Genomic DNA, 144,179 nt, shown 5'->3' on the forward strand with positions numbered 1-144,179 from the left:
TCTCAAGAGAATTATGTTGATGATTTGTTAAAAAGATTTCATATGTCAACTTGTAAACCCCTAACTACTCCTATGGTTGTCAATGAAAAGTTGTCAAAGGAGGATGGAGCAGAATTAGTAGATGCATCAATCTACAGAAGCATTGTTTCAAGATACATGAACAAGCCAAGTAAGGTTCATTTTGGAGCAACAAAGAGAATACTCAAATATGTGAAAGGAACCAAGAACTTTGGGCTGAAATATGAAAGTGAAAATGACTGCAAGCTGGTTAGATTTTCAGATAGTGATTGGGCTGGTTCCATAAATGACCGAAAAGGCACATCTGGATATGTTTTCTCCTTGGGAAGTAAAATGATCTCTTGGTCATCAAAGAAGCAAAATATTGTGGCACCATCTTCAATTGAAGCAGAACACATTTCAGCCACTAGTGCATCTTGTGAAGCAATTTGGCTTGGAAGACTTTTGAAATGCCTTCAATTTGTGCAAGATGACCCAACTACAATCTACTGTGACAACACTCCAGCTATTGCAATGGCAAAATCCAATTTTTCATGGAAGAACAAAGCACATTGAGCTGATACACCACTTCACCAGAGAGTCAATTGAGAAAGGAGATATCGAATTGAAGTTCATCAAGACTAAAGATCAAGTTGTTGATATCTTCACACCCCTAGCTTCTGAAAAGTTTCTAAATTTTAGATCTCTAATGAAAATTACAAATTAAGAGGGGGTGTTGAAAAGTAAGAGTGGTAATTCTATAATTTTCCTTTATGTTTTGTCTTTTGTATTAAGTGGGTTGTGTTGGGAATTGGTAGCTGAAAAGTCTTGAGTGTAAAACTGAAACTACTTTATATTTCTTGTCATCTAAAACATTTTGTTAGACAGCTCAAGAAGGTAAGAACAAGTAAACCCAGAATTCTACGTGATCTTTCTTTTCATCTTCTCTTCTTCAGATTCTTTTGGTTCTTCCTTTGATTTTTTCACCACCACAGTTCCGTTGCTCCAACAAACTTTCAAACATGAATCAGATATATAGAGACTTTAATTTAAACAGTTCACTAAATCACGTTCCAACACCCTACCAATGTGATCTGACACCATATATCTCACCATCATAATAAATCCGAATTCTTTACTAATTACTACCGGCTTTCATCCTTACCAGAAGTTCAAGGTTCCCTCCTTGGATGCAAATTGGTTGGTGTACACCTGGGTTAGACCGGATGAACCGCACTACAGCGACCAAAGCATTTAAACCCAATCATACCAACCGGATCTCAGCAAGCTGGCCCAAGCATTAAAGCGCTCTAAAGGCTATGAGGGTCTCTCTTTCTCTTTCTTTCTCACTTTTGGGCTGTTACTCAAATTAGGACCCTTCACATTCTCGGGTAGAGGGGGTGGGGAACTTTTAGTTGGTGACTTTGTCTGAGATGGAGACATGACAATACAAGTTGAGTTTAAAGGTAATATGTAGATTACAATGAAAGAGTCCCTTTCAAGTGAATAACCCCATCTTGTTTGGTTGCTAAGAAAACAAGGAATAAAAAAAATGAAATTATAGAAGAAAAAGAAGAAATAAATAAGAGAGATTTTCTTTAGAAGAATTTACCTTCCTATTTTGTCTTGATTTCCTTTCACTTTTATGGCTGATTCATTTTCTTGGATTTTGAGAGGGGGAAAGTTTGTTAATGGGATTTTAGTTCTCATTGACCAAGAAACTCATGTTCTTTTTTCAGAAGTGACACCCATCTCCCACTTTCACACTTGAGGGAAGTTGCTAACACTTGGATAGGACAAAATTGCCCCTTTCAATAATGACTTTTTACGGCTAAAATGATCATTGCCTTTTTTACCTAGGAAATAAAAGAACACGAGTAAATGCATTTACCCAACAAGTGTTTCCTCAGAAATATTTAACTGGGTAAGTAACTCCCCAAAAAATGAATGGGACATTGGTTTTAAAGTGAATTTATTTTGAATTTTCCTGTACCTTCACTTATGCCTTGCCTTAGGCTATGTTTGGTTTGAAACCAAAAATTGAAGGAATTTTGTGAAAATTCCTTTAGAACTTTTCTTCAACTTTCTGATTTTCTATCAAAATAAAGATTTCAAATGGTGTTTGATGAGGGGTAATTTGGCCCGTTGGTACAGACACATGGAGTAACCTGATGCTTAAATGGCAGTTCAACATTTCCGAACACCTCAGTAGGCCAGGTCAGCTCAGGCACCTCGGCTAAGACCGAGGTCCGAACAGCTTGTGGTGTCCCAGCCTGTCGAGGTACCATATAGACCTCTTCTAGAAGCTCGCCAGTCGTCTCCGATCTTTCCGAGATCACCACCAAATGCCAAACCACAATGCGTTTAGCATGATATTGGGCCAATTAGAAGATCCTCTCTCCTCTGGCCAAGTACAAGACACATCACGTTTCCACAATGCAAGCACTCTTGAAGATTAGTTAAGATAATACCATCTACAGACTACAGGAAAGCACCAATAACAACGTGATTTGTTACAAGGAACAGATTAATTTGCAGTAGGAAATGAATTAACAATGATAAACCACTGAACATGGCAGAATCGCGGCAGGATTCGTGAAACCGAACGTAGCAGATTAATTGCATTACCATCTGATATAGTATTTAACCTTTTTTTTGCTTTGGTTTACGAGAGAGAGAATGTACAGAGATCCAACATAGAATCCAAAGTACAACCATAAAAGAGCCATTAGACATTCACTGAGCAAGAACACGATTAACAATCTTGGCCTCTTGGGCCTTAATTTAACGGATACTCGAGCTTAAATACACTATGGTCTGCCAACCCCTTTCGTTTATCCCGTAAATTACAAAAATTTCTCATGAAGCTCCATAGTCCATAATGTGTTTTTACACGAGAAAAATTGCTGAATGACAGCATGCCGCAGAGATGAAATCATGAAATCTGACCTTAGATTTCAGACATCTCTTTCCACCTCAAATTACCCTCTCACTGCATAGGAATGAAAAATAACATTTTACAGTCATTGCCGTAATAATTACATTGAACTTCTCTCTGTAGTCTGTACAAGATTGCCCGGAATTGTTGCTCTTGACCTGTTGGGCATTGACATCCCTAATTTGAGAAGGGCAGGGTTCTCTTCTCTAAGATGGTACACAAAGGCACATCTGACTTTTCTTCAATAGAATTGAGTCAGCAAATCATTCTCATCTCGAGATGGTTTGACCAGTCATCAAGCAAGTGAATTCTCCACGTACTCAATTGCTATCCTCTTAACATATTCAACTCGTTCTTCATGGCCACAAGATTTCTCATACTCGAGATACTTCTTGAATATAAACTACATATGAATGGAATTGACATCAGTAAATGCCAAAGAGGCCAAACCAATATTAATTGGTGCATGTGGCATAGGCATACCTTCATTTTTTTCGGTGGAAGACGCAAACTTACTGCTCTCTCAAATAATGCACGAATAATGTCCGCATCTCCAAGTCTAACCTCCTATTAGTTTCATCAATGAGGAGTATCAAAAGAAAAAGGATTAGGGCATGGAAATTCCTCAAGGTAAAGCATGAGCAAGCTTAAAGGGTGTTATTACGGGAAGTGAGATTTACTTGATCAAGATAGATACTCCACAAGTCTGTCCTCTTCGGGTATTCCCGCAGTATTTCCTCAAAAACGGATCGCCCTCTATCAGGTACACCAAACTTGAACTCAAGAATGGCTGTATGAGAGACGAATTTTATATGCTTATTCTTAGGAAGGCATAGAAGAGCACGACTGACAACTGATTGAACTCCATCTTTCCCTTGCTTCAAGAGACTCTGTACTCGCCTTAACCAGACCTGCAATTTCATCAACGTTAAGCATTTCATACTTGGATAATTACACCCTTCAGTATAAAGTAGAGGGAAATACCTTGCAAGAATGCTTGAATTTCTTGACCATTTTGTTCAGAAGCTCATCAGCTAGATTATATTGTTCAGTCCTTTCATACATGTTTAACAATGCTAGATGCACCTTTTTTGGATCACAATACTGTAATGCCCTGTGGAATGTTTTCATGACAGCCTCCTGAAAGAAATTGGCAACTTTAAAAAAAAAAATAATGAAGATAGAAAAGAAAAGAAAAAAAAAAAAGAGGAAAACATAACACCTGATGTCAAACAAGATATCTCTACCTGTGGAGGTTCTCCATATTCATTTTCCAAATTAAAGTAAGCCACCCAAATATTCAATTTTTCGTTCTCCTCGCGGATGTTTATGGTACTTAAAGCCCTTCAAAACATAAAAGAGCAGCAGTTGGTGATAAAGAAAGAAATAATTAAAGCATAACTGAAACTCAAAGATAAACAACCTCTTGTATATATTTTTCCATCAAGATATGTTAATACCCGGTTGATGTACTTGACATGTTACATGTTTCTATCATGGAGACCACTTCCCAAAGAAAGGGGGAGGTGAGGGATGCAACTTAGGCAGGCCCAATCCAAGCCCAGACTGAACCAGCCCACAAATTTACACCAGCTGGACACATGCACGCATGCATGTCAAAGATCAGATCCAGGCCTTATGCCCAATTCTTAAGGTCGGGCCTTCATTCTACTAGATCATAACAAAGGAACGTTGAGCAAAAAGCAACTGCTCACTAAAAAATGAAAAAAGCAATATCAGGAATGACTGAATATAGAATTCATTTGGTAAAACATAGCGCAGCATAAAATTTCCTTCCCTTTCTCTTTCCCAATTAAATATCAAAAAGAAATCTTGGGCTTTATATTTCTTCCTTGTAACCCATTTTAGTTTACTTCTATGTTCATATTTTTGTAAAGGATCCCATATCCCAGAAACCCTTAATAGAGTGAAATGGCAAAACAGGATTTATGTAGCCAAACCTCATAGAGTTGGAAAAGGATTTTTCAGTAGTGTCAAGAATGGGTCACAAAAAGGAGGCCTAAGAAGAAAAAATGTTGGGAGCCTAAGGAGGGCATCCACTTGGCAGGAAAAGAAAAAGAAAACTCGAAATTGAAAAAAAAAAACAATCTTACCAAAAAATTAAAAAAAAAACATATAGAAATAAAAACATCAGAATTTGTTGTCAACACATTTAACAAATTTAATTTCTTTCAGTCCAAGCAATATACCTTTCAGCAATTGAACGAGCTTTCTCAACATCAGACACAGACAGAGCAAAGGCCATGTACTTAATCCAAACAAAGCTGCTATTAGGGGAGCTTCTAACCAATTTCTCAAATTCATCAGATGTCCTTGGAATGTCCTTTTCAAGAAGTCTTTCCTCGGCAGCTCTAATTTCAAGCTCCCTGTACAGAAAATTTCAAGTAAAAGAAAAACAAAAAAAGAATTGCAGAGGAAGAACTAGTTTTGCAACAGTTTCCAGTAATGAAATGACCTTTCTTCCTTTGCTTTCCTCTTTGCCCGCCTCTTGTTCTTCTCAGAAATGGTAGCAGTCTCGTTGTCATGTTCTTCAGCTCTATTTACTGCATTATCCAAATCAGAGCCATCTACATCATCAAGATTAACATCAAGAGGAAGAATAGAAGCCCTTGATTCTGCTTGTGCAAGGACTTCGCATTCTCTACTCCCATAATCAGGATCAGAATCTTGGATCCCACATGCACTTCTCTCTTGGGAAATGCTAACCAAAGGATCATCAACCAAGCCATTTTCATGTTTGTTTTCATCAATATTTCTATTCAAAAGGTCAACACTGGTATCATCGCTCAAGTAAGAATTCTTCATTCCAAGAGAAATTCTCTGTCTTTCCTTGTCTACCTGATGATAGGATAAATAAGCATGAATAAATAACCCCACAAATTTTACCAGGGAAAATGTGTCTGTGTGTGTGTGAAAGAGGAAGAGAGAGAAAGAGAATGTTTAGATAGCAGAGGCCAATTTTTAACAACAAAGATTATTACCTTCAGAATCTTTGTCATAACTCTCTCCCCTGCTCTATATTTACTTCCAATGTTGTCAATGTGATCATCAGAAAGTTCTGAAACATGGCACAACCCAACCTAGGACAATGTTACATGATTAGAATCAAGAATCCAAATATCGATAGAATACCTCCAATATGGGGCATATCATATCAGTATCAGGTGAGATGGGTACACAACAAGCTAGGAATGGGCACATTCTTTCGCAGCATGCCAATACGATATTGGGGTGTATCACATTGAATTGTAGCATATCAGCCAATACCAATACAAAATGGTGCAGTAAGCCATGTGCTAGGCACACGATAAGAGATGAAACAAAAATAAATAAAACAAAAATAAATTTTATACAGTTTACCATCAACATGCAAACCAAATAAATAATAATAAACATTTATGTTACACTAAAAATTAAAAAGAATATTCTTTAAAATTAGTGTTTTATAAAATTTAATAAAATCAATAATCTATCAAAGAAACATTTATGTCAAAAAAGGATTTTTCATCTAAAGAAACTTAACGAAAATAAAAATGCTAACAATAAAATTATTATTTTAATAATTAAAATTTATGAATCTGCATAAGATATGTATCTTAGAAATTTTAATAGCTCTGATATGCTTTTAAGCTAAGATTATATATTTTTATAAATAAAATTAATATTTTAATTTACACTAAATAAAAACACATTTATAATTTAATTACAAAAAAACACAAATATTGTTTACAAAATATTTGAGAATTTAATATTAAGTTGAGTCTATCAATTCTACTAATCCACATATATATCAAAAAATGAGTTTTAACTTAAAAGAATTTATAACAATAATATTAATATTAGAATAATTATTTTAGTAAAAAAAATTTATGAATATCCATATGATATGTATCTTAATAACTTTAGTAGGTATGATATATTTTATGTTAAGATATTATATTTTTATAAATTCTTAATTAATATTTAAATTTATATTAAATAATAACATATTTATAATTTACTAACCCAAAATTGTTGTTCACAAAATATTTTAGAGTTTAATACTAAGTTGATTTTTTTGCTAATACTAAAAGTAAAATAATAAAATGATAAATAATTGATATACTAAAATATAATAGTTCATATAATTTGTGTCTTGGACTTCTAATCTATGCATTAACAATAACATTATATGGTATTTATTATTTCTTATACATTAATTGCCGTGTATTTCTTCATATGTACCATTAAAATATGCATTTCTTATCTACTTATACTTTATTTATGGTTGTTTCAACCTTAAATTTAATGTTTTCAATGTATTTGTGGGATCTAAAACAATTTCCCTAATGTATCCAAGCATATCTATATCTTTCCACCATATCTATGCACTTCTGAAGTGTATCCGTATCCAAATCCGTGTAAGCTTACCAATAAGATACTCCATACTGATACTTGGATCCTTGATAAAATACCAAGGCCAAATATCAGGAAAATCTTGTGCACAGAAGAATGATTGGGACCAGATTATCAACATAGAGATCAACTACATAAAGCCATTACCCAATGTCTGTCCCAGTTATCTGGGGTCTTGGGTGGGGTGGACTGGATACGGTCCTAACCTTTGGCATTTTTTGCACAAAGTGACCACGCTCAGACTTTAACCTGCATTCTCACACTTGCCATCCCATGATTTTACCATTACAGCAAAAAATGGTCACTATACAGATCAACCAGATCAAAAATCAAAATGACCATCAGTGGCTGGTCTAACCATCAGAAAATATCAGATTCCACAGTCATCTGGAAGGTTATTTGGCATAGGACACCAATTGCTGATCTAACCATCAGAATAAATGTCATTTTCCTTTTATTTGTAATAAGGTAACCATTATCCAAAGATTCTAGGAACAATTCTTCATGCATACTCACCAAGTTTGTGGGATCAATTATGATAAATAAACCATATGTCTCAACCCGCTTGATCCTGCCAGAAATAACATCTCCAACATGTAGACTGCTTAGATCACACATGTCAATCTTCGATGCACTGCTTGTATTCTCCGTTCTTAGAGTGACTTCAACTCTCTTAGACAAAGGTTCAACAGACAACACCCTGTAGGCAATCTTAATTAACTCAAGGTAGATAACAGAAAGCTATTTAAATAGAAAAAGAAATTAGTCTTACTTTCCAGATACAAGTTTTCCAACAGGGAACTCCTCCTCGGGATTTTCAATAAATCCATCAGATAAATTTGATAGGAGAATTTTTGCATCAATCTTGCGCGAAAGCATGATGAAACAACCTTTTGAAGTAACATTCTTAACATAACCCTAAATGAATTGGGAAAACAAATCAGTGCAAAGAGCAGACGATGGTTCAGCAACACTCAGAAGTTAATCCAAATAGCTACCAGCACAAACATAGGAACATTGGCAATGAACTTACAAGGCACATAGTGGCACACAAACAAAAATATACAAGGATAATCACAAAAACATTTTTCGTATTGATATGGGGAAATTTACCAAAACAGAAATAAAGGATGAAACCCCTAGACAAGGGGGAAAACATTAGTGATATGCCAAAGCCCACCCACAAGATTCAAAGGTCAAAACAAATACATTGAAACTCAAACCAAAAAGGTGGGAGTGAGAGAGAGAGAGAGAGAGAGACCATCCCTTCTTCCTCTCCTCCCCTTTGTCCCACCAATGTTTTAGAAACCATGAAAGAGAAATAGTTTGGATAAGAGATGGAAAACATAGTGTTATAAGATGGAAAAAAACTAAAAAACTTAGTGAATGCACTACATTAACTAACTCAAGATTATTTGGATGCTATTTTTTTTTTTTTTTGAGAAAAGGTAAAGTAAAGATTTGTATTAAAGTATGCTGTAAATAAAATAAACGCAAAAAAGACAGAAAAAAAGATGCAGACAGTCACTTGATTTGTCATTTTATAATTGCATATATGATACCTTAGAGCCAAAAAGAAAAAAAAACTAATAACAATTAAATGCAAATAATGATAAAGTCCCTCAGTTATCACATATATTCAGGTGATGAAGAGAAATAGAAGAACATGAAGGGAAATCAGGATAAATAGCAAGTTGATTCATACCTTCACGGCCATGTTAGGATGAATATCCTCAATCCTTTTCACTCGGCTTATAAGAGAATTCCTAAAAACAATCAAGAAAAGGAGTTAAAAATGCATCTTCAATCAAATTATTTTAAGTAAAATAAAAGTACCAGTACTATATTTAAAGTTAAGCATCATTCAAAGTCAGGAATTTCCAAAATCCAGCATATTATCCATACCAATGGAACACGGATGCAACCATTGACGCATATACATAAGTTCAGTACAACCATCTAGCTGGTCTTTCCCCGCAACATAAAAGTAAATTTTGATAGCTGTAGCATGGCCAATCCACGTAGTTCAAGTATTGGTGTTGTTTTCAGGAACCACCAAGGCATTATCATGCTATTTTTCTGGTCCTAGAGATCATGGTGACTCAACCAGGGCTGAACTGACCACAGTATTTCAAAGGCTAAGGTTGGGGAAGAACCTAATTTACCAGAATATAGTGGTAGAGGACACAAGAAATAATATGATGGCTTCCAAACAACAGCCCAACTATGGCAGCAAAAAACATTTTGAGAGGTGAAGAATCTGGCAAGGGAACAAAAGGTTTAATTTACATGGATTCATAGATAGGCTAACAACAAGATGGATGTACTAATGAAAAAAAAGGGTTGACCAGAAATCGACAGTATTGGGGGATACTACTCAAGGGACATGAATGTATGATTGAGAAGTTTGTGGGTTAGCTAGGAGTTGTAGCCTAAAATTAATGGGGTGTTTGGCACATCTCTCACTTGTACATTTCAACCCTTTCTCCACAAGTAATGAAATTCGTCAAGTTACCAATCATAAAAAAAAAATGAAAAAAAAAAACAGTTGACACCTACTTTCCAAATGCTTAATGCTTCATTAGAAATGATGTTCCTGGTTTAGCCAAAAGAAGTTATTTCTTCTAAATAATGGTCATAAAATTCCACCATGTAGTATCAGATCTTTATCTCACGTCCAAGTTCCAATAAAGAAACAATTCCACAACTTATATTAGTCATGTAACAACTTTTGAATGCAATAATCTGAGATAGGCTGACCAGAAAAACAGTGGTAGAAGGATTGTCAAAAGATTTGTTTATTTTTGGAATTTCAAAATTCCTGGGTTCATCAACCTCATGGATAACCAACCACTTGAGTGAAATTACACAATCTCTAAGCCTCCTTCCATTAAACATATGCAAATTAAATGCATACCAACACTCAAAAATTTAAAACTAGTGTTGAACAATGTTGTAACTCACAAGGAAGAAGTAAGAAAAGTTAACACCATATAAGGTCAAAAAATAATGGACAAAGCCAGATATCATGTAAGCACCAAGAATTTCACACTAAGCATAGAATCAAGTTTGCATAGATACAAAATGGAGAAGCCATCCTCCAAAGTTCAGATTTTAACAGCCTCTCTGTGTTATATTACTGGATGCGAGTGCATCATTTATTGCTTTCTTAGTTTTCAATAAAGAATAGACTTTTTTTTTAGTATTAATAGACTACAGTTCTGTGGTGAACACAATAAACAATTAAAGAACTAGGGAAGAAACAAAAGTAAATGGCCACCTCCCCTAGCCGATTTCTTTTTTTGGTAAACTCCCCCCAGCCGGTTAAAAATGCCTTTCCAAAGACAAAGTCAGAGAGATTTAATGGAGCTAAATTTTTTATCAGTTTCAATGCAGCTAAAAATAATAAATTTCTAGTATAAAATGTTGTTACTTATTAAAAAAAAGCATTTGCATGATGTAACTGAAAAAAGAAAAAGAAATACATGAAAAAATAACACTTTAGATCAACAGCATGAGAATAAAAATGAAGACTTACTAAGATTCCAAAGATAATAATTACCTGAAGAGTTACTTCATATCTTAAAATTTGTTCTATAGAACTCTCATGAAAGGTTAACAAAAACCAAATTGGGAATGAATGAATGACTTACAAATCATTATTGAGTCCCACAGATTTTGGAGATTGGATACCTTCCAAGGAAGTAGCACGTAATGACAAATCTACATGCAACAAACCCTTGGTTGAACGAATGATTTCCAAAACTTGGCATTTCACAAACTGTCCTTCTTGATATTCAAGCAGAGGATTAGATAACCATTCATCTGCAAGCTCAGTAAAATGAACCTTCCCATGAAGATGAGGTCCAATTTGCACAAGTAATCCACCAACACCAGGAAGAATTCTGTTAATTCTGCCACCAAGTACATCACCTTCATGAATATGTTCGGTAACAAACTCATTTGAAATAATACTTTCTGGATCATCCTTCTTGGTAATTTTGTTGCCAAGTGTTGCATTAGAAACAATTGATAGTGGGTGCGGTATCAAACGTAAAAGTTTTTTCTCTTTATTAATGTTTAACACATGACCAGAAACAGCTTTCCCAACATAAAATCGTTTCTGAAAGTCTATAAGTTCACTTGGTTCACACGAACTATCAAGAAGAAATAGATGAGCCTTCACATGTCTAGATACTGTCAACCACACCCACTCCTTATCCACTTTAACCACATAACCAGTAGCAAGCTTTCCAATTGAAAAGTTAAAATCATCAGTGATTACCCCATCCTCAAGCTCGCTGGCACCTGGAAAATGAATACAGTTTACATGACCAAAAGAAATAAAAGCATGCCTCATAAAGCATGAATTCAGAAACAACAGAGAGATCTTTCTAACACCAAGGAAAACGAAAAACGAAAAAAGAACATAAACACTTGAATATGCAGAAAACCATAGTTCACATTGATGTATTTGGAGGGAAAAATAAAACTTCTTGACAGTCTTTGTAAACTTTTATAAGGATTTGCAGGTTCTTCAATGCTAGAAAGAAGAAACACAAAACTCATTAATGGTATTTATAGACTTTTTCAAAGGCTTTCCATGATGGAGGAGAAAACCAACAGCTTAACTAGACTCATAAAATAGTCCATAGAAGAGCCACTAACTTATTTGAGTTTCTAGAATGGTACACAATACAGACAAAGCCAAAGATCTGATCCAAGCTCAATTCCATATTTAGTCCCATTACAATGTCATAGCCCATAACCAAAAGCAAGCACATACCCAAGCCACACATCCATATCCATGTCCAAGAATGAGACCAGGGGTGGCCTGGTCTCCTCACTCATTGTTATGTAATAAAAGTAGTTTAAATTATGTCCAAATTTCATTAAGGGTAGAAGAATCCTATCATTTGTATCCTAAAACATGCAAACAAGTGGGCAGTCAACTGGGAGAACTACTGTTAATCTCTCCACACTTTTTCTCTCATGTAATGATGACCTCTGCAAATTGCAAGTGAATGACTGTCACCTCAAGCCTTCTTACCCTCCTACCTCTAAATAGATTTACCTGATCAGCCTCTACAATCAATCCTACTCAGGAATTCAGCAACTATGGTGAACAGGAATGGAGATAAAGGGTCCCCCCTTGTCTCAAGCCTCTTTTAGCAGGAAAAAAGTCTCTAGCCACTCCATTAATCAGAAGGAAAAATTTCTTAAACTACCCCTAAGGTTTAGGACATTCACTAACTATACCCCTACCATTTCAATATTGTCTTAAAGTACCACTACTGTTTCTGACAATTGTCACACAGCTCCCTTCCCATTAAGCCTCCGTCACAAACCTTTTACACATGACTTGACGTGTTTGATTTAAATTATACCCACAATACCCTGTTCCTTTCCATCTTAATTTTCTTCCATTTTATGGTCATTGGTCATCATCTTCCGACAATAACAATGAATCCTCAGTGGTGACCTTCTCGATGACACAGGGAGACACTATTACAGCAACTGTTATATCAACAGCCAAACTGCTTCATATGTGGAAACGCTGCCTCACACTTTGAAGTACCTTCTCGATCTGCTGCAATATATTGCACTTGTAACCCTATATATATATATATATATATATATATTGCTTAATTATCATAGAACAACACAGAGAACACCAGCCGAAAACATTGGTTTCACTTTCTTGGGTGGCAAGATCACTGAGGTTGAAACTTTCTTCTTAGGTAGGCCATGGGGTGCTTACTCCAGGGTGGTGTTTGCTCTAACGTACATGTCAAGTGTGATACTGCCTTACAGATGGGATGACTGGGGCGACCCAACCAAGCAAAGGTATATATATATATATATCTGATCCCACAATCCGATCGTATCAACCCAGATTTTGATTGGATTGATCAATAAGATTTAAATATTATAGTCCTAACAAATGTTATTGTTTGGTGTGTGGACAATACCGTATTATGGGCAATACAAGTGCTACAGAGCAGGGGCCTATATCAGGAAGAGTTGGATGGTTGGGTCGGTGGCCGAGGTTGGCCTAGGCCTTTACCAAAACGTTGCAATAGGACCTCTCTCGTCATTTCTCAGAATGTAAATGCAAATAACAAGTAGAGAGTTACAGTTGTCATTTATTTATTTTCATAATATATATTAATTCTCTCTCCTTATATGGAAATATATATGATGTCTATTTAATTTATTTTAATGATTTCTTTTGTTTGATTTCCTTGATCTCTTACTGATTTCAATCAACTTACGACAGTAACAAGGGTAGAGAGTTTAGTGAATGGTTGGGGGAGGTCAAAATGATAGGAGACTAAAAAAGGGTCGACGTTTGGTATGTTTTATGCTGAAAATGTAGCAAACTCGAGTGAGAATAACAAAAGAGTTCACCACTGCAACTCCTTGGTTTTTCACCCAAGGCGACGATGGACAATGGGCCGATGATGACTAGGAAAGGAAAAAAATGGAAGAGATAGGGGAGGAAGGGAATGAGAAAACTAATGGGAAAGAAGAGAGAGTGAGAGAAACAATGTTGTTTGCCGTGTCGAAAGGTAGAAGACAAACAATGCTCTTCCAAAACAAGGTGGATTACTGTTGAATGCATAGCTAGATGGGGGTGGCACAACTTCCAATAGATCTTCTTTGATAAGGTGCCAACAATCCTAATGGAAAGCCATAGAAAATCCATCTGGACCTAGGGCTTTCGCACTATCCATCGAAAAAACAGCCTCTCTAATTTCTTCTAGGGTGAAGATATTCTCCAAGGTTGTAGACAAAGGATCTGGCACTCTATCCCACTAAAGGTCTGGGAAGATAGAGCTCCTCTCTCCTAGGCTCGAAAAAATGCCTTTGAAATGATCCACAAAGATCTTCACAATTTCCTGCTCCCTAGTTATCTTGTGACCATCCACCTCTAGTCTAGAAATCAGGTTTTTCCTTCTACCACTAGCTAAAGAGTGAAAGAAAGTTGTATTACCATCCCCTTCCAAAAGCCATTTACACCTTGATTTTTGTCTTTGGGATATCTCCTCCTTTACTAAAACCTCTTCCAACTCACACTTTAACCTCCACCTCTCCTCTCTATCTCCCTCATTGAGGCTTCTCTAACCTTCTTTCTTGTCCAGCTCCTCAATCCTTAAGATAATTCTTTCTTTAACTTCCTCCACTTTACCAAAAAGCTCCTTATTCCAAACTTTTATTTCCTCTTTTAGACTCTTTAGCATTCACAACAATCCAACCCCTTTCTTTAAGCCTCTAGAATCCAACTCCGGCCCCCAAGACTTGATTTTCATCACAAACGTGGGATCTTCTAGCCACATGTTTTTGAACCTGAACGGAGAGGGCCCACCAAACAAAGTTTCTTGAGCTAAGCTAATAGGGCAGCGATACGAAGTTACTCTAGGCATGGCTCGTGTGGTCAAGCTTTCCCACATAACTTCCCAATCTACTGAGAATAGAAACCTATCCAGCTTGGAGCAGACTGGGATAGCTTGGAAGTTTGACCAAGAATAGTCCGCTTGTAGCAAAGGAATTTCCTTCAATTCAAAAGCGTCCACAATCTCATTAAACTCCCTCATACTTACGATAGTTCTTTGTGATTTGGATTGCTTGTCTCTGTCGAAAACCGTATTACATTAAACTCACCAACCAAGCACTAAGGTCCCTCCCACAAACCCCTTACTACACTCACCTCCTTCCAAAAAAGAGGTGTTTCTTTATATGAATTTGGGCCATATACATTTGTCAACACCCACTCCTTTCCATCTATCAGACTTCTCACTTTGACTGACACTGAAAACTGCGCTATTAACTCCTCTAGACCCTGTAGCACTTCATTCTTCCAAAAACGCGGTGTTTCTTTATATGAATTTGGGCCATATACATTTGTCAACACCCACTCCTTTCCATCTATTAGACTTCGAACTTTGATCGACACTGAAAACTGCGCTATTAACTCCTTTAGACCCTGTAGCACCTCATTCTTCCACATAGTAAGAGTCCCTCCTGAGGCTCCCAAAGACGGTGTGCAAGCCTAGCTCAGGTCCCTTGTGCCCCAAATACTTCTGATCCATCTCTTGTCCACCGCTTAAAGTTTTGTTTCTTGTAGCAACACCACATCTGGCTTCTCATTTCTAAGAGTTTCTCTTATCAATCTTCTTTTCTCCACACTCCCTAGACCTCTTAAGTTCCAACTTAAAATCTTCATTCCAACACTGACACTTCAGGCCCTGCCTTCTCCTACCTTTATCTAAACATTGTCCATTGTTCTACCCCTCCTTTTGCTTGCCTTATCATAATCTATTTTACTAATCAGCTTTTCCACCTCACTCCTCTTTCTTACTTTTTTTTTGATAAATGAGAGTGGTTTTATTAATTCAAAAAAAGCAGTACATTCAGCCTAGGAGGAGGCACGAGGTGTTACCTCCCCCTAGGACTGAGCCATAAACACTAAACATACACAAGCCTGAAGAACAGTTATCCTTTTCCCTTTGCCCTTATCCATTCTTGTACATGTCTTCAGCCATAAAGGTTTTTCTAGTAAAGGTTTCTTCTAAATCTCTTCCACCCCCCCCCCAATTGCTAGTGAGAGACCAGTTCTGATTTGACTGCTTGAATCATCCAACTCCCTTTCAAAATCAAACACCAGAATTGTCGATTTAGGTGGCTCCAGACCATGGATCCTCTCTTCCATACCTTTATTCCCCATCTTCCCTACTCCCAAGGAAAATCCAGGCTTTGTGGTAAAAAGCATTTTCTACATCCGTAGGCTTATGACATAGGGTTCGTTCAGCACACACACCAAAGAAGGCGCACAATCGAAAAGATTAGTGGTGGTTTTAGGCGAAGTCATAGGATGAATAACAAAAAGAGGAAACTCAGGAGGTAGGGAACTCCTTGTACACTAATTTCGCAAGCCACACCCATTTCAAGCAGGGGTTGAACGGAAGCCTTAGGAGGCAGACTTTGGACAGCATCTTGTTGGCATAATTTACTTTGCAGTAGGTTGATGGAAGAGGAAGCATGTTTGTCAAAAGCCTTCATTTCGCAAGCCCAAACCCGTTTCAAGCAGGGGTTGAACGGGCCTTAGGAGGCAAACTTTGGACAGCATCTTGTTTACTTTGCAGTAGGTTGATGGAAGAGGAAGCATGTTTGTCAAAAGCCTTCATTGCCGCTGTTGAAGATCGATGGGAGTCCTAGCTTCCCATTGAGGGGGACAATGATACACCCTTCTTGTCATCACCTAACAACCCAAAAGTGACTACTTAAAAGAGTCACGTGCCTTACTAAAAGAATTTGGGTCCAGACCTCTTGAAATACCTGGTCGGGTCAACCTAACCCACTTATTTTCCCTTCTTTCAACCATCAAAGGATTTAAACAAGCCGCCTATCCAGTTCTCTTACAAGACACGGCACCTTTCTTTAATAGAGCCTCTGAATACGAAAACTTCCTAGCCGTTGGATCTAAAGCAGAGTTAATCCCCTGCGGCTGAGAGAAGGAAACCTACTGACTGCCTTTCCCTTTGAGGAAGGGTTGGGTTTCCTTTTTTGAAATCTTAAAAGTCTTCCGGTTTTGGACAGATTTCTCCAGCTGGCACCTAACAAAAATCTTTTTAACACCACACGTCACCCGCCCTTCCACGCCAGCTTTGTCTTCCTCCTTGCTTCTTCCTTCCCAGAGCACTGCTTCGTCTCCCAAAACAACCCAAACCTTGTACCAACACCCCTCTGAGAGTAGATGCATCACCCTTGGACCGCTTCCCGTCGTACTCCAATTACTCGAATTTCCGCTGCCGACAAATCTTTAGGGTTGGAACTTGGAAGTCTCTAATAAGCCTCCCATCATCGCTACAACCCTTTGAAAGGTAGTTTCCGTCCAGAGATGGAACGGCAAGCCACACTGTTTAATAGCAAGGGCTCCATCAGAAAACACCAACTCATTTGACAGGGTGTCACGGGGGTAATCGTTGGGGCCCCGTGCGGCACTCGAAATGGGCGAGTAAGCCTACGAAACAAAGCAAACACACACACAAAGGCAACAAGAAGGCACACAAATTAGCAAAAGGCTACTTGTATTGCATTAATCAGCGGAAAGCACAAGCACACAATACAGTGTCGAGGGGATCTCGTGCTTAACCTTTACACGCTTATGAGCTCACTCGACTACCTACCTCCCCTCAAAGAGTACGTTAAGCTTTTGGGGGAGTGACAATAAGAAACATCAAAAAGGTGAAAAAGCATACTACAGTATTACAATAATGCCATTGGCAATCCCCCATACAAAAGTACAAGCATAGCCCACCCATGACACGCACTTGGACGCTGGAGTGGCGGCTGAAGGCACGGTGGTTGGCGCTGCGAAGAGAACACTTGTTACAAGGGGGCACCACCGATTTATCACGGCTACACCCTCACTAGTATCAACTATTAAGGTCTCCATAACCTTACTTCATATCCAACATAGCTGGTACCGATAAATTTAGCATCACAGAAACGTCCTCCAAAATTTTATTCCAGTTTGGTATCTTTTTGTTTACTGTGATTACATACCTCTATTCCCAATCACCTTTAACACCTTCAAGGGACACCTTAGGTTCTGCAGATAAGAGCCAAAACGACTCTTTAAGGTCATTACCAGTAGCTTGTGCCCCTGTCTTGGAGCCTGAGACTTGTTCCTCTTATGACTTCTCTTCTGAATGCTTCCCTAAGACTTACTCTCTTCCCCCTAAACTAGCATTCATTTTGATCGGGTCCTCTGTTAAAACTAAAAGATGTTGTAGAGCTTCTGTCACTAGTTTCCATACCCTACGTAGCTTGCCTTCCGGGATGCAAACCAGCCTTTTCTTCCCATAGCTGAAGAATTCAGCCAGTGATACATAGGCTCCATTTTTGTTTTCTAATACTTCCACCCAGTAAGTGGTATCACCTTCTTTGTAAGAGACTCGACAACTCACCCTCCTCTGTGAGTGATAGCTCCCTCCAAAAAACCTTTGAACCACAAGATAACTTTGCCCCGCAACAGGATTGTTGCCTTTAGAGAGCTCAATAAGCTTCAACACAACTTCTCTTCTGGTTAGAGTTTCCTCCAGCACGAATGTCTTTGCCTGTATTCTGATCTTCTCTCTCCACCTGTTTGCACGAACAAAGCTTCTTTCTTCACCTTCTGTCTCTATCGCCTTTGACAGGTTCAGCATATAAGTAAGACCTCAATGGGGCTTATATTGACTAAACCTGGTCTGGTTGCTGGAGAAAGATCAAAATCTGTTTGCAAAACAAGTATTGTAAACTAAATGTTCGATATCATTCTTTTATTAAATAGTTGTAGCCTCCATGGACTTATTTAACATTATGTCAATATCTTAAGTTTAGAACGTATTCTTGATTTATGTCATTTGTTCACTAGGGTGTCATTTACACTCAAACATACTGTCCAAAATCTAATGAAAGCATAACAAATTTCTAATGGAGCTCATGATATTGTGAATATTAGAATCCCTTGGTAAAATATACGTATAGAACATACAACAGAGTTTATCGGCCTGTCAATGAACAAAGAAATATCAGAAAAGTAGAATCTCAAAACATAAGTATTATTTCTGACCTGAAAGTAATGTAGGGCGGAGAGAGAGTTCCCACTGGCAAGCTTTTCTGTTCTTTTCTGATTGATTAAATTTTGCAACAATCCTTGCTGTCAGCTGTTGCCCAACTTTAAATTTACTGAAGGGATCCTCAACAAAATGGTGATCATTTACCTGCAACATAAGAAGCTAAAACATGTAAATAATAAACAATTAAAGAGAACAATAAAAGAAACTCAACAAAAAAAGCACATGCAGTATTTAGAGATTATGGTGAAACAAACAACCCACAAAAATATTCACCTCAGTTATATGCACCCTCCCACGAAAACCAATGCCAAATTTCAACCGCAGTTCAAGAGGTTTTATGTCAGTAATCTGGAGAGATCATGGAACACAAGTGTAAACAGTTATTCAGGTCCAATATAATGTTTTTTAACTTTCCAAGACTGATGCAAAGAAAAGATATCTACCTCAGCCTCAACAAGAGATCCCACTTTATAGCTAGATTTCTTTTTGGCTCTTTTTGAACTAGAGGTCTCTGAAGCTTCACTTAGAGACTTGAGAAGTAGAAGCAGTCTTCCAGATGTCAAGGGGCTCGCAAGAGCCGCAACAGTTGCAACAACACTGCAGAAAATAACAATCATTGGTTTGGGGAAAAAATGCAAGGAATAGAATACCACAGTACCATACATATGCAGTTATGCACACATAAACTTTTACAAATAAATGAAAATGTTAAGCTCATACACAATCCATGCACCACTTAGACATTTCAGTTATAGATTCAGGAACATGGAAACTAGTTAGTCAAAGATAGTATTCTCAATATACTTTTTTTAAGAAAAGGTAAGATAGTACATTAAAATTGTATTGGATCCACAACATCAAAACAAATGAAGTGTTAGGAGCCATTAGACATGGTTATTACCCCACAGAGTTTGACTCATATGCCATTATCACCCAAATAAATACATTTAACTAGGGCAGCAAATGCATTGTATTCAAATCCAACATACCGAGATTCAAATTTGATCTGTTAACATTCATATTCAAATCAAATCATGTACAGATTCAGATCAAAACTCAAATTGGATTTGAATAAAGTACAACAAGAACAAATGACAAAGTGAACAGTTACAAGTTGAAGGGGCTAGAAGAGCTAGGGTAATACTAAAAAGGACCTAGGAGGAAGTAACAAGAAGATGATGATGACGATGATGATACCATATAATTGTGGATCCAATACAGTTTTAATACAAGGCACTGAACAAAATGGAATCGCAAAATATGATTCATATAGCAGAACCCATATAGTTGGCACAAGGCTTATATAATGATGATGATATCGAGAACAAATGAAACAAAAAAAAAAAGATAAGGTTGTTACCTGAAATTATCCTTTCACTTTTCTTAAATTTTATTAAAATTACCATTACTTTTCAATACCTCCAAAACCCCCCACCCAATCAAACATTTGTCATTAGAAGAATGGTTTTTGAAAGACTACCATGAGGGTCCTCGGCATCTCTACCTTTAGACCAAGACACCAAAAATGGGTGTATTTGCTCAACCCAAAACATATGTTGTATGAGAATGGCAAACCCAAATCTCATCTTGAATTAGAAGGTTTTAGTGAGAGCCTACCAAACCAAACACATGATAAATAAATGAAAGCAACCATAGATGTTTCAGGACAATCTCTAAATAATCAACAGCAACCTTTCCCTTCCCCATGGACTCAGGTTCAAGAGAAACTCTCAGAGAGGACTATGGTGATATTCATGGATGAGACTACAAATTGGTGGCAGAAGACCACTGGAAAGATGCCTAGGAAGACAACTTCGGTGGTTTTGATAACACCACAAGGCTTGTTTCATGATATGCCGGAGATTGATTTGGGACAGATGGAGTTTCTAAATAATGTGGATGACGCAGAGAACATTACAATCTTTTTTGTCTAATCAGCAAGAACACTACAATCATTACTGTTAAATGAGTGCAGCTGGTGTCTAATTACGTCTAATAAGGGAAGAAGGTAATAGTCAAACATTCAGACAAGAATTAATGGTCCCTTGATTAGACATAATTAGCCATCAACCCCGCTTATCTAATGGGCATGATCATTTAGACAATTGGACCAAATAATGGAATGGATATTGACGTGATATCTTAAGCAATATTCCCTAGATAGCAATCTTTCAGATCATGATATGTGGAAAATTCTCCAAAAAAAAAAAAATTGGATGTTCAATCAGCTTATTAGATGAGAAATAAGGGTAATTCAAATCAAATTAGCACATTTCATCTGAAATTTTCTCATACTGCATTGACTATGGACTTGTGTAATGCCTTCCCTTCTGTCTACACTAAAAAGTAAAAATAAAATAAAATGCATAAGCAAGACCTATATCAGCTACCTTTGAAATTCAATCACCATATGCAAAACTGAAAGAGTTTGGGTCAAGAAACAAAATATTGATATGCCCAATAACAACAAGTGGGTACTTGTGTATCGATACAAACAATACTCTACCTTTTTTCATTTGTATGATTTAATCAGGCATTAGAGAGATGTAACCTACCATCCCAAACTTTTAAACTTCAAAACCCTGTGAGTATCGGTCTATGCATGTGTCATCATGGTCACTGATACACATAAGATACAATATAGGCATATCATATTGATATTTTGATCCTTGGTTTAGGTTATATAACCAATCCCTTGTACTTGCATCCCATGAGGTCAACGTGTATTCAGGGGAAACACTGATGTTTTGAGTGACACCAACCACACAATTCAGGAGCATTTTTATCTTTTGAAAACCAGTTAAAAGGGTTTATAGGTAAGTAATAGTTACTTTTGTCATGAAAAAAATAATGGCCCACATGGATCACTTCTGAAATGATCACTAAAAGTGACTTGACAGAAGGTTTTGAATATACAAAACATTCTGAAAGGGGGTTTCTGCTGGTATCAAAAAGTCAGGATTAGTCTACAAGAATTTAAGAAAAAAGGAAAGAGGAATTTCAAAAGATAATGCATTAATAAAATGAATTAGAAATGACTTTGAAATTGTAAATCATGAACAAAATCAAATAAACAAAATTTGTACAAGACTTGAACTCTATTTTTTTATCATTAACAGAAACTTTTTACTAGATAGACAAAATAGAGAATACAAGTGAAGCAATGGGGAGAGATAAAATCTCTTAAACCTCCCGAAAAACAGAAAAACAATTACAACACAGCCCAAAGCCATTGTTCACGTTCCATCCCTTGTTTAGCCAGAGCTTCTGCAAAGGAGTTAGCAGTTCTCTTCACCCATTGAAGCTGAATCTCTATTCCCCGAGTTACCCATTCAAACTCCCTTTTCTCATTAGCAAACTTCCAAAGACCACTAAACTCCCTTTGCAACCAACAACAACCAGTTTTGAGTCCCCTTCAACATTCAAATAGAGTAATAGAAACTTGAAATCTATAACTTTAGTAAATATAGAATATTCAAACTAACTTCACTAAAACGTATACATTTCATAAGCAAACATGACAATATCAGATGAATCTTATCAGATCAGATTGGGGTGGATCCGTATTTCACCGAACTATTATAAACAGATCAACTTAATCAGATCAAAATTCAAACTCAAAATTCAAACAAACAGATATTGTTTGCAGCCCTATTTCACATGACCCCTTATTTCTTCAACAATATTTTTCTACAAATACTCGTACAATAGAGCATATAAAAAATCTGAAAAGAACAGAATGGTGGAAAAGGATTCATGTAGCATCCCTCATAATAGCTGGACCCCACATGATCCATTATTTCATTAACATCTCCAAATATAAAACAGACACATGTAATAGGGTGCATACTAATCATAAGAAAGGTGGAACGGGATTCATATGGCAGGCCCCACATAATTGGGACAAGGCCCCATTGAGTCGGCATTAGAGTCCATACAGATTTCTTCCATTTAACATGGTGGTGATTGAGAATTGATGGTCTATGGGCAGGATCCTTATAGTTGAAAAGATTACAATTTGACATAAAGGTATACAACTAGCTTAACTGACCATGGTGGGTTTGATAGATGCAGAAATGTGAGGGAAAAGGAGACTAAAAGTATAGAGTAAAAGGTTTATAGGAAGAGAAATTATGGACATAATACAGTGTGATAAAAGCATACATAAACACATGGTGATGATGTCAACAACTAGACCAAAACAGACTAAAGTCAAACCAGGTTGAACCAAAACATCCTACAAAATGGTTCAACACCACAACCAGTTTTAAGGCATGCACCAAAACCATTCTCAAGCCATTGCCACACTTCCACCTCCAATATAATAGCCCACTGAGAAACCATCACTGATTTAATAAATAATGAGATGGCAACAAAATAGTTAAGATAAAGTCCCTCTAATACCTCCCATAGCAATTTCTTATTAGATAAAAAAGCCTTTGCACAATGTAGGTTCCACCAAATTTTTATCTTCTTGGGATGGATAGACTGGATATGGTCCCAACGTTTGGCATTTTTTGCACAAAGTAGTCGCTCTCAGACTTGAACCCACATTCTCACACTTACCATCCTAAGATTTTACCACTAAACCACTAATGGCCCCTACCAATTTATCACGATATAGCAAACCCAAAAAAGCCCAGGCTCCAAAAAGAAGCACCACTGACATACTCCAAGGCATTGAGGCAATAGATTGCAGTCATAGTATCATAAGAAAATAAACATATGAAAGAATCTGATATGTATCCTTCATAAGTTGCCTTATGAGGATACAAGGAAACCCAGAATGGATGGTAAATTTATTAAACAAGAAATTTCCAGACCTTTGTCCATTCACGAAGCTTCTCTGGGGAAGCTTTTGTGTATTATAATCAATAGTTGATGCATAGCCAATAGCATAACTATACTCCGGGATTGAGAGGACCTGCATGAATACAATTGCACTTAAAAGTAAGATTGCTGAATGGCTACACTGCTTTACCTCTAGAAACAATAGATGAAAGGAAAATTACAATTTGCAGTGAAAATGGTCAAATACTTGCCAAATAATTCTCTTTAACAATCTCTATATTTGCATTCACAGTCTGATGGACCTCCAGGTCAGCAGATGCAACTCTTTTGCGCTTCTGGACAAGAACAAATCAGAAAAGAGGAAAGATAACATAAGTTCATACAAACTAACCCTGTTTAAGACCACAATTCTAATACGTCAACCCATGCACAATTTGGTTTGAGTGAGCTTAGGTTTCTTTTCTGAGAAAAAAAAGTAATGTATTAAAAGAAACAGATCAAAAAAATACAATACACTGTTCAAAAAGAATTTGTACAAGGGAAAACACTGAGAAGCTAATTACACTGCAGATCAAGATACAAAAAGATTCCTAAAATTTAAAAAAAAAAAAAAAAGAATCGAAAGGTTTTTAGCTGTCTGTGAACTGCAGCCCATGAGTAGATTCTGCCCCATGAGCCTCTTAATATTATACCTACAGAATTACTTCCCACAAGACTTTCCCTTTCTTGGACAGGCAGGTTCTACTATGTCTTAAGAAAGGCAAAAACATGTAAAGGCAATTTGACATTGTAACTACTGAAACAAAGTACCATAAAGCTCAGGTTGAGAAGGGCTAACTAAGACCTCCAACCATGCAGAGAATAATCACAGATTGGGCTAGTGTTCTTCTGGCTCATGCCAAACCAAACCTAGGACTCAAGATGATTTGAGTCAGGCAGGGATGAATTTGGTTTTTACTCAACCATGATACACCCACAGTTATTATATATAACAAGAATGAAGTCTAAGAAAAATAAAGATTCACTTTGGAGGTGAGCAGTGTTCTCTGTTCTACTATTCCCCTCCCGTTTCCCTTCTCTGGGTATTCGTCCTTGCTTAAGTCGGAATAGAAAAGTGATATCATTTTTCCAACAAATGAGTTAAGATAACCTTCTTAGAGGTCCTGCTCTTAGAGCCTTCTTCTTCAATCCCACAAATAAATTCTGGCTTAAGTGATAAGTCAACCAGGTGTTCAGCCACAGAAATGTCGAGGACCACAGCTCGAACAGTAGAGCCTATTTCCAGATTTGTCCCACATACTGCAAAGATGGCACAATACTCTTTCAAGACTTATAATTGATAACCCAAGTGATCAAACTCCATGAAAACGACTTACATTGATAATGTGCAATGAAACCAAAAACATCAGTATGCTCCTTAAAACTAAGAACAACACCAAATTCTTTTGTTTCATGAATCTCTCCTTCCACAATAGTCCCGGTATTGAAACTTTTCACCCAATTGGAATCAAAATTTTCTGATTCTGGCATTTGTAGCTTGGCAATCTGCAACCAAAGAAGCATAACACATAAGAAAGAAGCATAACACATAACACCAAAGAAGCATAACTCCATAAGAAAGCAAACACAAATCCTAAGTACTTGTAAGGCAAATCAGAAATGAGCAAAAACGATAATATTTTAGTAAGCAGAAAAGAGTAGCTGAGAAAATGTCCAAGAGAAGAACAAACAATCAGGAGAATCAAAAAGAAATGAACTGAAATAGAACTGCTTTTCTAACAGGAGAACAAAGAAAAACAAATTATGCAAGCTAGAGGTTAGGAAAACAAACAACATTAAGTCAATATAAGAATTATAAAATGGGTAGGGGGAAGAAAAAGAACTGCCATAAGCATGTTTTGCATACCTTCTCTTCAAGAGTAAAATATTCTTGCATAAACGATGCATCCATTGAAAAGCAAGATGACTGCTTCAGTGACAGTGTAATTCTGCCTAATTCAATGTCAACCTGGAAATAATAATAAACAAGAAATGAAAACTAAGTAGCTAATGCTCCAAAACATCTAAAGAAATGTCCATCCTAGCTTGTGCACTGACATTGAGTATATTACTGCGAACAGATTGCCCAACATAAAAGGTTTCGAAAAGGTTAGCTCTTCCATCATCAGTTGCCTTCAAATCAAAACAAATTCATTTAATTTATTTGTCAACAAAAAAGCAGTAACTTATTCAAACAAAACACAAGAGATACCAATTTCGGAAATATTGGATGTTAGAGGCATACTTTATTTTTAGGACAGAAACCAGTGAGGCGCCCAAGAAAGCGAACAAAGCAACCAGCTTCAATTATATTACAGATATAACCCTGGTACATAAATCCATATATGCTTTTACATATGGTGAAGTATAATTAAAGAAAAATAATAACCAACAAAGGCAGATTATACCTATGAAACGAAAACATAACTCATGACAAGAAATGTTTGGGATATTGATGTAGAAGTGGTAATAAAATGCTCTTACATGGACTATTAAATGAGGATGAACCTGCATGAGATCCACTGGGAGCTGCTTAGCAGAGTTTATAAGAGAATATTTTGCTGATAATACCAGATTGCTACCATCAATATCTGCAAACAATGCAAGAACAATGTTAAAATTAATAAGCATCACTATTAGTTAGCACCATAGTTAGCAATATTTCTACTCAACCATGTGAGATCTCCCAATACATTGCCTACTGTTACTAGATAACCATTTTTATGGATGATATAAAAAATTTTACAAAAGAAAAAAAAATGAAGATTTGGTAATTTCTATGCGGTGGAATCTGGTAATTTGTGCAAGATATCTTAGAAGTATAATTAATGGCAAAACTAATTTCTATGCAGTGGAATCTGGTAATTGAAGATTTAGAAAGAAATAGAGATGGAGAATTAAAAATGAAGGATGAAATGTAGAGGGCTAGACCATTTGGTAGTAAAAAGGAAGGTGGAGAGAGAGAGTGAGCGAGTGAGTGAGTGAGTGAACGAGTAACAAGAGTAAGTTCCTACAGTCATAATGATTAAAACATTCTTTAACCTTCAAATTCCAATCACACCGACTCTTTTCACAGACTCAATATGGGATTGGATCTATCATTACGGATGACAAAATAATGTCAAAAAAAATGAACCTAGAGGAATGATAAACCCATAGGAATCCATAATAGAATCTGATGAGCATCCAAAAATATGTGATCAGCAGACATTAGTGACTTAACAAGATTAGTAAAATAAATAAAATAAGTACAAAAGCAATAAGTCTTGACCATGTTAACAAAACAGGAATCTTACTATACCTAGAACCAACAATTCATCAAATTCGTAGCCAGGCTTGAGAATTGACTTCATTAAAGTAGCTTGCCCTGCATTGTATCCCAATTTCTAGTATAGAAAAGCCAAGCCAAATCACAAGAAAGATCCATCTTTCATAAAAAGGAAAATAAAACATACCTTGATGATCTGCCAAATGTTCAGTGAGTACAGTTCCCTTCAGGTAACCTTTTCCACTTACATGCACAATAACTGCGGTAGGAGTCAACCTCTCCACAACACCAGAAACCAAGCTACCCAACTCCACTGAGTCACCCATAGAAGGCCTGCAGTTGAGTGGGAAAAGTAAGAAGAGGGAGGGAGAGAAGGACAAATTATACTTGTTATAAGACATCTAATATGAATATAAATAGCCAGGTAGTCATCATTCACAAAAAACAGTTTTCAAAAAAAGAACCCCTCCCCCACCTTGGTAATAAAATAAACATTAAGATATGCATTTGATTTCAAACCTACTAAAAGGTTCAAGCAAGTAAACCCAAAACTCCATATATAATCTGATTTTTTTCTTTGAGCTTGTTTGCAATGACATTTTCTACCCATGTCTGATACCAGTAAATCTGTTCTTTCTTTCATGCATAAGTTGCATGGGCTGTTTCCCAGTAAACCAGTTATTCTGAATAGCATCCGCGTTGGCTTTACCACCTATCCATCTGAACCAATGTTTTAAAAGGCGTGGGACGCATACACCTGGAGGTGCACCTCCAGGCAAGGCACCCCCAAAACGCCCTGAAACAGTGAGATGTATGCCAGAGGCACTGACACCTCTGAGGCGTATGCCTCAGGTGCAAGTGGCATAGGCCTCATACATTTTTTTCATGAGATGTGCTAGAGGTGTACACCTCATGCACACCTCAACTAAAAAGGCAGAAAAAAAAAAGAAAAAAGAAAGAAAAAAGAAAAAAGGAAAAAAGAAAGGGGTCCGGGGTCTTAGCCCCAAGCCAAGACCCTGGGGGCTAAGCCCCCAGACCCCTTGACACCTCTGAGACATATGCCTCCGGGTCAACAAGACCCCCCTTTCAACTAGTGCTATGCATCTTCATTTTTCTTAATATAAAAGATTTTTATTAAAAATAAAGAAAAATGGGATTTTTCTTCCTCTTCTTCCGATTCATCCCCCCTCCTCTTAAGGAGGCATAAGCCTCCTTGCGTTCGAGAGGCTTACACCTCTTATGTTCTGAACTACGCCTCACACCTCTAGGTAGTGGAACGCCTCCCGCGTTTTAAAACATTGATCTGAACATATTAAACCATACTAAACACTTCAATAGTTTGGAATGCCCAATATTCAGCTACTTAAGCTACCCTCTAAAACTTCAACTTTAATGATGAGGAACAACTATGCAGCAGTCATAAGGTAGATCGCCACTTCATCCACCGAATTAACCTAGCTCTAATTCTATAGGTAACATTCCTCTTATCTTCTACATTAAAATAACATAACCCCTTAATATAGCAGATGGATAAACAAGATTCGCATGGCTAATTCCACTTTGGTTTAATGGAATATGATGATGAAATGATCATTGTCATTATCATCAAATGACAATGGAAGTATCAAACAAGGTTTTGCATCCCAAAGACCACCTAATAAAAGGTAGTACTGTTGCTCAGTAAAATCATTTATATATGGAGATCAGGAATCTAATTCTAATAATGACCAAACATTACCTAGAGATTCCTTTGAGACCCCTTCAAGCTCAACCCCTTAACTGGTATTGAGTCCCCAGTAATCTTTTATTACAAAAATGACCAAAACATACCCTCCCTCAAGTCCCTTGTTTAGCCAACGTATCAGCTAAGCCATTTGCTGATCTTCTTGTCCATTTGAAGCAAGAACCAATCTCCCTTGTTATATTGAGGATTTCCCTTATGGGTTGTCTATAAATCCAAGCTCCCAACCTACCTAATTGCAACCAATCAATTAACAGTTTAGAGTCTCCCTCCATCTCAACTTGGTGTAACCCCAATTGTTCAGCATATCTTACACCTTGAAGCACGGCCAGCACCTCTGCTCTCAATGAGCCCCCCATTCCTATTGGCCCTGAAAACATAGCCACAATTCTGCCATTTTCATCTCTGGATACTCCCCCTATACCTGAAGGGCCCGGGTTACATCTAAAGCTCTCATCGAAGTTCAATTTCATTCTTTGTTGTGTTGGTCGGGACCATAACTCCTGCACAATAGGTTTTATGGAGGTTGTAGTTGCCACCACTCTCCAATTCTTGTAAATGTCTTCAGCTGACAAGTCTTTAAATAAATCCAAGTTTTCAACCATTGAATTTAAATTCCTCCTACTGTTTCTTTCTTCCCAGACTGACCATAGGATAGTTGCTCTTGTGGCCCTCCGCCCTCCACATTATTCTTCCACACCTCTTCGGTTGCCTAAAAAAGCTTGGGTCAAAAAGGCTTACCCCGTCATAGTAGAGAACATGAGGTAGCAGGCACAAATTGGCCTTTTTCTTTGCAACATAGTAGTAGTAGTAGTAGTAGTAGAAGTTTGCAATGTGTTGATTAGAGTCATTGAGGGTTCAGGTTTTAAAGTCTTTGAGGGTTCAATACAGCATTTAGCAATGTTTGTATTGATTAAATCCTAACAAATAAGAAAATAATAAAAAGAAATTAGTATATAAACACAAAAAATGAATATTTTAGTTTAATAGTCCCTATTTTATATTTATAATGTTAAAAAATAAAGAATAAAAAAGGATTTTACAAAACATAGTACAAAATTGCTTGGCGATTAGGCGAGGCGAGCCTTAAAGGGCGCTTTGTCGCCTAGGCGATGCCTTGACAACTATAATCCAAATAGGTTGACCCTAAAAGGTTAACTAATTCATCCACAGTTATCATTTCCAACTCCCTTAGACCTCTCCTCAGAGCCAAGTCCCAAGAATTATCAATAAAGAAGCCCTAGGATCGACCCAAACATCTTCCCGAAACAACACTTTGTTTCCAACACAAGCATCAAATTTAACACAAGGAAGGCAATATACCATGAATAGATTTCCAAGGAGAGAATCAAGAAGCCCTAGGATCGACTCATGCATCCCAACCATTGTCTGCCAACACATGAATGCTAACAATCACCCTATACTAAAGCTTATCCTGTTCCAACGGCAATCTCCATAGCCATTTTCCCAATAAAGTTGTGTTTCTTACTCTTATATTTCCTATTCCTTGATCACCTTCATCCCTACTTCTAGAAACCACCTCCCACTTCACTAAATGGTCTTTTTTGGTGTCTCCTGGTTCCCAAAGGAAGTTCCTCATAATCTTCTCTAGCTGGTTTGTCGCTTTCACCGGTAACCTAAAGGTAGATAGGCAATACAAGGGTAACTTAACCAATGTTGACTTTATTAGGGTTATCCTACCTCCCAAGGAAATGTAGTTTCGCTTCCAATTCGCAAGTCTTTTTGTAAACCTCTCAACCATTGGATACTAAAAGCTATTCGTATTTGGATTTCCCCCAAAAAGTACTCCCAAGTATTGTAATGGCCAATCCCCCACTTCACACCCCAATAGTCCAGCTAGCAGATTCACCTCTTCACTCCTCAAATTTACTCTAGCCACGCAACTCTTGCCCCAATTAATTTTAAGGTTGGAGATCCTCTCAAAATTATGTACTATCCAATGTTTTAAAAGCACAAGGTGCAAAAAAGGCGCAAGGCCATTTTCCGCCTGAGGCACAAGGCGCAAGGCGAGGCGCGAGCCTTTTTGAGGCAAGGCGAACAATTTAAAAAAAAATGCAAGAACCCCCTCGAGGCAAGTAGCTAATGTGATATATTACATTCCTAACTCAACGAGCCACCTTTGTACCACGCCCCTCGAGGCAGCAAGAACCCCCTATTTGGTAATGTTGTCCATTCATTCATCTTAAGACCCTAACATGGACTTGTTTGGGCTGCCCTCGAGGGGCATGGCACGGGGGTCCGAGGGCAAAGCCCCTGGCCCAGCAGCCAGACTCAAAAAAAGCGAAAAAGCGGCAAATTTTCAAAAGACGCAAGGCCCCAAGGTGCACCAAGCGTGCGCCTACCCTAAAATGCACCTCGTCTGAGCGCCTCAGGCGCGCCTTTTAAATCACTGGTACTATTCTTTTTAGGTTCATAAGTTCTTATATTCTTCCTTCACAAAACAAAATAATATCATCTGCAAACTGTAGATGTGTAACCACCACTTCCTCCCTTCCAACTCTCCAGCCTCTAATCATATTGTTTGCATCTGCCCTTGTGATCAATTCACTCAACACATCGACTACTAGAGTAAATAGGAAGAGGGATAGAGGATCTCCTAGTCTAAGGCCCCTTTTGGCAGGAAAAAATCTCTTGCTACTCCATTTACGAAAATTGAGAAATGACATGAAGAAATGCAACCCTTCACCCATCTACACCATCTTGCTTTGAATCCCCTACAGTTAAGAATGTCCATCAAAAACTCACAATCCACCATGTCATAAGCCTTTTCTAAATCCAACTTACAAACCAGTCCTTTTTGCTTCTTCCTTTTTCTAAACTCTACGCATTCATTGGAAATGAGAATTTGATCCATTATTTGTCTCCCAAAAACAAAAGCCCCTTGATTTGGAGAAATCATTGAGGGAAGTACAATTTTTATTCTTAGTGCCAAAACCTTGGAAATGAATTTGTACATGCTTCCTATTAGACTTATGGGTCTGAAGTCCTTCGGCTGGATTGCATCCACTTTCTTCGGTATCAATGCAATGAAAGTTGCATTTACACCTAAGTTAAATTTGCCCCTCTCATAGAATTCATCAAAAACCTCCATCGGGTCATCCCCAATTATCTCCCAACAATCTTGATAGAATGCCAGCATAAAACCATCAGGTCTCGGGGCTTTAGATCTCTCCATTGAGAAAACTGCATTTTTCACTTCTTGAATCCCAAATTTCTTTTTCAAGGACTCCAATAGCTCTCTATTTCCATCCTTCCATTCCAGTCCCTCTAAACCATCTCTTGAACTCCTTGGACCCTCATAGAGTGTTTAGAAATGGTTCACAAAGGCATTAGCCATGTCCTCATCATCTCTTGTCAATACTTGCCCATTCCATTCCAATTTCAGCAATGAGTTTTTCCTCCTCCCATTTACCAACATATGGAAAAAACTGGTAGTACCATTCCCTTCCTTTAGAAATTGACATCTAGATTTTTGTCTCCAAGAAACCTCCTCTTTTCTTAGAATGTCTTCCAGATCCTTTTTCAATCCCCATCTCTCTTTCCTATCTTCCGAATTCAAACTTCTCTCAACTTCCACCCCATCCAAATCCACTATTCTACCCAGGATTTCCTGTTTTCTTTCTTCAATCCTTCCAATTTGGGTGTTCATCAAAAATCTTTCTATTTCACTCCTTCCAAATCTCCCAGCAAAGAGCACAAGGAATACAGCTCCAAGGTAGCCCAACTAAAAAATTATTCTCAAACATCTTGGCTTCAAAGGTCCATATAGAAAAGACTTAAAAAATATTTTCAAATAGGAAGAACCAAACACAAATGTGTCACATCCCCTTCAGTCACATAACATAAGTAGCACCTCCCTACCATCTGAATTCCTTTGCTTTTGATGTAGTCTTGAGTCAATATACTATCCAGAGCTAGAAGCCACACAAAAGCCTCCACTCTAACTGGAATGGGATCCCCCACACTCCTTTCATTTCCAACCTCTCCACTTAATTTCTTGCCAAAGCTCTATAAAATGAGTTTATAGAGAAGACACCACTCCTACTTTCCTTCCACCACCTTGCCTCTTTTATTTCTACTTGCATCTCCACCGACTACAACTTTGATAACAAATACATTCCTCCACTTCCCAATCAATGGGAGGCCTTCTGAACTTCAGGAACCACACCACCCTTCTTGGTTAATTTCAAAATTCTTTATGATAGATACTTTTCCTGCTTAAGTATAACCTTGGGAACAACTCACATAGTCTACCAATGCCTACCCAATCATTCTCCCAAAACTTAATGGTTGTATCATACCCAACTTTGAAGGAAACATAGTCTAAAAAGGCTGAGTGGAAGCTCATTATTCCTTTCCACACGCACACCCCATATGAAGTTTTCACCTCCTTAAATCCCACCATATACTTGCAAGCTACCATGATGAGGCAAAAGAAATAAGAAAAAAAAATGTGAATGTATTCCGTTTTGCATGTTTTTTGTTTTTAGTAGGATCCCAAATTGTTGTTTTTGGGTAGCTTTGTTGACAGTTTGGGACTGGGGGTATTTTCTGTCCACATCATACCACCTTTCTCCATAAAGCATTCCTTTCCACCCCATACCTCCACAACCACTTTCCCTATAGTGCGTTGCAGTGTTTTAAAAGCACAAGGCGCAAAAAAGGCACAGGGGTCAATTTGTGCCCGAGGCACAAGGTGAGGTGGGCACCTTTTTGAAGCAAGGCGAAATAAATACAAAAGAAATGCAAAAAAATGCCAAAAAAATAAAAAACAAATATTAAACATGATATTACTAAAAAATATAAAGTTAAATTTTAAAATAATGTTTTAAAAAACCTATTATCTAAAATTAAAATACATAAACATAAGATGTAAAGCATATTCAAATGAGAATTTAAAAATAAAATCAAACATGTAAAACATTTTCAAGCATGTAAAACCTCTAATCTCTTTTTTTTTTATCAATAACATCAATTTCATTAAATTAAGAGAATAGAGGGAAAGGAATACAAAGGGAGATAAAATAACTTAGCTCCCCAAAAATCAGAAAACTCAAGGAAAGCAAAGAAAATTAAAAACTAGCCCAGAAAACAGCCTCCCTATTCACTCCTTGCTTGGTCAACCCATCCGCAAATGAGTTGGCTCTCCTCTTCACCCAGTTGTACTAAATCTCTATGTCCCTACCCAGCCATAAGAACTGTTTTTTCTCATTGCTAAAGTTCCACAAACCACTGTCCTCTGTCTTCAACCAATTAACCACCACCTTCGAGTCACCTTCCAGAATCAAACGGCTAATATTTAGATCTTTTGCTCTTCGAATTCCTTCAAGCGCTGCAAGGATCTCAGCCCTAAGAGAGTCACCTTCTCCAATAGGGCCAGAGAATAAAGCAGTAACAATCCCTTCCTCATTCCTGAAGACTCCTCCAATCCCAGAGGGCCCTGGATTCCTTACACTGTTGCCATCAAAATTCAGCTTTAAAAAGCCCGAGGGGGGAGGGGACCAGAACGGACAAAGAGTCCTCTTGCATCTTGCAGTGAAAGCAATCTCTTTCCAGTTTCTTAGCAAGTCATCCATAGGACAATCTAAAAACAACTCCAAAGATTTTAGCCAGTGGACCGCTCTTATAAGGATTCGATCTAACAAATCTTCCAAAGTTTTTTCCTTGTCAGAAAATATGCATGAGTTTCTTTCTTCCCACAAAGACCAGTAAACCGCTGCCCTAATACACCTCCACATAGTCTTCCCTCGCTTCTTAGGCCAACTGAAAAAAGATGGGGAAAACAAACCTTGGACAGTCTCCGAAGGAACCTCTAATCTCTTTTTTCACTCAATTGCAGTACTTTACATAGCTAATGTAATGTAAAACATATTACATTCCTGATTCTACAAGCCACCTTTATGCCACGCCCCTCAAGGCAAGCCCAAACAAGTCCACATTAGGACTTCATTTCTTAGTTTTCACATAAAAAAATAATGATCTTATAGTTTCAATTGCTTTTTAAGAAGACATTTTATTAGGATGAGAGAATGAAATGCGCCTCGCTTGTGCGCCTAGGCACGCCTTTTAAATCACTGGTGCCTTGTAGAACAATTTTCACTCTCATCCCCAAACCACCATCTTTTTTATCCCAACATACTCAATCCCATTTGAAAACCTTTACACACACCATGGAAAATCTGCTTGCATCTTCTCAACTGAGATTGCAATGGATGATGGAACATTCAGCATGGATAGGTAATAAACTAAATAATTAGACAAGACACTTTTTTGTTAATGTGATTTTGTCCCCAAGAGAAGGATGTTTGCCTTTCCAAGAATCGGCTGCCACATAAATGATGCTGAAGCTTTTTTTATCAATGATGATGCTGAAGTTTTGCACCTATCAGAAGCCTCAAATATGTCAGAGGAAACTCACCAACAAGACAACTCAAGGATGCTGCACACTCCTCCAATAGTAATTGGGATACATTTCCTACTCCAATAATCACACTTTTATTTAGGTTGATTTTCAAACCAGCCAACACTTTGAAACATTTGAGTATGGCCCTCAATCTCAATACCTGATCAACCGATTCCAAAAAAATTAGAATGTCACTTGCAAATTGGAGGTGACTGAGGGAGATTCCTTGATTCCTTCCCTGTCAGTGCCAACTTTAAAGCCTCCCATCAAACCCATATCTGCTCCCTTATTTGCAAACCTACTTAGAACATCTACAACAAGCAAAAAGAGTAGTGGAGAGAGGGGATCACCTTAACTTAAGGCCCTCAATGCCTGAAAGAACTCTGTCAAAACACCATAAACCAGCACTGAGAAGGAGACTGTAGAAACACATGCAAACACCCAACTCCTCCATCTTTTCCCAAAACCCATTCTTTCCAGGACTCCCTCCAAGAATCCCCACTCATGATCAAATCTCAATGTTAATCTTGCAAATGAGACCATCTCTACTGCTCCCTAATCTTGCATCAACACACTCAGACACTATCATCACAGCATCCAAAATATAGGCACTTAATTTTCAGAGCTTGGATTGGCAGAGTAGCTTCTGCATATTCTGCCACTAATTGCTCTGTTTCTTTTGGGTGATCAGATCCTTGAACACATACAATGATAAGTTTTGTCTTTAGAGAAAGATGAAAGTACTGGATTCATTCATATCATCAACAAAAATATCACTCACAAAGCTAACAGACCGCACAATCTCTATTACCATGGGTTAAAAACACAAGAAATCTATATATAGGTATAACTAAAGCTTGAAACTGGAATTTCTAAAAAATGCAGAAATCATGGATAAAAGTATATTGCTTGAGCCAGAAAAAAGTCTACATTCCAAACCAGTGTTTCCTGCATATTACTAACAAATTTAAACTGCCTGTGCATGTCAGGATAGAGAATAGGTGCTTATACAGATGGCAACCCCAAGTAAATGCAAAAACAGCACACAAAATCATACATGATGCACCCACACAACAACCTTGTTAAGGATATTAAAGAAAGCAAACCTTGGAGATAATATGAAACTAAGGTTGATTCTTCGTGAAGCAGGAATAGCACTTATGACCCTACATTTCACAACTTGTCCAACATGATATATCGCAGCCGCTTCACAACCCAACTCTAATCCAAGTTCAGACCTGGTTAGCAAAGGAAATTGATCAATCAATTGACCATTAATTGAATTAGAAAGGGTTAAAAGGAGTAGGACAAGACAAGAGAATCAAACAAAAATTATAATTATCATGAATCCAAGAAATACAAATGTACTTCACACTATAGTTCCATGTTTGAAATCCAGATACCATATGAAAAGAAGATAAAAACATCACTTCTTTCAAGAATACAAATAAATCCATCAGGCCTCAACTTGTAGAAAGTTGACGGTTTCCATCTTGTCAGATGATTGGACAGACAGCAAAAACAAAAGTTTAATCAATGTAACAGATGTACTAGGAGTATTACTCATTAAAAAAAATAGCAGTACTAGGACAATGATGGCTGTTTGTATTAGAGGTTTGGTCGCTCCACAGATGAAAAAGTAGGTTAATCAACAACTTAGCATTCTTTAAAACTATTAGAAACTATGAGAATATATATTGTCTTAAATCAATGAATTATTGACTGATCGTGGATCTGGTTCTAAGATTCAAGGGAGCACCACTCAAAACAAGATCCTGATGCAGGACGTCTGGGAAATTTTATCAAATAGGTACTGTAGTGTAGCAAAAGGTAAGAAATTAATAGAACAAACATAAGGTGGTTTTAAAGATGGATTTTCAACTAGCTTGAATAGAATCTATAAATATTAGAATACTAAAAATAATAATGCTAAGCTTATCAAAAAATACTGCTAATATCAAAACTGTAGAGGGAGAGAGAATATATTGGAAGAACCAAGAAAATAAGGTGAACTAACCAAGTTAGGTAAAAATATTGTGAACTAGTTATAGGAAGCTTTTCCCCAATAGAAGGCTTTCTAGGGCAGTGTATTATGAAAATTAGGTGATGCAATGAACACTAAAGGTCACTATATGGAAATTTGATATCAAAATACAAGACTCCAAGGAATAAGGAATAAATGTTTGTAGTGATTTTCCAGCCTGAAGTATGCAAATCTAATTTTATTACCAATAGGAGCAAATAGCAAGCAATAAACAGATAACTTGCAAACATTTCTGAATTAGATACAATAAAGAATAAACATAGGATTATCCCAAGGCTCTAGGCACCACACTTAAGAGTCAATAAACACTACTAGAAAATTGCAAAACACAATTGTACGCTTGCAACAGCAATAACCAAAATGAACATCCATTCATCTAAAATTATGAAGCTATGTGAAAATATATGAAAATAAATAATATGAGATCAACTGCCCTGACTGAACGGAAAGATATTACTGCTCTACTGCCTAAATACTTTCATCCTTAAACTAAAATCTAGCACAAGAGACTTAAAACAGGCATTAATAAGGATATAGTGGACTGGTCTTTCCTGTTGTGTCTCCTACACAATATTGGACTTGGATTAAGATGGACAAAATGGATCAAAGGTTGTGTTAGCTCAGCACATTTCGCAATATTAATAAATGGAGTGGCTAAGGATTTCTTTCTGGCTGAAAGAGGTTAAGACAAGGAGATCCTCTCCCCCCTTCATTAGTGGCTATGGGGTTCAGTAGACAAATCATTAGGCCTAACCAAGAAAGCCTGGTCACAGGCTGGAGGATTGGTAGATCTGAGGTTGTAGTGACCCACCTGTAATTTGTTGAGGACATTATCATCTATTGTGAAGATTGTGGTGATTCCAGTTTGAGGAATTTGAAGTCTCTAGTTGATAGTTTCCAATGCATCTCAAAGCTAAAAACCAATTGTGGAAAGAGTTGTGTGGTGGGAATTAACCTGGAAGAGATTGACATTCAGAAATTGGCTGAAATACTAGGTTGTGAGGTAAAAAATTGTCTCTTGATTATTTCTTGGGCAAAGCAAATCAATTTGGCACTTTGGAAATTCAGATGTATTTCAGAGAAATTGACCTACTTGAAAAGAGGTTCACTTCAAGTTTTGCTAGGGTAAAGAGGGAAGCAAATGAGTTGACAGATATTCTAGCCAAACCGAGAGCTGAGAGACCCAGTCTCTTCTGGGCAGTTTTGTAACCTGATGCATTTTGATTATCTCCATGATGGAATGCATGTACTAAATCAGAATTCAGAATTTTAATTTAATGAAAACATTTCTTTGCTGCTCAAAAAAAATTAATAAGGACCTAAAAGACACTTTATCATGGCCAAACCCCAGACCAGAAAAAAGAATATTACAGAATATTCATGCTATCTAAGCTGACAAAAAATCACTCTCGCAGCCCAAAATTAACATTTGAGAACTGCAACTTATATTTAAGCCAGTAAAGGGAGAACTTATTATTTCCTTGTCACTTGTGCTTAGAATAAATGACAATCATAAGTTTAGAGTACATGAAAATTGAGGAAGATGACATGCATAGTTGTCAAGGCGACGCCTACGCGCCCAAGCGACTAAGCGGTTTTCCATGGTCACCTTGCCCAAACGCCATTGGTTTTGTATACTAGGCACCCGCCCAGAGACTTAGGCAGGCGCCTTATACATCTAATAAACTTTTTTTTAATTTATTGTTTTGATATTTTTATTGGCAGTTTTATTCTTTCATAATAGAACTGGTTACATGCTATCATTTTATTATTAAGACAATAAACTTTATTCTTTCAAACAAGTTTTCTTTTGTCTTGAGGGTTTTTGTTCGATTAGAGAGGGAGGAGAACCGAAGCCTTCAAGCTCCAACCCAACTCCATCGCACGATTTCAGCTTCAAGAGGTAAGTTCTCCTCCTCTCCTCTCTAGAGTGCTTTTTTTTCGAAAAAACAGGGGCTCTGCCCCTATACTCCTCCCTTTCTCCACTCATTTTCTTCCGCCCCATGACTGTTCTCAGTCAATAGTCGGTCAACTCAGTCCTATTTTTTGTGTTTTTTTCGAAAAAAAAAAAAGGGGCTCCGACCCTATACTCCTCTCCTCCCTTCCTCCACTCATTGTTCTAAGTTTTTAACAGCTGAACCCCACTTTTCTGTTCTTCTTCAACTCTTCTTCTTTTCTTCTTCTCATTGAATAAAATTAGTGTGTTTTGAAATCTTTTATTTTTTATCAGTTTTTTTCAAATATTTTCTATAAATCATTAATATATATGGCTGAAATTTTTTTTATATGGATGAACTAAAAGTCTGAAACTTGATTGTATGGCTGAATTGAAAATCTGAGATTTGATTATATGGCTGAATTTTTTTATTTAATTTCAATTGGTATGTTGCAATATTGCATTTGCTGGTTTGCATTACTACTTGCTTCCATTTAACATTTATTTATTTGCTTTTGTGTACTTATCAAAAAAATTATTATTTGTTATTATTAATTTATTAATTATTGTCAATGTTGATTTGCCCTTGGTCTTGGTCTTTTTCTCTTAGACTCTTACTCATATTTCTCATTATTTAATTTAGGAATAAAATAGATTAACTATTTTCTAGTTTAACATTTTTGTTTGTATTCTAATTTGTTTTATTTGCTGATTGGGTTTTTTTCAATAGAAATAGAGAATGCCAACTGATGACAGAAGTGTCAGTGTTACGTGTAAGGCTCAATCAAAGGACCCTGCATGGCAATATGCATTTTGGCATGATTTGGACAACAAAAATGCAATTTCATGTTCATTATGTCGTAAAGTTGTTAAAGGAGGAATAAAAAGGATAAAACAACATTTGGTTGGAGGATATGGGGATGTTACCAAATGTCCCAAAACTACTGCAAGTATTGCCAAGGAGATGCAAGAATATATGTAGAAGAATAAGAGGAAGAAACCATTGGATGATTTTACAATTGAAGATAACCGTGGGGCATGGGAGCAAATTGTATCCGAAAGGGGTTCCAACAATCAAAGTAATTAAACCATGGAAGTAGGTGTCTCCATTTCAAGTGGTAAGAGCACCCCAACTTCAAATACCCCCTTTCCACCAAAAAGAAGGAAAATGTTAGAGGACCAAATGGATAGTTTTGTGAGACCAAATCAAGAAGAAGTTGTTAAAGTGAGGAATAAAGGACAATTGATTCAAACAAGCATTGAAAGTCGTTTTAAAAAGGAAGAAAGGAAAAAAGTAAATGAATATGTAGCATAGTGGTTTTATCAAGCCGGGATTCCTTTCAATACGGTGAAATTGAAAAGTTCTGAAGTTATGGTTGAAGGAATTCCACAATTTGGATCCGGATACAAGCCTCCAAGTTACCATGAGTTACGAGAGCCATTCTTGAAAGGGGAGGTTGAGAAAACAAAGCAAATGTACAAGGAGTATGAGGCTTCTTGGAAGACTTATGGTTGTACCATCATATCTGATGGAAGGACTGATAAAAGGCAAAGATCTTTGATCAATTTTTTGGTGAATTCTCCTAAAGGGACTTTTTTCTAAATTCAGTTGATGCATCAAATGAAGTCCATAATGCAACTTTCCTGTTTGAGTTGATTGATAAAGTTGTTGAGGAAATAGGGGAGCAACATGTGGTGCAAGTGGTTACTAATAACCACTCCTCTTATGTTGTTGTTGGTGATCTTTTAAGATTGAAGAGTAAGAATTTATTTTGGACTCCTTGTGCTTCTCATTGTCTAGACCTAGGGGTGACCATTCGGTTTATTCGATTAAAAACCGAACCGAATAAACCGCAATTTTAAAAACCGAACTAAAAAAAATAAAAAGTGAACCGAAACCAAAATTTAGAAAAACCGAAATAACCGAAACCAAAATTTTCAGTTCGGTTTTCAGTTATTTCGGTTAAAACCGAATTTTAATAATATATATACTTTATTATATATAATAGTATATGTTATATATTATATACCATAAAATATATAATATGAAATCGAATTTCAGTATATTATATATTAATATATAATATTTTATATGTTACATATTACATATTACATATTATATATTATATATTACATATAATAATAAAAAGTTAGGTTAATTCGGTTAACTGAAATTCAAATTCCAAAAACCGAAACCGAAATCCGAAATAACCAAAAACCAAAATAACCAAACCGATTTAACCAAAAACCGAAACCAAAATTTTCGGTTTGGTTATTAAGTTTCAACCGAATAATGCTCACCCCTATCTAGACCTTATGTTGGAAGACATTGGAGAATTGAGGTCTACAAAAAGTTGTATTGCCAGGGCAAGACAAGTAACTGCTTTTATTTATAGGCAAACACTTCTTCTTGCACGCATGAGGGAAAAAACAAATGGAAGAGATCTTGTATGATGTGCAGTTACAAGGTTTGCCACCACTTTTCTAACTTTACAAAGTTTGTATACTTTCAAGGAGCCCTTGCGTGTTTTATTTGTTGGTGATGTGTGGAACAAGAGTAAATGGGTAAACAAATAAAATGGACTAAGAGCATCAAGCACTATGCTTTCTGTTGGGTTTTGGAAAAATGTAAGAGTTGCTCTTTTTGTTGCCCAACAAATTGTGGAGGTTTTACAATTGGCTGATGGTGATGAGAAACCCACAATGGGTTATTTTTACTATGCAATGGAGCAAGCAAGAGAAAATAAAAGAAAATTTTAGTGGAAAAGAGAGGGAGTATAACCCATTTTAGACATTTTTGATAGGTGTTGAACTAATATGATGCAACATCCATTGCACCTTGCTGGTGTTTTCCTCAATCCAACCCTTTATTATAAGGCTAAAGCACAAGATGAAGCATCGGTTGGAAAGTTTGAAATGGGCTTTCTAGATTGCATTGAGAGAATGGTCAGTGATATTGAAATTCAAAACAAGATCTCTCATCAATTGGAAGAGTATAAGCACGCCGATAGTGCTTTCTCTAAAGAATTGGCAATCAGGCAACATGAAATGAAGCAACCAAGTAATATAAGCTCTCTTTTCTTGAAACTTATATTTATATTTTATTCCGATTATTTTAAATCTATATTGTCTTAATTCATTTTTTTCTATTTTGTAGTTGATTGGTGGCATAGCTATGGACATTGCACCCCAGACCTTAGGCATATTGCATTACGCATATTAGGTCTTACATGCACTTCTTCTACTTGTGAGCACGACTAGAGCACTTTTGAGCATGTAAGTTCTAAGTAATGGACCTAATGGTTGGTTTTCTGATAAAATTATTTATGAAAGTTAAAATACTAATTTTTATAATTTTTCTTATTTTGTTGTGAATGTAGATTCATACAAAAAAGAGGAATAGGCTTAATCAAAAGAGGCTCAATGATCTTGTATTTGTTCAATACAATCGACACCTCCGAGAAAGATTTACAACAAGGCATGCAAATCAAAAGCAGTTTGACCCTATCTGGTTTGATGATGTAGATGAAACTGGTGAATGGTTGACTGGGAAAGACCCCTCAAATGACTTGGTCTATGAAGGGTGTGATCTTACATGGACTCAAGTTAATGAAGCATTAGGGGCATCTGAAATCCTTGAAGGGTCAAATAGACCAAGGAGAAGTGGACATGGACATGGAAATGCAAGTGCAGGTGCAAGTAGAAGTAGTGGTAGAGGTGGAGGTGGTTGTGGTTGTGAGAGAGGTGAGTCTGGAAGACAAGATAATGGTAAAAATGTTATTTAAGAAGAAGAAGAAGACTCGATGTGGGACAAAAATATGAAAGATAATGAAGATGAAGAAGAAGATATTGATGTTGAAGATGATCATGATGATGACGATGACAATGACAATGATGATAACGAGGATGAAGATGTTGATTATGGTGCTAATGATATTAGTGCATTCAGTGGAGGTGTTGGTGGTTCTTACTTCTTAGACACTCCAATTAATTAGAGAATAGAGAGTTTTCTGTGGAGATGATACATTTAAAGTTTTAAACTTCATATTTATTTTTTTGTGGACTTGTGGAGACGAATGATGATTTATACTTCTTCATTATATGTTATTATGTTTTTTGTAGTTTTTAATGGTTTCATGACTTTCATCTTATTATTTCTTAATTGGCTACTTCCTAGTTCTTAATTGGCTACCAAGCATCAACCATGGTATGTATTTTAATCCTTAAAGGATTGATATTGCATTCTTATGAATTTTTTTTTTATTTTTGTTGTAGTACTTCCATTTGTTAATGGCAAAGTTGATTTCTTATTGATTGATTAATTCTTTTAATTTGTTTTCTTATTGAAGGCAAAGTTGCAGAAAAAAGGACACTCAAGGTCAACACTCAATCATCCAAAAGGTATGGTTTTATGAAACTAAATTTTTAAATTACAAGTTTTTTTTACTTTTTTAGTGTTGCCATGTTAGACTTGTTACTCTCACTTCACTTGCTTGATTGTTTATTTTTTTGATCAGCCACTTGTTTGATTGCTTATTTCTTTTAATTCAAATGTTCATTTTTTAGGTTTTCACATGAAAATTACACTTATATGAAAGATTTTATTAATTATGCTTAGTGTAATGTGTAGCTAGTAAGCAAATATAACTTATAAAATAGTTTAAGTCCTTTAGAAAGTGTAGAAACCTATAAATTTTATATTTATGGATTCCACCGCCTAGGCACCTAGGAGCCTGGGCGCCCTATGGTCGCCTAGTCTCCTTGACAACTATGTTGACATGTTATCTGTTAGTTTAGAAATGGCCATAAGGGGTCCTGAGTTTTCCAAAAGTATTTCAGAGAGGCTAGAACTTTGATCACTAGAGCAAATACATTCTTCAGATTGATTTGTGAATCTCAATTAACCAACCCACATTCCCTTCTCTAGGGGGTTGGGGGGTTAAACCTAAAAAGTTGAGCGAGTTGTTTTTTTGTTTTCAAATTGGCTGGAGAGGGAATTTGGATTAGATGAAATCAAGGCAGCTTTGAAGGACCTAAATGGGGATAAGGCACCAGGCCTGGATGGATTTAATTTTAACCTCATCATAGCTTGTTGGAATCTGTTAGAGGAGGAGTTCTTGTTGATGTTTAAAGAATCTTTTGAGAATAAATCATTGGAGAGAATGGCTAATGATACTTTTATCTCTCTTATCCCAAAAAAGGAAGGTGATGTGGACATTAAAGACTTCAGACCTATAAGTCTGATTTGCAGCCCATACAAACTCTTGGCAAAGGTGTTGTCAAAAAGATTAAGTATGCTACATGAGGTTATGGGAGAGTCACAAATAGCTTTTGTAAAAGTAAGACAGATTCTAGATGGGGTGCTAGTGGCAAGTGAATGCATTGGCTCAAGAATTGAAAGTGGGAGAGCAGGTTTGGTGTCTAAGATTGGCATCAAGAAGGCATATGATCATGTGGAATGGGGTTGTTTGGAGGAGATATATAGGAGGTTAATGGGTTTTGGAGAGAAATGGAAAAGTTGGATGTTTGCATGTGTCTCAACTATTTTTTTCAGTGCTCTTAAATGGGGTTTCCTCACAATTTTTTAAAGTTCATAGGGGTTTGAGGCAAGGAGATCCCATCTCTCCCCTTCTATTCGTGTTAGTTATGGAGATGTTAAATTTATTCTTTTCTAAACTCTAAAGGAGTTCAGGGGAGTTTCATTGAGGGTTTTAAAGTGGGGACAGGTTGCCCTTATATCTCCCATCTGCAATATGCTGATGATACCCTAATTTTCCTTTGATGCTTCAGTGCAGCAGGTCCTAAATTTAAGAGCTTTATTAGCAAATTTTGATCCATTGACAAGTCTGAAAGTGAACTTATTGAAAAGTATTCTCAGTGGAGTTGGTGAGGTGAGAAATGAAATCCTTTCAGATTGTGCTGCAGCATATGAGTCCAGATTAAGGGAGTTGCCTTCTTTCCTATTTGGGTATGCTGGTTGGGGCTAAATCCTCTTCAACCATCATTTGGAAACCAATCATTGAAAGAATAGAGAAGAGGCTGGATAGGTGGAAAGCAAAATATCTTTTGTTGGAAGAATTAGTCTTATTAGAAGTTAAATTCATGGACATACTTATTAAGAGTTACATTTTAGTATAACACATAATGCATATTAATAAGCTTTTTTCTTATATATTTTGATTAGTAGATGGGTGGATTAGTTTTTCTTTGTTTGGGCCCATCTTTCCCACATGTGTTGGCAGTGTAAAACCCATGCTTTCAGCCCACAGGACTTGTTAGTAGGGAAAAAAACAAAATTAAAAGTCCATGCCCATAGGAATTTATTTGCCTTTTATGGATACCAGTTTTTGTTTTGATAGAAGCAGGTGGACATACAAAAGTTATATGGGCCCACAATATTTAAATTTCCATTGATGACACAAGGGGTGTGTGGAGCCACCCACAAGATAAAGTTTTTTGACAAGTCACCTACAAGATAAGGTTTGCAGGGTGCAGCTTTAAAATAAGGTGTAGTTTTATTTAACTGGATGTACTGCTTGATAGAAGAAAGAGGAAGACATGCTATGGTATTGTACAAGCCTAAAAGAAGAAGAGAAGCGAAGGCTTCATCTATGCATAATTGGTAACAGTGAACCTTGCACCAGTGATAAGGCGAATGTGTATAAAACACACAGAAGAAAGGTAATTGAGGGAAGAGTCTTGACAGATTGCAGATTACCAAAATTATTTGAATCAATAATTAGAAAATAAAAATACAAATGCATCACAGGACCCAATAGAAAGGGGATTTAGAAAAAGAAAACAGGAATCTATAAGAATATAGATAGAGAACAAGCCTGGGGGCAAATCCCTGCACTCCATTGTAAAATCTGACAAAGCATCCATGTTTCTCAATTTTGGTGATCCACCCATGTGTAATTAATCCATCAGTAGCATCAGCATATGAACCAAGAATTCCCAACTTTGATTTCACCTGCAAAAGATCTCCGTTAAAATTGACTACACTAACATAAAGAACATGTTTCATAACAAGCATGCCTAAAAATAAAGGCAAACAAAAAACACCACAAAAAAATTCAGAAGTAGACAAAAAGACAATTTCATGTACCCACGAGTTGAAATTCACAGTAGACTAAACAATCAGCATTTCAAGTACCCACAAGTTGAAACAATCAGAAGCAAAATACACCTTTTGTTGATCAGAACCCATGAAGGAAAAATCAAGAAGAAAAACAGTTTATTACAAATAAACTGACACTTTCAGGTATGTCAGACAATAAAGATCATCACTCCATCCTAGAACACGCTAAGTAAAAAGAAGAAAGGTTCAATTGTAGGAAGGACAGAAAAATATCAGAAAATTCGGAGCTGGAGATAACCAGGAGAGCAACAATTGTTCAAATATAGAGGAAGAGTCTTTAAGGTGTTGAAAAACGTTGTACATCTATAATGTGCACATACATAAGTGCCATGGTGCAACCATGAAAATACAACTTCATGAACAATTTACAGACTTCAATAGGTAGATTATTTATATCTTTACACCAGGATACTTGATATTTGAACCCAACCTCCCATCCAATACAATCTATACTAAATTGACTTAGAAACATCAATTCCATGGTGCCATAGTGCAACCATTAAAAACATCAATTCCAAATAGGAGCTAACCCATGAGTACAAATGAAAGAAAGAAAATGCAATTGTATAGTCTACAATGAATCCCAAAGGCATATTTTGCTGCTGGGGTTTAGTCAACAATGAATTTTCTTCATGGTCTACCATTCATCAATCCCAAATAAAACTAAACTAATACAAGGGTAGCCTACCTTCAATATTGTAATTCAAATAATAATATGCTTTGATCATTGTGCACTGTATCTGTACTTGTTAGTGTTGATAGTTTAACTTGAATGTGATTGTTGTTATGCTCCAAGATTTTCATGTGTTTCTGTTTCATCTTTGTTGTACCCACAATTTCTCACCTCACATTAATGAAGTAAGAGCCTACTTATTGCTTTTTACTTTTTATTTTCGTTTGTTTTCTTTTTGGGGCACAGGGGGACCTCACTATAAAAGCAACCCTTGACAATGATCAATGTTCATACCAGTAGTGTTTTAAAAGGCGTGGGAGGCGTACGCCTGGAGGCGAGGCACTCCCAATCCTTTTCTTTCCCTTTATTTTCTTTTCCTTTCCTTTCCTTTTTTTCTTTTTTCTTTTCTTTTCTGTATCTTCATATCAGATGTGCAAGAGGCGTACGCCTCTAGCACGCCTCATGCACATCTGATATGAAAATACAGAAAAAAAAAAGAAAAAAGGAAAAAAAGGAAAGGAAAGGAAAGGAAAAGAAAAGAAAGGGAAAGAAAAGGAAAAGAAAGGAAAGAGAAGAAAATGAGATCCCCCCTTCCTTTTCATCCTTCTCATAACCTACGCCTCCTTGTGTTCGGGAGGCTTACGTCTTGCGTTCTGAATTACGCCTCATGCCTCTAGGTAGTGGAACGCCTCGCGTCACGCCTCCGCGTTTTAAAACACTGGTTCATACTTGCCCTCTAAAGGGTCTAGGGTGCCTTAAAGGAGCTTTCAAGCCATTCAATAGATGCACTGGATTCTTCCAAATATGCAAATTTGTGCAGAGGCATTTTTAGAGTATGCTACAACTGATTGCATGATATGAACATTCATGGCAAAACATATTTAAGGGTGTAAATTTTCATAATTTCCAAATGTGCTTTCTGTAAATTTCAAGTTTTAATGACAAATTTCAAAGTATGTCAAAAATCAGAATCATGTTTTTATTCCAAAACTGTTTCTAGACACCACATGACCTTGACAACTTTGGTAAGTAAACAACCACTGAGCTCTTAAACTGACAGAAAATTATATGATAATACAGAAGAATCAGACAACATACAAGTGTTTTCTTGTGTGTAACAGTGATTCTCTTGGACTTGCAGCCTAGCACACGAAACACTAGCTCAGCTCCAACCTGTACATGGATGTCAGCATAAAAAGTGTTTAGCTTCTGCATTCATGAGTGCTAGCAATATTACCCAAAAAATAATAAATAAGGACAGTAGATTCTATATTATACAATAGAAAAGATCAAATGAATACATATTAAAAGAAATAAACCACAAGAATAGGGGGCTAAGAAATGACCTTGAATTTCTTCCCAGGCTTTGCAATATCAAATTCTGACATATGTGGAAGAGGACAAAGAGCCTTCACACCACTAGAGAACTGCACAATAGCACCAAAGCTCTCAACGGCGATGACCTTTGCCTTCACCACCATACCAGGTTTGACGTCGGAGTGGGTGAATACCGATCCTTCAAAAGCACTAGCCTGAGAAAAGAAAGAAACCCCAGGAGGAGGGAGCAGCAAGCATTAAAAGTTAAAAAAATGACCAAATACTAGATGCCAAAGTAAGTGTGGGATCTAACTTCTAAGCAGCTATCAAGTGACAGTTAAAAAATAATATACCAGGAAGAGAAAAAGGGAAGATAAGAAACTCATAAGGTGCTTGAAATTTGATTGTTAAAACAAATTTCACACTCCACTGCCAAACCCATTGAACAGTGAATTCCACAGTTGGAAACCTCTAATATTCCTATAATATTAGGTGAGTACCATCTAAATAACATCAACGGGAGATGGTTAACACCCTCTGCCGAATACTCTGACAATAACTAACACGTGTGTCTTAACTCTTACCTGAAGTTTAAGTGTGCAAAGTTCACTGTCCATGTATTAAAGAGTAACAAAGCAAACAAGGAGTTAGTTATTGACCCAACATGCAAAACTGCCTACAGTGCAGTCCAAACAAAATTGGCATTCAAATTTTCCACAACAGAACCCAGCCAATTCAAATAAGCTGTGAATATATCAGATCATTGTCCAGAACCAATTAGGTACCCAATCCGGTTGGCCAGATTGCATTTCAGTATGACATTTTATTAAGAACATGCGATATGAGACTCTGACCCAAGCTCAATACAAAACCCAATTTTTAGGATTTGAATATATGTGGGTATCCAATATATTTAACCTGATAAGAATCAGATATGGGTGCATCCCATCAAAATCCAACCCATTGAAAACCCAACCCCTCCACTCAAAACTTCCACAGCAACACTGACACTGTAGTAGGGTTTGTCACACGGCATACCTCATTACAAGTGTGGGTTCGGACCTACAGATATAAGGCAGATTCTGTTTGTCCCAGTGGGTGGCAGGCACCATAAGCACCCTCAGTGTTTGAAAAGCTCAAGGCGCAAAAAAGGCACAGGGGTCAATTTGCGCCTGAGGCACAAGGCGCAAAAATACAAAAAAATATGCTAAAAAATCAAAAAAGTGTCAGAAAATTCAAAAAATGCCAAAAAATCAAAAAAATATTAAACATAATATTAAAAAAATATAAACTTAAATTTCAAAATAATTTTTTAAAAAACCTATTATCTAAAATTAAAACATATAAACATAAGATGTAAAGCATATTCAAATGAGAACTTAAAAATAAAATCAAACATATGAAACATTTTCAAGCATGTAAAACCTCTAATCTCTTTTTTCACTCAATTGCATTACTTCAAGTAGCTAATGTAATGTAAAACATATTACATTCCTGATTCTATGAGCCACCTTTGTGCCACGCCTCTCACGGCGCATACCCTGAAATGCGCCTCGCCTGTGCGCCTAGGCACGCCTTTTAAATCACTGAGCACCCTGTCACTAACTCAGACACTAACTAGGTCTAGCATATAGCACCTTACTTTCCCCGGGTCAAAGACATATTTGAACACCCCCCACCCAATAATAATAAAAATAACACTCACCCAGAAGTTGTGCAACTTGGATTGAAGTTTTCTAAATATTTACCCAATGGGTGCAATCAAAATAAGCACTTTCTAAGCCTAACCAACATCAGCACAAAGAAACAACAATATTCATATCCACAATACACAAAATATATAACTGCAGCTTAAATATATGAGAGCTGAATCCTATGAAGAAAGACATCAAAGTGTTATTTAATACAACCTTTAGGATCCCCATTGCCAATCCCTCTAAATGTCTGAAGCCAAGAACCCGAACACGAACTTGACTCCCTTCCCTGAACTTTTTCTCCAACTTTCGAACCTCTCCATCAGCCACATCAGATATCTAAAACGGAAATTTCAATAATCAAAACCATTATAGCTATTGATCTAAAAGGTAAAATAGAAGGAATTTCAAGGACAAGAAGAGTTCATAGAACAAACATACACTGACATATGCGGGAGTTGATACTGGAATAGAAGGAATTTCAAGCAAGAGGCCAAGACCCCTATCAACTCTAACTACTCGTGAACTATCATAAATATCTCCAGCTTTAACATTCTACAAAACAGGATTAGTCATTAGTCAAAAAAAAGAGCAGCACGAACAAAAAAGAAAATGATCAACTTTTTTTATGAATGAAAGAAAAAGATAATTTTAACAGAACATATAATAGAACAGTAACAATGAGATGCATAGAAGAGAAATTAACATCTGGATCCTATTCCCAATGCATTTTATTAAGAAAAAAAACCTATCCATAATGATGCAAAGCATGTCTTATTCCCCACTCCCTTCAAGTAGAAGTGATCATTTTCAGCGCCTGGAAGTTCTGAGCTTCTGCCTAAGTTTTATTTTTCCACAAGTTTCAGGGACGGGGCGTTGGACCTGGGCCCAACACTTTAGGCTTGGCCTGTCCCACAATAATACTATATAAAAAATTTATTATACTATATTTAGTATATACTAAATATATGTAATAAAAGATTATATTATGTAATATATAATAAATTTTACATATATATAATATTATATTATATATACAAACATTTTATATAAAAATTTTTAACATAATATATTATAAATATTCATGAGTTGACACATGAATCACCTCACATGGGAGAAAATTACTTATTCTCTAGGGTTTCTCCTTGTACATTGGAGAGACAAGCATGTATTGAAAACACATACACTATATTTTGTGTTACAGGCCCAAAGCTAGCCAAGCCCAGCTCAGCTTTGGTCTATTGCAATATTTTTTCATGTATTATATATCATATAATTTAAAATTTTGTTATTTAATGCCTTGGGCCCATTGGCCAGCCCTGCCCAGGGTCTAGGCCAGGCCCAGAACCAACCCATGACCACCCCCATCCTCAAGCCATGCAAAAATGCATATTGAGAAATAGACAACAGACAAGGGTATGAAAGGGTAAATACTCCTATTGGCATGCAACACTTCAATGAAATACAATACCTTACCCGCTTCAAAAAAATAAAGAAAAGACAAAACTCCTTCCTCTCAGCAAACATTTCAAATATAAAAAACAATTTCTTTTTTTGAGCAAAGGTAAAGTTTAATTTTACTAATCAAAAGGTCCTTTGTACAATGAGAAGCTGTACAAAAACAAACCAGAAGGACCTCAAAAAAAAGGCCATCCTCAAAAAAAAATAATTTCTTTTTATAATAAAAAAGAAAAAAGCACCCAAAAATTACATCTCTATAGACTCCATAGTCTCTACATTATGAGACCTTTGTTTCCTTCTCTTGGATCAGCAGCTAGAACATTTTGCATGCATTCTTTCGACCTGCTTCAATTTCAGAGATCTTGACAACTGATTTGGGGACAAAGTTCCTCTCATCCACGTACTCTTTCCCCGCCCACAAAGCAATAGAGTCCATCATATTCACACCAAGAAAAGCATTCCGTGCTTAAGCTGCACACTATACAACAATTGATAATTTGAGATGTAGCAGATTAGCTGAGCCTTCGGCAAGGTGATCACTTGGCATGGAAGTAAAAATCCGTTACAAAACCATCCCCCACCGAGCTAGCAATGAAAAACTAGGCATCAAATTGAAAAATACTGTCCTTTGCCTCACAGAGACCTAGTCAGTCTCTAATATTTAGCACCTTTTTTCCCTTGCAGTTCTATACTTCTATTCAGTAGGTGTGATGCTGTGGGCTCAGAGGCTCAAGGAAGAAGTTTGAGAATAAATAATGAGTTGAAACCCAAAGCATTGGATTGAAGTAATTGGTGTCTTGCCTTGTACTATATTTCAGTATTGGAGTCAACCAAATTGTTCAGGGACATTACAAGTTTGAGATGGTTGACACCACACCACCAAATAACAAAGTTTCAAAGAAACAATCTCTATTCACACATTTTTTTTATCAATAACACTTTCATTAATTCATCAGTAGAAAATTTACAAGTGGAAGACAAACACACTTATCTTCCAAGAGTCACAAAGAGCTTCAAGAAAGGAAAAAAGAAAAAGACACTAACGTTACAGCTTAGCCCAAAACAATGAATCCCTTTCTGCCCCTTGTTTAGCTAAACCATCAACTAGGGAATTAGCCGATCTTTTAATCCAACATGTCTTAACTTCCATCTCCCGCACCAGCCACTTGAATTTCCTCCTCTCATTATTGTACTTCCATAAATCATTTTGATCTTTAGTCAGCCACCCTATCACCACCTTTGAATCCCCTTCAATTATGAGTTTTTTTATGTTCAATTCTTTATCTTTCCGGACTCCTTCCATAACTGCAAAGATCTCAGCTCTAAGGGAGTCACCCACTCCAATTGGGTCTGAGAACATAGCAGAGAAGACCCCATTTTCATCCCTAAAAACACCCCCAATCCCCGATTGTCCCGGGTTTCCCCTACTACACCCATCAAAGTTTAATTTCAAGAATCCACTAGGTGTGGGGGGATCCAAGCCACACTCATTATCATAGCCCTCAGATCTGCTGCTACTCTCTGAGTTTCTGAGAAAATCCTGGAGTTTCTTTCTTCCAACAGTGTTCAACATACTGTAGCCCTTAGTCCTCTCCACATTGTCCTTCCCCTTTTTATCCGCCACCTGAAAAAGGAAGGGGAGAAAAGGCCCTGCAAGTCTGATGGGGGATTCCAACTGCATCCAAATAAGGAGAAAGCCCAATCCCAAATTGACCTCGCGAAGTGGCAAGACACCAGTAGGTGAAAACCAGTCTCCCCATCCGCTTTACACAGAATACACCACTGAGATGACAAGCAAGTATTGGGTCTCTTCTTTTGGAGTAGATCACCAGTGTTGATTCTTTCCAGATAGGCTTCCCAACAAAAACTACCAACCCTAGGGGGTTTAGCTCTGCACCAAACCTCACCAAAGGGAAAGGGGGAAGGGTAGGACTGGTGGACTGACTTAAGACTTTGAAGAACGAGGCACAAGAGAAAATACCATTGGGGGTAGGTATCCAAATTCTAGAATCCGCCCTAGTGGGGTCTAAGACAATGTTATCAATAAGTGCAATAAGGCTCGAAATACTGTCGAAGTCTGAGTCCCTCAAATCCCTTCTTAGACCCAAGTTCCACCCAATCCCAGAAGTGGAAGAGGACGGGGTGGTGAAAGACGAAATCGACTCTGTTTTCAAATCAGAAAGAGCATACAAAGACGGAAACTGATCCTTTAGAGGGACGCTCCCCACCCAGGTTTGTTCCCAAAACTTTATGGAGTTACCGGAATTCAAGTCATACCTGATATTAGGGAAGAAAACTCGTAGCAGGTCATTCACATATATAGCCTAAGCCTTCTTATAACAAAACTAACAAAGAAATGCTCAACTACACCTTCATGAAAAGTAAAATACAATTTCCCATGTATTTATTAGTGACTACTTCATCAGGAATTCCTCTTTATGCATTCACATGAACATCACCATTTTCCAAGACTAACATGCCTTCAATTCCAAGGACAAGGACTGAGGTTTGGATGCAGGTAAGAGATACAGGTATGGACATTGGTGAAGATACAGGTGTGGATATGGGCACAGGTCAAGCTTAGGCCTGGTATGGGCTTTGTCTTGGGTATGGACATGGGTTATGGGCTTTGACTCAGGTCTAAGTTTGATCAAAATTATGGGCTTGGGCCCTGCCATGGTCCCTCATAAGGGGTTGAGAGTTGAGACATTGAGCTAGGACTTTGATTTTATGGCCTTGAAAAGGAATTTCTACCCATATAGAAGCCCAACTAATGGATCACTCGGCTGCACATTTAGGGCTAGCTTAGGAGCCTGGAATCCATCCTTGCTTGTAGCTAAAATGCTGATTTGTGCTAGCATCATGGTGTTTTCTAATCTAATTAAATGTTTCTTCATCAACAAAAAAAAAAACATTAAAGATCAAATGTAAGATTAGTGTGTGTATAAAACCTTAAGACATGCATCCAAAAATTATCAGAGCCAAGGCACCAGTTTGCTCTTGCATCAAAAGGTGCTTTCTCTTTTATCACATTCTGTAAGTGTTTAGACTTTAATGTTCAGGTCATTTTGAAAATCTAAAGGGGCCTCCACTGCAAATTTTTTATATTGCAGCTCATCAAACACAGGAGCCATCCATATTATCTTCCCCCTTCCAAAAAAAAAAACATCCTTTTTCAGTGTAATAGAAAATTATGGTTCGATTGGTTCAGCAGTCAAAACAACAAACAGTAAAACTTGTAAAAATGGTCCCCAGTAAACTGCAATAACATTGGAATAAGGCTAATAAGCCCATCTGGATCCATTTGAGAGTTCTTACAATCTAGATCTAGAGTGTCATTGACAATCTGAAAATGCTATTTTGGAAGTTAGTATTTATTTGAACAGCCTTAGAACATACCGCCGGAGGAGCCTTGTTACAAAGAAGGTGAGGATTCATTGTTAGACCAACAGCCCTGCTTGATGGATCAATAAATAATATCCGAGCATTAACCTGAACCATTAAAAAGAAATTAATAAACAATGGTATTGATTAATGAAGAATAGAAATTAATAAATAAACAATAGAAACATTACAAAGAAAACTAAAGAAATTAGAAGAGACCATAACTCAACCCATGTTAGTAACAGTGCAACCAGAAAAACCATTTCATACATGGACAATATAGCACCAACAATAAGATACCTGTTGAGCTCGCAATTGCTTGATAGGAGAACAAAAATTTAAAAAAAAAAGAAAAAAACAATCATAAAAACTAAGATATTTGACGCACATTCTACAAGTCACTGGTGTTTGGAAGTATGGAGTTTGATACATATGAAGTCTAATTGGATCTTAATGGAATAAGAGCTTATTTTTATATCTGAACAGTATAAATCCAAAGACTAATTCAAGTACCAAATTGAAGTCCTTGATCAGAGTGGCACTTGCAGTTTTCTAACTTTAACATAGGTATGATGGACATTCTTATCATTATTAATCAGAGTAAAGGAAACATATGAGATGTTACCAAACATATTGTTTATTTATGTTAAAGGAAGCAATAGTATGCACCACAAACAAGTGATAAGTGGTGACCCAATCATTTATTAATCAGAGCAAATTTTCAGATACGAGGGACCTTTCAGAGATGTTACCAGACATATTGAGAGAGGGGTGACCATTTATCTGATTAGTTTCGGACATAATTAGCAATGTTTCAGATTTCCAAACACCACCAAGTGGACAATTCAATAAATTACCTTCTTATTTTGATTGTAGTCATCCTTCCAGTTTGTGGCAGGAAAAGAATTTTGTAAATGAAAAATATCAACCTGCATATCATTAAAATGAGGTCCAACTAAATTAAAAGCTGAAGTAGAAAGACATCACAATCTCAAATCCATCCATTTATCTCCAGCAATTCATATTGCAGCAACATTGCAAAACTTACAGTTCCTGTAAAATATGTAAGGAATGATAGCATAATTCCATTTTCAAGGGTTGACTGTACGCGAGCATTAACCATCATGCCTGGAACTAGAAGATCGAGTGAGATACCCTTAAGATCCTTGATCTGAGGCACATAACAAAAATCCAATATCAAAATAGGAAAAAAAAACATGGCAAATACAAACGACATACAAAGAAAATACATAAACCATGATAAGAGTAAGACTCAATTGATTAAAAAAACATTTGGCATACCACACATTTAGACACCACATCAGTATCAGAACTCAGATAAACAACTTTACGAGACTTATCGATGCTTCTAACAACCCCTTGTACAAGTTGTCCAGAGTTCAGCTTTATCTCACCACCATCTGTAAAAAGCAGTGTTACAAGAAAAGAGAGCAATAATAGTATTCAAGCGTGAAAAGATGTTATAACATACATGAGAATTTTTTTTGAAGAAGAAGAAGAATATTAAGAACAAAAAGGAACTAGACCCTATAGACCATACAAGGCCATTATAATATGCATGCACAAATGGAGAACATTTAATGTGCGAATAATTATCTTGCCTTGAGAATTCTCAAAGCCAAAATCCCAATAACTTTCATGATCGAGAGTGATAAAGCTATAGAGAAATTTAATATAGAAATGTTTAATTTCTTTTTCTTCTTTCAAGTTTTAACAGATGGGACTAACAGCTTACTAAATGTTCATAATCATCTATCTTTTTTTCATAGAAATTCATAATTGCCCATCTGGATCAATCTTTGCGATAAGAGATGCCATAGATGCTACCATGGGATGGTAGGTATAAAAACTTCATGTTCACCATATGTATTGTCAAGCTATTGATACATGCAAATATGAAGTTACACTTCACTGTATGATACATAATATAAATTCTGGCTTAAGTTTGTCGTCACAGAAATACACCACTGAAGAAGGATAACTCAAATTGCTGGAGAAGAAGATAGGCAACAAAAGAATGTAAAATAGAGAACGTTGGAACCAGAAGATAAAATAAAGATAAATCTTGAAAAGGAAAAGTTATTCTCTCCCACCCTAAAGTCACCAGCCCTCATGTCCAATTTTTAAGGCCCCAATGAAAGAGATCAAGAGGTGTAAAGGCCAGAAGAACTCCCTCTAGGATCCCCTAATGCAAAATGGCTTGAGGTACCGCTATCAAATTGATTAGGAATAGTTTCAGTATGCTCCATTGAAGATTACTTCAGGGGCTTCTGGTTGACTTGTTAACTTTGTACTGAGTTTAGAAGTCTGACGCTAAATCCTGTTCCTGTCCTTATAAGGTCGGGATATCATAGGTTCCCCCTGATATTCAGATTAACATAACAGTTATTTTCTTGGAAACCTGTGCCCATTCAATATAGGAGTCTTCAGTCTATCTAGGAGAAGAAACACCATTAGAGCATAGAGCTTAGGAATGATTCAGAGATTAAGAACTCAACAAAGCCTTATCATGGTTTTCAAGCAAGTCCTGTTTTGCTATTTCATCACATATGAAATCAGATAAGCAAGCCTGTTTTGAAATTCCATTATATCATAATGAAAGCAATTTTTGTTTCAGGCAACTACCATTTAGAGGAATTTAGTGGTGAAGCCCCTTGGTGGCTATCCCAAAGCATCAAGACATCAAGGCTGAACATCCTATATAAGCCTAATTGAACATCTCATACAGAATAATGCATTAATGCCTAGATTGTCTAATCATAATGTCAATGTCTTAAGGGAGGAGTATGTTGCCCCCTTTAGTGTTCTAAGGCCATATTTTCCTTTGTGATTTTTCCACCTCACCTCCCCCAAATCAAAACAAAAAACAAAGACAAAAGAAAAGAGGCGATATTGATGCAATGAAACATATACTCCAGGCATTTACCAGCTTCTCTTTTTATCGGCAAAAATCCAGTGAAGGAAGACAACCCAAAATGAAGAATGAAACCATGGTCTTCAATACTTTTCACATATGCTGTCAGCACCTACAATTTGCAAACAGTGAATCAGAAATTTCCAACCATCTTAAGCAAGTTCCTATTAGTAACATCATAAAAGCTAACCTGCATGATAAAGAAGAAAGAAAAAAGTTCTAAATAGTACGAATTAAAGACAAATCATACATCTTAAGCAAGAAGCAGAAGTTCCAAATAGTATGAATAGAACGCAAATCATACATCTTAAGCAAGATGAAAGCATAACCAGTTAAAGATTTTTACCAGAGTAACCACTGATGGTTTTATTTTAAGTCAAGTAGTTTTTGTAGCTGCAAGGCTTTGCTTGCTTACAGTCCATAACCACAAAAATCAATCTCCAGAAAGAAAAAAAAAATTAGACAAACAGACATGTCAGGTTAAAATCTTTTGATACTTTTCATATTTTTTAATTTTTGAATAACTTCTTATTAGGGATGCCAATGGGTCGGGTTTGGTACAGGTTTGCCTCAACCTGAAAATGACCTGAACCAACCTAATCCTGCTAGAGAAAAAATATGCATGGAGGGGTAATATATAAGTGGAGATTTCTGGGCCATGGCTCCCCTTGGGTCCCCCTGGCTCTGCCCCTGTTCGGAATCTAAGCAAAGAAAGCAATGCTCACACACATCATCCGATACTTTTTTTGAAGGATAAAAGAGAAAGAATTTCATTAATTGAAAAAAGAAAGTACAACAGGAAGTTGATAAGAAATCACCTGGAGAACAAACAAACAACCAAAGGCAACCCAAACTAATGACAAGAAAGACTACCAACCACAAACCCCCACAATAAAAGCAATTAAAAATAAACAGAGATCCACTCACAACAAGCACCATTATAGAATCTTCAAGACTAAAAACACAAAGTGAAACTTCAGCGAAAGAATCTGAACCCTTGTCTCTGTAGAGAACACTGATGTGGACCCCACTGATGCAAAACCCTAATCTTGAGGATCCGAAACTTCTTCTGATTCTTCCTGATCACTGGAACTCTCCCAGGCTTCTACAATCTCCTTAGTAGCAGTCGCACACTGCCAGTAACCTTCAAGAATCAGCCGATCCACCTTCTCAGTTGAAAAACTTCCAAACCTAGGAACTTCTCATGTAGTCGGCCTGAATAGACTAGCATAAGAACTCCTAGGTCGGCTCTGATACCAAGTAGTCGATCAAGACTACAATCTGTCTTGAATTAAAAGGAAACAAATACAAATTTGAAGAGGAGAAGAAGAGAAGTACTCGAAGAGGAATTCAGAAGAGAGAGAGAGAGAGGGTCTTGACCACTGCCGACCCACTCTTATGATTTATATAAATGTTTGACTAACTGTAAAAGGGCTGAATTGCCCTTATTGCTTACATGGCAAAAAGAATAAAAGAAAACTAATAATAAAACTGAAATAACTACCAACTAATTCACTATCATAACAAACTGAAATATTACTGCCATACGAACCCATGCCCTAAATCACCCCCATTCTAACTTTCTCCACCTTCTCTGACCATCAATTTCTTTGACCTCTCTTCCTTACTCCTATTTTCAAACTCCTCAAAAGCTTTCCTGCCAAACTCCTCTCCTACCCAGAAAAACAACCCAAGCCCCATACCCACCTCAACATCTCAGTTAACAAGATCTTCAATGGGAACACTTCCTTGCCTCGGCACCTTATCATCTGAAGACAAATCCCAAGTCCTTATCTCAGAATTTGATCCTTTTCATACTTTGGGATTTTTGGCGAACTTCTTATATTCAAAATCTAGGCATGGAAACCAAGTTCTAGCATATAAGGACTACAATGTGGACCATCCTAAACAGCAACAAGCAAATTTAAGGGTGTTAAGAGGTTAGTACAATTCCAACCATTATAGGTAAGAGACCTGGGAGGCTTGAGTAAGCTGTGGTGTGGTGATTGAAAAGGAACCCAAGAAATCATGGACTTCAAAAACTTAATAATATTAAAGGTAGAAAAAGGAGTAAGAGAGATCAGATCAAATTTTAGTATGATGAGACACATGACAACAGATTCCCTCATCTTTCTTTTATTTTATGGATAACTTGATGGTTTTATTCAATTTGTGAATAATATATAGAATATGTATAAAGATGGTTGTACCAAAACACACCCACTACATTCCCTCCAATTAGGATACGGCATTACCCTGTTCCCTACTAGTGATCCCCCAAAATAAATGATCCCAACTGGCTCTTTATCTCACAGAATCAGCCATGCTGCTTGCTATTCTGCTTCATCTTTCTTTCTAGATTTTCAGTTACACCCCGCAAATTAAGAATTTATAGAATATCAATCTACTCATAAAAAAAAATTGGGAAATTTAGAGTTCAGTCCACCTCAGGGATATTTATTAGGTTTTTGGATTTTATTTACCAACAACTCCACCTATGTATGATTCACTACCCCTCGAATTTTGATTCATTCCCCACCTGTTACTGTTCCAACTGTAGTAAAACTTATGGGTGGACTGAACGATAAAAAAACAAAATAATAATAGAAAATGTAATAAATAGATGTTAGCAGCAACTACAAATGGGTAGCTGAACATGGTTTAGATTCTGACATTAAGTAATGCCACTGATTCTCATCTCAACTCAACTCAACTAAGCCTTGCCCACTGATTGAGTGATGGAATTACTTTTACAAAGTCTTTTTTTAAGAATGAAAATAATTTATTAATCCAGAAGTAATAAGGCAATACAGGAAACCCAAAAAGAGGCATGAGCTGTTACCTCTTCTAATAAAGTATTACATCAAATTAAAACAGAAATAGCCCGAAGTAAAATTACAAAGCAGCCCAAAATAAATGTTCCCTTAAAGCCCCCTGCTTAGCTAACCCGTCCGCTAAGGTATTTGCTGATCTTCCCACCCAAAGAGGGGTAACAGTCATGTTTCTTATGAGCCAGTTGATCTTCCTCAATAAATCTCTGTGTCGCCACATAGCTGAAGCTGGTTCTGTCAACCATCCCACAACATTCTTAGAGTCTCCTCCAACTACCAATCGCTGAACTCCTAGTTGTTCTGCAATCTGAATACCTTGTACCACAGTTAAAATCTCAGCTCTATTAGAGTCTCCTATCCCCATGGGTACTGAAAACAAGGCTAAGATGTTGCTCTCCGTATCTCTCAGCACCCCTCCTATCCCCGATGGGCCTGGATTTCCATGGTTGCTTCCATCAAAGTTCAGCTTTACCCATCCTTCAAGCGGAGGGATCCACACTGCAGATTCCTTGTCCTTCCTTGTATGGATGTTAGCCACCTCTATCCAGTTTCTCCAAATATCATCAAAGGAAAAAGTATGAAAGAAGTCCATTGTTCTCAACTAGTGAATGGCCCTAGTCAAGATACAATCCTCAACAGCCTGAATGCTTCTTTCCTTTTCCTTGAACACCCTTGCATTCCTTTCTTCCTAGATTGTCCATAAGGTGGCTGCTCTAATACATCTTCACATCATTTTTCCTTTTTTTGCAGGCCACACAAAAAAGGAAGGATCAAACAGCTGACTTAAGCCTGAGGATAGATTCCACCTGCACCCAAACAAAGAAAAAATCCAACTCCAAATAGCAGTAGAAAAGGAACAAGATATAAGTAAGTGGGAGAATCCTCACCACTAGCCCTGCAAAGTACACACCAGTTAGGGGACAAACACATGAAAGGCTTTTTCTTCTGCAAGCAAACCAAGGTATTAATCTTTCTATAAAACACCTCCCAGCAAAAAATAACAATTTTAGGCAGAACAGGTCTAGACCAAATCTCCTTGGATGGAAAACCCCTTGTGTTATGGGCCCGAGAATAGGATCTCGTCACGGGTCGGTCCACGGGGAAAACCTCTTGTTTTCCCTTGTTCCTCCCTTTTCTTGAGGAACCTATTTTGGCGCCTTAATGGTGATTTGTTCAAGAGATCACCAACTCTCCTCACTCTTTTCTTGACTGAAATTTTCGATGCCCTTATTCAATATTCTCAGCTCCTTAAATAGGAGATTACAAGAGATAAGAGTCCTACTTTTAGGAAGACTCCTTGCTAATTAGGAAGACTCCCTACTAATCTATCCTACTGAACTGATAAGATAAGATAAGATAAGACTCCCTTAATCTATCCTATTGAACTGATAAGATAAGATAAGACTCCCTACTAATCCATACTACTGAACTGATAAGATAAGAACACTGAATAGATAAGACTCCTACTAATCCCTAATTCTGAAAGCAGATAAGGTAAGAATACTGAATAGATAAGATAGGATGAGAACACTAAATTGCTGCTGCTGAGAACACTAAATTACTGCTGCTGCTGTACTAAATTACTGTTGCTGCTGCCGGCGCCCACATCACCCTGACTTAGAGAACAGCAAAGGGATTTAAAAAAGGAGGCACAAGAGAAGTAACCTTTTTGATGAAGGGACCATAATCTCAAATCCAAACTAAGAGGGTCTAGAAAGACACTGCCAAGAAGAGACAACAGATCTGAAACACTATTAAGTTCATCACCCCTCAAACCTCTCCGAAAACCATAGTCCCAACTTAAGGATGAGGGTGAAGTAGGAGATCGGAGAAAATGAGAGATAGCTTTTTCCTTGTAAAGGGAAATAGAATAAGGAGACGGGAATTGGTCCTTAAGGGCAACAGTACCCACCCAAGTGTCTTCCCAAAATAAAACAGAATTACCAAAATTGACATCATACCTGACAAGGTTGAGAAATTGAGGGAGAATACTCTAGATTGCTTTCCAAAAGGAGATGCCAATGTTGCTTGACGTGATACACTCGCATCCCATCCATTTTCCAGTCTGCCATCACTTCATACCACAAGCTCTCCCTTTCTCTGGGCTACCTCCACAACCATTTTCCTAAGAGAGCTTTATTCTTGATAGTTAACCTTCCTAGTGTAGAGACTCAATAACTTGATGTACCTTATTAGTATAGTCCCTGTTGTATATTACTTTTACATCTTATTCCTCTTTTCTCTTTCAGCCCTGTATAGGCATGGTATCAGAGACTCTTTGAGGTGGGGGTCATTCATTCTTGACACCTCTAAGGTTATTTGTGTTCTTCTCTCTATTCGACCAAGAGTGTTGACATGGTATCAGAGCAGGTTGCTCTCTGATCTATTTTCTTGCTCTCTTGAACCTTACTAGAAGCAATAAACCTGTCGTAATAGGACCGTCTTGATCAACCCTTTTCTGCTCTTTCTTCTTTGCGCAACCAGCAGAAGAGATTTCTTTAGATCTCTCTTGGGAGACATTGGTTTGAGGCCAAACTTCAGATCTGGTGTCACCTAGACCTGATCTATTCTCCCTACAAACAGCATCTGATTTGGTGAAGTTTTCGAAGGAATTCTGAACTTCTTCTTGGGGTGGCAACACTGTACAGTTACCTTTTTTGGATTGCAACAGCTTTGGACTTCAGATCTGGTGTCGCCTAGACCTGATCTATTCCACCTACAAACAGCATCTGATTTGGTGAAGTTTTCGAAGGAGTTCTGATCTTCTTCTTGGGGCGGCAGCACTTACAATTTCCATTTTTGGACTGCAACCTTTTTTGGACTTCAGGCCTTCAACATCAGCCTGCAATTTAAGTTTTTCTCTCCAGATCGAAGGGTTCTCTCAAGCTCTCCTTAACCCTACACTCAGTTTCTGGTTTGGAGTTTTTAAGGACTGCCTCAAACAGCATAAGATACCTCCCTATTCGTGAAGAAGACGGCTGATGTGTTGGTAAACCACATATTTCTCTCAGTCAGCTGACTCGATCAACCTATAACCCTAGATCTGGTGTTGTCCTAGGGTTTTCTTGCCTCCCATTTATTTGATCCAGACTTCATATTCATATTTGAAAGGCCTTAGACTCGACAGTCTTAAAAACTTGCCTTTTTTGGATTGTCATCTTCTTGATTGCTGAATTTGGTTATCTCTGATATCCTTGTGTCTGGACTGTTGTTTTCTTGCTAAAATGGCCCCCGATAGTGGCAATTCTTTTGTTAAAGGTGATTCTCTGGCATCTATGGTTGACCAAAACATTCGACAACTGGTAACATCTGCTATCTCTTCTGCTCTTTCTGTTATTGGCTTACCTGGTGACCTTTCTGATTATTGTGCTTCTCCTTTTCATATTTGGATCATTGCCAACCACATGACAGGAGCCTACCCAAACCAACCAAGTAACCTTATTAAAACCCATCACAAACATATTGTTACTACCAATGGTGAAAAGTTAAACATCATTGGTAGTAGTGATCTATCTCTTAAGCTTTCACCCACTACTTCTTTCCCTCTTACCAAGACCCTTCTTGTTCCTAATCTCACTACAAACTTGATTTCTGTTGGCCAATTAATTGATGAAGGTAACATTCTCATTTTCTCTCAGGATGGATGTTTGACTCAGGACAGGAACACTTGGAAGGTGAAAGGGAAGGGACACAGGTTGGGCCATCTATTTGCATTGGAATTCGAGAAGCCTCAAACAACAGCATCATCAGTTTATTTCAGTTCCTCCACTTCTAGTTCCTTTCTAAATCATAGAAATAATGTTTGGGAGTTATGCCATAAACATCTAGGTCATTTACATTATGAAAAATTGAAATTTTTGTTTGATTCTGGCCTTACTAAGAATAAAGTTCCTTCCTTGCACACCTTTGATACATCTTGTGTTTCTTGTTGCTTAAGTAAGAGTCGTACCTTACCTTTTCCTCACACATCTGAGCATGCTACCTCTCCCTTCGAGCTTATACATAGTGATGTCTGGACTGCTTCTGTCTCTTCTCGGCTTGGATACAAATATTTTGTGTCATTCATTGATGATTGTACCAGGCACACATGGATATACTTTCTTTGCCACAAGTCTGAGGTGTTCCCAACATTTAAGTTGTTTCATGCTATGGTGCGGGTTCGGTTACAATCACAAGTGTGTATTCTCCGTTCAGAATAAGGAGGAGAATACACTGATGGACATTTTTTATCCTATTTGAAGGATCAAGGAATACATGTGCAACGAAGTTGTCCAAATACTCCTCAGCAAAATGGTGTGGCTGAGCGCAAGAATGGACATATCCTTAGTGTTGTGAGGACATTATTGCAGGAGCCCCATACTCCACCTTCCTTTTGGGTAGAGGCAGCCAGTACAGCTGTGTTTTTTATCAACTACATTCCTTCCTCAGTTCTTGGTAATATGTCTCCCTTTCAGAAGTTATTTGGTCGTTCTCTAGATTTATCTATGCTTCATGTCTTTGGATGTGTGTGCTTTGTTCATCTTCCCTGTCGTGAACGTTCCAAATTGTTTGCACAATCTGTCATGTGTGTCTTTGTGGATTACAGTCCTGACCACAAAGGATTTCTTTGTTATGATCCCTCTATTCACCACATTCGTATATAACGTAATGTTGTTTTCCTTGAGCACACTTCATTTTTTGTTGGAATTGCTAGACTGTTTGCACCGTCCGTTTCTATTTTGCCAAACTTTGATTTACAGGATGCTCCACCTCCTTCTGCTGAGAAGGACTTTCTCGTCTTCTCTCGCAAGTGGTTACGTGCTCCAGCCCCTGCACCTGCGACTCTCCTTCCTTCTGGTTCAGATCATCATCCTACCACTGCTCCTGTAAGTGATACCTCTACTTCAGACACTCTTCATACTTTTGTTCCTCTTTGTCGTTCTACTCATATATCTAGACCTCCTGACCGCTATGGTTTTCCTTCAAACCATAGCTCTTTGTCTGTTGTCCTATCCTCGACAGATGTTCCTCGCTCCTACCAAGAAGCTAATAGTAGCCCTCATTGGAACGATGCCATGGATGCAGAGATTCATGTTTTACATGAGAATGACACTTGGGATCTTGTGCCTGCTCCTCCAGATGCATCCATTGTTGGGAGTCATTGGGTTTACAACATTAAGCCAAAGTCTGATGGATCTCTTGATCGATACAAGGCACGTTTAGTTGCCCAAGGATATAGTCAGGAGTATGGTATTGACTATGAAGAAACCTTTGCTCCTGTTGCAAAGATCACCACAATCTGTGTTCTTTTAGCAGTGTCTGTTGCTCAGTCTTGGACCATATGCCAACTTGATGTGAAGAATGCCTTTCTTCATGGTCAGTTAGTATATCGCCTCCTCCCGGATACTGCAGTGATCCTTCTTTAGTATATCGCCTCAAAAAATCTCTATATGGTCTAAAACAAGCTCCCCGGGCATGGTTTGAACGTTTTCGTGATGTTGTTGTTGCTGTTGGATATAGCCAAAATTCTTCTAATCACTCTTTAGTTGTTAGGCAACGACCCCAGGGTATTACCATTCTCCTACTATATGTTGATGACATGTTGTTGACTGGGAATGATGTTGAAGGCATTCGTGAATTGAAACTATTACTTCATAATTCCTTTCACATGAAGGACTTGGGGCCTCTCACATATTTCCTAGGACTAGAAGTACATCGCAGTGATCGAGGGTATTTTGTTTGTCAGCAGAAGTATGCCTCTAACCTTGTTAAACTTGCTGGTCTTAATGATGAAAAGCATGTTGATACACTTATGGAGCTAAATCTTAAGCTATCTAAATCTGAAGGTCCATTACTTCTTGATGCTGCATTATATCGCCAGCTTGTGGGGTCCCTCATTTATCTCACTATGACTCGACCCGATATATCTCATGCTGTCCAGATTGTTAGTCAATTTGTTTCTGCTCCTCGTCAACCTCATATGATTGTTGTTCATCGCATCATTCGATATGTTAGAAGCACAACTTCCCAGGGACTGTTCTTCTCCTCCTCTCCTATTCAATTGAGAGCATATGTTGATGCGGATTGGGCTGGTTGTCCAAACACTCGTAGGTCCACGTCTGGGTGGTGTGTTTTTATGGGTGATTCACTCATCTCTTGGAAGTGTAAGAAACAACAAACAGCCTCCAAGTCTTTCATTGAAGCAGAGTATAGGGCCATGTCTTCGGTTTGCAGTGAGATTGTTTGGTTACAGTCTCTCTTTATGGATCTCAGCATTCAGGTTCCTACTCCTATTCCTCTCTATGCAGACAATGCAAGTGCTATCAAAATTGCATCTAACCCTGTCTTCCATGAGAGGACCAAGCACATCGAAGTGGACTACCACTTTATCCGAGATATCTTCACTACTAGTTCTATATCGCTTCCTCATGTAGCCTCGGACATGCAGATTGTTGATATCTTCGCCAAAGCTATGACTAGAGTTCGACATCTCTTTCTTATAGACAAATTGATGCTTATGTCAAGGCATCAGTTTGAAGGGGGTGCGTAGGGGTGGATTCGAGCCGAGCCGAATAGTACTAGGTTCGAGCTCGGCTCAAGAGTATTCTACAAGGCTCAAGCTCGATTCGAGCTAGAACCTTGAGCTCAAGCTCGGCTCGAGTAAAAAATGCATAAGCTCGACCTCGGCTCGGCTCAAGCTCGATTTTGAGAAAAAATGTTTTATAAATATAAAAATTATATATAAAAAATTATTTTATATTTAAAATATAAAGAATTATAATAATTAATAATACTAATATTTTTATTATATATATATTATTTTCTATAATTTTATTATATACATATATATTATTTATATTAAATATCAAATATATATATGTATATATATACTCGAGCCGGCTCGCGAGCCTCACGAGCCAAGCTCTAGTAGGCTCGAGCTCAACTTGTTTAATAATCGAGCCACTGAATTGGGCTCGAGCTCGGTTGAAATTGAGCCAAGCCGAGCTCGAGCAGCTCGTGAAAAGCTCAGCTTGTTGCCACCCCTACGGGTGTGGAGACTCGATAACTTGATGTACCTTATTAGTATAGTCCCTATTGTATATTACTTTTACATCCTATTCTTCTTTTCTCTTTCAGCCCGGTATGGGCATTCTTGTAATTGTACATATCTTTTAATATATAAGAGACTCTTTGAGGTGGGGGTCATTCATTCTTGACACCTCTAAGATTATTCTTGTTCTTTTCTCTATTCAGCCAAGAGTGTTGACACCTAGTCCCAGTCCACCTTCCTCTTTACTCCTACAAACTATTTCCCATTTGATTAAATGATCTTTCTTTTCCTCCCCTGGCTCCCAAAGAAATGTTCTCATTAATCTCTCCAACTTCTTTAGCCTGCCTATTAGGAATCCTAAAAACGGAAAGAAAATATACTGGTAGATTTGCTAAGGTGGCTCAATAAAGTCACTCTACTCCCTATAGAGATGTGGTTTTCTTTTCCAATAAGCTAATCTTTTCTCAAACTTTTCCAAAACTAGGGTGCAAAAACTACTCTTTTGGGTTTGCCCCTAAAGGAAGACCTAGGTACTGCAAGGGCCAAGAAGAAACGGGACAAATCCACTTGGACCTCCTAGGGCAAATCCACTTGGACCCTTCATTGGAAGACTCTAGAATTTGGGTAGGCTCTCCAAACGGCCTCTTTTATTGCTCCTCTTTCTTCAAAGTACTTGCTTCCCCCAACCTTCTAGGTGGGGTTTTCCCTGTGAAAGAAATTTGGTGCAAGCCTATTCCCCCAAAAATCCAAGCCTTCTACTGAGAAATATTCCTTGGTAAGGTAAATACTTGCGATATGCTACAGAAAAAAAGGCCTTATATTTGCCTTTCTCCTCATGTGTGTTCATTGTGCAAGGAAAGTGGCGAGACCCTTTCTCATTTAATGATATCTTGTCCTTTTGTGCATCCAATTTGGGAATTCTTTTGTACTCTCTTTGGTTGTAGGTGGGTTCCCCCTCAAGATGTGGCAAGACTCTTCGACCATGAATTCTTGAGACAACGAAAGAAAAGTGGAATGGTAATGTGGAAAGCAACAAAGACAGCAATTTGATGGGTAATATGGGAAGGTTCCAATGGGTCTAGGAGTCCAAACTCTCTTATCTGGCTTGGAGGGATCCAAACAAACCTGATTAAGACAACCAAGCAAAATAGAAAGAGACTCAATTTCAGCATCCCTAAGTCCTCTACGAAACCCAAAATCCCAAGTAGGATCTAAGGGTGTTCCCAAAGGTGAAACAAATTTTGAGACCACTCTTTTTTGTACAAAGAAATAGAAAAAAGCGAAGGGAACAAGTCCTTTAACGGTGAGTCTCCTATCCAAATATCCTCCCAAAAAAGAACAGAGTTGCCAGAACAAACTTCATACCTGATAAAATTGAGGAATTGAGGAAGGGTGTTGTGAATAGCCTTCCACGGTGCTGCTAGGTTAGCTTGCCTCGATACACCAACATCCCATCCGTTCTCTGACCTCCCATGAATGCTTCCCGCCACCTCATGCCACAATCTCTCTCTTTCCAAAGGCCATCTCCACAACCATTTCCCTAACAGAGCTCGATTCTTTCTACTTACCCTCCAAATTCCCAAGTCCCCCTCTTCTTTACTTCTGCACACAATTTCCCAATTAACCAAGTGATCCTTTTTTTCTTGTCCCGGCTCCCATAAGAAGTCTCTCATCAACTTCTCCAATTTCCTGGCTTCCCTAACTGGTATCCTAAAGACAGACAAATAATAGGTAGGTAAGTTAGCCAAGGTAGCTCTTATTAGGATAATTCTCCCTCCTAAAGAGATATAGTTCCTCTTCCATGAGGCTAATCACTTCTCAAACTTTTCTATCACTGGGGTCCAAAATCTACTCTCCCTAGGATTTGCCCCTAAAGAAAGCCCTAAATATGACATAGGCCAAACAAAGGTGGAACACTCAAGACACTCCGCAATAGCCTCGACCTCCCCTACCTCCAAATTTATACCCGCTATGCAGCTCTTTTCCAGATTTATTCTCAAATTAGAGACACTTTCAAATCCTTTTATTATCTCCTTTAGGTTTGCTACCTTTTCACTAAGACCTCCTTCACAAAAAATCATTAGGTCATCTGCAAACTGAAGGTGGGTGACAGGGACTTGGTATCTCCCTACTCTCCAACTCCTAATGGCATCTTCGCTGTCAACCTTAGTAATGATCCTACTAATCACATCAGCTACTAAGGTAAAAAGGAAGGGTGAAAGTGGATCCCCTTGCCTGACACCCCTGCAAGCTGGAAAAAAGTCTCTCACCGTACCATTTACCAGAATAGAGTAGTGACAAGTACTGATACACCCAAAGATCCAACTACACCACTTGTCCCCAAGTCCACAGTTTTGCATAACCTCCAATAGAAACTTCCAGTCCACCAAATCATAGGCCTTTTCAAGATCCAATTTACAAATGAATCCTCTCTTACTAGACCTTTTCATTTCCTCCACACACTCATTCGCAATTAAGATCTGATCTGTTATTTGTCGCCCTTGAATGAAAGCCCCCTGGGTTTCACTAATGATGGTAGGGAGAACTGTTTTGATTCTCAATGAGAGCACTTTAGCCAGAATTTTATAGATGCTTGTCACCAGACTAATAGGCCTATAATCTTTTAGGTGGTTAGCATCATTCTTCTTAGGTATCAAGGACAAAAAAGGTGGCATTATTTCCAGGGCTTATAGTGTGATTGTCTGCAAATTCCTTAAAGACTTCAGCTAGATCCTCTTTCAACACCTCCCAACAGTCTTGATAAAAACCCATTGTAAAGCCATCTGGACCCGGAGCCTTGGATCTATCCATTATAAAGACAGCTTTCTTAATCTCTTCTTCCTCGAAATCCCTTTCCAGCCACCTTGCCACTCCTTCATCAATTCTTGGCCAATCCACCCTTTCCATGACTGTCCTCTCTCTCTCAAAAGCCTTCTATAAATCGATTTGAAGTGGTCCACAAATTTTCTGGCTATGCCATCCTGGTTGGTAAACACCTCATCTCCTATCTCTAGCTTGGTCGCAAAATTCTTTCTTCGTCTCCTATTTACCAAATCATGGAAGAATCTAGTGTTCCCATCGCCTTCCTTAATCCACTTGTGTCTAGATTTTTGTCTCCAACTAATTTCTTCCCTCAATAACACCTCTTCCAAATCCTTTTTTAATTGTCTCCTTAACACTCTATCCTCCTCGGTCAGCCCATTGTGAGATTCCTTTACATCCAAGTTTTCTATTCGAGAGATTAGGCCCAATTTTTGCTCCTCAATTCTACCAAACTAATCTCTATTCCACTCTTTTATTTTGGCTCTCAAACTTTTTAATTTCTTGTGGAACTTGATCCCCTTCCATCTTACCCCCCTCTCCTCCTCACCCCACCACTCCTTCACTTTTTTCACAAAATCTGGATGGGTAAGCCACATTTTCAAATCTAAAAGGTTTGGGTCCTATAGGAAAAGACTCAGTACCTATTTGGATAGGACAGTGATCGGAGGTGACCCCGGGTAACGCCCTAGCAACCAAGTTTTCCAAACTATTCTCCCAGGCAAGGTTAAATAGGAATCTATCCAACTTCGAGCACAAAGGGGTTTCCTGAAGGTTGGACCAAGTGTAACTAGCTTGTAGCAGAGGTATTTCCTTCAGATCACAATCTTCAATAAAACCATTAAATTTCCTCATGCTTGTTGAGTTATATTTTTTCCTTATCTGCCATATTATCCACTCCTTCCCCCTCTATCACCTTTTTTATCAGAAATTGTTCAATTTATTAATTGATAAAAGATGATGTGTGTACACAAATGTGCCAAAAAACCCCGAATAGAGGCCACTACCCATTCTATCATCTTTTTTGAGCTTGATATAAATTTCCTTTTTAGAGTTTGGCACTTCTTTTTATCAACTGTTATTTCTGCAGTTCATTTCTCATCCAGCCAAAAATATTTCACATTTCAATTCCAATCCCACTTCACACACAGACATACATACATACTTAAGCCGGAAGCAGTCGTACAGTTGGCTGCTCTCCTTTGAGAATTTGGAATCTGCATATGCAAGACCCATTTGCTTTCATTATGACATGTGGCCCAGTGATTATAACTTAAACTGAATCTACACCCATATCGATGCCCTTATTTCTCCTACTCAATTAGAAACCCATACTTTAATCTCTGAAACAGTTATAATATTCTTCTTATAGTAAATAAAATAATTCATTAAAGATATAGAGAACACAAAACAGTTATAATATTCTCTCTAACTCTAAGCAGCAGTAAGTTGTGAACAAGAAAATCACGATAAACGATGGCAACTACGGCCTTCCTAATGCAACAGCAACAACATACCATCCCTTCCTGAATCACATCCAAGGTTAGGCCTTTATGCAGTAAGGAAAGACGCACAGAAAGCCAGATTTTTCTTTTCCCTTTTTCTTCTACTTTATCATCACTGACTTGCAAGACGATGCAAGAAACAAGTTGCCCAACATAAAATATGTTAGATAGTAAGTTACTTTCAGCATCCTGCAAATAAATGAAACCATAGACTCTTTAGAACAAAAGAGCATAAAGCAAAATAATAAACCACTAAGACTCTATCCAGGAACTCTTTAAAACAGGATAAGAGAACAACAATCATGAAAAGGGAAGAAAAAACAAATAACTTATTTGTCTCTAAGAATCCTTCACAAAAAGCAGCAAATATCACCTTAATATCACCATCTGAAACAAGATCAGATGCTTCATTTACACGGACCAACCCTCGTAACCCCCCCGGAAGACTAACAACAAGATCTTTCTGGTTCACTTCAGCAATGACACCCCAAAGCTTTATTCCAGGTGAGACATTCTGGAGGTCACAAAGAAGTTGATTTAATCACATAATATCCAAAAAAATAAGTAAAAATAGAGGGGAACCATAAAATCATGGCAAGTTAAAACACTGTTGATCATCTCTCGATTAGAAGAAGCACATCAATCAATTCAAACAAGAGAATTTTGCTAAAGGAGATAACCCTGAAAGCTTAGAGTTTCTCCAGCCTAGTGCTGCACTTTCAAGTATTGAAAACAGCTTTATGTATGAGAACTGAGGTAGAAACGGAATACCAGAAAGTGATACCTAATTAAGCATATCTAGATGAGCAAAAGACCAACATAATGCCCAGATATTCTCACTAAAATATGTAGAAAATAAACAATAAGCTTAGTACAAAAATAACAATAACGCATGAAAGCAGAAAGCAGATAACAGTAAAACACAACTGTATGCTTTATCAGAAGTTTAAGATGCATAAAATAGCTAATACAAGAAATACAGCCCAATGCCTACCACAAATGATCGTGGAAGAAGTTAGACCTGACGTGATGCAACCTATAATAACAAATTCATTGTCTGACTACCAAGCAAGTCAAAACTAATAAATTCCAGTACAGGATGGCAATCTTGCAAAGGGCAGACTGAGCATGTACAGCAGATGCTGTGAATGAATGTTTTGAGATGGGACCAAAAGGGTGATTTGTGGGCCCGCATTTTTACTTTATTAAAGAAAAACTGAACATAGGAACACTTAAATAAGGACTCTGACACCTAAAAAACAATTATAATAACATTTAACAAGTTCTACTAAAACTAGTTTGATGTAGACACTAGGAATTACTAAAAACAGCATACGATGATTTTACTATAAATAGAGGGATGGATCTGGGCTGGACTGGATTAGGAAGTCCACTAAGAGGATTTCATTGGTGAATTTGAATGAAAAGATGATATCACCGAATGGAGAACCAGTTGAGAAGGAGAAAAAAGATCACCATTGTGAATAGATTAGAGGCCTAAGAGTTCGAATAATGGCCAAATAATTCAAGTTTTGAGAAATTTCTCCCAAATGAGAATTGGCCTATGGGGAATCAGATCCCATAAAAGTAATATGAAGATATAAAAGATAAAAAGGAGGCATAGGTGGCAATCATTGGTCCAAATTACCTAGCAATAATCAGATGGTAGAAACATCAAGTGAGAAGTCAGATTTGATGTCAATAGAAATTTTGACATTAGATTGAATTAAAGAGAATTTTGATGCAGATATTCAAGGGAGAGTTCTTGAAGGAGTGGATTCAAATCTGTTGGGCAAAGAAGAGGCGGGGTAAAGCAACATGGTCCATGGCACTAAGTACTTTGCAGACAGCATTCTTTGCTAAAGATCCTAATTACCAGTTTATCATCAATTTAAGTAACTTTGTAAGAACTAAATGTAGTAAAGTGTCAATATCTCTTATTAAGGTTTATTTTCATTTAAGAAAGTTAAAAGTTACTTATTTTAGATAACCTAGCCATTTCACCTGAAAACGGGGGGAAAGTGAACAACTACAATGAAAAGGTGTAACATCAGTGGAGAGACAAGACAGTAAAAACTAAAAAAACAACACAAACTAGAACAAATATGAAATACCAAACAAACAAATAAATAAATAACATGAGCACCTCAAAGAAAGCAAATTCTCATCTACCTCTTTCCTTTAATTTAACAACAGCCCCTTTTAACTTCAGATATAATCTCACTGAAGACGTTCTTAGATGAAGTGGTCAATCAAAAGATCAATTTGCCAGACAAGTGTGCCACATTCCTAACTATGAATAAGGTTCCCCTAACATTCTCTAAAAATCCTTAGCCGTGCTTTTTTTTTTGATCAATAATCCTTAGCCATGCTTTTTTTTTATCAATAATCCTTAGCCATGCTTTGGACAATTACAAGTTAAGGCCATCCGCTGCTTGAACAACTAATTTCACATGATGGATCAGAAATTGTCATTATTCAAAAATCACCAATTTAAGAGAAACAAAAATGATAAAGCCGCCTCAGATATATAAAGGTTCGAGCTTTTAAAGAGGAGACATACAAACAGTCAAACACTTCAGTGCAAAAAACGATTCGTGTATATTCATTTCGTCATTGACAAGTATAAAGAATATGCTTCTCACGTTTTAGCGAGATGATGGAAGTAAATGCTGGGTGTATTAGGTATAAAGGCGCTCATGAAAGGAGCAACTGAATTATAAACTCTATCCCGAGTAAATAAATTCACAGTTGCAAATAGGAACGACGATGTAGAATTAAGTATCCAGCTCATGTCGCATTAGCTGCCACGTACCTTCAAAGTGACCCTATTGGCGAAGCGGGGTAGCTTCCCAGTAATACCATCGCCAAAGAGTGAACCCAAGTCATTTTCTGTCGCATAACTTTTCTTCTGCTGCTGCTTCTTTTTCTTCCTCGACCCCCTCTCCTCCACTTCGAACTCGGCGTCGACCTCTGCACGAACTTCATCGATCTCCTGACGACTCAGCACTCTCCCCCCTCCTGCAAACACATTAAAGAGCAATCAAACACTTCCGAGTGATGGTCTGCATTTCAGCCGATTGAGGAAGTGGGGAAACAAATATGTTTTATTAATGCTAACCTCGTGGAAAATCCGGGACGTCGTCGTCGATTTGCAGAGGCAAACCTTCCGACACAACAGTGTCTTCTGACTTCTGCTTGATCTTGCGGTCCTTTTTGAAGTTTTTATGTGGTTTTAGACCATCTCTGGATTTCTTCTTCGGTACCTTATGATGTGCGGGCATCTCTGAGGATTTCAGAGTTTCGGAAGAGGGAACAGCTCTTTGCTTGTAGTTGTTAGATGTTACTGCGTCTCCGAGTTCTTTTCTTTGTTTGGCTTGGAACGCGAGCGGCGGGGGGTTAATAAGGGTTTTACTGGTTAGGTTTTTCGCGGTTTCGGCCGTGAGCTGCCAGTTTGGAGCGAATATTATATACGGTGTATAGCCCACAGCTGAAAATTCAGCTGCCCCGTAGCAAAGGGGCGCTACTTGGGCGAGCACAACCCGAGCCCGACCCGGATCAACACGATATTTTGCATGGATTGATTTTGTGCCATGAAATTCGGGCCCGACCTGGACTCTATTTGGGCTTGGGTTGATATCTTGGATAGTCCGAGCTCGGTCCAGCCCATCCCAAGCCGATCATTTTTATCACGTGTAGATTTTATGCATCTTTACGACTCATTCCACTTCTATGATAGGATTTAAAGCCCAATGAAATATGATTGTATACATATGTAAACAACAAAAAAATTTTAAATCCAGCCAATCCACCATGGTTCGACCCAACCTGAACCCGATTCCCAGCCCAATTTGTGTTGGCTTAAGTTAGTGGAACCAATAAGGATATATATGAGGCTTTGCTATTTTCCATTTGATTTTTTTCTCGTTATTAGCAAGTGTGCAAGTGTTTTGCATATGGCAATTTTTTACAATAAAGGGTGATTAGGGTTGAAGGTCAACCCAAGCCCAGCCCTATAGGTGCAAACCTTGGGCTTGGGGCTGGATGACCAAATTTAAGAGTATGATTATTTGAAAAATATATACAATTTCATTTACAAATGTACAATTACATACTTTGTGCATATACGCATGTACAATAATTAGAAATGTGACATTTTATATAAATATAATATGCATATGTATGCATTTTCTTAGATGGGCTTGGGGTGGATCGGGCCTACGTTTTTTGGCCCATGTCCAATACGCAACTCGAAAAAAACTTGGACCTAACCCATGCCACAAAAAAGGGGGGGCTAAATTTATATTGTTAGTACATAATTTATATGTTTTAATGTTAAATTTATATTATTTGAATAACATTTAATTTGAATAATCTAGAAAATCATAATTTATATTGTTAATACATAATTTCGTGATGAATTTTGTGAAATATAGAACTATTAATAATATGAATATTATTAAATCTATTATAATTATTATTTGTGTTTTTAATAAATATTTTTATAGTTATTGTATAATTTTTTAAAATATTTAAATAATTTTTAATTTTTTAATTTGAACTTTCTTTATATCGGAATAGATAAAAAGTGGCAAAGAGGATAAATAGGAATTAGATATAATTTGGAGAGAAGTACTCTAGTAAATTAGATATAAGTTAGGAGATAAATAAGAATTGAATATGATTTAGGAGAAAGTGGGGGATGTAGTTTAGGATAAATTTTAGGAGAAGAGATTGTTGGGGAATGATAGCATCTCACTGGTTCTTTAAAAAATTACATGGAATAAAAAAAAATAAAAATTTCAAAAAATGATAAAATTTCTTGACCGCTTTGTTTTAATATATATAGAGAGAGGGGGAGAGAGAGAAAGATGTATGGATAGAGAGAATGAGAGAGAGAGATGATGGATTGGATAAATCACGTGATAACATCATGTATTTTTGGGTATTGGCAATTACTCCATGAACTTTCACTTGCAACAAAGACCCCTTTGTTATGATTCTTTTCAGTTAACTTTGAAAAAAAAAAGTTATAATGTAACTGTTTAAACATTTGTCTAGATCCTTTAACTTTTTTTTTGTGATTTTTAACCTTTTTATCTCCATTTTATATATATATATATATATATATATATATATATATATATATATATCCTTTTGGTATCTTTGAATACATTTGCATTTTTTAAGTATATATTTGCTATAACTGCCACCATATAGCTAGGATAAGGCATTGATGATGATGATGACGATGATTAATTTGTTCTAAACAAACACTAATGCCTTCCACAAAAAAAAAAATAAAAAAATAAAGAAGGAAAATAACAAAGATAAACTACAACTTTATTAAACAAAATAAAAATGAATTGATGATCTATAAAATTTTAATGGGATGTGGGAGAAGTTGGATAGGGCCTAACCCGAGCACAACCGAAAACAAAGTAAGTTAGGGGTTTTAGTTAGGCCTTGCTTGTTTTGCATTAATCGGGTAAGGCGTCTCCCCCTCCCCCCAGAAAGTGATTCATAGGAAAGCGTTATATAGTTAGTTTCAAATGCAATATTCGACTTGACCAAATATTACCAATACAATTTTTTTTAAAGGGTAAAATACAAAAACCTCCCATAAAATTTATGACAATCATAAAAAGCTCCCCTTTAGTTTTACTTGAATAAAAACCTCTCTTGAACTTTTAAAGAAATTGACAAAAACCTCCCTTCTATCACTGACCCACACAAAAAACATTAAACCAATGCATCCATATTTTCCAAATACACAGTTTACCCTTTTTGTAATTCTCTCTCTCTCTCTAGGAGTCAAGTGATGTTGTTTCTTTACACTTTGACTCATTCTCTCCCTAACTTAAAAAGTTCTCTCTCTCTCTCTCTCTCTCTCTCTCTATATATATATATATATATCTGAGCTTTCAAATGCCCCATCTCCCTTGACATTATGAAATCTTCGGTAAGCCTATGCATTGGCATTATTTACGACCAGTCCAGCATCTAGAAATGGCTCGATAGTGCCAAAAGTACAGAAATGTTATTTGTTACAGTAGGTTTTGCACCAACCAGAGTGCCACTGATGACTTACAAATGCTTAAATCAGGGTTTCAACATATGGGTTCCCATCATTTCAGGGTTTCATTCACCCAAATCAATAGTCTTAAGTCAGGAATTTTCAAATACCTGAACTGGTAGCACCTAAAAATGGCTCCAACAATCTTTTTTCTTTTTCAAAATATAAATTCTCCCCTCATGAGTGTGTCCCTAATCCCATATGTTCCTTCCTTCTCTCCATTATAACTTTATGATTGAGGTTTCAAAAATTAGAACAGAGGCTTACCGGAGATTTCATGATAGCGAGGGAGATGGGGCATTTGAAAGCTCAGAGAGAGAGAGAGAGAGAGGAGGGGAGGAGGGAGGTTGAAGCGGGGGATGGTCTTGGCTTTTGAAGCTGGGGAAAGAATGGATCAAAGTGTGAAGGAGAGGTGTCACTTGACTCCTAGAGAGAGAGGGTCAATAGAGAGAGATAGTAATTTACGAAATGTATATAAACTAATTTACAAAAGGGCAAAATGGGTATTTGGAAAAACATTGATGCATGGATCTACAAAATGTATATAAACTAATTACAAAGGGCAAAATGGGTATTTGGAAAAACATTGATGCATGGATCTACAAAATGTATATAAACTAATTACAAAAGGGCAAAATGGGTATTTGGAAAAATATTGATGCATGGATCTAACGCTTTCGGTCTGGGTCAATGACGGAAGAGAGGTTTTTGTTGATTTATTTAAAAAGTCAATTGGAGATTTTTGTTAAAGTGAAACTAAAATAGAAGTTTTTATGATTGTTAGAAACTTTAGGGGAGGTTTTTATATTTTACCCAAAAAAAAAATAATTAACATATAGCCCAATCGTAGTAGTGGCCAAAGGGTTAGGTTAGGTTAGGGGTGATTAGTACCACTATGTCGAGTTGGATTAGGGTAGGGTGTTTAAGACTTTGGGTTTGGAGCTGAAAATTTTGACCATGAGACCCTTTTGACCTACCCAATCCACCCGCTTCAAAAACTACCCATACAAGCCATACCCACCCACTATAGTAGTGAGCCATATGGGTCACTATCAAGAGAAGAGGGTCAAATGGATTGGGTTAAGAGTACCCATTGGGTCATAAAGGGTCGGGGTCGGTTCGGTCATGAAGATGGTAGATAAAGGGTCAAGGGGAGGAGGGGTCGAGAGAGAACACTGTTACGTTGCAAGCCAAATTAGTCGAACATAGTCATTTCAATGCTTTCTTAGTTATTCGTTACACCATAGAAGATGTAAAGGCTTTGAATTTGTTCCACCTTTGAAGATTAGGCCATAAGTTTTTTCTATACGTTCTTTTGTTCCACTGGTCACCAAATCGAGGGCATTGTTGAAAGTTGTTGGGGTTTCAATCGCTCCCATCGAAGTTTTTTTTCTTAAGTTCTCTAAACTGTCTGTTTGTTCCACCATTGAAGCAACTTTATTCTCTTAGCTTCGACATTGTTGATTCTCATTGTGCCATTGTTTTCATCACCACCGTTTCTCAAAGTTCTCAAGTTGCGTTTAAATCAAAGCTTTTAATAAGCAAGTATTTGGACATTGTTCATCTTCTTTAATATCATAGTTGTTATATGGTGATTGGCATACTGAAGTAGGAAATCATATTCTACTGCTGCTTTTGAGTGTATGGTTTATAGTTTCTACATGGCATCTGATTTCAGATTGAAGAACATAATTGTAGTGTACAATTCTGTTACTAGAGTTAAAAATGTAGCCAATAGGCAATAGCCATTCACTAGGACAAGTATTATCCATGTCATAAAGAAGTATCATATCTATGCCATTGGTTAAACAACCTATAAAGTGTAACAAATATGGACTTTCCTTTCCATAAAATGGAGATGCATTAATATAGTTGTGGTTATTTAAGGGGAGTTTTCATCATCAGCATCTATGATTTTATATTTCAAAACAAAAGCTCATTTCTGTTGATGTGACAACTCTTTTTTGTCTTGGAGAACAAAATTACACATATTAGCAAACATCATAAAAGTTGTTATTGTAATGAATCACCATTTTGCATCTATCATTACGATTATGGAATCATATCAACTGCTACTTGCTTCTTTGTTCACTTTTGCTATCAACGGATTTATCTTACCAGTGTCATCCATGATTTTTTTTGCAACTTTTTTTTGGTATTTTTATGCATTTTGGTACATTTTTTTGCAACTTTTTTTTTTGAATTTTATGCAAATTTTTGGCATTTTTTTCTTGAAAATTTCATTTATTTTTCTGCGAATGTTTGGTATTTTATGCATTTTTTCTGAAATTCCTGCCAAATTTATGTAATTTCTGCATTTTCAGCAAAATGTCTGCATTTTGTTGCAATTTCATGCATTTTCGGGTAATGTTTGCATTTTTTTTTTTGTTCCGAAACTTCTGCAAAATCATACTTGTCTTTTTGCATTTTTTTGCATAACTTATGCATTTTTCTGATCTGTCTGCAATTTTATGGTATTTTCATGCATTTTCTGCCTTTTTTTTCCTGAATACGTTGCAAAAAAATTGTATCTTGTTTTGCATATTTGCAATTTCTGTTTTTTTTTTCTGCATTTTGGTACTTTTTTGCAACTTTTTTTTTGAATTTTATGCAAAATTTTAGCAATTTATTTTTCCCTGAAATTTTCATTTATTTTTTTGCGAATGTTTGATATTTTATGCATTTTTTTTCTGAAATTTCTGCCAATTTTGTGTAATTTTTGCATTTTCAGCAAAATGTCTGCATTTTGTTTGCAATTTTATGGTATTTTTGCATGTTTTTTTTTCTGGTACTTTTTGCATTTTTTTTTCTGAATCTTCTGCAAAATTCTACTTTTTTTTAATGCATAACTTATGCATTTTTCTGAATTGTCTGCAATTTTTTGGGATTTTCGTGCATTTTCTGCATATTGTTTTTATGAATATGCAGCAAAAACTATGCATTTTGTTTTGCATTTCTGGCATTTTCTGAATCTTCTGGTATTTTCTGCACAATTTCTGCAATGTTCTGTAACTTCTGCATTTTTTAGCAAGATTTACTGCATTTTTTTGCACATTTCCTGCATTTGTTTTTCTGACTTTTCATGCAATTTATTGATATTTTTTCGTGTCAGTCACGAGAATGGGATGATTCTCTTAAAATCGAATTTTTCGGGTACATGGGTTGACTGATCCGTATTTATCACGCAGTTATCTCGAGGGATGATTTTCTAAAAAAATGTTTTTTTTTTCAGGTATCTGTCAAATGACAGTCCTGGGAGATAATTCTCACTCTTTCTATTATGGCTCTGCTTGTTTGCGATACAAATACAAACGGTTCGCATTTGCGAGCGTTTATTTGATATATAAAAAGGTAATGATTATTAGAGCAAAAATATATTTTCTCACAATGGACCCATACTTTGCACTGATTTCAAACAAATATTTTAAGAGATTATTCTCTTAAAATATTATTTTCGACCCAACCCGTTTCTGTATTTTCAGTTCAGGATAGGTGAATCAATACGGGTGAGGGTGGATTGGTATTCAACCCTCACCCAACCCAATACACCCATTTGCCCCCGTATTTGGGTTGGGTTTAGGGTTGACCTCAACCCGATGTAACCTGGCCCAACTTTCACCCCTATCGGTAGTGGTAGAATCCTGTGGCAAAAAATATGGGATTTCGACTTTGAAATTGCAGAGAGCCAGAGACTATTCTCTGGGTAGGGTAGGGTAGGGACGTAGGGTTATATTGACACTTGAACTTCCGTGGTTTTGCTTTCTGCTAGAAGTCGAGGTCTTGGGTTTTAAATGATATATTTTGCCTTGATCGTTGATGGGTAGTTCTCTATTTGACATGAAAGGCTTGATACTTGCTCTCATTTTTGCTGGCTCAGCATGCTCCTATTCATGTTTTTTCTAATCACTACAAATTCTGATATTGTGGGTTGAAGCTCATTGATTTTCGGTACCTGTCAATTTACCGAGTATTCCAGCAAAAAACTAATCTTTCGTCCGTGAAACTCAACCTGGTAAAACCCGACTTTGTATTTTCTGTTTTTTCCTTTTTTTTTTTTCATTCCTTTGTTCGGCTGTTTGCTTGCATTTAGTACCTGGCTCTGTGGAGGTTGAACTTAAGACTGCAAATTACATTTTGGAAGTTTATGCAAGTGACGCATGTTTTATTCTGATTATTTTGATCAGCTACTACTTTCCTAACAAATGCTCTTTGAAAAGCATCTGTGTAGCATTGCTTGAAATCCATTTGAGGGGATTTCTGATTATTCTAATTATTTTGCTGCAGTGGCCTTGAAAACTAGTAGCAGGAGAATGAACATAATAATTGATAATTTACTGTAATTTGGAAAGAAAACTCTTTCTTTAATACGGAAAGAATTCCTTATGTTTGATATGTGGGTGTTACCACAAAGATCTGACTCTATCTTTTGTACATGGAAATTGAAATTAGCATCAGGATATTTGCTTTCTCTCTCTCTCAATTTTCTACTTCCCAAAATTTCTAATGTTAGGAATGGATATTGCCTGACGTTTGCAGATTTTTTTAAGAGGAGATGGGTTTTGGAGGTGGCAAAATTTTAAGGTATATAGCAAGGCTTATCTCAGCTATTAACTTGCAAATTGCAGAACCTTTTTTTTTTTTTCCTGATGTTGTGTTTTCATGCTTAGTACGGTTTGTCTAGAAAGAAAATTCCTGAATACTACTACATCTAGTTTGTCTTTGTTTCTGTTGCTGTTCATCTTCTACAGGTGGAGGGAGTAGAGGTGCTATGATAGTGAAAATGAGAGTGAAGGTTGACGCTTGGATTCGACTCCGCTTTCTATACTCGCTCTTCTTGCCAAAACCAACCTCTCTCTCCTCCTCCTCATCTCATTCTCTTCAGAGGACCTTGACGAATCTAAAAGCTTGCCTCTTTACCACTACCGTCACTGCTACCTCCCCTGCTTCACAAGATGTAGAAAGCGCATTGGCATCCGCAGACCTAAAAGACTCTGCTATTGCCGGCCTTTTCCGAGGATGTGGCTGCACCGATTCTCAGATAATGAAGATCTTTGTACGCCAGCCATCTTTGCTCAAGTCTGAAGTTGAAATCCTTCAGTCCAAGCTCAACATACTCCGTGGATTGGGCCTTACTGGTTCCGACATCGTCAAGATCATTCACTGCCGCCCTCGCTTCTTGGCCTCTCGCATCAACCACAGCCTCGATGAGCGTGTCGACTTCCTTCAACAATTTTTTGGGTCTAGGGAGATGCTCCTCAAAGCAATAGTCCGCAATCCTTCCCTTCTTAACTACAGTTTGTATGATAAGTTAAAAAGCTGCATTGCTCTATATGAATCTATGGGTATCGCCAGGCAGGACTTGATTTATTTGCTCATGTCTCGTCCCACCTTAATTTCTCGAACCTCGCTCGACAATGAAAAAATGGAATACATTCGCAGGACTGGGCTCTCCAAGGACTCTAAGATGTACAAGTATGTGCTCACCCTGATTGCCGTATCACGCATGGAGACCATCCGAGAAAAGATGGGTAACCTTGAGAAATATGGTTTCTCGACAGATGAAATAATGAATCTAATCAGTCGCTCTCCTTTGGTGCTCACCCTCTCCATTGACAAGGTCCAAAGGAATATGACTTTCATCATTGGGACCATGAAACTACCTGCAAGTGTTGTCCTTGACTACCCATTTCTCTTGTTCTTGAACCTGGAAACTGTCTTGAGGCCACGGGTTCTACTAGCAGAAAAAATAAGGGCAATGGGTTTGCTTCAGCAGATTAAAGGGTGTACCGTGTTGAGAGTGCTGAGAATGTCCGAGCCTCGATTCCTTAAGAAATTTGTTACATGCCACACTAATGATGTAGCGAAGTCCCTGATGGAGTTCTATCAAGAGACAAAAGGCATTAGGAGATTGGCAGAGTCCTCAAAGCGGGTTGTTTATAAGGGGTTCCCTTTCTGATGATGTATTGTTATATCCAATTTGATCTGATCATTTATTGGTATCTTTAATTTTACAAGCCAATAGATTGATTGCTTTTGTCCCCTCTACCCAAGCCAAGGTTAATATCTAATTTTGTATTATTTGCAACTATTCTTATTAGGGGTTGGTTAATTTTGATTTTTTACTATTGATTCTCACTGTTCCAATGTGTCGATAACTTTTTTTTTTTCCTTCCATTTTTATTTTGCTCATATAGAATTCAACAACTTAAACCAAATTTGTTTGGGTCCTTTGAATTGAACTTCATCAAGCCTGGTATTGCAAGGAACAGTTGAAGGAAATACTATTTCTAGCATTATCCTAGCGTTGTTGTTCTAAGTACCACCATTCAACAAAGCAATCAACTTCCGAATTATGAGATGAAATCTTCAACTTCCGAATTCCATGGGCATTTTTTGTGTGCTTTTGCATTGTCTAATTGGTTTCTTGTTATGAAACTCTGCTTTCAAGTTAACATATATATATGGATTCTAAATCTTATGGATTCCTTGAACTAGGAAACATATCTTATGGATTCTAAATCTTCCAAACAGGTCTTACTTCTTTTGGCTGAAAACCATAATTCAAGGATCCATGTTAAGATGCCTATATTTAGGTTCCTTGCTACTGAAGGAGTATGCCGATTTATAACAGGATATACCAATATACCAGGTGAAGAGAAATATATTTCAGATGGATGAAGGTTTAGAAAGATAAATATTTTGTTTTATCCGAGGCAGTGATTTATTCATGCAGCATCCATATGCTCCTAATTTGACATTCATAGAGGTACTTGTTCTATTGCAAAGATAAACCCTTCCTGTCCCATATTAGAATACATAGCATCATGTTGGTATCACTTGGGAATTTAAATTTTAATTCTGTGCGTTTCATATTGAAATATGGTGAACAATACTACCTTGTGCAGAAAAATGCTATTTTCTTGTTATGCTAATGTCAAAAATCTGTTGAACAATACATAGAAAGCTTATCTATCCAAAAGTATTTAGGGGAAACTGAAAATATTCTGTATAGCTACATAAAATATCTAGATAGAGTTTTTGAGCAAAACAGAATATTTCATTATTATAATTCTTGTGCAAGTATTAGCTACTATACGAAGAAACATTACTGTGGTCAGATAAGTTGGATAAGTTGTGCGTGTTCTGTCTTAATGATGCGACACAAGGTTCCACATCACATGTTGTCCCCACTTTTGGGATAAATCCCTTCTATTTGAACTGAAGTTTTTTAGTATTATATCCTTTTCATGTTGTTTGAGGTCTTAGGTATTCCAGTTTCACTTTTTCTAGGCCTTGTGTTGTCTGGTAGGTCTAGGTGAAAAGGAGGAGGGGGAAGGGAAGACTTCTTGAAGGGGTATTTGTGCTAAACCTCCTACCCCCACAAAGAGAGGGAAGATTCTTAGGTGGTACATGAGAGCTGCTATTATTTGGAGTGCTTGGAAGAATAAAAGAAAAGCAGAATGTTAATAATAAGAGATGTCATCAAATTCACCATTGATATGATTACTGTTAGCGTAGTAGATTTGGTTCTTGAAGGTTACGACGAAGGGGTTTCAAGGAATTTTGGTGGATGCAATTAGTAAGAATGACATTTGGGCATACCATGCTTTTACTCACAAAACTTGGTTTTGCCTTCTGCTTAAATAATATATGAGTGAAAGGTGACTCATGTTATTGATAAAAAAAAAGGTGACTCAAGTCATAATTGAACTGATGCAGTCAGTTCGGGCCATAGGTGTCACACTGGCAATTATTATTGTAACAAAAATTGTACATGAAAGCAGATCTTAGGTCCAATTCAAAATAAAATAAGGGAATGGAAATTAATGAAATGGATGACCTCAAAAGATTTGGCGATCTAGTGGTTTTTGTTCTGTTTTTTTTTGGATAATTAACTGAAATTTTATTGAAACAATAAAGGAGCAAATCCAACAGAGCAAGGGGAGGGGTAAAATCTCTTCACCACCTCCCTGAAAACAAACTTATTTACACCTTGTGTACCTCTCTCTTTTTCTTCAATGAAATCAGTTAACTTTTCTCAAAAGAAAAAAAAAAAACAACAACAACAACAATGTACAAAAAAGATCAACTCTTCCCACCCCTTTTTTAGCAAGTGTATCTGCAAAGGACTTCACACTTCTCTTAACCCATTGAAGCTTAATCTCCATGTCCTAGGTTAGCCATTTAAACTTCTTTTTCTCATTTGAAAACTTCCAGATCCCATTCTTTTCCTTTTGAAGCCAGTCAATGACCAACATTGAATCACCTTTCACAACCAATTTTCTGATATTTAATTCCTTCATTCTTTTTATCCCTTCCAGAGCTACCATAACCTCAGATCTTAGGGAATCCTCTACTCCAGTGGGACCAGAATACATAGCAATAATTTTTCCTCCTCATCCCTAAAAAACTCCTCTTATACTTGAAGGGCCTGGGTTGCTTTCACTACTTCTGTCAAAATTCAGTTTTGTGAACCCAGCAGCTTAAGGGGACCAAAGTGGACTAGTCGTAGATTTAAGATGAGCTGAACAAGCTACTTCTTTCCAATTCTTGTTAATATCTCCCGCTGAAATACTTGTGAAGAGTTTTATAGTCTTGACCCATTGAACCACCCTAACAATTATTGTTTCAATGATGACACCCTTCTTTCTTTTTTCGAGAAAATTCTTTGATTTCTTTCTTCCCAAACTATCCAACAAACAACTGCTTTTACACATGACCATAGTATTCTACCTCTTTCTTTTGACCCTCTAATAGAAAAGGGAGCAAACAAGTTTTGTACATTTGGTGGTGGTGGGGATCATTTGCAACCGAATAGAGAGAGAAACCAATTCCAAATCACTGATACAAAAGGGCAAGAGATTAATAAGTGATAGCAACTTTCACTATTATCTTTACACAGGATGCACCAATTAGGTCTTTTTCTTTGGAGCAAATCACAGGTATTACACTTTTCTTGGAAAGCTTCCAAACAAAAAGCTCCTATCCTAGGAGGAATTTGTTTTACTCCAAACTTCCTTAACTTGAAAGGTCAGGTGAGTGATGCACCAACTCTTTAAAGAAGGAAGCATAGGAAAAAACACCCGAAGGAGTAGTCCAAATCCAATTATCCCTCCTAGAGGGATCCACCACCACCCCTTCCAAGACTTTAATCAAAGTAGAAACACTGTTCATTTTAGAATCTCTAAGTGCCATTCTTAAACTCATATTCCAGTAAAAAACAGAGCTCAGATTAGAATGAACTAGAAATGTGGAGACAAGCTCATTTTTAATAAACCTAGGGGGGAATGTAAGGACTGGAGTTGTTCTTTCAAAGGTAATTCTCCCACCCAGTCATGCTCCCAGAAGTTGACAAGATTTCCAGAGCAAAGATCATACCTGATAAAAGAAAGGAAGGACAGTAGAATGGCATGAATAGATTTCCAAGGAGAAGCTCTTTTGGACCTCGCCAATACTCCCACATCCCATCCTTCAACTGCTTGTTCATAGATACTTAGAATCACTTTAGTCCACAACTTAACCCTATCCACTGTCAGTCTCAATAACCATTTTCCCAACAAAGCCATATTCTTCTTCTGTAAATTATCTAATCCTAACCCACCAACACTCTTATTCTTAGTAACCACCTCACAACTATCTCTATGATCTCCTCTCCTCCCTTAGTTCTTATAGGAAATCCCCCATTAACTTTTCAAAGCTCCTACACACTCCCTGGGGAATCTTAAACACCAACAAGAAATAAATAGACAAATTAGCCAATGTACATTTAATCAATGTTATCTTGCCTCATGTTAGTTGGTTGAAGACAGATGACAGTGGTTTGTGGAACTTTAACAATGAAAAAAAAACAGTTCTTATGGCTGGGTAGGGACATTGAGATTCAGTACAGCTGGGTGAAAAGGAGTGCCAACTCATTTGCGGATGGGTTGGCCAAGCAAGGAGTGAATAGGGAGGCTGTTTTTTGGGCTAGTTTTTAATATTTTTCTTTGCATTCCCTGTGTTTTCTGTTTTTGGGGAGCTAAGTTATTTTGTCTCCTCCTTTGTATACTTATTCCCTCTCTTCTCTTAATTTAATGAAATTGATGTTATTGATAAAAAAAAATGTTATCTTGCCTCACAAGGAAAGGTAATTCTTCTTCTTCCATGAATCTAGTTGCATTGTGAATTTATCAACCACTGGATTCCAAAAATTGCTCTTATTCGGATTATCCCCTAGGGGTAGACGTAGACCCAAATAATTCAACGACCACTGAGCAACCACACAACCCAATATATCAGCCCTATCTTCCACCTTTTTTTGATCATTAAATAAAGGTTTTATTAACTTCAGATGAGGTATTATATCAATGTATTACACCAATAGACAATTTTAGAGTTTTGTCTAAAATAATTGTTGTCTTGTAGTCCCTTGTTTAGCCAATAAATCTACCATCCCATTTGCTGTTCTTCTCACCCATCTAAACATAACATTCATCTTCCTAGCTAAACTTTCTATTTCTCGAATTATGTGCCTATAGATAGATCCATGGGATTTGGGTACTACTTCTTGTCCATGAAATGACCACTTGTGAATCCCCTTCCACCTCCAGATTATGAAACCCGAATTGCTTAGCAAGTTTTAAACCCTGGGGCCCAACAACTCTGCTGTCAATGCATCTCCACTATCCAGGGGTCTTGAATATAGGGCCAACATTCTTCCTTCTGAATCTCTAAAGATCCCTCCCAAACCAACCGCTATCTGATTGCCTATATAACTACCATCAAAGTTATTGTTTTGAAGGTGACAGTTGTACTGGACTTCCTTAAATTTTAATGAAAGTTACTGTTTCCAATAAAAAAAGTTAAGTTTAACAAAGTTAGCAGCTGGTTTTCTCCACACCATAATTACACTTTCTTTGTTTTGAGCTGGCAATGCCACTTCTTCCACTTTATCAGAACGTCAATTAGAGAGAAATTTTGAAATTCCTCCATAGTTTACCCAATGTGCAACTTTTATTTTTAAGAGCCCTATCTTCCACTTCCCTATCACTCGTATTAATTCCAACCACACAGCTCTTATCAAAATTGACTTTTAAGATTGGACATTTGTCCAAACAAATTAATCACCAACTTTGAGTTACTAACCCACATGACCTCATCACCTTCACAGAACAAGATGGTAGCATTTGCAAAATGTAAATGGGTAACTAGAACATTATCCCTTCCTACTCTCCACCCTCTCACCAAATTTCTAGAATCTGCCCTTTCCAATTAATTTCCCCAAAACATTAGCAATCGAAGTGAAGAGGAAAGGAGAGAGGGGGTCTCCTTGCCTAATACCTCTAATGACAAGAAAGTGATCCATCATATAACTTCGAACCATTCAGCAAAATAGAATAGTGGCAAGTCTAAATACATCCCTGCACTCATTTACACCACCTCTCCCCAAACCCATAGGAATCTAGCACTTCCATTAAAAATGACCAATCAACCATGTCATATGCATATTCAAGATCCAATTTGCAGACCAGCCCTTTTCTCCCACTTCTTTCAAAATCTTCCACACTTACATTAACAATTAAAATCTGGTCAACAATTTGTCTACATTTTACAAAAGGCACCTTGATTTAGGGAGATGAGTATAGGAAACACCTCTCTAATCCTTTGAGACAACACCTTAGCAATGATTTTATATAAATTGTTTACCAAGCTAATGTTATATTCTTTGAAGAGAATATACTCCAATTTCTTCTTCAACTCCCACTCCATCTTCTTATCCCTTTTCCCAAAAGTTCCTTTTCCTTTGCATCCAAGACCTCTTTTTTTTTGATAAATGAGTGGTACTTTATTAAGCATAGAAAAGTGTACAATCAACCTAAGAGGAGGCACGCGAATGTGAGCTCCCCTTAGAACTGAGCAAATAAGCACACTCTAGCCTGATTTACAATTATAAGGTAGCCCAAAACAGCTTGATACCCTTTGTTTAGACAAAATCAGCCATGGCATTTGCCGATCTGTTGACCCACTGAAAACTGACATATTCTGCAAGCCAATTAACTTTCTTCAAGACTCAAGAGATCTTTCTAACCCCAAAAAACTGTTTATGGGTTTGACAACCAGCCCACTACCACCTTGGAGTCCCCTTCAACTGTAAAGTTCTCCACTCCAAGTTTATTAGCAACCTGTATAACTTCTACCCCTGCTAGTATCTCAGCCCCTGTAGAGTCACCAATTCCCACTGGTCTTAGAGTAAAGATAGGATATTTTTATCCTTATCTCTCATAATCCCTCCTATACTTGAGGGCCCTGGATTACCTTGACTGCTTCCGTCAAAATTCAGTTTTACCACTCCATCCGGAGGGGGTTTTGCATTCTGCTTGTAGTCTGTTCTTTGTGGAGGCTGTGGATGCTACTGCTCCCCAAATTTTCCTTAAATCATCAAAAGAATAACTCATGAACAGATCTGAAGTTTTTAGCCAAAAGGGTCCTTGTCATAATACACTCCTTTACTTCAGCAAGGCTTCTTTCCTTCTCTCTTCCAAAATTTTCCACAAACTAGCTGCTCTGAAACACTTCCACATTAAACTCCCTTTCTTTGTCAGCTACCCAAAGGTAGACGGTTCAAAAAGCAGATTTACTTAAGAGGGCAAGTTCCACCTACACCCAAATAACAATAAAACCCGATTCCAAATATTTGTAGCAAAAGAGCAAGATATTCCAAGACCTCAATTTGATTTATCACCTCTTATTTTCTTTCTTCTATCCTCTCAAAATTATGTATATTCCACTCCTTGATTCTAGCTTTCAGCTCTTTTAACTTCCAATGAAATTTCATGCCCTTCCAATGGACACTTGGATTACTCTCATTTCACCAATCCTTTACTTTTCTCCTTAAACCTCGAGTGACGTAACCACATATTCTCAAATCTAAATGGGGCTGGACCTCTATCTCCAAATTCATTCTTACTAATAGAAATTGGCCAATGATCAGAAGTTACTCTAGGAAGTGCCCGTGATACTAAGTTACCCCAATGTTCTTCCCAATTTGCAATGAAGAGGAATCTAGCTAATTTTGAGCAAATTGGGTCAGTCTATAGGTTGGACCAAGTGCAGCTATTATGTAAAAAATTCAATTTCTTAAGCTCAAACATGTTCATGAATTCATTAAACTTCCTCGTACTCGTGGTGGTTTTTAGCCTCACATTATTAGATTCCTCAGTGAATCTGATTACATTAAAATCCCCTCCTATACACCAAGGTCCTTCCTAAAGTCCTCTAATATCATCCAACTCTTCCCATAACACATTCCTTTCTCTATAACCATTAGGGCCATAGAAATTAATCAAAACCCATTCATACCCGTCTGCCACTTGTCTAAACTTAACAAAAACTGTAAATCTTCCCACCAGTTCTTGAATTCCCTCCACAATCTCATCCTTCCACAAAGTTATTATTCCCTTCGAAAGATCCCCAAGTGGGACACATTGTCCAACTAATTCCTCTTGTCCTCCACACACTTCTAGCCCACCTATTATCAAAAGCTGTCAGCCTAGATTCCTGAATTAGAGCTGTTTGGGTTTCTTTCTTTAGAACCTCCTTTATTAGAGATCTCTTCCTTACATTTCCCAAATGTCTCACAATCCATCTTAGAATCTTCACTCCTCCAAATTCTATCTGCCCTCTAGCCTCTACTCCCGACTACTTGCTTCCCCTTCTTCCCTTCCTTTCACTAAACTCTTTATCCCCCTTCCACATCCAATCTTAATCTCTCAGCTTCACTCAATTTCCTTTTTCTAAACTTCCCTTCTTCCTTATTCCTCAAATAGACTTTAGCTCATTTGGGTCTTTTATTTTGCAACCTAGCTTTCCTACAAAGTCAGCCAGAGAGTCTTCCTTCCTCCAATATTCTCTTTCTCTTTCTCTCTTTAGACTCCTCACAAACTCTCTCAGGTTCCATCCCACCCCCAATTATAGGATTCCCACTTTCCTTGTCCTCATTATTCTTCTCCTCCTCCAATTCGTCTCTTTTTAATTCTTCAAACTCTTCTACTATTAAGTCCCATAGTCCTTTCCTTCTCTTTTCGTCCTCTACACTACCACGTCCCTGCCTTCTCCTTCAGCTTCCAATCATGGGCCAGTGGCTTGGTAGCAATCTGGGAAACTAGAGAACAAACAACAAGTACATAGCAAAAGTTAGTACCCAAAACCAAATTCACAGACTTACCTGGACCTGGTTCCAAGGAAGACTCAATAACTTGAAGTGTGACCTAAACACTCTTTCCCATTTGGAAAGTTTGTGTTCACAAACCAATTTAGGGAGAGTTTTTTGTAAGGAGCTTCCTAAACTTAGATCACACCCACATTTACTCCCACAACTTTGTTGTTTATCCACATCTGTAGAATCCTTGTGAAAATTCTGGTGATCATCCACTAACTGCTTACAGACATCCCGCCCGTGGTTCAACTCCTAGTTAGGTGCTCCTCTATCAGGTATTCGACTTTCCCCCTAACATCCAACATGCACTTGGCTCCATTGAACTCCCAACTTATGCAGAAGGCCTTGGAACAAGGGTAGTTCCCCATTCTTCAGCAAAGAGAAAAGCAGTGTTTATCGTGTCTTCAACCCCCTCCTTTTCCTCAACATCCTTGCCCAGGCTATGGTCCTCGAACTTCATTAGTGACTCAACTCCATCTTCCGAAGATTCATAGTCCACCCAACTACAGTCTTCCTCCTCATTCTCCTCCCTCCGAACCCTAGAGTATCTTGGGTTTGGACAATCTTACCCAGGTCCCCTTCTTTGGATTTGCCTCTGGGAATTCATTGGACAGATTGCTTGGACGAATTCTGCTCATTCGAGCTTTTTGGGACCTCAGACTGTTGTTTCAAAATTGGGGAAGATGATATACCAATATATTTGTCTCTCAACTTTCCTTTTGATACCTGACTCACGTGACTATGTAAAATGTCACATGAGCCAGTCCACTCTAAATGGTCCACCTCTTGGTTCGAGCCTGCATGGCCCATTTTAAACCCAATTGGGTTTGAGGCGACTTTTGGTTTCCCCTTCTCAAATGGAAGCGGGACCCACCTCGGATCAGACACAACCCCTCTTTTAACAACTTCAGCAAACGAAGGCCCAACCGTTGAGGCCCTCATAAATTCAAAACATTTTCAATTTTATTCCTTACTTTCAAACTTATGGAGGTTGTCAGTTCGACTTCCATAAAAGGTGATGCAGCGGCTCCTCCACTCACCCTCAACGCCCTCTCTTCTCCCTCAATGTAAGCTCACCCTCACCATCTTAGCATTGTTGTCTTCCTTGGAGCAATCCTTCCAGAGAGAAGTGTAAAGAACACTGATGTGGACCCCACTGATGTGGTCCCCACAGTGTTCGTATGGCAGCAATATTTCTGTTAGATATGACAATGTTAGTTGGTAGTTATTTTCAGTTAGTTATTTCAGCTTTATTATTAGTTATTTCTTGCTCTATTTGCCATGTAAGCAATAAGGGCAATTCAGCCCTTTTACAGTTAGCCAATAGTTATAAATACTTAGAGAGGGTCGACGGAAACTATGACCTACTCTCTCTTTCTTTTCTGAAACTCTCTTCGTGTACTTCTTTTCTTCTTCTCTCCAATTTTTTCATCCTTTTTTCTTTTAATTCAAGACTGCTTGTAGTCTAGATCGACTACTTGGTATCAGAGCCGACCTAGGAGCTTTTATGCTAGTCTGATTAGGCCGACTGCATGAGAACCACCTAGGTTTGGAAGTTTTTCAACAAGGAAGGAGGATCGGCCGATTCTTGGAGGTTACTGGTAGTGTGTGACTGCTACTAAAGAGATTGTAGAAGTCTGGGAGAGTTCCAGTAGTTAGGAAGAATCAGAAGAAGTTTCGGATCCTCAAGATTAGTGTTTTGCATCAACTAGAAGGTGGCGGCCAGAGATTTTTCCATAAAGTAAGCTTTTTCTTGTGACTCTGTTAAGAAAAGATGACCTTGGTTTAGTCTGAGAGGTGCGGTTTCAGAATTTTTTGTGTTTTCTTTAGGGTTTTGAGAGAAAACCCTAAAAATTCAGAACTGTTATTTGTTTCAGATCAGAATTTGAACTGGTTTCATTCAGAATTCTGTTTTCTATGTTCTTTGGAAGAACTAGGCCGACTGTTATAAGTTGTTTGGGTCTTGTTTCTCCTATTACAGTAGTTAAAAAGTTTTTTTTTATTAATTCTTGATCAAGAATGGAGTTCAAGAGTCAAGGGGAAGGTGTTTTTGGGACTAGCAATTTTGGTAACATGTCTGAGAATACCTTTCAGATTATAACAGTTAAGTTTGATGGATTAAACTACCTAAAATGGGCTCAATCGGCCATGATGGCCATTGGGGGTAGGGGAAAACTGAGCTACTTGTTGGGAGATGTGAAAGAACCAACTAAGGAGGACCAAACCTATACCAAATGGGTTCAGGAGAACTATTTGGTTATGATATGGCTGTGCAACTCTATGCAGCCATATATCAGCCGGAACTATTTGTGGGCGAAAACAACTAAGGAAATCTGGGATGCCATGAAAGAGACCTACTCCCAACCCCTTTATGTTGCTAGGGCTTATGAACTGAAATGTGAGGTTAACAACCTTAAGCAAGGAGAGAAACCAGTCTCGATTTACTTCTCTACATTGAAATCTTTGTGGCATGAAGACCACCTAGAAACACTTGAGTGGGAAAGCCAGAAGGATGCACAGACTCATAGAAAGCAGGTTGAAACTAATAGGGTTTTTGAGTTCCTAGCTGGTCTGAATCCTGAGTATGATATTGTGAGACAACAACTACTGACAAGAGACAGTGTGACCCTTTCACAAGCCTACTCCTTAGTACACAGTGAAGAGACTAGGAGAAAGGTTATGATGCAGCATCAGCCCTTCCCACCAGCCTTGGCAGCAGTGAAACCTAAGTCCGGGGGGTGATACGGAGAGGGATATAAAGAAGGAAAACAAGCGGGATCTAGTATGTGAACATTGCAAGAAACCCAAGCATACTAAAGACACCTGATGATGCACAATCCGGCCAGTCTTAGCTGTCAACGATCTTGCCTCTGAATTGAGTAGCGGGGGACCTGAAACGGAGGGGGTGAAGAAGCTCCGGGGAGGACCCGGTGTAAAGGCTCCGAAGCTCAAGTTAGAATCCTTCAAAGGCAAGATAAGCCAGATAGCGCAAAGTTAGCATACCTCGTTCTTGGGGGGTAGGGAGCCTTTTATAACCACCTCGCGCACTCACTCCCAGGCTTCTGTCAGATCGGGCATGATTATCTCTGAGCTCCTGCCAGTTCGGATGTCAGCCCCTCTGGCCGGGCAGAACCGTCACTGCTCCTTTTGTCGGAGCCGTCCCTGCGGCTGGTGACGACGGTGGCAGGTGGTGGTGGCAGGAGACCGTTTGAAGTGCGGCTGTCAGGCGTCAGATCCCAAATCAGTTAGGCACGCCGCCCTTGGATACGGACTTCCTTGGTGTCAGGTACGTTTGGTCGGTCTGGTGCTTCGGAGGCGAAGTACTGGGGTGGCGAGCGAGATGGTCTTGAGTTCGGTTTGGGGAGTGTTCCGAGCTGCCGTGGACCAGCTCGGGTCACGGCTTTGTGAGGCTTAGGGCCTAAGAGAGTTCGGGCTCCTTACAGGGAGCTCGGGTTCTTAGTAAGGAGCTCGGGCTCCTAGTAGGGAGCTCGGGTTCTTAGTAGGGAGCTCGGGCTCCTAGTAGGGAGCTCGGGTTCTTAGTAGGGAGCTCGGGCTCCTAGTAGGGAACTCGGGTTCTTAGTAGGGAGCTCGGGCTCCTAGTAGGGAGCTCGGGCTCCTAGTAGGGAGCTCGGGTTCTTAGCAGGGAGCTCTGGCTCCTAGTAGGGAGCTCGGGTTCTTAGTAGGGAGCTCGGGCTCCTAGACTGCTGGTTACCTTTGGTGCCTGTGTTTTGGGCGCTCTGCTGCCCCGAGCTGCTTGCTTTTGCTACGTGTCGGGTGATTGCGAGGTCGGGCCAAATTTCCCTTCATCAACACCTGTTGGAAGTTGCACCCTCATTTAGTCCCAACAAAACTTAGGAACAAAAGGGGTAATGCTAATATGGCTGTTAATATTGATTGTGCCTCCTCATCGGGCCCAAAAGGCACACCCCTAGACACCCTAGCTGCTGTCCGGGCTGCCTTGACTCAGTTGGAAAAGGAAGTTGGCAATTCAGCTCAACCATCTCAGCCACCATTAGCTCCCACATCAGCTTTTGCTCATTCAGGTACTCGGGCCTTAGCTTATCACGCTTCAGCTCCAGGTAACACTGAACATTGTTGGGTAATAGACTCAGGTGCATTTGACCATATGACTGGCTTGCCATCACTGTTCACTAACTATCACTTATCTTCTGGTAGAGATAAGGTGTCCGTTGATGATGGTTCCCTTGTTTCCATTTCTAGCAAGGGAGACATCAAGTTGTCTAATGCCATATCCTTATCTTCAGTTTTGCATGTTCCTAAGCTTAATACTAATTTGCTTTCAGTCAGTAGCATTACAAAACATCAGAATTGTTCAGTAACCTTTTTCCTTGACCGATGTGTTTTTCAAGACTTGAAGACAAGGAAGGTGATTGGGACTGGCCGTGAAACGAATGGGATCTATCTTCTTGGAGAGAGTTCACATTGGGAAGATAGTGAAGATAGGAAGTCTTTTGTTTCTCTGTCTGTTAGTCAGGTTATGCTTTGGCATAACTGGTTGGGTCATTTATCTTTTCGGTCTTTGAAGAGTTTGTTTCTTGATTTATTTGAGTTTGTTCAGATGTCCAATTTGATATACGAGAGTTGTGAGCTTGCAAAGCATTATAGAACATCTTATTCATTGAGTAATAAAAGAAGTAATAATCCTTTTGATATTGTGCATACCGATGTTTGGGGTCCTTATCACATCACTGCTATGGGGGGTACAAATATTTGTTGTTTGTTGATGACTATACCCGGTTTTCTTGGGTTTACCTTATGCGTTCTCGAGATGAGGTTCCTACTTTGACCTGGATCTTTTATCAGATGATTTTAACCCAATTTGGGGTCAAAATCAAAATCTTCAGATCTGATAATGCGAAAGAATACTTTGCCAACCAATTAGCCTCCTATTTGCTTGACAATGGGATTATCCACCAAAGTACTTGTCCTCATACACCACAGCAGAATGGGGTTGCTGAGAGGAAGAATAGGCACATATTGGAGGTGGCCAGAAGCATCATGTTTAAACTCCAATGTGCCTATTCATTTCTGGGGAGATGCTATTCTTACAACAATTTATCTTGTTAAACGAGTTCCTTCACGGGTTCTTGACATGAAGCCTCTATTTACCCTCCTATACCCTGATAAAGACTTGTTTACTGTTCCCCTTAAAACCTTTGGTTGTACTTGCTTTGTTCAGATTCTTGGACCTCATCGTTCCAAATTTGGTTCTAAGGCCTCAAAATGTATTTTTCTCGGTTATGCACAAACTCAAAAGGGATATTGCTGCTATGAACCTACTTCTGAAAAAAGATTTGTCTCTATGGATGTTACTTTCTTCGAGGATGTACCCTATTATCCTAGGGTTTCTCCTCAAGGGGAGAGTAGTGAGTGTGGGGTTAACTCATCAGAAGTTCCTTTACCTGTTCCATTGAGTGATGAGGGATGTAATGGGGAGGGGTGTCAGAGGTGCCGGGATTTGAGAGTCTATCACCGGCGGTGGAGGCAGGTTGATTTCAGTCATCAGCAGTCCAGGCCAGCCCCAGTTCCTTCTGCGGATCCAGATCCAGGTACTACAGTTCCTTTACCGGATCCAGGTTCCACTAAAATACCTTCCACTGTTGAGCCCTTACCTCCTTTGGATGACCTTGACCTCCCCGTTGTAGTTCGTAAAGGCAAACGGCGTTGCACCACATCCACACCCCATTGCATTTCCCAATTCTTGTCTTATGATCACTTGTCCCCCTCTTACAGGTCCTTCCTTACATCTATCGCTGATATTCCTATCCCCAGAACAGTGCAGGAGGCCTTGTTAGTTCCTGAGTGGAAAGATGCAATGAAGGTTGAAATGGATGCTCTTTTGAGGAATAATACTTGAGAGCTAATTGACCAGCCTAAAGGGAAGAAACCGGTTGGATGTAGATGGGTATTTACTGTGAAACATAATGCCAATGGTTCCATTGAAAGGTATAAGGCTTGGTTAGTTGCAAAGGGATTTACTCAGACTTATGGTATAGACTACTTGGAGACTTTTGCTCCATAGCAAAGATGACCACTATTAGAGTTTTATTGTCCCTTGCAGCCAATTACTCTTGGCCCTTGTTCCAGATGGATGTCAAAAATGCCTTCCTCAATGGAGACTTGCAGGAAGAAGTCTACATGCAGTTGCCTTCTGGATTTTATGATACAGACATAGGAAAGAAGGTTTGCCGATTGAATAAAGCTTTGTATGGACTAAAACAGTCCCCCAGAGCTTGGTTTGATAGATTCAGATAAGCCCTTGAAAGATTCGGCTATGTACAGGCCCAATTAGACCATACATTGTTCATTAAGAGAGTGGACTCTTCCTTGACCTTGCTTGCTGTATACGTGGATGATATTGTAGTAACAGGGAATGCTAATGGTGAGATTGAGTCTCTCAAACAACTCCTTCATCAAGAATTTGAGGTGAAAGATCTGGGAGAGCTACGATACTTTTTGGGTATTGAGTAGATCTAAACATGGGATTTTTGTTTTCCAAAGAAAATATGTTCTAGATTTGTTAGAAGAAACTGGAAAGTTAGGAGTTAAGCCTGCAGATACACCTATTGAACAGAATCACAAGATCAGTGCAGAGGGTGGAGAGCCACTTGAAGATAAAGCTATGTTCCAGCGGTTAGTTGGAAAATTCCTCTATCTTTGTCTCACACGACCGGACATTAGCTATGCGGTCAGCGTTGTCAGTCAGTATATGCACTCTCCTAGGACTACTCACTTACTAGCAGTTGAGAGGATATTAGCATATTTGAAGAGGTACCCAGGTAGAGAATTGCTATTTAAGAATAATAATCACATGAAGATAGAGGTTTATACAAATGCTGATTGGGCTGGGAGTATTGATGATAGAAGGTCTACTTCTGGATATTGTGCTTTTGTAGGGGGTAATCTAGTCTCCAAGAGGAGCAAGGAGCAAGTGTTGTTTCTCATTATAGTGCAGAAGCTGAATACAAGTCCATGGCTAATGGTGTGGCTGAAATCCTATGGTTGAAATCACTATTTGAGGAGTTGGGTATTGCTTATGAGAAGCCCTTAATGTTGTATTGTGATAATCCGGCTGCTATTAATATAGCTCATAATCCGGTACAGCATCACAGAACTAAGCATATTGAAGTAGACTGACATTTTGTCAGAGAAAGGGTTTCATTTCAAGAAGTGTGTCTTCCATATATCACCTCCAGCATGCAGCTTGCAGATCTTCTCACCAAGGCTGTTCCAAGGAAAAAGTTAGAGGCAGATCTATGCAAGTTGGGAATGACAAATATCTATTCCCAACTTGAGGGGGGTGTAAAGAACACTGACGTGGACCCCACTGATGTGGTCCCCACAGTGTTCGTATGGCAGCAATATTTCTGTTAGATATGACAGTGTTAGTTGGTAGTTAGTTTCAGTTAGTTATTTCAGCTTTATTATTAGTTATTTCTTGTTATATTTGCCATGTAAGCAATAAGGGCAATTCAGCCCTTTTACAGTTAGCCAATAGTTATAAATACTAAGAGAGGGTCGGCAGAAACTATGACCTACTCTCTCTCTTTTCTGAAACTCTCTTCGTGTACTTCTTTTCTTCTTCTCTCCAATTTTTTCATCCTTTTTTCTTTTAATTCAAGACTGCTTGTAGTCTAGATCGACTACTAGAAGCTTCAAGTCTTGGCAACAGCTAAATCCTCCTCCACAATCCATTGGAGAAGAGCTCCAAAGATCTTGGGATATATTCTGGTTTCATCCCCAAACCCTTTGCCCTCACAGCATGTAGGTCGTCTGTTTTGCACCTTTCAAGGATCCCATCCTAAGTTCTGATAAGCATCTCTTCGTTCCAAAATTAAATGGAAGCCCTGCTATTTTAACTGTGAAACTCCGTTCTTGAACTTCAATCTTGTCGCAAGACATATGCCACCTTTTAACGACAACCAAACCCTCTTCTGTTTCTATTGATATCATCTCCACCTCTTTAGAATTGATTTTTAACTTCTCCGCTACCAATTTCTCCACTAGGTTCAAATCTTATATTTTCTTTCCAGCAATTAAAACAAGACTTTGTTCCCAACTATCATTTTCCACCTCAATTTCCAATTTTTGTACTTTTCTCAAATCACAGATTACAACCTCTTGCTGCCTTTTTATTTATCAAAAAAAAAAAAAAACTCTTGCTGCCTTTTTTTACCTGTCTCAGAGTTATCCTTCAAATCCAAGATTTCTTTAGCCTCTTCCAGCACCTGTACTGGCCTTTCATCCTTCCTTTTTTCAATGAGAAGCAGGAAACCTTGTAATCTGTATGCAAGCACCTGCCAATGAACGTCTTCCTTCCCCTTTGGTAAGCAAATCAGCTGTTTCCTTCCTCTTCTGAAAGATTCTGTCACCTGTAAGAACCAACCGCTTCTATTCCATTTCAGTATAACATCAAATATCTTCCTTGCTAGCACCAATTGACTTTTCCGGCCAATCCATCTAACAGAGTAAATTACTCCCTCAATGAAGCCCTAATGCCAAAGAACTGCATCTCCATCAAAAAATGCCATGGCTTTTTTCTCCTCTCTTACCTTCAGAGACCACTGATCAGCATTCCTCCATTCTTCGAAGAGGAACTTCTTAGCTTCAACCTCGACTGTTTGTCTCCTGACCAACCTGAAGCCTTTGTCGCCCTCCATCCCCCTGACTATTCAAACTTACACCAAATTTCTTTTAGGCTCAGTTTGGAAGGAGTATAAATGCAAATATGTAAAGTGCAAAATCTTGTATTTTGTATGTATTTGCACTGTACATATTTGTACTCATAGTTTTCAAGGCGTCTAGGTGATTCTAGGCGACATTGGGGTGCCTAGTCACCTAGGCGATAAAAGTTTTATAATATAAAAAACTGACTTTTGGCTAGTTTCCTAGTTTTATATACCATTCAGCATGTATAACTGAAAAAATAGCAATTCTCTTTATTAAGAACATTAAATTTCCTCTAAAAATGTGGCAAATCATCACATCTTAAAGATAAAAGTCTTTTACATGTATTAATTTCATTATTTTCAAAAATAATACTACTATAATAAGTATTTAATAGAGCAAATTCATATTAATTAGCAGCTAAAGAAGGTTATTAACTTTATATGATAAATATTCAAGATAGAAAGTAAAATAGAAAAAAAAGCAAGATGGAGTTTCTGTTTTATTTAATTAGAGAGAGAGAATAGAAAAAAAACTTTATTATTCTATTCTTTCTTTCCTCTTTCTTTTCTTTCTTTCCTTCTTTCTTTTTCTCTCCTCAAAACCCTTTGATCTTTTAAATTTCAATAGTAAAACATTAAAACAAAGTATAATTGATATATATATATATACATATATATAGCATATAATAAAATGTATTAACACATACATTAATAAGATACATCAATATAAATGACATTATAAAAGGCGTCCGCCTTGTCATTTTTGTCGCCTAGGCGGGCGCCTTGACAACTATGCTTGTACTCCTTCCAAACTAAGCCTTACTGAAAAGCGTGCTATTTGGGGGTTGAGTGATCAGAAGTCTCTATCTTCTCCTGAAGGTAATGGGTGAATAGCATTCTTGCAAGAGGCTCGGATTCTCAGTTATCTACAATCTACATTCTTCCTTTTAATAACTGTATTCTTTTTTGGGTATGATTTTTCTTGTTAATTGTTGACTGGAACAAATTAGGATAGGAGTCTAAATGGTCTGTCATTACACTAGAGGTTGTGCCAGAAAGGTACCAGCATCCTGAAATCCTTTGGCAATGTTTGCCTGTTTGTTCCCTCCTATACATTCATCCCATAATTGATAATTCCCCACTACTACTTGTAATTTCCATCCACACTACTAAGAGTTCGTTTTCTTCCCCTCTTCATAAGCTTCTAAATTTCTTCCTTGCAATGTAAATCTATTTTCCTAGGAGAGTTTCTTTTTTCCATAATTCTTATAGGCTGCGTTCCAACTCTTCCCTATTCTTTCAGCGTAGATACTGCTTTCCACTCTACCAAGCAAATCCTTTTCTCTTCCTCTTTTCAACTCTACAGGAAGTCACTGTCCAAGTATATGCTTCAGTCTGTCTGCCCCAGATGGAAATCAATAGTCAAGTTGTTATCTTGAGTATTTGCTTCTAGTTTTTAATTCCTAGTTGCACTTTGAACATTGATTGGTGTTTTTCTTTTTTTTTATTATTATTTTTTGCATGCAAAATAGTGACTTTAATATAGTTTTTTTTTTGAAAAAAAATTAATATAGTTTTTTTCCTTTTTTCCCTTTCACTGTATTTTGTTCCTGGTTTGCTTTATTGTTCACTTCTGATTTTCCTTCTTTTTAGTATTCTACTATTGTTGCACATAGAATTTCACACTTTGTTTTACCTTTGTTCAAGCAAACTGGATCTTTCTCTAAGAAGGATTTGTGCCTTGATAACCGATTTCAATCATGTTTCCCGATCATGTCTCAGTCTGTAGTCCTCAAACATGCCTTGCAAATTCCTAGCTACCATTTGGGTTTCCTATATAAATTTTATGGGTTCAAAAACATGAATGGTTAAGTGGAGGCATACCAAATTTTAATGAATGGCTTTTCACTTTGTTTTTACTAGGGGTCCAACTTCAATCAGATTGGGGTGGGAATTTATTAAGTTTTCTATTGGCCTGAACCCTAATCTGAGCCTGATGCAGTTGAAATTCAAGTTTGGGAACCTGACTTGCAGCCTTACTTTTTACTACATAGTCAAGCTTAAAAGTGATTTGGTAAAAATTTCATATACAAAAGATGCGAAAGAGTTAACTGGTAAAGAGTTCTACACCCTCCCACCCACACCCTACACACAAAAACCCCACTCAGGAACAGAAGTCACTATACTGCAACAGCCTTTAATTCCTCATTACAAGTTTCCTGATGTTGTATTTCCGGTTTCATGTCTATGTAACTGTTAGATTAAGCTACACTATTCTGATGTGCCATGTGATAGCATGGCTTAGATGACATGCACAAAAAACTTGCGGTTAAGAATAGGTGTGGCTTATGTTTTAGAATTGCATCCTTGAATTGTTTTGCAGCAAAGTTCATGCGTGAGTGCTCATCCTAGCAGCAGTTATGACCTTAGGTGGTTCCTCCATTTTACACTTAATACACATGCTATTTTTTTCAGGTTTCTACTTTCTATGCTATGCAAGATATTTTGTTCCAGAGCCTTGGTTACCAACTCCTCCCAATCGCCCATTTGGTCATCCCTAAGAGAAGCTCGATGCATGTATTTCATTTTATTTTGATCTTAAGGCTCACTTTGGAAGGAGTACAAATACAAATATTTAGAGTGCAAAACCTTGTATTTTGTATGTATTTGTACTGTACACATTTGTATTTGTACTAAGGAGTACAAATACAAATATGTAGAGTGCAAAACCTTATATTTTGTACTATTTTGTATGCATTTGCACTCTACATATTTGTATTTGTACTCCTTCCAAACTGAGCCCAAGTTTCTAGTTATTGTGTACTTGTTAGCTCTTAACAGTTTCTCTTTTCTCGTATGGCACATGATCAAGTAGTTGTGTGAACTACTAAAGAGAATCAATCCTGCAAATGGAGAAGAGAAAATATAAAGATTATTGAGCTTGTGCAATGGCAAGCCTAATAAATAGACGGGTCTGGACTATGGAAGTATAGACCTTGTATGACTCGAGGTTGACGGATCTAAATGGTATCTCTTGTTGACTTAGAAATCAAATCTCAATTTTGAACCATTCCGTCCCAAAGTGTGAATTTATAGGCCACTTGCTCCCGATATGATAATGATGAGGTACAGTCCAATTCCTTTGTTTTGAACAAAATGGATAATTCAATATATGCTTAATTTTTTACATGGTCAAAACCCCTTGGGGACCTGCTGCCTCGTTGTACTGCTTGCTTGCATCCTGCAGTTTGCAAGGTTAATCAATCGAGTCTGGAATGGCAACTGGGCGGGCTTGAAGAGGGTTTTATAAATTCTATACTCTTTTTATCTCTCAATCCATACTCTTCTCAAAACCTGCAGTAGGTTGGATTTTTAGAATCCAAACCCTTCCTACATATGAAAATGCAAAACCTACCCCACCTTCAGAAAATACATTACATGAGATTCAAAATATTATTAAATTCAATATATTGTAAGCTCACGTGGCTTATATTAGGAAGGGTTACATTTAGCCAAATACTTTATTCTATCTATACCAGTAAGGTTGTAGTACTCTCAAACCCATCTCATCCCAAGTGTTTTTCCAAAACAAAAAAATGATAAATGATAAAAGGCTCCATGCATTAGGAATATCTCACTACGAATATGAGATCAGATTTTGTTCTCACAAAACTGGCCCTCACCTTACAAAATTTGCAGCCATGCATGGGAAACATCATCATACCAACATATTTTCGATCATGGGAAGATGTTTCCAATGCATGCTAAAAAAGTTACGAGGATGGTGTGAGAACCAAATTTATGAAGAAAAAAAAATTCTGATTCTTGTAGAACCAAGTTTGGAAATGTTCCCAATTCACAGTTGAAAGGCTGTATGATGGTGTGGGGATGGACCTTCTGAGGATAAATTCCAAATTCCATTGGGGCGGGTATGGGCCAGGTAAGGTCAAAAGTGTCACCCATAACATAGTGCCTTGAGGTTGACAGGTCCAACCAGTGGAGGCAGTACTTTCTAGGAAATTTCTCCCATTCACATTCTTGTTTTCTTGACGAGCCAAATGTAGAGAACGTCCATGGACAATCAAGTCCCAGCAAGTATAATTTTAGATTTAGATATAAATTGTTGCTTCCCTAATTTCAATTAGGACCTTGCCAAATGAAAATAACACTATTCGATTAGATAAGAGGCAGATTCTTTTCTTTCAAATATGTAACCACAAAACAAGGCTACGAAGCATTCGAGAATTTGAGCCGTGGATCCTGCAACAATCGTTGCCGACCAGTCAAATCGTGGCAAAGACTGGCAAAGACTTGGCGCCCATGTTTCGCCCAGTTGCTCCCAAGTTACCATACCAGATTACCAGGTACTAAAGCAGGTCTCAGCCAACCCTGGCTCCAAATTTTGAAGTTCTGAACTAATCGCTCAGGTTTACGATCCCGAGAGATCCTCCATCAAGCCCTACCAATCATGAAAAACAAAATGAAGATGTTAGAAAATTAAAAAGCAATAACGAGAACCCCATCTGTTCGGTTGAAGGGCTGACAAGTATAACTTGTTGACCCCATTCATATGTTTCGAAAGGGTGCCCCTAACTGCGATAGTTCTAATGAATCAAGGGTTTGAGATCTGATAATCAATTAATCACCTGTGAGATGTACTGTTCTGCATCTGTTCGCTTAAGAAAGTGCATTGAGTGGAGAGTGAGATTGAGTGACTGATCACCAACCAGGGCAAATCCAATATCATCAAGGACCCTGACTTGGATGTAAGGATCTTTTGGCGGTACCATATCCTGGTAAATGTATGGGAATACTCTTTAATTAGGAAAAGTTAGCTTCAAGGCCATAGGCACTTGGCAGGATGCCAACAAATGCAAGAGAAAAATCTGAAGAGTGCTGATCACAAATAGATGGAAATCATTTATTTTTGTTTTTGTTTGCTTTTCCCCCTTTTTGTTAAGTGTGGGGGTTATTTATCAAAAAAAAAAAGTGTGGGGGTTTAGGGGTGGAGGGTGGGAGGATCGTAAATGCAGCAGCATATTCAATAGAATCAATTCTAAACCAAGCTCGGCCATTTTTGAAAATGGCTCTTTCTGCCTTTCATCTTTAAAATTTTTTCTTAGTTCTGAACATCCATGCTTGGAAGGTTCATTGATATGAACAAAGATAAGTACAAAGGCAGAAACAAACATGTTCAAGCCTTGCTGTTCAGACGGGACAGTTATGGAATGCTGTCTCATTAGAGATGTAGATGAACTGGCAACCAAGAACAGGTCCAAATGACCCAAAATACCCAGAATGGGTTCACGTCACACCCTAAAAATGCCAAATGGGTACGCATTCATGTATGCCTTTCATATGCTGAGTTCACAACCACTTGAAAAATTATTTCCTTGTTACAGCTCATTCTAAAAAATAATCCAGGAAATTAAGGGCTGCTCTAGGGCAAAAACAAATATTCAGAAAGATTGGAATCTGATGCAGAGGACCGCACATACACCATTAGGTTGTCATAAAGTAACAGAGCCAAAAATCAATCAATAAATCAGGTTAAGATTCAAAATTTAAACTAGAAATCAAGAACTAATGAAAAGAATAATTCGAGAACCTAACATTAGATCACTAGAGTAATATGATTAAAAAACAAAATAAAACAAATTACCAGAACAACTTTCAGTTTCCTTATTGAAATAATTATTAGTTACACCAATCCTTAATGGAGAAAGACTACTAGGAGAAAGTGTGAAAGTCAAGCAATTCAAAAGAATTCTCGATAGACATCTCACCCACTGATAGTTTATATATATATATATATATATATTTATATCATGGTCATAGCGCAGACTTAGTCTACCTACACTTGGTTAGGTGTAAATCGGGTCGTGCCGCCCGTGGCCCGACACAACCCGACCCGAATTTGGGCCAGCACGACGGCACACAGGCTGTGCCAGGCCCAGCATGATAGTCTGGGCCATGTTGGGCCTAGGGTTCCAGGTCCACGGGCCGGCACAGCATGGCCCGCGAGCACGTAGCAAGACGCGCTCAGCCCACCCGATAAATGGGTTTTTTCCAGAAATACCCCCAACAACTATAAACAGCTATATAGGGGGTATTTATGTATTTTGGGGGATCCCCAAAGGAGGGCATGACAGTACACCTGATGTTTCACCTTAAGAAGATTATCAAAGTCAAGAACAATAGGAGAAAATGATGAAAATATTTTTTGCATACTCAATAGTTGTATAGCAATTTTCAAATTATTGTAACTTTTGTTTTAATTTATTTGATATTTTTAATAACATATTTTTTTCATTTTCAATTTGTAACTATATTGTATTTTTTTATTTTATTAATTTATTCTATTTTCCAATTTTCATATTTCATTTATCCAACCACTGTATGCTTTGTATCATTCAAATTTAAATGAAATAAAATTCATATTTTCTTCCAATTTGTTATTCACTTTGAGTCTTTGTCTCTTTGACTTCTTTTGGTTAAGTATTTTTTTCATTTCTTTGTTAGATTTCTTATTTTTTTCAAATAGTTCCCAAAGGAAAGTTAAATATTTTAGTTTTACTTGGCAAAGAAATAAAAAAATAAAAAACGTCAAAAAACAAAAAAAAACAGTTTGGCCAATTCGGCCCACTCCCAAGGCCCGGCCTAGCCCAGCACGACCTGCAGCCCAACCGGCCCAAGCCCGCAGCATGGCACGGGCCCGCACGGGCGCACGGCCCATTTTACACCTCTACGCTTGGTGGGCTGTGTTGAGTAGCATTATTGTAACTTTACTCAATATGATTTTTGGGAAAAATGATGTTTCTTTCTGGGAGATCACTAAATGCTTAATGTCCTCTTTGAGGAGGGGTGGTCAACCTTGGGTGCCTGACCTTGGCACTCTCAAGACCCAACATCCCTTGCAGTTGCAGGGCAGCCCTAGTTAATGGCTATGTGGTTGCTAGGGTTCCTCATGGGGACAATGCATGGACCAGAAAGCGGAAGTTTTGCATGTAGGACTGTGAGTTTGCCTAAGCATGCCCCTACACCTTGCCAGCCCCATGTCTAAACTGATCAAGCTACCCTGTTGTCCAAGTGCATGGGTGTGTTCAAAGGCCCAGCAGTTGCCTAGCACATCAACATCAGCATAGCCCCCCTTTGGCACATGAGTGACATCTCCCATGGACCAGAAAGGACACACAAGAGCCTCGGCCATGCCCACACGAGGTTATGATCTAGTGCCACTGACCTTGGTGGAAGGTCTTAAGCCTAACTTTATTTTATTCTAAAAAAAACTTCAGGGTAAAGGAGAGATTATCTAATATGGACTACTATTAATTAGGATTCAGTGACAAATCAATCATGTATAATAATCAGATGTATTTAACCTAAACGTTTTTTGTAATCGGTAACAATGAATTGTATTAATTGTGCAAAAGAACAACTTTGCATCCCGAAAGATACAAGGAAGACGGTACAAACAGCACGGAGCTGATAGACCCATATGTCTCTGATTCAATCAGGTTGGGTTTACATCAATCCCCAGCCAATGGAGTCTCCCAAAAAATGTTGTTCCCATTGATGGCTGTAGTACAGGAAACCCAGGACCATCAGGCATAGGTGGGCTTTTAGAAAAGAACATGGGACCATTCTCGCCATGCATTCTGGACTGTTAGAGTATGGATATCACATAAAAGCTGAGTTGCTAGTGGTACTACATGGCTTGGGAGTGGAAGATCACTAAACTAGAGGAATGTAGTGGTGGAAGGGGACTTAAAGGTGGTAGTGAGCTGGATTTGGTGCAACAAACAAGGACCGTGGCTATACAGAGATATCATGAAGGAAATAAGTTTCTTGGTAAGTGAAATGTGAACCACCTTCTATTAGGCACAAAGATCAGAAAATGGTTGGCTGATCCAATGGAGAAACAAGTGGTAACCAGGGATCATTTCTTCTGAAGTTGAATGTAATGTAATAAGGATATGCTGGCTACTTGTCATCTGGCAAACTTGATCCCCCCCCCACCCCACCCCCGCGACAAGAAACAATAAAAGATACTTTAGTGCTGAAAAAGGATCTTGTACCATATACAGAATTTTGGTTAGCAAAATACAAAGAAAAAAAGCGATAGTGCTGACTACCCCTGTTCATTGAAAAGAAAATGAAGTTACAACCCCACCCTAGCCCATAACTTAATTTTCTTTCATTTCCTGCTTTATGGTTTACTTTCACAAGGATATGTTATTAAGCCAATAACATCTTTTGGAAGCCTTGTTTTTGGGTTCTCCTCTAATATGTAGTTCTGTGCTGGGAGGTCATCCAGGCTATTAGCCTTCTTAGGCCTATTTTAGCTGTAAACATTTAGGTGTTTTGGTTGATGCCCATTGTTAACCAAGTCCTGATCAACTGAACAATCTGGAAATGGAGTTCACCATTTCATATGGCAAGAAACATCATTGATGCTTCAAAAGCCCACAATGCAAAAACAGAAACCCTCAAATGCATGTGCATTAACACAAATAAGAAACACAAGATAGATGTATACTACTTAGATAGAGAGGTACCACAGTCAAATCAAGATCTAGCTCAGAAATATATTCCATCAGAGCTGCTGAGTGATTCCTGAAATACTCTTCCTCAGAATATTTGAGTTTTTCCTGAATTTCTTCTGGGAGCACAGGTCCCACCTTCCACCTCAGGCTCTGGATGATTTCTGCACGGTGATATCTATATACATACAAAATCAAAAGTGAAAAGCTGAGCAAGGCATTAATATTAGATATCAAATGATGCAAAACAAACAAAAACAGTTTATATGATAGTATAGCAAATTACACATAGGCCATGAGGCAACGCTTATTGCGCATTAAAGAAAGGTGGTGTATAACAGCACCAAAGTGGTCAGCATTTCTTGTTGTCTGAATGTCCAATCCTTCTTCCTGGATTTTTCTGTTATAACATATCACAGTGACATGCATGAAAGATATTATTAGAAGTGCAAAAAATTAAAGGTAGGGATACAGAACATTGCACTCATCCAATAGCTTCCAACAAATTAGTCAAATGGCATGCCTTGGAAATCAAAAAAGAAACAACTAGAAGTTCAGAAAGTACACCCGCTTTCCCTTGATTTCAAAGAACTGCAACATTTATGGAGCTCAACCAGTATAATCTTAGACAGATGTTACAAAATCCACCACTCCCATATCATTCATAGCCCAAACCAACTTTTAAGTATCAATAATACTATGTCTCAAATCTCAACTCTCTAAAGCATTCCCATCATCGAAAGGTCGAATGGTTGAATGAAAAAAGCACATTGTAAACATTCCAAGAAAATGAATGCATGAAAAAGATCAAAAGTGTCTAATCCTAAGCAAGGATATAAAGAACATATAATCCAAAGATGTTTCCAGTTGGTCACAAATAGAATAGAATTTTTTCCTACCCAAATTTTTAGTAGAAACTATTAGCTAAATTTTTGCTAAGGTTACAACTTGCAAATGACAAAAGCCTACCATAGGAATATCATGGAATGACTTCCCATTTTAAGCAAACTAGGAATGAGAAACTTGCAAGGGATTTAGTGTGTAAATGTCCCAAAGAACAAATAGCGGAAAACAACATGCCTCCATGATTGAGAAAACCAAGAACAAAATTCAAGAAAAAAAACACATCAACAAAGATTGGATGTACCTCATCAATGATTGAAGCGCAAGGTGATGTGTAATACATTCTTTGATCACTTCTTCAAATATATCAGTCTGTATTATCACCAAAAAAATGCAAAACAATTAACAAAATATTGAGAAAGGGAAACTACAAGATGGGATAGCCAAGAGAAGGCCCAAGGGATCCTGTCCCTATCACTCCTTAGGGCCCATTCATTTTTGGATTTTGAGAGGGGGAAAGTTGGTCAATGGGATTTTGGTTCACATTGACCAGGATACCCATGTTCTTTTTTAAGATTTATGTCATGGAAAATGTACTTTCCCTGGGTATCACTTACTCAGGTGGGTAAGTAACTTTCCCACCTGGGGGAAAGTTGCCAACACTTGGATGGGACAAATTTGTCCCTTTTCTTATTTATTTGGGTAAGTAACTTTAAGATTTATGGCTAAAACAGTCATTTTCTTATTTATTTGGGAAATAAAAGAACATGGGTAAATGCACTTACCCGGATAAATATTTCCCAGGAAACACTTACCCAGTTAAGTGCATTTACCCGCATAAGTAACTTCCCAAAAAGAGAACGGGGCCTTAATATTAAAGACATTCAGGAAAACCAAATAAAAGACTGAAGATTCATAAGTTGAAAAGCACTAAAAAAAGGAAAGAATAGCATAACTATCATACAATATTAGGTATCAATGCTATAACCATGATAACAATTTCTCAGATGGAGAGAAAAAGACAGAGGTGTTTCAAATGAAGTCAAGAGAATCTCTACTACAACCCACACAAAAAGAGAGCTCTTTTATGCCTCATTGTTTTACTCTTACCTATATATTTCTGTTGTTTATATACAATGTGTTTGATCTATTATATTGCTTTTATTTTTGTTTCATGCTTTTCTGCTTTAGAAATTCTATATATTTAGTCTATTATATTGTTTTTCCATGTATTTCCTATGTCTTAGTATGATCAAGTGGAAGAAAAGGGAGTCTACAATCTAGACTCAAGAAATGCAAGAAGAATGAATCCCTAACTCCTACCTACCTAGGAAGAAAAGAGAAGTGAAGAGCTATTCAAACCCCCAAAGGCTTGAATCAAGGTCTGACTCCGGTTGTATGAAGTCCAAACTCTGGACATGTTGTATATGATCTTTCCCTGCAAGGAACAAGGTCTTCTTCTGGGTGGATATCAAGGAAATTTTTCAAAAATTTCTAGACAAGAGGTCAACAGGGAAAATCTGTATTGGGGTTAACCAACTAGTATCAACATATACAAAAACATGGGGAGCAAACAGCAGTGCTAGTATATGTGCTTGTACCATACTCAGCATTCTTTCTATAATTAATCAAAGTTTCATGGTCACCTATCAATATTTCTTTCACTCTAATCATTTATGTCCAACATCACTACCCAAATAAGAATTAAAGGGAAAAAAGCTTAGAAAAATCCTTTTGCAAGTTAATGGTAAAAAAGCTTTTTCTTCTTGACATGTCAGAATAATCCCAAAGCCAATCGCCAAGAAAATAGTCAGTATTCTTGCAGGAGATTTTCATTATCCAATAGAACAAAAACTTACTTCTAAAACTTAAAATACACTTCCAATTGCTTTAACACAAAAACTTTAGGGGCCAGTCATGAAATTTTCTTGATATCATACTTAAAGGCAGAAGTAGGTAAAATAACAATTTAGCATTTAGCTAGGTTAAAGGCATAATATTAAACAAAAAAAGTACAGACTTACATTAAAATTCTTGAGTTGCCCAGGTTCACTGGAGGAGAGTTCTTTCAACAGTTGAGATGCCCCCTTTCCATACATCCTTTATTCAAAAGGTTAACCTTCTTACTACAAACAATGAACCAACACAGTAAATAATGAAAATTAGTTCAGGAAAACAATAATATGATAAATCATAGTTGTAAAAGCCACCAAAGAAAGGCTAAGCAACAAAGAAATGCCTTACCACCGAGTAAAAACAAGATTAGTTTTAGCTTGTTTCCCTAGCTTTTTTATTAGTCAACCTGCTCCCCTAGTTGAAGTATTAAGCAGCAAAAAAAAAAAAAAAAAAACATAAAAAAGATCTAACATGAAAGAGAATTAATAATGAAATATCCCTCTATCCCATTGAAATCAGGGTTTGCTCTAAACCCATTTCATGGCCCTCTAATTGAAACATAGGTTTTATGATGCCCTTTTACCTTTTTTACACGATATGATATAGTTTAGCTGCACTATAACCAAAATTGGCATGCCTTCCATATAAAAACACCAAGGCAAGGCATAAGGTGGACCCCATAAACAAACATCTTATCGCCTAGCCACCACAACCATGACATAACTATTATCTTGTATAATGTTTACTTAACAATTAATAAATTCTTCTAACTGTCCAATGAGAAATTACATGATCTAGATTTTTTTTATAACTAAAAAATATCAAAACCATTGATTTTATCTGGTACATGAGAAATTAAGCACTCAAATGTTTTGGTTCCAATAAACTGTTGAATTTAATAGAATTACATGCCATTAATGATTAATGATAGATTCAGCTTAGATTTTTTTACTGGTAACTTGTTCATTTTATTAACTGTGGCCAGACTGCAGTTATGCTATTGGCTGACATTACATCCAAGCAGAGGAAGATTTCAGTTATGTGGCCAGACTGCAGTTCTTTCAATGCATTCCTATGCTCCAAGTTCCAGGACTGTTCTTCAGCTATCTGATAATTACACAAGAATCCCCTTCCACCACTATAACACTTTAGTTCAAATATTTCCCCACCTTTAACCCTTGGAGTACAGCTAGGAGTTTAGACTTAGTTGTTTCACCTTGGCCAATAGGTCTAGAGTACATAACCAATATAATCTGCCCCCCCCATACCTCAAAGTTCCCCACAATCCCTGCTTAAATTATTAATATAATTTTCCCCACCCCCAAAATAAATCCTGGCTCCGCCAGCAAAGCTAGGTGTTTGGGAAGCACTCCAATAACAGTAGCACAGGCAAGTTGCCAATCCCAGGGGCAAAAAAAACAAAGAATAGAAAACAGCAGCAAAGCATGGACCACGAACACAACTCAAAGTTTTGGTTGTCTACCTAGCTAGACCACCTACAGAAAAAACAAGAAAGAAAAATTATAAAAAAAAAAACGAAAAGAAAAGAAGCAAATCCTTACATGCCATAATAGCATGCAAGGTATTTGTCTCCCTTCTAAGAAAATAGGAATTCCTTCTTTTCACTTTGTAGTTTATATGCTCTTTCACATTCATACTAATGTTTTCTGTTGTATGTTTCCAGACAAGATTTTATCACTATGCCTAACAACCTTTCTGCACCTAAATATCAAATTTCTAATGCTGTGAAAGTAAACTATAGTGATTCTTTATAATCTCATCCTGAGCTCTCAAATGATTGCAATTAGAAGCAAAACAAAAATTACAATGGACATGCCACTGAAAATACTCATGGTTCCATTTGAAAATACTTGAGGCACATAAATTAACAATGGATATGACACCGAACAGAGCGGAATAAAGGATCAGGATTTATATAACAATCACATATAGTTGGGACAAGGCTTAATTGAGTTGGGGCCTATAGAAAGGTTGGAGTACATCCTCCTTAGATTTTATTCATCATCCTTAGATGAACAACGGAGACTATGTTTCTTTAAGGAACACTATTTGATTGGAAGATAATATCTCCAAGATTGATGTCAAATAGTAAGACCCTTCAGCTGAAGAGTGTAGCTTCCATGAAATTCTAGTAATAGTTTTTGTGCAAAGAGCTCCTCTCCTGAATCATTGTTTACTCCAATGAAATTTTTCAAAAAGTCTTATTCCACTGATTTTGGACAACCTCCAATGTCATGTGAGGACATTGCCCTGACCCATCACAAAACAGATTCTTAAGAAGTTCTCGAAATTAGATGCTTGCTGTTTGGTGTAGGAACACCGGCAATAGCCTGAAAGCTAACTTGGGAACTCAGTATGATGAATAGCTGCTAAGGGGTCAGAACATCATCAACTGGATATTATGATCCATTCCCCACACCCAGACAGTAGAGCCCTTGAAGTTCGGGCCTTTTAGGAGAATAGAGTGAAGTCCCCTCTCAAGACATGAAATCCACATGAAGTGGATGGTCCATAACTTATTAAATAATGGAAATACAGCACTAATGCCACATCTAAAAGAGGAACTTGCATGATTTGCATCAACAAGGACACAATAACAGAATATCTGAAAAAGTAATAAAAACAAGAAACCAAGAAAGCTTTTGCATTTGGTTGCATAGAGAAAAATATAAAAGAGAATTCAAAGGAAGCAATTAGCACCTATAACTCTTTAAAACCAACTAAAAGAAAATTTATTTTTTTATCAATAACTAAAGGAAAATTATAAAAAAACACAAAACAGGAAAATTAGGGGCACAACTCATATTGACCTAAGTTAACATTTTACACTACTTCAAGTTTGGGCTTTGAGTTGGGTCCATTCAAATTTTGACAAAACCCCAACCCAAGCCCACCCAAGTTGCACCCCTTGGAAAAATTGAGTTAGATTGGACCCTAAAAACAATGTCTTGGTCAGAGAATTCTAATCCAACATAATATTGACAATGAGGGAGGTGTGCCTCTTTCATTAGATAACAAAAAGCTAATAGGATACTATCAGCAAATGGAATATACGACTATACAAAAAAGAAAAGGAAATATAAAATCCAAGAAAAAGCATATACCTAAATTTTTAAACACACACACACATATAGATGTTCACCTCAATCCATAACCTCATAAAAGAACTACAAGCCATTATTTTATACAAATATGGTCCATGAATCCATGCACACATACAACTTTTTAATGGAAAAGAAAAGGAACAATCTAGGACATATATAAACAAAACACCCTTTTTTAAGTAAAATTCAAAGGTTCAAGCCCATGTCTTGCATAACCTAAGATGTAAGATCATGGAATTGTAATGTGAGGAAACCCATCTAGGTACTTCAAAAACCCAAAGCGAATACTCCAATCCTTTTCCAAATCTAACAAGTTGGAAGTTGGAACAAATGGTAATCACCATTCACATTGTGAAATGGTCTGGAAAATCCAGCAGATCTCATCAATCAAAACTGATCCAATGCCCAATCTCCATAACCTGATTTTTATAACCCCAAAAATAAAGGAATTCCAAGAAATAATATCAAATTCTTTCACTGAAATAAATGCATTGAAAGCATAACTAACAAGAGTGAACTTCCCATACATGTCAATCAAAGAATTTCCAATCACTGCTTTGGATGAACTCAAACCACCAACCATCTAATAACACACCCATGAATCTGCTTACCATGATGACAGACCAAACAAAGGACATCACAAACGAGAATGTAAATGCACCAGGTCCTACACCAACCCTTTGCATTTCCCTGAAAACTTCATACAGAATTATCCAGTCCATTTGCAACATAGCCCGAAATCATTGAGCAGCTAATAACATCTCTCTCAGACGTAATACCAAAGAAACCACATGCCTCTCAAGTCTCAAGATGCCCATATTTAATGAAACCTTCAACATAATATAATTCTTGTTGGGTATTTCATTTCATCAAACACTTGCACAGCATCATTAATAGTGCCTAATTTGGAATAGAGATCCATGTAATGGTTACCCAGAAAAGTATTACTACTTAATCCAATTTTCATCAACTGGGCATGTAGGAATTTAGCATAAACCAAGGATCTCAGTGAGAGACAACAAACAATCCATGAGATTAGAATAATAAGATATTAGCTTATTTGAAAGAGATACAGAAAATTTCAGAGAAAATATCAAGGCATGCCAAATTCCTTCCCTGAAGCCTTGAGACAACCAATCATACAAAAAAAATGCATATCTTCTGCTTCTTCTTCCATATCTGCAATTTGACGCAATTAATTTACTTTTACTTCATCGACTAGCCTCATACGGGGTAGCCAGTGCTAAGTTAAGTTTTCTTGTTTTTGTGCTACCAAAAATCATTCAAACGGCTACCCTCTAAGTTTTGCTTGCAATGGTTTCGTCAAAAACACCCTGAAGTCGTAAAAGAAAAAACACTTTTTTTCTTTTTTACCTAAAGAAATTTTATTCTATCAAATATCAAATCAAGCATAACGAACATTAACACACAAACCCGATACCTGCGATTAGCCCTAGCTGTGTGTGCGTGAGAGAGAGATGGATAAGGGAGAGCGAGAGCTAGAGTTCTTACCGGTAGGAGATAATACAAACTCTAACGAATAGCCCTAACAGAGAGAGAAACCACGGTGAAGTACGATTAACCAGAGAGAGAGAGAATCTACGACGAGAGACGAAGGAAGAATGAGCTCGGCAGATTGCGGCACGATTATTTTTCGTGCTGCAAGTTACGTCGAATTTTCTGCCATGAACCTGTCTTTCATTCCAGAAAGAATTAGGCACATGGCAAGAATTTTGTACCGAAACGTTATTATGATATTCATTCTTGGTCGTTTCGTTTCTGAGTAAGAATGAGCCCCTTGTCAGCGAACCAAATATGGCCGAAACTTCTGAACGAGGCACGATGAGAATTGGATAGAAATGCACGAATAGCTCACCTCGAAATATCATTCGAATTGCAGCCAACGTTGATAAATAGCAACAGAAAGGATATGAACTAAAAAAACAGTTAGCGTTTTTGTTAGGGATTGTCAAATATCTTGTAAAAATATAAGAAACAGGTCATACATTGCAGCAATCAGCAATGCCTCTGACTTCCGCTGTCCGCCGGCGGCATGTGGGTCGGAGACGCGGAGGTAGAGAGGCGCGATGAAGGATAAGAGCTTCCAACTATCGTCTCAAACGGCAGCAATCGCAGAGACTGCATATTGAGGGGAGAGGAAGAAGATAGATGAGTAGAAGAGCTTTTATTTGTAGACATTAGAGATGGTTGATTTACTGCTTACCAGAGCAACGATCCAAGATTTGGAGAGGTGGGATGTGAACGTCAGCGTTGCAACTTGAGATCTCGCTTGGTGTGTGGTGTGGATGACGGGCGGGAATTTTCGGTTTCTTTTTTATTCGTTACGAAATAGGGTATAAGTGTATAACGTATAACTTTCAAACCCACCCGCTTTCTTTTCCCTCGAAAATTTTTGGCCGGTTTCTATTCTGTATACCTCAGCCTCCAGTGAGGTGTTTTCTGGAGGAATACCGGCATCGTTTTCACCTGTAAATCTGTAATACAACAAAGTGCTTTTTTATGGTGCTTTTTCTTTTTTGATATAGTGTATGACACATATACTGTACCAGCATAGGTCGGTGATTATCCTATTAGTAACACTCTGTCTAGCCTTATATCTAACGGCCATTATTTGCTTGTCTCGAGATATACCCAATGATTTAATAAGCCAAGATGAACTCAGGAAAGAGGATCGAAGGAAGAAGGAAATACGGATACTCGAGGAGAGAGCGGCGGCGTCCTCTTCCCTTTTTTGACGGAATGATTGTTGCTGCCAAAATTTGGGGCCGAAGGCAACAAGCGAATTTAGTTGGTGTCCGAGGCCGACGGATCCGACTTATAAGTTGGAGAATAATATATATGAGAGGTCGTGGGTGTTATTCTAGGGGTAGAGGTAGAGTAGAAAAGAGGGGTTGGATCAAGGAATTATAGCTTAATCCTTAATAGCTAAGGAGAGATATCTTGAGATTTTGAATGCAATAGAGCAAGTATAAGCAATATATCTTTACTTTGAGATGAGCACCCCCTTTTATATCTAACCTTGCACCATGGAGTGGTTGGAGGTAATTAGAGATGTGCGATCAAGATTCTATCCGATTGATGCCATATGGCGTGATTCGAGGCTTGCCAAGTACACCTATGTCACTTGTCCCCTACTCTCAGGGCTGTAGTGGTCGAGGTCAAATGATGCATTGAGGGGAGACCTCGAACATGGCTGAAGAGAGTACCACGTAGCTATGTGGAGGCGTCGAAAGGCGCATTAGGTAGAGACATCAACTTCGGCCAAAGAGAGTGTTATGCATTTATGTGGAGGCATCGACCTTAATTACTGAGGACTTTCTTAGCAACTGTGTGGCAATTGCTTCATTGTCTTTCTTCTAACATAGTCTTTCCTTGTTGCATAAATGGATGGTGGATTGAAGGATCGTCTCATGCGAGTGACTAGGGACCAGCCGAGGCCAAGAGGAGGAGGGCAGCCACTCCCAAGCGGTCGGCAGATGCCCCTCAAGAACAAAGGGCAAAGGGGTTGGTGATGAGGGATTGTCGACCTAAAGGTGTTGTTGGAGGTCCTGACAATCAAGGCCTCACTCGTCCGACCCCTGCGACGACATACCACTAGCCACACGATCCTCAGCAACCCTGGCATTAGCCGAGCCTTGGTGACGGGGATGCTCCCGGTAGGGGGATCAACAATCCTAGACCCAGGTCTCCATCTAGGGCACTCGGGATACCTTGCTTGATGGACTGGACGAGGTAAGTTTTGATATTCATTTGCTTGATGCTAGACTCCTTTGACTTAGTTTTTCCAACTAATGAAGATTTTTTGTGTCTTTGCAAACGTCTTCCTGCGCCGTCGGCTTGTGCGATAAGGTGGAGGTCTTGTTGCAGCAACTCTGATCATCATAATAGGAAGTCAAGCAGCTAAGGCATCAATTGGCCGAGGAGCGGGCCAGTCGAGAGGCCGCTGCCGAGGCGGCTCGTGGAGAGCACGAGCGCCGCAAGAAGCGCAAGGCCAAAGTGGTGGCAAAGAGGGAACAGTTGATGGCTGCCAAGGATGAGGTGGAGCGGAAGCTTCAAGAGGCCTCGACTCAAGTAGTGGATGAGTATATGGCCTCCAAGGCCTATAAGGACGAGTTGGCCAAGTTTGGTGTTGCTTCTTACTTGGAGGGCATCAAGGATACCAAAGCTCAAGTGTTGGCACTCCTCCCAATTTTTTATGTCAACTAGCTGGGGCTTCAACCTCCAAGCCAACAAGCGGCCAAGGTGGTGGGGCCGATCGAGAGCCAGGGCGGTGCTGAGCATCCTACTCAGCAAGAGGTGGCCAATGACAAGCACATTGACATTGAGGTTGAATGAAGGCACTCACATGGGGTCGAGGATTCCACCGGACATCCTCTTTGCTCCTTTTTCTTCATCTTTGTTGTTAATATTTTTGTAAGGAGCTCGACCTCCCTTATAAGAGGCCTCTTTTTTGTAAAGAGTTGAGTGATCAATATAATGAACATACTTTCATAAAAATACTTTACTTTTGTAAAAGTACTTTTCATAAAATTACTTATATAAAAGTGCCTTTGTAAAATTGCTTTTGTAAAAAGGGTATAATTGGTATTCTAAAAATTTATCCGGGTCAATTATGTGAGAAAAAATACTAAATAAGCGCTTATTATATAAGCACTTAAAAAAGTTGGAAATTTGGGCTTAAAAAATGAACACTTATTTTTTAAATAAGCACTTATTTCGGGCTTATTTCCCAAACATCATTAAGTGCTTAATCGTGTGGTATCCGCTAAAAAATAAGCACTTCCAAACATGGCTTTAATAGCTAAATCATTGGTTTAGATGCTTCCAAAACATTTAACTAAAGTCAAAGTTTTCCATACCACTAGGCCTCTTCATGGGCCGAGTAACCCGACGGCCTGACCTTTTATAAGTTAGGCTTGGTCATAATTTTAGGTCCATGAGCTCTCGGGCTTGGGCCTAAAGCACTAGGCCCAACTTTTTTCGGGCCGGGCTTGGGCTTTGTCAAAAAAACTCGGCCCGATCTCGAGCCCAACATGATACTATAAATTAAATAATAAAAAAAAATATTTTATTTAATGAAATATATATATATATATATATATATATATATATATATATTTATATATACAATATTTTTTCTTTGTTCTTCTTCTCATTTTTTTTTCAAGTAATAGTGAGATGTTTATTATTTTGAGTTTTGAAGGTTTTTAATATAAATAAAACACTTTTTTTATTGAATAAAAAAATATATTTTTTCAAATTTATGGCCGGGCTTGGGCTCGGGCTTGAATGTATTATGTTGATACATAGATAAAGCCCGACCCATAAACAAGTCTACATACCACACAATCTTTTTTTTTTTTTCAAAAAAATGACCAAGGGTAAACTTTAGGAGTTCACATTGGTGTTTCATAGGCACATCTTAACGTGCATTGGAAACATCTCCCTACTTATCATTGGGAAATGTTCCCAATACAAAGTTGGAATATATTGTGAGGCATCAATGTAAATTCCAATTTTAGACATGCGAAAATCGTCAATATCCAAAAACCTTTAGGATGCATTTGGAATTCAAGTAAAACACCATTAGTGTAAAAGTACACGATGAAGTTATACATTGAACGGAAAAGAAAATGACCATTGAGCTTCAATCGAAAAGCATAAAGTTTTACATCGATGTAAAATTTTAATTTATATGAAGTTTTACATCGATAGATAAAACTCCACTCCATCCAAACAGTGGAATTTTATATTAAGTTTGATTTGCACTCCTTATAAACGCCGACAAAACCAACATCGATTCCAAATGCAGTTTTATTCATAGAATCTTCATCAATTGCCAACAAAATATGTTTCACCACCCACATTACCAATAACATTTGACACCGCACATCTCATATATGGCACATTGGCATGGTGGATCCCACTTTTATAGCAAGATCTAAGGTGTCGAATAAAGTTGGTAGAGTGTTGGAACTTGTTTTATTGGCAGGTGATCCCAAGTCTTTGATGTTAGGGTGTTGTATAATTTTGAGTTCTGGCCAGAGGGGTAATTGTAACTTGGGAAACATCATGAGGGTGGTATTTGTTAATGATGGAAATCGCAAATGACCATTTGTAATTTAATTGTTTTTATTTTCACTCTTCTTGGAGTACCTGCCGTTCTCGTTTTTTACTCCCTTCGTTTTCACTTTGCAAAATGGAAGAAGAATCTACAAATCTGACTTGGACGGGGAAAGGTTAGAGAAAAAAACGACAAGAAAGGATAAAAGGAAATAAAGGAGACCACTCAGATTCTACTTCCGACCGCCCAATAAAAAATGGACGGCGACAAATCCAACACACTGAGAAAGTCCAGGGTCCACTCCAATTCCAGACTCTCTGGTTTACAGATTCCAAACACGAAATCACCATTTTATCTGCTGCTGTTAATCAGACGGATCTTGGGTCTAAAGTGGGAATAGTGAGTTGGGTATTTATTTATTTGTATAAACTTGGCTGTTTGAAGAACCAATTGCTCATTTGCTCTAAAAAAATTAAGCTAGGTGTAGCTATTATTGACGCCTGTTCAGTTCAGCTGTCGTGGTTCTACTTCTACATTGGGATTTAGAACAAAATCCTCGTGGCTTGTTAGTGGATTCTCGTTTCGTAGTATTTGTGTGAAGTGGGTGTCTGCCTGTCTGCGTGTATGTAGGGAGAGCATTATTGGTTCAAGTGTCTTGAAGGGTTTAGACTTTAGAGGGGACGCCCATATCTTGGACTCTCTGAGCTGGGGGAGTCTGATCAGGTACAGTTTTTTCTTTCTTGCTCAGTTGCTCTCTTTATTCTTTTCATGTTTTTCCTTTTTTATTGTTTTTGGTATCTGTATATGTTGTTTTATGTTGGATATTTTTCCCGTGTTCTCCCTTTCTCTACCCCTTTCTTCATCTTTCCTATATATGAGTAATTTGTCTTTAGTTCTGATTGGTTCTTCTTCTTCTTCTTCTTCTCAATTTTTGTGGTTGTTGCAGTTCTTCTTGCATTGGGTTTTAGTATTCAACTAATCTTCTTCGTTCCATTTTTACATTTCATATTTCTTTACTCTTTTTTATTTTAGAAAATGGTCAGATTACATATGGAATTTCAGATGCATAAGGCTAAGAAGGAGCTTTCTTGAAGCTGACTATAGTTGCTATACCAGAATTATGTCCCGCAAGTTCGACAGCATGTGGATTGCTAATGACATAGCAGATTCCTGGAAGCGTACTAAACACTTAGTTTGCAGGACACACGAATAAGGAGTTGTTCTGCAATTATCTACTCTTGTCGTCTTAATTTCCGCAATTTACGAAACATTCCTGTCTTGTAGCGAGGTTGAGCCTCTTTAGACTTTAATTAATCCAGGTATTCTGGTAATCTGATCATCCAAGAAACTGGTGGTTGAATATGCTCCCATAGAAAAGTACATTAAGGAAGTCTAAACGATGAGGTGCCTGTCTTATTGTTCTATTTGTTTTGTTTTTTTCATGTTTATTCCTCATTACTACTTTGTGGTTTTCTTGATCTCTCCCTTTCTCTCTCTCACTCACCCACTTAATGATGGTGAGCTTCTTTTGTTGCTTTATTCACTCTGTTGTTGTGCATCTTAGTTAATAAAGGTTGCCAATTTATGGTTCTCTTCCTTTTGTTTATGTTTTGGGAGTAAACTGAGGCATTAAGTTATTTGGTCTGACAATCTTTCTTTGTAATTATAGATAAATGTACAGTGTGGGTTTTATTGCGAACCCTTAAATCTTTTGTGCAGAATGAACACATTTACTAACAAAACACCTCCAATAGCTAATACTGAATTTAGTGTGCTAATGGCCTAATGCTGGTCAAGCCCAACCGTTTTTTCCTTTTTTTTTTGGGTGCATTTATTGCCTTGCCTTTCATGACAGCCTGACAAGTCTCTAAATGATGTTTTGCTTATAATGTACACAGACTTATCTTGTTTTTGTTATATTTTCTTTTCCAAAAGGATCATCCATATTTGTGTTTTCTATAATTGTGGAAGATTGGGTTAGGAAAGGTAAAATGCTTAGTGGCTCTTGAAGAGACAGATAGGGTAAATCAATACTTTTATGCCTTATCAACTTCAAGCATAAGAAGAGGTGTTGTTAATCATAGGTATTGCATTTTATTTCATCTCATTTCTTGCAACTTTAGATTGTTTTTTTTTTTTTTTTTCTAGACATAACAATGCTAGTTATCAGAACTTCAAAAGCATGGTAACTTAACTTTTCTTTCCTGCGTATTTATTTCTTTCTCTTGATTGGCAGTTTTAGTAAAGCTTTCTTGTTATCACTTTTTTCTTTAATCTTTTTCATAATCAAGAAACTCTCCAAACTATCTGTACATTCTGTTTCAAGGCTATCCTTGCATTCTGTAAGGTATACTTTTCAGATTTAAGACAATGTTTATGAATTATGACAGTGGTTGAATTAGGTGCATAGACAGTGTAGTGCTTATTGATTACTTTATGAATTTTCTCAACCCATTTATGTAATTTAACTTGGTGTTTTCCTTTTTAGGTCCTTGTATCTGGTAGGGCTTTGGTTGCTATAGCCCTCTTTCTTTATTGTCTGATATGGGTGATGATAGGTTTCATGTTAGATTGTCTTGCATGAAAACTTAGTTCAGTGATACCTATCAAAAAAAAAAAAAAAAAAACAGAGTTCAGTGATAGCTTGTTTCTTGTTTATATGTCATTTTATCTGCATTTGTTTCTTATACTGTAATTGACTGTTTCTGTTCAAGTTGTTAATTTCATTGAAGGTTGAAAGATTGTGGTAATGTGGCTATAATCCATATTTGATATTTACTTTATCTGTTATTGTCAGGTCCTTTTGAGCTTAAGCCTTTGAGTATCTTTACCTTCTTAATTTTTGTCTGTTCTTGCTGAATATGTGACTTAATTCTGATTCTGTCAGTAGAGAGGATGACAGGGATTTGGAACTCCAGGTTGATCTGTTTAAACTTGTTAGACCGGATGATGTCTGAACAATGGTGGAGAAGTGTGATTTTTCTCATAGTCCTAATGTTTTGCGTTGGCACAGGTATTCCATCATGTTTGCTTTGGATAAAATGCATATATGTTCGTCCTGGAAAGACTTCATTATTTATAAATCAAGCTTTTAAAATTAATTATCATATTATCAATTCTTTTCAACTACCAAACAATTTATGCAATCTCTTGTTTTATTAGTTTATTTTAATTGAGTTTCTATATTGCAGCGAGAAAATAAGCTAAATTATCTTAAGCGCATTTCTCAAATATCATAATATGCAATATAAGCTACCTAGAAGCTCTTATTCATCTTATCTTAAGTTGATTCATTCTTTTATTTATTTTCTAAGGAATGCTCAGATGTGAAATGAACAAGGACTGGAGCTGGAGTTGGTCCTTTTTTTTTTTTAATTTCCAGAGTGTTACTGATTTGTGTTCCTTAACTATCTAGGTGCGTTTGTGGGGATAAACATTGGCATGGATGTCACAGATCTGCCATCAGCTTCAGATGTGGTGGCAATCCTTAAAGCCAATCAGATAACTCATGTACGCCTCTATGATGCTGATAATCGCATGCTGAATGCCTTAGCAGGCACTGGGATTGAAGTCATGGTGGGGGTGGCCAATGAGGAGGTGTTGGGGATTGGACAATCCCCATCAGTTGCAGCAGCTTGGATCAATAAGAATGTTGTATCTTACTTGCCTTCCACCAATATCACGGCAATAGCTGTTGGCAGTGAAGTCCTGACTTCAATACCAAATGCTGCTCCCATCCTGGTTCCAGCCATGAACTACCTTCACAATGCTCTTGTGGCTTCTAACATCAATTTCCAGGTCAAAGTTTCAAGTCCCCAGTCCATGGACATGATCCCTAGGCCTTTCCCCCCCTCTGATGCCACCTTTAATTCTACATGGAGTTCCATCATGTACCAATTTCTCCAGTTTTTGAAGAACACTGGATCTTTTTACATGTTAAATGCCAACCCTTATTATGGTTACACCAAAGGAAATGGTATCTTTCCACTTGAATTTGCACTTTTTGAGCCCCTTTCTCTAACCAAACAGATTGTTGACCCCAACACTCTTTTCCACTATCCCAGCATGTTTGAGTCCATGGTTGATGCCACTTATTACTCCATCGAAGCACTCAATTTCTCTGGTATTCCAGTTGTTGTGACAGAAACAGGTTGGCCATGGCTTGGGGGAGCCAATGAATCTGATGCTACTGTGGAGAATGCAGAGACCTACAACAGCAACTTGTTTCGTCGAGTGCTCAATGATTCTGGCTCTCCTAGCCAGCCATCTCTACCTATAAGGACATACATATATGAGCTATTCAATGAGGATAAAAGACCAGGGCCTTTATCTGAGAAAAACTGGGGTTTGTTCTTTACAAATGGAACACCCATTTATCCTTTGAGTTTTAGTTCTTCGGATAGACTTACAGCAAACTCTTCTGGGATTGGGCTTTTCTGTGTGGCAAAACCAGGTGCAGATGTCAGTTCATTGCAGTCTGGTCTGAATTGGGCTTGTGGCCAGGGACAGGCTAATTGCAGTGCTATTCAAGAGGGGCAGCCATGTTATGACCCTAACACTCTCCAGGATCATGCTTCTTATGCTTACAATGACTATTTTCACAAGATGCAGAGCATTGGTGGGACCTGTGACTTTAGTGGTACAGCCACAACTACCGCAGTTGATCCTAGTAAGTTCTTTCATCATGTAAATTCCAATGTTTTGGCCTTTATATAATGGTAAATAGTTGATTCTTGGTGTCATACAATTTGGTTAAAGTAGGGGATTAGGGTGCAGTAAAACTGAGGCAATTGATAGCTTTACAAAAAGAAGCATGTTCTTGATGCTGTATCATTCCTGACTTTTTTTGCCTGATTACTCTAGAAGAATAATTTCTCTAGCCTTTTGTTCAAGACTAAAACTTTACTTTCTTGCCATGATTGAAATAATGGTCTTGTGTGTTCTTGTTAAATTCATTTATCATATGATGCACCTGATCTGTATACTGGTGGAAATTGTGTGCTCTCTTATAACAGTAAATAAGGAACTTAATCTCTATTATCTAACTTTTATTAGATAGAGAATTTTCCAAGGCTGAATCCTCCCTTTGCTATAGTCCCTGCTCCCTAGTTTTGGAATTGACTGATGTTTTGATGCATTGGCGTGGACCTTTTCACATTTAGGACTATCCTTTGGAAGTTGGTAAGAAAATGGAGGTTATGGCAATCTTGCCATGAGATAAGGCCTTAATATTGACAACAAAATAACATGCCACTACAATTTCTCAAGCCTTGTTCTCCGTTCTTATCAAGTCTTTCTGTTAAATTTCTATTTCTGCATATCCTCACCCCACATATCTATAAGTTGCTCATCTTGGAAGCTATGGGTTAGATATGGTCTTTTTTTATTTATTTATTCGTGGTTTGCCCTTTGCAGGCCATGGCTCATGTGTTTTTGCAGGAAGGTGAGCACTTGGAATCTTTAATTCTTTAATATATTTAAGAATTTCTAGTTGCTTGTTATGCAATCTTAAGTATTAACCTTTGGAAACAGTTCTGGTTCAAATACTACTGGGGCAATCACACCTTCCACAGCATTGGGACCAACTACTAGCCTCACTGGAGTGAGTTCAATGCTTCAAGTATCTGAGGTGGTGTTTCTGATTCCAGCAATACTTCTTGCTCTTTTTGGAATTTAGGGAGCCAAGATATCCAATTTTGCAATTTGCATAGGCTTGTGCAGTTTAAGACAGAGGCAGTGCTATGGAGGAGGCTGCTATGTTGTAAAGAGTTACAGAGATGCATTAGCTTTACAACAGCCAACCATGGCCACATGTTCATTCTGTGTTTATTGTGTTTCGACATTGTTATTTCATCTCTTGGGTTGAAATATATGCATTTTGAGCAAGCTAGCAAGCCTTGCCATTTTCTTTGCCTTTCAAAATTGAAAATTAAAAATGGAATGAATCCTGAAGACCTAGTGAATTTCATTAGTGATTCCAACTCGTTAGTGGTTCCACCCAAATAATTTCCGTTAACTGATTCCCCAATTAAAAGGGTTGAATTCACTTTTTCTTGGGTAGATAAAAGTTCAATTCACTGATTTGGTATATTCACATGAAAGTAGGAAGTAGGAATGTTTCTAATTCTAGCTATAAATGTGCCTGCAAAATGTATGGTGCAAATTCACTCAAAAGCATGATGCAACCTAATGATCTCCATCTATTGAAATCAAGGATTAACGTATCGATAGGGTGTATCGTATGTATTTTAAAAACATTAAAAGGTCTCAGACCTCTTTTGGGGTCCTCTCATTATTATAAAATAAAAAAAATAAAAGAAAATATTGGCTATATTGATAGACATCGATATTCAACACCAATATTAATATTATGTTGGGTATAGAAATGCAATTGATGATATCTATATCTATAATATTTATAAAAGAGCCAATGCCCGTTTCTTTTTTGAATTTTAATTGGATGTTTTCTACCAGTATAAAGAAGGCATATATGCTATTTACTCACTTAAGAAATTATCCACTTATAACTGTTCAGAAATTACAAGGGTATTAAAATCGGATATGGTAAGTTGAATAATTTTGTCTTAAGAGAATTCTATCCATAGTTTTCAAAATCAGACCGGACTGGATGGTTGCAAAGGAAAAATGGGGGATCAGTTCCGTTTTTCCCCAAAACCGTTGATTTTGGTCAGCAAACCGCTGAATCGGCCGGTTAACTGTTCGAACGATTTTGACTGTTTTTATATTTTTTATATTTTTTTTGTCAGAATGGGCCGGCCATTCGGGTCGAATGGTCGGACCGTTTGAACCAGTAACCAGACCCCTGACCGGTTCAGTTTTGAAAACCATGATTCTATCCATGAACTTCCAAAAAACACTCAATTCAGAAACTACCCACTTATAACCATTTAGAAATTGCTAGGGTGTTGGAATAGGATATGGTAAGTTGAATAATTTGTCTAAGAGAATTCTATCCACGAACCTCTAAAATACCTTAATTAATTTTTGAATAAATGAATTATAAAAAGTGACCATGAATTATAAATAGCTTTGTCTTAGAGACATTGCCTACACATCTATATCTATATAAATATATTAAGCTGAAATGTGTAGGTAAGAAGGCCTAAGGATGAGGGAAATGGAATCTAACCATGTTTTTTCGCCTTTTTTTCATAGAAATTACAAGAATGCCACTCTTTACCAACTCTCTATTTTGCTTTTTTTTTCCTTTCAAATTACAAGAATGCCACTCTCTCTCTCTCTCTCGCTTTTTTTCTTTCAAATTACAAGAATGCCACTCTCTTTCCTACCATCTCTCTCTCTCTCTCTCCTTATAAATTACAAGAATGCCACTCTCTCCAACTGGGGGAAACCTTAGCTCGACATCTTGACTACTAGGGGACTTGCATTCAAAGGTATTCGAGTTCAAGCCGAGCCGAGCTCGAACTTCTGAGCTCAAGCTCGAGTTAGACGACATCTTGACCACTGAGGGAGACCTCGGCTCGACACCTTGGTCACTGAGGGAGATCTTGGCTCAGCACCTCGACAACTGAGGGAGACCTCAACTCGACACCTTGTCAACTAAGGGAGACCTTAGCTTGACACCTCGCCTGCTAGGGAAACCTCAGCTCGATACTTCAGCAGTTGAAGGAGACATCGATTTGGCACATCGACAATTAAGGGAGACTTCGACTGGCTTGGCACCTCGGTTGCTTGAGAGACCTGCAACCAAAGGTAGTTGAGCTCGAACTTCCGAGCTTTTGACTTGAGTCAAAGCTCAAGTCTCTAATTTGAATTGAGCTCAAGCCTGATATATTATGAGCGAGCCCCTGCAACGCAAGACCCCCTCCACTAGTAAATATATTAAGCTGAAATGTGTACGTAAGAAGGCCTGTGGATGAGGGAAATGGAATCTAACATTTTTTTTTTTTGCCTTTTTTTCATAGAAATTTCAAGAATGCCACTCTCTACCAATTCTCTATTTTGCTTTCAAATTATAAGAATGCCACTCTCTCCTACCAACTATCTCTCTCTCTCTCTCTTGCATTTTTTCTTTTAAATTACAAGAATGCCACACTCTCTCCTACCAACTCTCTCTTTTCCTTACAAATTACAAAAAATGCCATCTCTCTCTCTCTCTCCTTATAAATTGCAAGAATGCCACTCTCTCTCCAACTAAGGGAGACCTTAGCTCGGCATCTTGGCTGCTATGGGACCTACAATCAAAGGTAGTCGAGTTCGAGTCGAGCCAAGCTCAAACTTCTGAGCTCAAGCTCAAGTCTCTAATTCGAATCGAGCTCGAGCTAGACGACACCTCGACCACTGAGAGAGACCTCGGCTCGACACCTCAGTCACTGAGGGAGATCTCGGCTTAGCACCTCAACAACTGAGGGACACCTTAGCTTGACACCTTGTCAATTAAGGGAGACCTTAGCTCGACACCTCGCTTGCTAGGGAAACCTCAGCTCGACACTTCAGTAGCTGAGGGAGACCTTGATTTGGCACCTCAGCAATTGAGGGAGACCTTGGCTCAGAACCTTGGCTCGGCACCTCAGCTGCTTGAGAGACCTACAATCAAAGGTAGCCGAGCTCGAGCTCAAGCTCAAGTCTCTAATTTGAATCGAGTTTGAGCTTGATAGTTTATGTGCGAGCCCATGCAACGCAGAGCCTCCTCCGCTAGTTTAATAGTAAAGGTAAAAGCAAAAATATCAAAAGCACTCCTAGATGGCCCAAACCCTAGCATTGCCTTTTGTTTTGTGGCAGCCACTTGGTATTGGGCCTTTTGCACATAATGTGTGTATTAGGCAAGGTTTTTAAAACTGGACTGGACAAGGAACCGTCTTAGATTTGGTTCTTGGGTCGAACAGTCTAACCAGACAACCTGTTCAGACAAAAAAAAAAAACAAAAATAATTTAAAAACACAAAAGAACATCCAAAAACCGTTTTTTGGATTGAACGATTTAATGGTTCGACTACTCGGGTCAGTGATTCGCTGACCAAATCAATGGCTTTTGGCCAAAAAGTGATTTTTGGGTTAAATGAAATGACTAGTTACTAATTTTTCCGGTCCAGTCCGGTTTTGAAAACATTGGTATAAGGTACCTTTGCTGTAGCTTTTGCTTCTTATTTTGGAGCCACAAACAGAAAAACCGGAAAGAATGACTAATCAGATATTTGCAAACTTTGTTGGTGGAGGGGTTGGGTTCCATCTCACACATAAATTCCCAATCTGACGTACATGATTGTTGTTGAAGGCCTTGTCACTGTTAAATTGAAGTTTTACCTACCGATAGGAATTTAAGACAAGTAGGGGAAAAAGATTGTTTACATGACAGTGATTAGTGATTTTGTTTTAGTTTTTTTAAACCCTTTTCCATATCTCTCCAATAATGTTTGGACTGTTATGCCAAGTTTGTCATAAATTTTGGAATATAGATAGTTGTCAAGACGACCTCTAGGTGTAGGCCATAAGGCCACCCATGGAAGATTGCCTTGTTTAACAATTAACAGCCAAGCTAATTTGTATATTATGAAATATTTGTATGTTCTTATTTTTTTTTTTGAAATTGTGATGATAAAATAGACATATTAAGTTGAAATATTAATTTTTGGGACTTATATACTAATTTCCTTTTATCATTTTCTTGTTTAGGGTTTAATCAACACCTATGTTGCTATATGCAGTCTTGAACTCTTAGAGACTTGAAAACCTGAACCTAGAGACCTTAACAATGTTTTTTCAATCAATACATTCTTCTTCTTTTAAGACAAAACCTGGGGTTTGACCCTTATAATTTTTTTTTTAATTTTATTTTCTTTCTTTTTTTTTCTTAAGAATATATTGATTTTCTATATTTTGATATGATGGTTGCTGGTTGCCATGGAACATCCAGAACTACCTTTAGCTGCTAGGCTTAATATTTTTATTTTAAAAAATCCTTTGCCTACGCCATGCATAGGTGCCTTGAAAATTAGTGAATATATTTTGGAGATTTTGTTGGTTTAGGCAATGCAGACTGTAGAACGGTGATTTAATATGTGTGTGAGAGAGAGAGAGGCTTGGATACATAACAGTGAAGGAGACCAACTGCATTTTAATCAGATGACAGATGGTCGTAGAGTTTGGTGCCATCTCCTCTGCTCAACTGGTCAGCTACCACTGTAGAGGGTTGATCTTTCAATTGGTGATGGAGGACCCGAAAGAGACATTTCACCTCCTGGAAAACCCAGAACTTACTTTTGATTTATCACCAAGAAATCTCGAACATGCTCCTTCTTTAAAGCAATCAAAGAATTAACTTGATTAATCTCTGTTTCCTCCAAGCATGATAAGTGAGAAGGAAATTGATCATTCTTGCAACCCTGTTCCACAATGGGAAGTGAGTGCAATCCCAGCAAGCGCCACTATGACCTTAGCATGTCCAGAAGAACCAGAAAACCCATAAAGCTTCAAGTATCAGATCAACCTATTCATCCCATTATCACAGCAGGAGATGATGACAAGAAGGATGATGTCAAATGTTCTCCCGAAACAGAGAATGTCAAATCTTCTCCTGAAACAGAGAATCCTTCTTCGGGAATCGGTGAGGTGGAGGAGGATGGCATTGATCGTAGAAGCCTGAAGGAACTGATCCATGAAGGAGAAGAGAAACTGGGTGATGGAGAAGAAGGGAAGCGTGGTCGAAGTGGGAAATCACTCGGTCATCACTTCACCCAAGAAAATCAGCTACAGTTGGTGACGAAGCAGCAAGCAGAGGGCATGGAGGGGGTGAAGACTGGTGGATTGGTAAGTCGTTATATTAAAGTCCTGAGTCACTTGATCAAGGTGAAGCGAGATCCACATCTGGGTTCTCGGAAAAAGCCTGTTCTGCGTCTGAAAACGTAGGTAGAATCATATTCTTGGTGGGTGGACGACTGGATGTGGTTCAACTCTAGCAAATACACATCGGCCATTTCATTACTTCTATACGTACAAGAAAGCAATATAGGCTTTCTGTTTATGTGATCTGCTATATTCATCATATTATGTTATAATTGATTAATAGCATTGCTGCAAGTTTAGTTTAAAAAAAATGGGTTAAGTTCACTCTAGCTCAATGCAAAATTCTGAATTACGACCTCCAGCCCCCTCCTCCTGCCTGTGGATTTACCATCAATTCATGGTCAGTATTCATCTCTCTGTATGGTCGAGCTAAAAAAATTCTGACCTGAACTCATCAGTCATTCTCCCAAAAGTTTTTGTTTTCAAATTCCTGTCATTGGCTCCGGAATGGGACATTATAATACCTGTTTGAAGCTGGTGCTGTTTCTCCGTGAGAGAACGGTTTTATTTGTTGTTTGTTTGTTTGTTTTTTTTCCCGAGAAGAAAAGCTAAATATCCATTAATCAAAACAACAACGATACAAAAATCAGGCTATTGAACATCAGAGATTCAGAGGTCACTAAAGCAGGGGGGCGTAAGATTTTGACAGCTTAAAGACTGTTTGGTTAAAGCATGTCTTTTCGCATGAAGGCATGTTGAAAAAAAAACTCCCAAAAATCACAGAAAATGGGCTTTGTGCATCTTTTCAGCATAACATCTTTTAGTGGTTAGATATTTTTCCAACAAAATGGGAAAAGATGATAACATGAACCGCCAAACTTTTAAAAAACCGATAGCCTACATGAAAAGACATACCAAACGGGGTCTAATAGCCAGCATATAAATGTCCTTACAAATTAAAAAAACCTCTAGCTACCGACCAATCTTGTGAATCAACTTTAAACTCGTTTATCAGCAATTAATTATCTGATTCTACTATCACTTTCTTGAGCCCCGTACGCCCCCACCAAGAGGAGGCCTTGATAAATTGCCATGGCTTTACCCTGAAGAGCCGAAGTAGCTGCTGGATTTTAATCTCATAAGAGATTAAATCCAATGGGTTTGATTGGTCAATTACATGAGAAGTTACACCTGTACACTTGGTTGAAAAATCAGTTTTTCTCTTACAAAACCAGTTTTGAACTTGTCCCACATTGGAAAATTATAAGTTTTGTTTTCAGTATTTCAATAGGAGCTGATTTACACTCTTTAGAATTAGTAGAGGAGAGTATGGGGATTCGATACCGTGTAACGCGCGTGCACGCGTGTGTGCGGCGCAATGGGGCGCTTTAGAGGCACACTTTGCTTGCGATGGGCGGCTCTGGTTTTGGTGCGTTGATGACCGTTGATCACTGTTGATGAGATCAACGGTCATGATTCGATCGGGTGTGATCAAGAGGCACAATTCAAAGTTAACAGTCACCAACTGTTAACTACTTTTTAAACAGTCACAATGTTTGAAATTGTGACTGTTCAAGGTGCCTTCTCTAAACCAGCACTTACCTTTTCTTCATACCTCTTCACAAATTATTTAAGGGGCATGAATCAGACTCCAAAACACACAATTTCGAAATTCACTCTCTCTCTCTCTCTCAGTCCGGTCTGCTACAGTCTCACAAAAGGTTTCTTTGGAGATTCTTCAACTTTGCTGGTTGCAGATTCTCGCCCAAAGGCTCTGTTGTATCATGGGAACAAATTTGCCTATAACCCAACAGCAAACTCAATAAAACTGAGTGAAGGCAAATAACGTTCTAAAGACAATGTCTTCAGACACGCCTCAGAGCTTCTCCTCCAAAATTACAGTGACCCATCTTCTCCAACAGTAGCAACCACAAGACCATAACTAGTTGCAACGCAAAAAACTGAACTATCTTGAATAACTGCTCCAAAGCTAGCCTTAGATCCTCCTTCAAAACCCCCATTGATGCACTGCTAACCTTTACTGAGCCTTGAACTAGGGGCCACCAAAAAATAGTAGAAGACTGAGAGGCTTCATTCAGCGGCCAAGTTAGCCAGGTACCTTGCAACCAGAATCTTGAGTGTAGTGGGCCCAACATCGACTGGGAGAGATCCCTCACCTGTCTGGAAATTTGATTCATAATGACAATGGGATCAACATCAGTTCCTTCGAAAAAAGCTAAGTTTCTAGCTTTCAATATGTTCCAGATAATTAACTAGAGCTATGTAAGAAAGTAATTCAGACTTTCTTTCTTTTAGAGCACAACAGTTAATGGTCCAGTTGAGAAATCAGTCATCAAACTTGGAATTACTTGGCACATTATTCATATTTGCATTGAAAAGGCTTGCAAACCAGAACCTTTTGGCATGATCACATGAAACTAAGGCATGCAACATTGTTTCAGGAGCTTTGTTACAAAGAGGACACTGGCTTGTATTACCCAACTATCGTTTGGACAGCAGATTATTGATTACAATGCTTTCACGACACCATCTCTAGATAAAGTCTTAATTTTCTATTCAGTAGGTAAGGACCAGATTAGTTTCCACTTAGATTTGTGAGTGGACCTGGGAGTTCTATCTTCCAAATCTAGGTTGTTTGCAAGAAAATAAGTAGAGCCACCGTGATAATGAGGTACCAAATTGCATTGGGAGCCCAAGGTACTTCGAAGGGACAATCACCCTTTTTAAATGGAAAGCTTTGGTTAGTAATTTCTGAAGTTTTTAATGCAGACCCTTGTTGAAAAAAATTTTAGACTTGGAGAAATCCAGAGGCTCTTTCGTAGTCCTTGAGGGCTTCCACCAACACTGATCCGTCCTATAGTGTGGCTTTGGTGAAGATACACTGTCATCTACAAAGAAAAGATAAAAAATGGTGGGGCATTGGGAATTGAGCTTTATTCCTATTGAAGAATTCTAAGATTTTAAAGCATTGATTTCCTAAGAGAGGACTTTAGTAGACAAAATAAAAAGGTAGGGAGACAAAGGGTCATCCTCATTCGCTAATATTTGATAGTAAATAGTTGAAACACAAGTCAAAACCCAATTAATCCATTTCTGCCCAAACCCCATTTTTCCATCACCCCTTTGAGGAAATCCCATTCTATCTTATCATAAGTTTTGTTCATGTCCAACTTGATGGCCATATATAAATTCTTTTTTGCCCTACTGTTTTTCATGAAATGGATGACCTCATGAGCAATAAGAATATTGTCATTAATAACCCTCCCTAGGATGAAAGCATTCTGATTTTTGCTTACATATCTATCTAGCACTGGTTCGACCTATTAACCAGAATTTTTGCTATTGTTTTGTAAATTGTGTTGCAAAGACTAATAGGCCGACAATGAATTGGGTCCTCAGGAGATTTGACTTTGGGTATGATCCTCAGTTAACTCCCTTGTTGAAAAGAAATCCTTAATTGCCTTATGAAATCCTTCCCCACCACATCCTAGTATTTTTGGAAGAATAGGTTCGGATAGTCATCTGGGCCCGAGGCCTTCGTAGGTTATATTTGGAAAAGGGCTGTCTTGATTTCATCATTTATCACCTCACAATCAAGGGTACTATTATCCTTAGCTGTAACAACAAAGTCCCACACACTTACCGGGTCCCCAATGCTTGTCGAGTGAGAGGTCCTATAGATGTTTAGAAAATGTTGATTTAAGAGATTTGAAATTTCGTAATGACCCTCAATCTACATATTATTTTGGAAAAATTCCCGATTAGTATCCTGTACTTTAGGCCTACTGCCACTTTAGTTCCCGAACTTTAAAATGTGACAATTTAGTACCTGAACTTTTAAAATGTGCCAATACAGTACCTACTGTTAGCCAACCGTTAAGTGGCATTTGAAAAGACAAAAATGCCCTTTGATTGTTATCTAATTTTCTTTATAAACCATCCAAACATTGACAAAAAATGAGCATCTCCAAATCCATTTCTCTACTATTTAAGAAAAATAAGGTCACATATTAGTGGGCATTCCCAACTTTCTTGAATAGAAGAGGCAAGGACTTGGGATTGTTTATTTTTTGTTAACATTTGGATGGCTGATAAAGAAAATTATATGACACTCAAAGGACATTTATGTCTTTTCAAATGCCACTTAATGGTTGGTTAACGGTAAGTACTAAATTGGCACGTTTTAAAAGTTCGGATATTGAATTGTCGCATTTTAAAGTTCAGGGGGCCAAAGTGTCACTAGGCCCAAAGTGCATGGTACTAATCGGAAATTTTCCCTATTACTTTTGTCCTTCAACTTTGAAATTTTGTTCCTTGCTTTTCTTTTCATAGTGTGGGCATGAAAAAAATCTACTAGTTTTATCTCCATATTTAAGCCAAGATATTCTAGCTTTTTGGGCTCACATATTTTTATTCCATACTTTTGTCCTTCAACTTTGTAATTGGGTTGGATTTTTATCTCCATATTTCTCTCTCTAAAGATTTAAATTTATTCACATCACTAAGAGGAGTTGGGGCCTCAATCTCTTTTCGAATGCAAATTTTTAAACCATCAATCTGCTTTCTGACATTGCCGAAGACTTCTCCATTCCACTTTTAAAGGGCAGAGCTAAGGAATTTACAGTTTTTATAGACCTTCTCTTGAGTTGATCCTTTAACAGGAGAATTCCATACATTGCAAATGAGGTCCTTGCAATCTAAATGCGTGGACCACATTTCCTCAAACTTCAAGGGCTGAGGCTTTTTTTTTTGGTCTAACTCCAGACATATGGGAATAAGTTGCTCCAGGATTTGTTACACAGACTCAGTTTGAAAGGAGTATAAATGCAAATATATAAAGTGCAAAACCTTATATTTTGTATTATTTTGCATGTATTTACACTGTACATATTTGTATTTATACTCTTTTCAATCTGAGCCTGGAACCAATCCAACTTTGCTTTGATAAGCTCACCATTGCTTCTCCTATTCGATCAAGTGAAGACAGGGACGTGATTTTGAATTTCCATAAGACCACAGTCACACAACCATTACTTCTTTTTCTGAATGGTTGGGGTTAAACTCTGTTCCCTCCTTCCTCCACTTCTCAAAAAGAAGGGTTTTTTCTCCTCTTTGACTCCCCATAAAAGAAAGTGCAGAACCAGGTCCCTTTGGTCAAGTCTTCTACGGGAATGAATGAAATACTGGTCTACCTTTAGAACCCTGAGATTTACATTCCCAATCCAGAAAAGGGCCAAATTACCTTTTTAAGCCTATAGCATCAATACCTCAACAGTATCTTGATTTTGCAGAAGCGATGTTTTCGTTTCACTAAAAAAAAATGTGTCAGGATTTTCTGCAAATTAAGTCTCTTTCAGGGCACGAATTGTCAAGAGGAATCCTACCCCTTGATCCAACCGAGGATCCTCATTGATCGCTTAGGGGCACAAATTTGGTTTCATTGCTGTCACTTAGGCATTTTTTTAACGCTGCATCAGCAAACATTGCTAGCAATGATATAAAAATGAGAATTTGCCCAAAGGGTAAGGGCATTTTTTTCATGCCAAGACTTTTCCCATCTCTAAGGCATGTTATGAGAAAGTTTTTTTTTTTTTTTTTAATTTTCTTGAAAAAATCCAACCAAATAAGGATCGTTTTCCCAAACAACAAATATCCAATATGGCATTGACTTAATGCCGTTTTCTTGAAAAACATAATCGGCTCAAAACATAGCCATAATTAATATGGGGTTTGGATACGTTGCCAATAAAATAGTTTCAATGTGCTTTCAAAATGATCAGGTCCCACACATTTCATATGAAATCGAATTTACTTCTCATAAGGCGCACCTTACACCAACCTCATATCACATTGCAATTGCAATTGATAATTTATAAATATGGAGATGTTCCAAATGTGAGGCTCAAATAATGTAAGATTGGTGTGAAGGGCAAATTTGGATTCATCTCATACATAGGTCTCAGACAAGGGCGGAGCCAGGGGGTGGCGGAGGGGAGTAATGACCCTCCTATGCTTTGAAAATCCCCACAATCCCTATTGATGATTCATTTATACTTTAACCCTTTACCCTTGTTTTATTAACATTTGACCCCTCTATGTTAATTAGTATTTGACCCCCCTAACATAAAATCCTAACTCCGCCCCTGGTCTCAGACTCTCAGTCTCATGGTGAGATGTACGATATCAGAGCATGTTGGAACATAATTTATTGGCAGCTGAGCCAATCCATTAATGCTAGGAGAAAAAAGAATGTCATATATACCAGGATTTTGATTCCTTCAATGGGCAGAGAGAGATTCTATGTGTTGGTTCAATTGCATTTCTTTCAGTTCTAACTTCTGCCTAAAGCGAATAGAAAGAAGGGAGATCACATCTTTGCTCCATGAGGAGTCACCCCATAATGCCCTATAACACATCTATGTCGTGTATTGGGAATCTCTATCAATGATCGGGACTGATATTATCATCCGGACATGTTTTTAATACACATTGGAAATATGCTGTGGGGAGTTTATAATAACATCGTATAAAAATAATTATCCTACAGAGAATAAAGTGTTCAGGTCCCATGGTCTAGTGGTTAGGACATTGGACTCTGAATCCAGTAACCCGAATTCAAATCTCGGTGGGACCTTGTTTTTTATTTTTATTGACCGTTGTTCCGCTTTTAATGTTATTTTCCTCTCGTTTAGGTATCCTAAAGATAATGAGGCGCCGAGGTCCCATGGTTTAATGGTTAGGACATTGGACTCTGAATCCAGTAACCCGAGTTCAAATCGCAGTGTAACTTTCTTTTTATTTTTATTGACCGTTGTTCCGTTTTAAATGTTGTTTTTCCTTTCCTATACCATCTTTTGTTTGTAGAGTGTAAAATCTTATATTTTGTATATATTTATGTTATACATATTTGTACTTCTACTGCTTCTAAACTGAGTACAAAACCTTATATTTGTACTGCATTTGTACTGCTTCCAAACTCAGTTTGGAAAAAGTGCAAATGCAAATATGTAGAATATAGAATCTTATATTTTATATTATTGTGTATGCATTTGCATTGTACATATTTGTATTTATATTCTTTCTAAACTGAACCTTGTATTTTATATGTAGAGTGTAAAACCTTTTGTTTTGTATTTGTATTCTACATATTTGTATTTGTACTCATTCCAAATCCAAACTAAACTTTTAGTTCATAAGAGTATAAATACAAAAATATAGAATACAAAACTTTATATTTTGTATGTATTTACACTTTACACATTTTTACATATTTATATTTGTATTTGCACTTTACATATTTGTATTTGTATTCTTTTCAAATTGAGCCTATATTCTGAAATGTATGTGATCTCAATTTACAAACAATGAAGTCCAACAAATTGTGGGTCCAATCTAAATACCATTACTCGCGTCAAAATTCATTTCACTTGATAAAATGGAACGGGTATATATGGACCATGTCAATTGGATCTAAGTTGGATCGACAAATTCAGATCTGGATCCACCTTATTGCATACACTAATCTATCTATGAATCACAAGGAAGTAATCTTTTTTATACGAAGTAAGAAAAAAGTCGGTGTTTTCTTATTACTTCAGATATGGGTAATAGACCTGTTTACAGGTCGGCCTTTGGGCTTGGCCCACTAACATTTCACACCACCTCGCTGCATCCACTCAAAATTTGGCCCAACTTAAGTCTGAGCCCGGTGGAGGGGGGGTGGGGGGGGATTAGTCAATGGAAAAGTTGTCACTTGTCTCGAAATATGATATCCTTCTTAAATATGCCAAAATATTATTGGATAAAACTGCTATTTGTAAAAATAGAATATATGAGTAAAAATGGTAAATTGTCAAACTTAGGGTCCGTTTGGTTTGTAGTTAGAATCGGAATTGGAATCCTCCAGAATTGAAATCGGAATGATTCATTCCCATAATCTGTTTGATTCAGACAGGAATGAGAATGAGAATTAAAATCAGCAAGTATGAGATTTCATTCATAAGAAAGAAACAGAGAATATCCATTTCTTCAAATGGGAGAATGCCCTTCCAACAGAAGTAGAAATGTAATTCTGATTCCGCCCAACCAAACATTTGAAATCAGAATAACACATTTCAATTTCAATTCTAAACCCCTATTCTTGCGAACCAAACGTGGCCTTATTAATTTCGTTTACCAAGGAAAGTGTATTTATGAAATACTTACTCGGTAAATAATTTACTAAACAATTAATAAGGCCTCGGTCTTTATCTGCCTAAGAACAAAGGCCACACATTCCCAATGTTGTTTATACTCTACCCACACATGGATATTATAGCCACACACATCGAGAGCATCTCCCATTGTTAGATGTTCCCAATTGCTATGATTAGATTGTGTTCAGTGGGTATCAATATCAATAAGTAGCCGATCAAATTTTCTTTTTCCTTTTTAGATAAAAAATATCCCCTTAGAATTATGTATTTATATATAATATAAGGGTATCGGTAAATTACAGATAGCCACATTACAATTTTACCCTTCATCCTCTTTCAAATCTCCACACAGCAACCTGACTGAACAAAACCTGAGAACTCATCTGGTGCATCAATCTTCTCCAATTTACCATTTTGTCCTTTCTTCGCCTCCACTAAAAACACTCCCTGAGGTGCCCCCATGTACGGTGACCCGGTGACGAGGGTCCGCTCGCCCAACCCCACCCCACAAGCTCCAACCCGAATCGCCGAGTCGGATTCGGCCCAGCAAAACAACTTCCCATCTTTTTCTTTCTCCACACCCACGCACACCCTCGGGCACCGACCCGCTGGCCACGCTCCCTCGACTCGCCTCCATCGACCTGTTTCAAGTTCATAACACTCTGCGCTACTCTCGAACCTCCCTTGGTTCTCCGTACTGTAGCCGCTCACCACCCAGAACTCGTTCCCTATGATCACTCCTTCGCATTCATCCCGCTCCTCAGTCATCTGACTCAGTTCTTCCCACTCGTCCCGTCTCACATCGTAAGACCACGCCGATTTCAACGCGTTCTTGTTCTCGTCGTGCCCACCGGCAACAAAGATTTTTCCGTCCAACGAGCCGGAGGCAAAGAACGACCGCTTCGAGGGCATGTCCTTTCCTCGTCTCCATTGCCGGATCGTGAAATCGAAGACGAATACGTCCTTCACGGGTTCCCAACTCACCGGGTTCCACCCGCCCATGAGGACGAGTTTCCCCTCCACGCTCGATAACTGACAGAACAACGGGAGCCCGTCAGGATAGTTAGGGACCGGGTGGAGTCGCTCCCAAGTCCCACTCACCGGATCGAAGACGGTGATTCCATAAAAGGGCGCTCCCGCCGGTTTCCGCCCACCACCGGCGGTTTTCACAGGAAGTGACTGAACTAAACAAGCCACCTTGTGGGTGTACCCCGTCTGCTTTCTCTGATAGTAGAAGCCCCGGCTTTCGAGCAACTCTCGCCATCGTCGGCAGACTCGGGCTGCAACTCTGTGTTCCGTGTAGGGTAACCGAATCAGGCACTCCAGGCCGATTTCTTCAGGTAGATTAGGAATCAACTCAATCTCTGCTTCACTCATTTTTCAAATCTTCTCTTCTCTGAAGACGTCTGTTCGTTGACGGAGGTATTTATAGAAACGGTTAACGATCAGATTCGAGTAGCCACAACTGTTGTTTGCCACGTGGCGCACAATGGTTCAGTGGATTCGGAGCACCAACTGGACGAAATATCAAGAACCAGGAAGGCCGGGTTGACTGGTAGTTTGACTGGCTTTAGTGGATAAGTGATGCCAAGTCAGCAGCTATTCTCGTGCACATGTCAGGTGATGGTTTTCCTTCGGTGGGTCCCGTACATCATGTCCGATTGATCAAAAGTGGGCTTTGCGTTGCCACGTGGATGGATAAAATAATAGGATAAACCCTAGCATTGATGAGTTGGAATTCTTTATTTTTGTTTGTCCATTTCTTACGTAGTAGTAGAAGCTACTCAGGCCCACCAAGCTGCAAAAATGTCACACAAATGGAAAAAAATTGTGGGCTGTGGAGTGCCGAGTGTGGTCTCGCGTTGTTTTCGGTTTCTGGATTTTCTTTTTATTTGTTTTTATCTATTTTTTGGAAAAAAAAACTGGGCCTATAACCTAAAAGCAAGGAGGGCTTGATTTTTTTGGATCAGGACAATGTGATAATGGTCATGGGGTTTGAACATGCTGATGTTAAATTACTACTGGATGGTATTCTTTATAAGGGATTAAACATTTAAACCAAATGTCATCATGACAATCATCCAGGATGTGTAAGAATGGCAACGGGGCGGGGACCATATTCTCCGACTCCAATCCCGTTTGAAACGAATTCCTATCCCGATCCTCATCTTTGTTGAGGATAAAAATAACCTTCCATTCTTGATCTTTGATGGAGACGGATTTTTCATCAAGGATCTGAATCTCTAATTATTTTTCTTAAATAGACCCACTTAAAATTAAGAGATTTTTTTAAATAAATATAACGGGTGGGGCAGAAAATTCACTCCTCATCCCCGGTTAGACATCACTATCAATCCCCATCCCTACTAAGGCAATACCCATCCTCAACCCGATAGAGTTGGGGAAGTTGGATGCCTAATAAGGATGGAAAAACTTGTCATCCCTAAACAACAATCACTACACCTTGGAAATCAATAAAATAACTTGAAATTTTGTGCATGTCTATATATATATACTGTTATTTTTAGACAAAAAGATAAAAACATTATTTCCATTGCAATAAATGGTAAAATGTTCTATTTTCAAAAACTATTTTTTACATAATCGTGAAGTACTGTTTGAAACAACTTGAAAATGCTCAACCAGATAAAAATAAGAGAAAGAGCACAAAACACCTACATGGTGAAGACAATTTGAAGAAATGACTCCTATATTCTTCATACTCAAGCTTGTTTTCTTAATAATTCTAATACAATTTCTCGTCACAGATGGATGCAGATCATGTATTCATCCATTGTAAAGCTGTAAGACCAGTTTGGTTTGGATCTTGCTTAGCCATGCGCATGAAAGAAAAACCAGACTGGTCTCTTCTCGATTGAATGTCCTTTTGGTGGGAACAGAGCAGAGACGATCCAACAGATGATCTGGGTCTTTTCAGTAAATTTGCTATAATCTTCTGGAACCGTTGGAAGAGTAGATGCAAGAAGGCAATAGAGAATAAAGCTTTCAACCCAGTTAAAATTATTTCATCGGCCCATGTAAAGATTGAGGAGCTGGCTTCACTAAAAAGGAGGGGGATCATTCTCACCTCTCAAAGCAACCAAATGATCAGCAACCATTGTAGAGGGTTTCCTCCCTCTCACCCATTCTTAAAAGATTAATGTCGATAGTGCAAATACAGATTCTTTTTCTGGGCTAGGCATTACCTTGAGAGATTACAATGAAATTTTTGTGTTTAGTAGAGCCGACAATACTAAAGCGTGAGCTTTTAGAGCTGGACTCCAAATGGCAAAGGGACTCCACCTCTCTTATATTCACATTGAAGGAGATGCACAAAAGATAACAGATATCCTGTTAGATGCCTCTCAAAACGTTCCTTGGTGACTTCACACAGTTATTACTGATTGTAGGAATTTTTTGCAAAAATTTCATTATGTTTTAATCTCTTTTATCCCTTGCACAGATAATAGGACTGCCCATATAGTTACAAAATTTGTTTGTCATGTGTGTAGGATTACTACTTGATCCTTACCTCCAGACCTTCTTAGAAGCGGATTTGGAGCAATGAATTTAGCCTAAGGGCTGTTAAAAAAAAGAATTAATGTTTTAGAGCTAATCATGGCTAATCATGATCCAGAACAAGCAAAAAAAGAATCATGTGGAGGGGAGTAGTTTCCAAATAAGGATATGGATCGGGCCAGATATTAAGTGTGGTCCCGCTCCATTTTTCTGCCCC

The 144,179-nt window shown here is 37.9% G+C and overlaps 6 protein-coding genes and 1 non-coding gene across 17 annotated transcripts; 4 read left to right on the forward strand and 3 right to left on the reverse strand.

The window, feature by feature from the left end:
- Positions 1 to 2,737: 2,737 nt before the first annotated feature.
- On the reverse strand, positions 2,738 to 75,450 carry LOC104597638 (RIBOSOMAL RNA PROCESSING 5). Of its 2 annotated transcripts, none has more exons than XM_010259299.3 (40): positions 75,134 to 75,450; positions 74,828 to 75,033; positions 72,386 to 72,526; positions 72,025 to 72,201; positions 57,839 to 57,938; positions 56,194 to 56,312; positions 55,940 to 56,062; positions 55,749 to 55,820; positions 54,907 to 54,999; positions 50,488 to 50,601; positions 50,263 to 50,385; positions 48,382 to 48,567; positions 48,134 to 48,208; positions 46,058 to 46,194; positions 36,348 to 36,479; positions 27,264 to 27,409; positions 27,110 to 27,175; positions 26,293 to 26,399; positions 26,054 to 26,134; positions 25,867 to 25,941; positions 25,676 to 25,777; positions 25,146 to 25,314; positions 24,920 to 25,068; positions 24,021 to 24,104; positions 23,802 to 23,902; positions 19,422 to 19,575; positions 19,252 to 19,326; positions 18,972 to 19,122; positions 11,005 to 11,659; positions 9,057 to 9,117; positions 8,124 to 8,269; positions 7,868 to 8,051; positions 5,938 to 6,036; positions 5,412 to 5,794; positions 5,146 to 5,322; positions 4,183 to 4,279; positions 3,920 to 4,075; positions 3,616 to 3,846; positions 3,419 to 3,502; positions 2,738 to 3,338 (listed from the first exon to the last, which is right to left on the reverse strand). In XM_010259299.3, exons 1-40 carry the CDS (start codon positions 75,294 to 75,296, stop codon positions 3,231 to 3,233), a joined length of 5,802 nt encoding a protein of 1,933 aa, XP_010257601.1. In that variant the 5' UTR covers positions 75,297 to 75,450; the 3' UTR covers positions 2,738 to 3,230. The 2 variants fall into 2 exon arrangements, with proteins under 2 accessions (XP_010257601.1, XP_019053357.1); XM_019197812.2 differs by having other exon boundaries at positions 24,021 to 24,101; positions 75,134 to 75,449.
- A 6,278-nt stretch (positions 75,451 to 81,728) lies between these two features.
- LOC104597637 (Mitochondrial transcription termination factor family protein) lies at positions 81,729 to 104,054 on the forward strand. 4 transcript variants are annotated; one of them, XR_016078892.1, is made up of 5 exons: positions 81,730 to 82,100; positions 82,625 to 82,669; positions 82,837 to 84,048; positions 84,620 to 84,854; positions 103,448 to 104,054. XR_016078892.1 is itself a non-coding variant. In XM_088892373.1 (4 exons), exon 4 carries the CDS (start codon positions 82,857 to 82,859, stop codon positions 84,042 to 84,044), a length of 1,188 nt encoding a protein of 395 aa, XP_088748499.1. In that variant the 5' UTR covers positions 81,730 to 82,100; positions 82,373 to 82,497; positions 82,623 to 82,669; positions 82,837 to 82,856; the 3' UTR covers positions 84,045 to 84,128. The 4 variants fall into 4 exon arrangements, 2 of the variants coding, with proteins under 2 accessions (XP_010257600.1, XP_088748499.1); XR_016078893.1 differs by having other exon boundaries at positions 84,620 to 84,737; positions 103,448 to 104,051; XM_088892373.1 differs by lacking the exons at positions 84,620 to 84,854; positions 103,448 to 104,054 and adding an exon at positions 82,373 to 82,497 and having other exon boundaries at positions 82,623 to 82,669; positions 82,837 to 84,128.
- Positions 104,055 to 105,033: 979 nt separating this feature from the next.
- PSF1 (partner of SLD five 1) lies at positions 105,034 to 117,895 on the reverse strand. Of its 2 annotated transcripts, XM_010259297.3 has the most exons (8): positions 117,604 to 117,895; positions 117,386 to 117,518; positions 112,383 to 112,484; positions 110,663 to 110,730; positions 109,802 to 109,915; positions 109,531 to 109,693; positions 105,619 to 105,765; positions 105,034 to 105,431 (listed from the first exon to the last, which is right to left on the reverse strand). In XM_010259297.3, the coding sequence occupies exons 3-8, from the start codon at positions 112,455 to 112,457 to the stop codon at positions 105,402 to 105,404; spliced, it is 597 nt and encodes a 198-aa protein (XP_010257599.1). In that variant the 5' UTR covers positions 112,458 to 112,484; positions 117,386 to 117,518; positions 117,604 to 117,895; the 3' UTR covers positions 105,034 to 105,401. The 2 variants fall into 2 exon arrangements, with proteins under 2 accessions (XP_010257599.1, XP_088747128.1); XM_088891002.1 differs by lacking the exons at positions 117,386 to 117,518; positions 117,604 to 117,895 and adding an exon at positions 116,892 to 117,071.
- Positions 117,896 to 121,743: 3,848 nt separating this feature from the next.
- LOC104597635 (glucan endo-1,3-beta-glucosidase 4-like) lies at positions 121,744 to 127,350 on the forward strand. 6 transcript variants are annotated; one of them, XM_010259290.3, is made up of 5 exons: positions 121,744 to 122,187; positions 124,355 to 124,477; positions 124,880 to 126,133; positions 126,880 to 126,907; positions 126,997 to 127,350. In XM_010259290.3, the coding sequence occupies exons 2-5, from the start codon at positions 124,360 to 124,362 to the stop codon at positions 127,139 to 127,141; spliced, it is 1,545 nt and encodes a 514-aa protein (XP_010257592.1). In that variant the 5' UTR covers positions 121,744 to 122,187; positions 124,355 to 124,359; the 3' UTR covers positions 127,142 to 127,350. The 6 variants fall into 6 exon arrangements, with proteins under 6 accessions (XP_010257592.1, XP_010257593.1, XP_088747271.1 ...); XM_010259291.3 differs by having other exon boundaries at positions 121,905 to 122,187; positions 124,352 to 124,477; XM_088891145.1 differs by having other exon boundaries at positions 122,186 to 122,783.
- Positions 127,351 to 131,837: 4,487 nt separating this feature from the next.
- LOC104597634 (uncharacterized) lies at positions 131,838 to 132,350 on the forward strand. The gene has a single exon (XM_010259289.2). The coding sequence runs from the start codon at positions 131,838 to 131,840 to the stop codon at positions 132,348 to 132,350; it is 513 nt and encodes a 170-aa protein (XP_010257591.1).
- Positions 132,351 to 138,810: 6,460 nt separating this feature from the next.
- Positions 138,811 to 138,882, forward strand: TRNAQ-CUG (transfer RNA glutamine (anticodon CUG)). The gene has a single exon. It is a non-coding gene; the product is annotated as a tRNA-Gln (tRNA).
- A 1,781-nt stretch (positions 138,883 to 140,663) lies between these two features.
- On the reverse strand, positions 140,664 to 141,855 carry LOC104597633 (F-box/kelch-repeat protein At1g15670-like). Its single transcript, XM_010259288.3, has one exon. The coding sequence runs from the start codon at positions 141,818 to 141,820 to the stop codon at positions 140,780 to 140,782; it is 1,041 nt and encodes a 346-aa protein (XP_010257590.1). The 5' UTR covers positions 141,821 to 141,855; the 3' UTR covers positions 140,664 to 140,779.
- Between the last annotated feature and the right edge of the window lie 2,324 nt (positions 141,856 to 144,179).

This window comes from Nelumbo nucifera, chromosome 7 (genome assembly GCF_055504915.1).
Source record: "Nelumbo nucifera cultivar China Antique chromosome 7, China Antique-T2T, whole genome shotgun sequence".
NCBI classification, from domain to species: domain Eukaryota; kingdom Viridiplantae; phylum Streptophyta; class Magnoliopsida; order Proteales; family Nelumbonaceae; genus Nelumbo; species Nelumbo nucifera.

Excerpts from the sequence above, each read along its gene's own strand:
- LOC104597637 (XM_010259298.3), top strand. The coding sequence starts at position 82,857 with ATGATAGTGAAAATGAGAGTGAAGGTTGACGCTTGGATTCGACTCCGC.
- LOC104597638 (XM_010259299.3), bottom strand. The coding sequence starts at position 75,296 with ATGCCCGCACATCATAAGGTACCGAAGAAGAAATCCAGAGATGGTCTA. Across the intron at positions 75,034-75,133 it reads CGTCCCGGATTTTCCACGAG|GAGGGGGGAGAGTGCTGAGT; the intron begins GTTAGCATTAAT and ends ATGTGTTTGCAG. Across the intron at positions 27,410-36,347 it reads AGTTTCATATTATCTCCAAG|GCCTTCTATGGGTGACTCAG; the intron begins GTTTGCTTTCTT and ends ACTCAACTGCAG.
- LOC104597635 (XM_010259290.3), top strand. The coding sequence starts at position 124,360 with ATGACAGGGATTTGGAACTCCAGGTTGATCTGTTTAAACTTGTTAGAC. Across the intron at positions 126,134-126,879 it reads AACTACCGCAGTTGATCCTA|GCCATGGCTCATGTGTTTTT; the intron begins GTAAGTTCTTTC and ends TGCCCTTTGCAG. Across the intron at positions 126,908-126,996 it reads TCATGTGTTTTTGCAGGAAG|TTCTGGTTCAAATACTACTG; the intron begins GTGAGCACTTGG and ends CTTTGGAAACAG.
- LOC104597633 (XM_010259288.3), bottom strand. The coding sequence starts at position 141,820 with ATGAGTGAAGCAGAGATTGAGTTGATTCCTAATCTACCTGAAGAAATC.
- PSF1 (XM_010259297.3), bottom strand. The coding sequence starts at position 112,457 with ATGTATGGAAAGGGGGCATCTCAACTGTTGAAAGAACTCTCCTCCAGT. Across the intron at positions 105,766-109,530 it reads TAGATCTTGATTTGACTGTG|GATATGGTACCGCCAAAAGA; the intron begins GTACCTCTCTAT and ends TACATTTACCAG. Across the intron at positions 105,432-105,618 it reads CAGAACAGTACATCTCACAG|GGCTTGATGGAGGATCTCTC; the intron begins GTGATTAATTGA and ends CATGATTGGTAG.
- LOC104597634 (XM_010259289.2), top strand. The coding sequence starts at position 131,838 with ATGGGAAGTGAGTGCAATCCCAGCAAGCGCCACTATGACCTTAGCATG.